This window comes from Petromyzon marinus, chromosome 13 (genome assembly GCF_048934315.1).
Source record: "Petromyzon marinus isolate PM22_M1 ecotype Great Lakes invasive population chromosome 13, UKy_Petmar_22M1.pri1.0, whole genome shotgun sequence".
NCBI classification, from domain to species: Eukaryota; Metazoa; Chordata; class Hyperoartia; order Petromyzontiformes; family Petromyzontidae; genus Petromyzon; species Petromyzon marinus.
This window is the reverse complement of record NC_133679.1, coordinates 16,422,651-16,566,829: the sequence shown is the minus strand read 5'-3', so window position 1 is coordinate 16,566,829 and position 144,179 is coordinate 16,422,651. Positions and strand designations below refer to the sequence as shown.

Here is a 144,179-nt window from a genome sequence, read left to right as displayed (position 1 = left end):
CATCGCAGCATGTAGCTGTTCCGACCGAGCTGAGAAGACACAAGAACACCTCTCTCCAGGACTCGCATTGCAGCAATCAGCTGTCCCAACCGGGTTGAGAGGACACACCAACCCCTCTCTCCAAGCCTCGCATTGCAGCATTTAGCTGTACCAACCGAGCTGAGAGAGCAACTCACCACCAGCTCCCTGAGCCTCTGGCTCACTGTCTCAGACGCGCCTCGGAGTGTCTCGCTCTCCGGGCCGCCAGGTCAAGCCATCAGCCACACCATGACGGGACCACACTCGTGTGTCAACACGCAACAATGACAGGGGCATTCTGGTCAGGATCTTTGGCCCAGATTAGCCACAGCCAGCAGCACAATCCAAATCACTGGCACCATATGTCATCATCACAATTTAACGATCCGTACCAAGGATCACAACAATGTACGTCACAACCCGTATCAGTGCAGAGAGACAGTCTATGCAGTACATACAGTCCACACATCGCGATCTCGAGAAAAATCCCATAAATCAACACTTCGTTAACAAATGTGGCACAAGCTATATATTAACAATCACGAACAAAGCTCCATACAAAGCATACATTGTTAACACTCACAAGCAAAGTTTCGCAGTCACACATTGACGACATTCACGAGCGAAGCTCCATACTGTATACCCAAAAACAATCGCGACTCCGCAAAGGCAATCAAATAAAGTGTCAACAAATAATTAACCCGGCAATTCACTGGATCTTAACGGAGCCCGAGACCCCCCACATAGCAGAATTAATCATTAACCGGCTCCTTAAGATAACAATCCCGACGCCGTACTTAACGCTGTTACAAAGCAGACACACGCACGGGCGCCGCGTCAATCTGACACGCACCCAACCCAACTAACACGCTTCGCAACCCAGCGAGTAAAAAAAACACGTAATCGCAACCCGGCGCACGCAAGATGGGTGAAGTGTGTTTTTAGGGCCGGGTGCATTGTGTCACGACTCGCCTGAGAGGCTGTGAGGAACGGAGGCTGCACTGTGGAACTTGAAGACTCTTGGATGGTGAGCACAGGATGCCACCAAGACGGCCCAAGATCTCCCTCCACAGGCGTTGAGAATGGCGGGAGCGGCGTTTTGGCGGGAACCGCGTCCCGACCGCCCGCCAAGATGGCGGCCGCGCGTGCACTATGCGCGCGCGAATTTCCCGCCCAGGCACCCGCAGCAGCAGCAGCGGCGGCGGCGGCGTCCTCTCTCCTCCAGCTCCGTCGCCCTCTCTCTCGATGGCGGCGAAGCAGCGACGTGATGTGCGTGCTGCTGCCCCGCCTGCAGCGCCATCTCCCTCCTTCACCGAGGCTGCAGAACCCCGGGGCTGCCCCGAAGATGATCGTCTCGCCTCCTCGTCGTGTGAAAGCGAGCAGGTAAGTTGTAGTAATCGTGCACATATTATACTGACTAGGATAATTAGGTGCACACACGACTCCTTGGGAGGCAACGCTGATTTATTAGAACGGTAAGTAATATAACACTGCACATAAGGTGGTGACCACCAACCTACTCTAGCTAACACATACTTCTCAAATACTCTAGCGTGACCCAGCGAGGTGGGCTACTGCCAGGTCCGCTGACTGGAGGCTTGACTCTTCTTGGCGTCTTCACGATGCATCTTCGTTCTTGATACGGGCAGCCTCGAACCTCGTGAGGAGGCTGGTTATATAGGCCTCGGCGTGCCCGGGCCCCGCCCCGGCCACACCTCCCTTCGAGAACCCTCTCGAAGCCCCCCTGCTGTCCACGTGCCCTCCAAGGTGCCCCCTAGGCCCCCGGCCCACAATGGGGTCCAGTCACGTGTCCAGCCGGGGTCACAGAGTGCCACGGCCTCACACCACCATCGTGGCCTCCCGAGGCCAGCACTGGTCCTGACGTCATTCCCGCCTCCAGCCGGGATGACGTCATGCGTGTGTGTAGACCCGCGTGGTCATGACGCTCCCCCGCATAGTGACGTCACGCTTGTGCGTGTGTACACAGTAGTGATGCTACCATCATTACATATTCGTAATAACCATTGTCTAAAACTATAAACTCGACAGGCCAAGCAGGATCATGCGTCTCTTGTAAAACATAAAAAATGTAAAGGCTGAGTAGCAAGGACTGTGCATTTTCCTGTTACTGTTAACATTTAACATTTGTGGTTTTGCAGAGAGAAAATGAAGTTTAAAGAGAGGGAAGAAGCCTGGTACAAGATATAAATTCTCGCCAAATCGAATCCTCAGGTATAATTTGTTGGAAGAGTTAAAGTGTTTATTTATTTATACATTGAGTTTCATTTGGCTTTTTACTAGGCCTGATTACCGAAGGAAACCTCATGGAGTCTCATGACTTGTTTTCAGGAGGGTCTAACCAACTTTTCCCCGCTAGGAAGTGAAGATTGCTACGTATAATCCCAGTGAGAAATCTTTTGGTAAATGTAATCATTTGACCCCTTTGAATGCCGGCACACATTCTTGCGAATAATGTCAAGGATTCTTTTTACATCCACTCTGAAGTCGATGGCACTTATTTTTATGGTTGATGCACACCGCAGTAATAACGAGGGCGGCCGACGGATTCGAACTGTGAACCTCTGTAACGAGTGGCGAATGTGCTTCCCGCTGGGTCATGTGTTACGATTTCCTGGTTTTATGATTCTGTCTCTGCGAAGCATTGTTGCTACCTTGTTCAACTATCCACAGACACGATGTATCCACTGCTGAATTAAGGCCTTTCCAAGCCATGGCTATATCTCATTGTCTTGCAAAGCAGCAAACCATGGTATAACTGTAGACACCATCAAAGAAGCGGGACCAGATATTGGAGCAAAATTATAAAACCTATGTATATGTTAGATTTTAAATTGAAAATTAATTAATATCATTTACCATTGTGCTTGGCCTTTGTAGACTGAAAGAAGTACTTGACGCAATGAAAATTGATACTCATTTAAGTTCTCGAATCAAGGCCTACATTAAATATAACATGTTTGGAAATAAAAACAATGTACAAAATATTAACAACCTACACTGATATTTTGATGAAGGAAGTAACAAAATTCATAGTGGAAGGTGAGTCAAACAAGGCTATTCACAAATCCACTCACACATTTTCTGAAAATTAGATTTGATAAATTGTAGAAAAAATAGCCATCTCAGATTCCCTAATGACATCGTCATTATAACAACCAAAAGTAAAGTAATACAGGAAATTATTGAAGAAATACCAAAGAAGGCTGCAAAGTGGGGCGAAAGATAAATGAACAAAACAAAAGCCATGAAAAAAGTTCACTGAACAAGAGGAAATAATCATTGAATCAAAGTCGCTGTTTAAACTGGATCAATCTTTTATTTAAACTGGAGAAATATTAGAGGGAGACATCTGGGAAATCTAAGTGTGTATCAAGGGCAATTATTGAAGGTGAAAAGGGATCAAAATAATGAACTAGAGATGAGTGTCTACAAAACAATTATATTCTGTGCATATTGCCTGGCATAACACTTGGATCACAAAGAACATGGAAAAGAATGTGCAAAATCCGTGCACTTTTCTGCGAGATTGGTTTGTGTATGATGACAGTGAAACTGATTTTTTATTCTCAAAGCTGGAATTTAGCCAAATTAAGTGTTACATTAAATGTTATTTGGGTGCGTTCAATGGGTGACTGAGCTGAGACCATCAACTCATTCCACTCCAAAACCCAATTTAAATCTGGGTGGTTGCTTGGATTCAAATCCAGGATTTCGGCAGTTCTGGTTCCATGCTCTCACTTCTCAGCCACCTCGCTCCCCTGAATTTAAATGTGTTATTGTTGGGTGTTTTTTCTGCAATGGTGTTTCTACGGCGTGAGCGAGCGAGTTAATAATTAATTATGCACTTTGGGCAAGCACGAGGGCAGGTGCGGTGGGGGGGGTCCTGCCGAACACAGATGTCAACCTTAGCCCGTTGTGATCCGGCGCAGGACCTGAACGGTGCGGTTGTGTCCATGGAGACTGGTACCCCATCCTCGGAAGACATCATGCTGCTCAAGAAGAGACCGAGGCGGTGCAGGTGCAGGTGTGCAGCGTTCTGGCAAAAAGCCCCCTTATGGGCGCACTGTCCGGCACCGTCGGTCCTAAAGGGCCATGCATGACCAGCCCGCTTCCGCACGCTTTGTAATCGCGTTTTGTGCTTCCGCAAGCAGTGCAGTGGTTAATGTGTCATTTTTGTACATCTGTGCCTTTGACTCGGGCAGGGAAATGAAAGCCAGCCCCCTCCCCCCTACCTCCCATGTTTATAAACGATTAATTTAACAAATGCTTGTATGTGTGTGTAGTGCCTTGGATTCACTCGGACGACAATCGACTTTCTTCCACCGTCACTTTTATTTCCATCGTTCCGCACACACACACTATATATCATTACACACACACTATATATCATTACACACACACACTATATATCATTACACACACACACCCACTATATATCATTACACACACACACTATATATCATTACACACACACAATATATATCATTACACACTATATATATCATTACACACACACTATATATCATTACACACACACTATATATATCATTACACACACACTATATATCATTAGACACACACTATATATATCATTACACACACACACTATATATCATTACACACACACTATATATCATTACACACACACTATATATCATTACACACACACTATATATATCATTACACACACACACTATATATCATTACACACACACACTATATATCATTACACACACTATATATCATTACACACACACACTTTATATCATTACACACACACACTATATATCATTACACACACACACTATATATCATTACACACACACACTATATATCATCACACACACTATATATCATTACACACATACACTATATATCATTACACACACTTTATATCATTACACACACACTATATATCATTACACACACACTATATATCATTACACACACACACTATAATTTCACACACACTATATATCATTACACACACACACTATATATCATTGCACACACACACACACTATAATTTCACACACACACACTATATATAATTACACACACACACTATAATTTCACACACACACACTATAATTTCATACACACACACTATATATCATTACACACACACTATAATTTCACACACACACACTATATATAATTTCACACACACACACTGTACAATTTCACACACACACACTATATATATCATTACACACACACTATATATATCATTACACACACACACTTTATATCATTACACACACACACTATATATCATTACACACACACTATATATCATTACACACACACACTATATATCATTACACACACACACTTTATATCATTACACACACACTATATATCATTACACACACACACTTTATATCATTACACACACACACTTTATATCATTAGACACACACACACTATATATCATTACACACACACACTATATATCATTGCACACACACACACTATAATTTCACATACACACACTATATATAATTTCACACACACACACTATATATAATTACACACACACTATAATTTCACACACACACACTATATATCATTACACACACACACTATAATTTCACACACACACTATATATAATTTCACACACACACACTATACAATTTCACACACACACTATATATAATTTCACACACACACTATATATAATTTCACACACACACTATATATATCATTACACACACTATATATATCATTACACACACACTATAAATATCATTACACACACACACTATAATTTCACACACACACACTATATATAATTTCACACACACACACTATATATAATTACACACACACACTATATATAATTTCACACACACACTATATATATCATTACACACACTATATATATCATTACACACACACTATAAATATCATTACACACACACACTATAATTTCACACACACACACTATATATAATTTCACACACACACACTATATATAATTACACACACACACTATAATTTCACACACACACACTATATATCATTACACACACACTATAATTTCACACACACACACTATCATTACACACACACACTATATAATTTCACACACACACTATACAATTTCACACACACACACTATATATCATTACACACACACTATATATATCATTACACACACACACTATATATAATTTCACACACACACACACTATATATAATTTCACACACACACACTATAATTTCTCCTCTCCGCGCTCCGCCAACTCGAACACTCGAATTCCCCTCAGCACCGTCCGCTCATACTCCTTGTCTCCCCACACAGTCTCTTCTTCACTCCCCGCACACACAGTGGTTCTCTCTCTATCTCCCTCACACACATTGACTCGTCTATCTCTTCACACGCAGTGACTTATCTATCTCCGTGCGACGAGCCCAGCACAGCGAGACTCAACCCTCTCCGGAGACGACTCACAGTATCGCCTTTCTACAGTGTTCAGCGCAGCAGAGTGGAAGGAATCGTAAGTAGAGGAGAGGTAAGTTTGGGCTATTGAATAGAGGGTAGAAAACGGAGCTATATGCAGGATAAGCTGAATCTGGACTCCTCGAGGAATAGGTTTGGAGGGCCTGCTGACTCGCACAGACACTAGTAGTTAGCGGGATACTCGCGCGGCATAAAACCACCAATAGGATAAAGCTGTACTCTTTGGTTCTATTGGGTAAAGTCACGTAGGTAAAAAAATAAAATAACAAAAATCACGATGTTTCGGCCACAACACAAGTGGCCTTCATCAGGTGAAGGGGACCGTACTGTCACGAGGACAGCGTTGGAGCGAAGACAGTCCAGCCCAGGTCGCGTCCTTTTAAGCTGTGTGGGAGGAAACCAAACGCTTTGACAAAGGAATTAGCATAAAATGACCGTAAAGCACAAGAGGACCGGCACGGAGGGGGGGAGGGGGTGTGAAGTGGAACGTAGAGGACCGGCACGGGGGGGGGGGGGGGGAGTTTACAAATGTAGGTGTGAAGTGAAATAAGCTTCTGTGAAAGTTTGGTATATCACTATTTGGATAAATACCATTGAAAATTAGTTTAATGTTTGGTATGATTTAGAACATCTTTCCAATGTTTCGATTTAAAGCTTTCGTGACTGCAATGATTCATCTTCTTTGGTTCTTTCGGTAAAGTCACGTAGAATGAGAATAAAATAATAAATTGATGAAATAAAATAACACAATAATATTCTCACAAAGAGAGAGAATATTATTATATTATTGTGTTATTTTATTTTATCAATTTATTATTTTATTCTCATTCTACGTGACTTTACCGAAAGAACCAAAGAAGATCTTTCCAATGGTTGCTTAATTTGAAACCATCTTCTCGGTTGAAATTGTGTCTGTGTTTGTAAATCTGAATTGCCTCGTGGATAAATCTCTGATGAAAACCCGTGGGTTTACAAAGGACCTTGGTATCGGAGAAAACTATATCGTGATCACCAACAGCATTGTAACAGTGGTCAGCTACGGCAGAATCATTCGTTCTGCCGTGTTTCAAATCTGATTTGTGCTCGCGAATTCGGTCAGAGACATGTCGTGTCGTCTCCCCGATATAGCAATCATCACAAGTGCAGCTCAATTTGTAAACCCCGGGGTACTGTAAGTCAGGAATGACATCGTTCACGGATGGGATCAGATCACGAAATTTGCGTACTGTATTGAACCGGACCAGGAACTTGTGTTTGTTTAGAATTTTGGAGATCTTTTTAGTAACGCCTGCTATATTCATTCGCTCGCTTGTCTGCTTCCACACATTTGCTTGGCCTGAGAAAAAGCAATTCCGCTGTGATATACGTATAAACAGTATGTATTTTTTTTGCACATGCTATCGCGATGTTGTGTTGTAATATACCGCTCACTTTACAAGGTCGCACATTTCTGGTGGCAGTCATTCGGGCTTGTGTGTTCCATGTTATAAACTAACCAAGGATAAGAGTGGCCACTCATGTGTGAAATTGTCGTCAGCGCTGCCGTACTTAAACCAGATGCTGCAGATGCCGTTCACGAAAATAAATAAAAAATACTGGTTTGAGACTTCATTCGATTGCAGGCCCCAAATCTGCAGTCCATCGTTGTACTGTACATATATTGTACCCTGGTGTGCTTTTAATTGAGCACATCAACGTACATGACATTATAAGACGCTTTCCGATTTTGTACAGATCGTCATTACGTTTACAGAAAAAACTTACGTAAAAAACCTCGCGTATTATTGTATGCCTACTATGGCCGTCTGCTCATGTGGCATTTATAAGGTCTACCTTGCAGTAATGTAATTAAATATCTACCATGTATATTAATGCCACCTGTGACAATCACCCGGAATGTACCCGATCTCGGAAGCCAAGCAGACTTGAGCTGGATAGTGATAAATAGGTGGTCATACCAGCTTGTTAAAGGCTTTGGGGCTACATGCAGCATATCCACTGTTCTACTGCACTTTTATGATCGCCACGTTTGGTCCCTGCCTTCAAACCACACTGATCGGAATGGTGAAGTATGGTCAAATAATCATACCGGTGTGCAGAAGCCCTCGTAATAATCGATTATTGAATGCAACCGGTGAGGGTGCCGATGATTGCCTAGAGCAGTGTTCTTCATTGCAAGTCCCGCGGGCCACTGGTGGCCCCTGATGGCCTTTAGTGTGGCCCCTAACGGGCAGCCCCCGACAATACAAATTTGAAAAATGTTCATCGTGCTGTCAAATCACAATAATTTTAAATACGTGGCGACCATCACACTGATGTGTTATTGGCGAAAGTAGCCCCCCCCCCCACCTCTGGAAATTAGAGAAAAACACTGGCCTAGAGCATGAAGATTGGGTCTGGGACGTGACCTCCTTCCTCCACCAGCTCGTGTTCCACGGCCGACTCGATCTGCACGCACACCCACTCGGTCCACGGATCATCCACGGGCGCTCCCTGCGGGAAGGTCATTCCACTTTGTAATTGCAGTAATAATATTTGAATTACCAATGGTCGAGATCAATTAAGGAGTTACAGCCAAAGAAGAGGAACATCTCAAAAGAGAACTTCAATCGCGCAGATGGAGCGATTACATCGGCTCGTGCGCACGTGGCTCTATGCGTTGTTACATTGAACATCGCTCGCGGACCTGTAATGGCTTGGGGAGGCCTTCATCAAGTCGTAAATTGATCATGGCTGCTGATGCTCCTGCGTGGATAGCATTCATCCAAAAAGGTAGATAGGTTGATGGACTCAAGTGTGTTTTTTTATTAGTATGGTCGAGAGACGCAAGATGGAATTTTGTCAGTAAGGTTCGCCTCCAATGGGCCGTGGCTCTTGACCATATTTGTGTCACATGGACCATGAGAAAAGCCACCCAAGCGGGAGGTAAACACGCTACTCACAAAGCTCCGTGTACATGATTCAAATCCTTTTTCTGCACACTGCCCTCTGCTGGTAGCTCACCTGAAGTGACACAACTTGGACTTTAAAAACGTAAAATTACACCACATTTAATGGCCACGTGACAAATAATGCTAATTACGCAGGAAAGTCACATTCAGTCTCGAGATTACTTGTCGGGAGGGTTCTGGTGCGTTGGGACGTTTTGCAAATCGCATGAAGTTTGGCTTCACGTGAAAGGAATACTGGGAGAAAACAACGCGTAACACGAGGATAACGTGTGGGGTTTTTTCTGTATCTGCACAGGCATCTCCTTGCATCCTCGGGAGTCGAGCCGATTTAGGACTGGAAAAATCGGCGTGATCCACCAACCCCTTTCCCTAAAAAAAAATCAAAGCGTATGATCGCGTGTGTGTGTGTGCCATGATGATAATCGGCGGCGATTCCGCGTCCGCTCCACGTTGCAGAGGATTTACGTTTCGATTCCTGCGGACGTTCCGATAATTATACACCTCTGGAGTATCAACTACAATAGATTAGAATGCATTTTTAAACACGCAGTCTGCTTCGCATCCAAGATCCCCGTGGCGTCATTCGCAAGCATGAAGCCATTGTGCCTGCCGACGTTTTTCTCCAAATTTGTGACGTAAAAAAAGTACCCGCGATTGGAATCATGGCAATCATCACCCCCACAGACTGCAAAAACGTGGTAGGACTGGCCTGAAAAAAATTGATTATTGGGTAAACAAGCGTTATGGAAAAACATAATTTCGAGGATGAGTATGATGAACTGTTAGGGATGACCTATTGATGGCGAGGTTCAATCGTCAATGCAGCTGATGAAGAATACGAGTCCAATCCCATCAGATCAGGGAGCTAAGCAGGGTTCAATCTGGATAGGGCTTGTATGGGCGACCACTACTACGCACAAACAGGTGCTATAGGCTGCTGCGGGGCTACGTAAACAATCGTTCTGTACTTCAATGCATCCACGTATATGCTGCCCACCTTTTACTGGTAGGAACGAAGTTGTAAACTGAGTGTACCAGCCTGCAATAGATTAATGCGTCCGTCCGTCCGTTCCCTTTCATAAGAAGTGAAATCTCGTGCTGTTGGGTGTCACAATACTTCAACGAAGTCAAATCTCGTGCTGTTGGGTGTCAAATCAGCAAAAGACAGCGCAGAGACTTGATATGTCTTATTGCACCCAACATTTGGAAGTCACATTATCTCATTTGCGAACTTCGCTTTTGGGGCTGTGGCAAATTCACTGACGCCTTTCTCAGTCCCGAATTCCACAGTGCAAGCCCTTCCCACATTCATCCTGCCAGCAGCTTGCGGAACACCCGTCATCCGTGCTTACAGGGCGAAATATTCCTACAATCGTCCGTGAGAGCTTGAAGAGACCCGAGCTGTCATCTATTAAATGTGACGGGTTCATTATTTTGTATTGTGTGCACAAATGCAGATATTATTATCAAACAAAATAATATCAAACGCAAATGTTAAGGGGTATTAATTTCAAGGGCAAATTTGAGCCTCTTCATGCCATTGTATCTTAAAATTTATTTCAATTAAAATGTATTTCAATTAAAAAAAATTACGTCTATAGCAAACGCAATTCAATTGATGTCAAAAGTAAGCGCAATTCAATTCAGTGCATTTTAGTGAATAAAATAGGATAAAATGGACGACACCTTTGTTCATTTCATTCCAAAAGGCATACGAAGTACATACCAGAAATAGCTCACGATTTGGCTATTCTATTCTTATTGACTCAAATTTTGTTTATTTTCCTGGTGACAAATAAATCTACATGGAACCGAGCCAAATATTCTTCGAGTAAATAGACAGCTTTGGTACATTTTCAGCTAATAACATTGAATAAAATGGACGCCCCCTTGAACATTTAGTGAATAAAATTGGATAAAATGGACGACCACTTTGTGCATTTTATTGCAAAAGGCAGAGGAAATATCCCGTGTTGTATATTTTACAACTGGATTTTTTCTGTATACTTAGTTCCTTTCACAACAATGTGCTCACACTTGTGGATTCGGCACTTTGAGTTTTTCTCGGTACAAGACATGAACACCATGAGCAACAACGACTTCGAAGACACCGACGGATTTTTGGATGCCACCGTTGAAAAGCTGCTTGCTGAAACAGAGGTCGCATTTGTTGCTGGAACCCTTTACAAAATCGGAGACAAAATCGCAGATGCCATCGACCCAAAGCCAATCCCAGCAGGCGCCGCAACTGCGCCAACGCCATCCAACATGCAACCACCACCTCAATTGTAGTTTAGTGATCCAAGATAGTATTTCATAGTGGAATAATGAACTATCGAAGACTCTCGAAGCCTTGTCTCTCAGTTTTGTCATGACATATTCAACACAAATTTACAGGTATAAGGCCATAAGCCGGTCATGTTTCGATTTCGAGCAGAAATGCTAATAATCCGGAGTCTAAAGCCCCATACTACCGTATACCGGGAAACAAATCCTCATTTTTTTTAAATGCAATTGTTGTCATTTTTCGGCCCAGCCCTTAACAATTTTATGATACATTGCTCCAAAATGAGCAGATTTCAGTCAATAAGGATTTCACCATTCCATTCCTCTACAGAGGTTAATTTGTCCGAAGAACCCTCAACGATTTTGAGGGCAAAAAAGTGGGAAGACGCTCTCAATTTGCACAATTTTACGTAACAATGTCATAAAATTGCGCAAAATTCCAATGTTCCTACCAGCCCACCCTGCAAGGACCTGTTACCCCGCACTGACCAGTGCGGTGAAGTATGGTCAAACAACCCCCACGCCCCGCGCGGCGCTGAGAGGCGCTCATACAGTCGTGTGTGGCGTGTCTATCAAAATATTCGATTCATTTTCTCACCGCTCCCGGCGATTTCTTGCTCCGCCTCCTCGCAAAGCCTCGGGGTCTCTGCGGAGGAGAGCTCCAATAAACTGCTGCTCTCCCACCGGTTCCTCGCAGCCTGCCTGCCCGACCGACTCGGCGGCGCGAGCTCTTGGGTCACGGGCCCGCGGGCACGGCCTTTGAAATCCCCACGAGAGGCCCCTCTCCCGTGCCCGAGATCCGCCTTCGTCTCCTCCATCCCCGTTGGTCGTGTTGCGCTGCTGCGCGACGCGATGGTGGAGCCGTGCCCAGAGGTGCACTCGGCCTCGGGTGCTTTGGGGAAGGATCGAGCTGGCGCGTCGGCGGGTGGCGAGTTGCGCGTTTCGACGGAAGAGACGCTGAAGTCGTCGTTGAAAAAAATATCAGGGTCATTGTTGACGTTGTCGCACTCGCCGGAATGAAGGCTATTGTCGCTGAGCTCGTCATCACCAACACCACCATCATCGTCGTCACGAACTTCACCACTGCGATTTCTTTCAAACTCTGCAACATTCATGATTTTGTCGGCAAAATCAATGTCCTCACCACCACCGTCAGCATCATGACCACGAACATTGACACCATCTTCTTCATCACCACCGCCCACTTCTGCCATCATCATCATCACCGCCACCATCGCATATTCCTTGGAACTTGACCGGCCGCACGGCACGTCTCCCGAATCCGTCTTCTTCCAAAGGGGCCCCCTTGGCTCGTTCCCCCCGGCGGAGGAGACTGCAGCGAGCCGCCAAGAGCCAAACTGACACCTCCCTCCACCACGGGAGCCCCTTTCAAGGCGCCCCACTCTGTTGCGTGCCCGTGCACTCGAGTCGCAAAGCTGTGGTCCGCCGTCAAATCCCCTTGCTCCAGGCTCTCAACCACGGGCGACAGAGGCTTTGGAGAGTCCACCCAGAATCGAACCGCCCTGGGAAACGCGCCGTAGCGAGAGTTCTACAAACACCGGGCCATGGCGTTGTTGTTGTTGTTGCTGCTTGCGGAAAGTAATTTAAAAGTTCGTTAATTAAATCACAAAAAAGACTGGCCTCTTTCGCACGGACTTAAGTCAATGCTTGTGAATCCAAAATGTAATACGCATGAACGGTCGTGATTAAGCTATACTCCTGAAGTATGGGGCATATAATAGTCTGTGCTAATAACAAGTTTTGTTTTTTATCTTGTTTTTGAATCCCGAAACATTTTTGATCGGAGATTGAATTGGGTTAGCTATGTTGTATATGCCCCCCTTTCCATCTTAATATTAACACGTAATTTTTCAATACATATAGATACATATTTCTATTGTTTCTTTTAATTTTAATAATGAATAAAAACACCAAACCAGGCCTCAGCATGGCATGTGGAGGTCATATTTACCTTGACCCACTAACACGATTTTGACGTTCAGAGCCCTCCCAGGGTCAGAGGGAGCAGATAGAGAGCAGAGCGCAGCGGATTGCAATGGGGCTGACGTAAACACAAAGCCAGGGTCACTGGGAGGTTGCGTTAGCGGTAGGCTAAAGTTATTGATCTTCACACCCACTTCAATTGAACCCTGCCACAAGCTACGTCAATGTAACCATCACCCGTCTATTAATTTAATATGAAATGTATTCACATATTTTAATAATTTCTATACGACTTGACCCGAAGCCTATAACAATCAGGTTTTCCTAAGTCAACATAAATGCTCTAGCCTCCACCCATACGCAAATAATAAGCAGGGTTAAAGTAAGAGTAGAGAGGAAAAGAAATGCAAGCGCACAGCAAAACTGCAACATAAGCAAAGGGCGATGTTAAACCCAGGGTCGGAGAGAAAGGGAAATCCCGGCCGTCTTTGTATCCCTGCAGCGCGGGGTAGGAGTGTGTATACGCTTGGGGAAACATGAGTCAAACACCGCAACGAGAAGCTGACTCAGACCTTGGATTAATACAGAATCATAACTATGGAACTCAGATGAAATGAAATGTTAACTTAAAACTTTTTAACCATTTCTTTGTGCGTCGGTGAAAGTCGGAGGGAATATCGCCCCTCCCTCCAGGTTGTGCACCCAGACAGAGAGGTGGCTTCGAGACAATTTATAACATTTGATTGTTTTACTTGTGGGTTTTATGGTAGGAGTATGACAACGGAATATACCGTGGGTGATGCACAAGGACACACACTGACACACGTACAGACACACACACGGACACAGATACATACGGACAAATCCTGACACAGCAAAAATCGAAAGAAACCCCGCCTTGTGGGCAGGATCCGAGTGAAGGGATTTTTGGGCATAAAAAGAGAATCCTGAGCATTGAAACCTCAGTTCGACCCGGGGGGGGGGGGTCGGCTCACCAGAGTTCGACCAGTGGGTCGACTCTCGGGAGACAGTTCGACTCGGAGGAGCAACTCGGAAGAGTTCGACCAGGGGGGTCGGAACTCGGGAAGTTCGACTCGGAGGAGGTCGGAACGCGGGGAGTTCGACCAGTGGGTCGGCTCAGGAGCAGTTCCAATCGGGAACGAGAGCAACAGGTCGCCAGCCGGCGAGCTGCAGAGCAGGGGGCGGCGAGCAGAAGCCAAAGTGGCCCCGTCGCTACCCACTGACGTTGGCAAGACTCGCAGGGTAGTGAGGCGTCACCTAGTGTGATTTCCAAGAGCTGAAAGACAGAGTATTGCTGATTCTACATTGAGTCCAGCTGCAGAGTGACCGACGCACCAAGCAAGAGCTTCTGCAAACCAGAGCAAGAGCACGTGCGACTTGAGTCATCCAGCAGTGGAGAAAAACCTGTTTTCAGCAAACCAGCAACGAGCACGTTCGAGTTCTCCACCCAGAGAGAGGGAGCGTGCCGATGCAGCTCATCCAACAGCGGAGAGAAACTGCTTCAGCGAACCAGCACGAGCGTGATCGCGCAGCTCATCCAGCAGTGGACAGAGGTGTCCACTGAGCGGAACTGAGAGCGATCAAGCAACTCTCCCCCGTGGATAGAGGCTGGCTGCTGTGTGGAGGAGGGCGGCGATTCGTATGATGCACTCCTACACACCTCACCGCTCTAAAGGGAGCGAGGCTACTTCTCCTACAAGCGATGCCAACTTCAGCGTATGGCAACGCAAAGAATTAATTCCAAACACTGACTATTCAAAACAATTCATATCACTCAAACATACACAGGTCCTTAACCAGAAGCGAACACTCAAGTCCGTGAACCATCTGGCTGTGGAAGCATCGTTCGTGTGATAACAGTCCGTCATTTATAAGTATATTCATAATTTCCCTCTTCAATATTTTGTTTTGGACTGTACTTCTAATCGCATAAGTTACCAACCGATCCATCAATACGAATTAGCCTTGGCACCTTCGCCACGGAGCTACGCTCCCGGGGAGGAATCGTGCTAAACCGATTTTCTGATCATACAATCTTATTCACGAATTAATTAATTAATCTCCCGTGAGATAACACGTTCCGCCGCATACCCTCACACTAAGCCATTTCGGTAATCTTATATTCTGTCCGGTGGATCTGTTGTTACATTTATGCCTTTGGAAATAATAACTGTTTGATTGTCTTTTTATATGAATACCGTTGCATGTTAATCAATCGCCTGTGATAATGTGCTGACCATTTCAAGCATAATGATCGTTCATATTATAATGTATAAGCTTTTGTGTAGCATAGCATTTGCATGTTCTGACTCTCTCACTAACAGCAATCGCTTTATGCGGGGTCCATGTGTTATCAAAGTGAAATCGTACAGTCGTTGATGATACTGTCTTGATACCGTGTGGATACCGTGTTGAAGTTCCGAGATTGAGAGTCACATACATATTATAGTTAAGGTTTAATTAGAAAATAAATTGATTAATACAGAAGTGGTCGTGTGATTCTTTCCTGAAGTTTTTGCATAAGATCTGTATCCTGCGACGAGATATGAACTCGGGAACCTAAACTATAAACACACCAATCCACACTCATTAAACTAAAGCGAACGATGTGAACATGGGACCTAAAATATGAACACTCGGGGAGTGTTAAAGCGAGAATCATTGTATTATGCTGATCAATAATACGAAGTTAGACAACGAGGCCGAATTGACACTAGGGTAACTGCACACGATTGATTGCGTTATCCTGATTGATAACCCCACCTCGTCAACGAGGCGGGGACCTGATTATCATGAAGGCTATCATTAACACAACCACTCGTATAAATTAATACGATCACCTCTCTAATTAGCATAGTTATACGCATAATTACACGAATTAACATAATTTTGGATTAATTATGCAAATTTCGAATTTCATTTAATTTTAATTATTTGTCATCAATTTTCACACACCCACATATACAACAGCTACATTTCAGCAGGGTCAACCTGAAGCGCTGCATTAATTTAAACCCCGTGCTGAATACTTGAAAAAATTACATTGTGCGACTGAAGCCGACGTGAAGCAGGCTAAGCCCTCATATATGTAGATTTGATTAACATTCGTGATTGTACCGTCTCAGATTCCCAAACCCCACCCATTGATCTTCTCCAGTCAAAATTGTACTTTATTGGTAACAGAGCACTTTAATTCACATTGATATCACTGCACATGAATCAAGTGTTGTGACTCGTATCTGCAACAATTGGACAAAAATCGAGACAGGTGAGCTCATTAAACCTCAATGAGTAATTAAATACGTTATTGAATATTAGAAAATACACTAATTAGAGCAAAGTTGACAAGCACTGATGCCCAACACACACCTGTTATCCCAGAGCTTGAGCAGGTGTGTTGCCAATCAGACAGCGTTAGTTGCTTAGCATGTCACAAGTGCAGAACAATTTGAATTGGGAGTAAATTAATAAAAGTGGAATTTTGGGAAACCTGTAATGTACCGCAAGGTGTCCTCCATGCCAGGATGGAATTCTTGCTAGAGTGGATTCTGGTGTTTAATGCTAAGTGAAACCTAACGCATACAGTGGGCTGTGTGTGATGTTACGCTTCTAATGCAGGCAAGCAATAGCTCTGTTAATTAGCACCAAGGAAAGCTATTTGAGCAACAAATGCAGTTAAATTTTGATTTAAAGCTTTCGTGACTATGCAGGGATTCATATTCTTGGTTCTTTCGGTAAAGTCACGTAGAAGGGAAACAATAAAATAATAAAAATATATAGCAATAAAATTCTCACGACGTTTCGACTGCAACACAAGTAATCAACATTAGGTGTGAAAAGCACAACAAGAAAATGCAGTTAAATTTTGATTTAAAGCTTTCGTGGCTGCAGGGATTCATATTCTTGGTTCTTTCGGTAAAGTCACGTAGAAGGGAAACAATAAATTAATAAAATAATAAATATATATAAAACAATAAAATTCTCACGACGTTTCGACTGCAACACAAGCAATCATCATCAAATTTTCTTGTTGTGGTTTTCACACCTGATGATGATTGCTTGTGTTGCAGTGGAAACGTCGTGAGAATTTTATTGTTTTATGTTTTTATTATTTTATTGTTTCCCTTCTACGTGACTTTACCGAAAGAACTAAGATTAAAAATGCAGTTGTGTGGCGTCGGTGTAGTCGGGAGTCTGTGACGTCATGTGACACTTGTCATAAGGTGTCTTATTGAAACGTCACTGCAGTCCGGCGCGTGACGTCAAGTGACACTCCTCATAAGGTGTCGTATTGTAACGTCACTGCAGTCCGGCGTGTGACGTCACATCCTACAGGCTCTTCGGATTTCTTGGGAAGCAGAGGTGTCTTCACTTGCCCTCTGGCGTTCTCGTGATAAAAATTTTTGGAAAGTTTCGGTGCTCTGGCACATTGGTGGCATGGCCACCATGAAGAAAGGTGTAAAGAAATTATTCAGAAAGTTTTTCAAAAAGCTATGCTGCTGTTGCCGAAGCAGTTCTGATGATGAGGACACCTATGCTGGGACCTCGCTGGGCAGTCCTGCTACGGTTCGCAAGGGCAGCCCTCTTTCGAGTCTGGTGAGCAGCCGTTCCAGTGAGAGCGTTTTTCAGAGCTGCAACACCAGTTTAACGTCAACGAGTCAGGAGGCATCAATCGTTGGACACAAGGAAAATGATCTGACTAAGGTAAGGGCAGTAAGATCTGCTGCAGAGAGGGAGATGACTCACAGCGGGTGACTGGGCACATCTAACAGAGTCTGTGCTAATAACTAGAAACATTCAATAATTCGTTTTTATTTGGAGAACGAAACATTGCAGTTAAGAGGTTCATTTGGTTTACCTATATATGGACAGGGTACGCCTGAAGCACTACAACAGAGTGTGACGCTAAAGCCGACATAAAGCAGGCTCACGTTGTTGAAAGCCTCAACAACAGTTTGAGACTGAAAGTGAGGAGACATCATCATCATCTGATGGACAGAAGTCAGATTCGTTGAATCAGATTTAAAAAGATGCAGTCCTCTTTCGAGTCTTTTGAAAGCTGCAACACCAGTTTAAAGTCGTGATGCATGTTGAACATCTTTCGCACCGTACCTAGGCAAACGTGCTGATCGGAGATGCGGGGAAGGACGGTGAGGAGACATCATCATCTGATGAAAGCAATGCAGATCATCTGACTAAGGTAAGGGAGGCTGTAGGAGCAACAAAGAGGGAGGATAAATCACAGCGGGTGACTGGGTACATCTAACAGAGTCTGCTAATAACTAGAAACATTCAATAACAATTTCTTTGTTATTTGGAGAACGAAAAATATCAATTCAGAGGTTCATTTGGTTTACCTATATATATGGACAGGGTACGCCTGAAGCACTACATTAATTTAAAAGTCGTACTAACTACCTAAAAACTACGCTGAGCCAAGTGATAATCTTCCCACAGAGTATGACGCTAAAGCCGACATAAAGCAGGCTCACGGTCTTAGTTCTTTCGGTAAAGTCACGTTGAAGGGAAACAACAAAATAATAAAATATATAAAGCAATAAAAATTATCACGTTTCGACCATAACACAAACGGTCGTCTTCAGGTGTGTTGGTTTGCACGAATTTATTTAAAAACGGTGAATTTTATCCATTTATTTATTTCTTTAAAACCCCGTTGGCGCCACGCGCAACGATTTGGCAGTTTATCGTTACTGCAGTCACGATAGCTTTAAATCAAAATTTCAGGCTCACGTTGTTGAAAGCTTCAACAACAGTTTGAGTCAGAAAGTGAGGAAAAAAACGGCAGCCCCCTTTCGAGTCTTTTGAAAGCTGCAACACCAGTTTAAAGTCGTGATGCATGTTGAACTTCTTTTGCACCGTACCTAGGCAAACGTGTTGCTCGGAGGTGCGGGGAAGGACGGTGAGGAGACATCATCATCTGAAGAAAGCAATGCAGATCATCTGACTAAGGTAAGGGAGGCTGTAGGAGCAGCAAAGAGGGAGGATAAATCACAGTAGGTGATTAGGCAAAATTCAATTATCACGTATGCTTTCGTGACCAAAATCATCCATAATACCGTTTTGTCCTTTCTTTTTTTTCTTTTGGGTTAGATTACCGGCGAAACGTCGTACTCGGATTGTAAATGTTGTGGCTTGGCTCTCCAACACACCGGTGTGCTGTACTCGTAACGAATTGGCACGATCTGTTTAAGTGGTAAACCTTACAAATTGGCTGTGTCGGATTGTGGCCGGTTTAACGAAACATTTATATATTTACACGATCTAACAAGAAGAAAACCTGTAGTATAGATCAGTATTGATAAAATTAAGGTAAAAAATTAAAGTTTACGTTGCAAAACTTGCAAAGAAGACCAGTCCACACGTAAAGGTGCAGCCTTGAAATTGTTTGATCATACGATTGCTCGCGGTTGGGTTTGCACGAGAGGAAACTCACCTTCTACACCCACCAAACATCTTGGAAAATGTGGGAGCACCCACACCTGACCCCACAACACACATGGCTTGTCCATCGACTACCTGTGGTGTCCCTATTTATACTGCTGGGTGAATAAAGGTGGGAAGGATGTATTTCTACTGACATGCCAGGAAATTGTGGCACCAAATTCCGTACGATAACACCAGATTGCTAACCGTTGCATGAATAGCACATTAAGCCATTTGAGTATTTAAAATATGCATGATTTCCAATTTCACGCACTGCAAGAATGGGGAGGGCGTATGAAGGGATGTATACCCGTATGGGAATGTGTGTCCATATGGGTCTGTATTTGCGCTCAAGTGATATCACATGCATCTTTTTAACGTAACGTCTTCAGAATATCACTAAGGAGAATTTAGACAGAGTATGTTTTTGTCCAACTTCTTTGGAAACAAAGATAGATCCTGGTATCTAAAAGCAGAGTCTCCATTATTAGATTGGCTTGCCATGTTGTTCGAAATAAGAATCCGCACTTAGCAGTTTGAGCAATACTGCAGTGTAGTGGCGATGCGTGTCTGTGACTTAAGGCTGCTTTTACTGCTGCCGTAGCAGGAGGCCAAGAGTATTCAACAGGCAGAAGCGGACACCATCTCCAGCATCGTCGTCAAGGATGAGGCATCCACATCACCCCCGGCGGTGTCAGCAGCAGATGACAAGGGGCTGGAGATCCAACACAGCACCGTTCCATCCGCCGTGTCTTTCGTGACCGAGTCCAGCACGACTGGGCTGCACAAACCTAATGCGGGAGGTAAGTGTTTGCTGGCGTGACCCTGTCCCTCCGATTAGTATGGATGGCGACGCACGGTGTGAAAGAAGTTCAACGTGCACACATACGTACACTTTGATATCTCGTCACGCTGCTGTGGTTGTCTAGCCATTGCTGTCGATGTAAAACTTACAGGCTGAAGATGCTCTTCAGGCAATTCTGATTACTAGTGCTGAACACTTCAAAAACATTTAATACATTTGCATCTCGCCAGCTGGTGAAGAGGATTGTGTCTACCTAACAGCACCACAAAAAATGCCAGCACGGGTACAGGCTAAGACACCCAATTTGTAAACCATTCCCTTCAGTAGTGCTGTGAGTTATAATAAAAGTGCTGTGAACGTTAATGATGTGTTTCCATCATGTCATGTGTGCAGATGAGGACAGCATTCCATCTTTAGAATTCACAACACCTGCGACAGACAACTTAGTTCTCAAGTGGCAGGAGGATCTACATGAGGGTGCTGGGCTCAACAACCTCGGGAATACGTGTTTCGTGAATGCCAGCCTGCAGGGCCTCACGTACACGGCGCCGCTGGCAAACTTTTTGCTTTACAGCGATCACTCATGGACCTGTGAGTTCTCCCAAGATATTTTGCATTTGAGACGAGCTACAATCGAGTGTTGTGTAGATTACCTGGCTGTGCGCGGCTGGGCAATTTGTGCGATTGGTTTGTATTTTCACTGTGTGTCACCCCTGCCCCTCTTCACAGGCAAACAGACTGAGTTTTGCATGATGTGTCTGTTGGAGAAACACGTCTTCAACACCTTCATGAATCGGGGCATGGCCATCGATCCCATCGACATAGTTCTCAATTTCAAAAGTAAGTTCCAGCACAATTCCCAAGTGTCTTTGACGTTGAAACATCGGTCATCTCAAGATCTCCTGAAAGGGCAGTTTGAATCAGTTTTTGTATACAATATCGAACAGAAAATTACTCGTTTTGGTCAGCACTGATTTTACAACTCCAATGCATCGGATGTTCTTCCGGTCCTGCATTACTCTCTTGATGCTCGTTCTAAACACTGCCAGCCATACCCAGTTCTGTGATTAACCCACAAATCTTCCAATTTAGTTGATGAGGGACTTCATAAGCTATATACTGTGCCAGCAACTGTGTGACCACATCATCTGTGACCTCTGTCCATTTCCACACAGACATCGGCGAGGACCTGTGTTTTGGCAGGCAGGAAGATGCGCATGTCTTTCTGAGTTACGTGATAGATACGCTGCACCAATCCTGCCTCTTCAACCAAAGCCAGTAAGTACTGCATGCCCCAGCAAACTCCATAAATAGTTGCACAATACCAGCACATGGATGCCTGGATTGTTCAGAAAAAAATATGTTCTCAGGATAACCAGGCTACAGTCTACATTATTGACTGCCAATACGCTCACCAAGCTTAAAAACCAGGCTACAGTCTACATTATAGACTGCCAGTACGCTCACTCCGATTAAGAACCAGTCTACATTAGTGGTTTTTTGTTTTTTTAATTGTATATTTTATTATTCATATTTGTATTCACTTTATTTTAATTATTATTTAACAAATACACTAAATGCATGTTTCTAAATATGGAGGGAAAAATCGGTGGGCTCGTATAAAAAAAAATACACGCAACCACAGGGAGAGAATGCAAACTGCAAATTTACAGGCGTCAGCATTGGGATCAAACCCATGACCTGTATAGCTGGCGAGGTAGTTAAGACATTGCCACTTCAGCGAGTTAATACTAGTAGGGAAAAACATGTAACTCTCCCGAGTGTTCATCTCGTAAAGACATTGCCTCTGGAGTAGCTGTCTGTGTGTTTCATTGCGTGTTTTTCCAGGCTGAATATTGACATGGAGACCCCAACATTGATCCACCAGATCTTCAGGGGGTACCTGAAATCGAGAGGTAGGTACCTGTGCTCCTTCTGGAAACATTCACCCTTTAAGTAGTGATTTCACCCAATTTCACAATCCATACTGGGCTATGCAAGCTCTCGCATGCAACCTTATATTCTCTGTAGATGTAAAAAAAAAACACGTACACAAGGACATAAGCACACATGCACAAAATATGCATTCCCTTTCCCGTTTCTCTTTCATTGTTTACAAGTTATATCATTCACTCTACTCCCATTCCTGTGGAGTTCTCTAGGTTAAAAGGGGTTGCATCAACTATACGAACATCTTTTGATTTAAAGCTTTCGTGACTGCAGGGATTCATATTCTTGGTTCTTTCGGTGAAGTCACCACGTAGAAGGGAAACTATAAAATAATAAAAATATAATACAATATACGAACATCATTAACTGGATTGTGCTAATGCTTATTTCTTTGACCACGCTGCGACGAGGCTACCCAACATGCAATCTGCCAGCAACATTTTAAACTTTAACATTGAATACAAATTAGTTTATGTCATCATTCATGTGACAATTTTAGCAGACCATCCCGATCATCATTGACTACACAAGTGAGAAAAGATGCCGAATACGGAAATAGATTTCACATGCTTATTACGCAAGAGTTTATCAAAGGTTTCTGTACGCCAAATGTAATTTCTCATCAGGCCACGTGGTGTACAGTGCAGTATCCAACTCGTAGCCCACCCTATGTTTCTGGCTTCTCCTTAAAATGTCACCAATTGCATATTTTTCCTTGTAAGGCAGTGCTATTGACGAATGTGTTGAGTACCTGTGATTTATGTTAGGGCACCACTGCCAACACAGTATCAACAATAAATGTATTTAGTAGCCATTGCTGCTTTCACCAAATATGTTTTTAAATAACAATTATAGTCGCATCTGGGTTGGTGGTATTTGAACATTTTCATGATATTAGGCAGTTAACGTGTGAATACTTTTGATGATTATGCAATGTGCAGCAGTAATATTGTATGTTTTCATATTATGTGTTTTCACAGTTGAGTGCACGCAGTGCTTCAGCATCTCAGACACGTTGGACTCTTGCCTTGACATCTCTCTTAATATCAACGTAAGAATTGGGAAGGCTGCAGCCTGATGTCGATTTTTTTGTCATTCATTATATTTATGTACCACAACCAGTTGACTGCAGAGAGCCACTTAGCTCATTATTTTCTGAATTTCTATTCAAAGTAATAATTTTCCATGATTGTGCTTTCTTGGCTTTTGACAGAAATCCCTGGATCTGGTGAAGGCTTTGTATGAATTCACAAAGACCGAGAATCTTTCAGAATACAGATGTGGAATGTGAGTATGCAATCTTCCATCGTGCACCTTTAAACGTTCGTGTATATCCCCATTTATACAGTGTGTGATCAAACACGCACCTCGTCCGTAAACTAACGTTGCTATTGTCTGGCGAACAGGTGCTCACGCGTGGGGAAATCAACAAAGAGAGTGAGCCTGCACGTGGTGCCCAATGTGCTTATCGTCACCATTAAGCGATACGATGAGTTTGGGCACAAAATCGACAGGGTGAATTTTACTTCCTGCACAGAATGCAAACTGATATTCAGATATATTTTGTATTCAACGTTTTTTGTCATTTGGACGTATTGGCGGTACACCGGTGCAGCATGACACACCGGTCCTCATAAAACAGTAGAACATCAAAATGTGAACCGACACTCATCTTCCGACTGCTTTGAGATCACGATAAATTATTTTGACGCAGCCCCACAAAATTTCCTGAAATGGGTTGGGAATCGCTGGAAAATATATCATCGTGAAAAATGTGATTTTAGTTTTTTATATATACGGTGCACCAGTGTACCGCCAATACGTTAATTTGCTCCCTTCTTCTGCCCCTGCTTAGCCAGCTCCCTATTTTCCTCTCTTTTAATGCTTGGCCCATCACTGTCTCCTCCCTCATCCCTTGTAGGAGTTCCTCTTCCCTGAAAAACTCGACATACGGCCGTTCATGTCTAGTCAGGTTGTGCAAGAGTCGCAACTTTATTCACTCTACTCGGTGATTGTGCACCACGGGACCACCACCAATAGCGGCCACTACTACTCGTACAACAAGGTGATGTTCTGCATGATAAACAAAAAAACAAATATCCCCCATATAGCCTTACCCGACTGTTGGGGCAAGTGCTGTTCATGAGCACCTGTCAAAGCCAGAATGACACACGCGGGGGTGGGTGGCCAGCACTACACCCGGCCGCCTTTGTCCCCTGAGTGGTAATTTTTACATATTGCACCATGTGTTCATTTGAGGCTGAGTGGACCGAGGGAACGAGGCCCACGACCAGTTGAGATAATCGTCACTGGTGTTACGTCGTAAGCGGGAATTGACCTCTGGTTGCCGGGTTCGTAGTGCAATGTGCTAACCGCTACGCTACTGTTTCCCTCTATGATAATACATACACACACACACACGAAGCATATGAGTACACGTGTTAACTTCCATATAATATTCCACTTTCATGATCTGTCACTATGGCTGGCTTTTAAATGAGTCAGGTGCAATTGGGTAATGATCGTAATTAAGTGTACATGTATTTTTTCCTTCAGGTCAGCAATGGCAGCTGGTTCAGAATGGACGATGCTGACGTGGAGCCAGTCGCCAAGTCAGAAGTGCTTCAAGACCAGGCCTACATCCTCTTCTATATGCGGTAAGTTGTACTCATGATGTATTTTCACAAACCATAAAACCTCAAACTGGAGAATTTACCCTAAGTCAAACAGTGTTGTCTGACAGTGTTGTACGCACTCTTACTCGGCCCACAATTATATTTTGAAGGTGGTTACCACGTGAGTTATCAGCCATTTTCGGTGCAATTCATTTCTCTAGGTAGTTTCAATGACAGGCAGTTTTCTGTGGTGTCCTGTTGGCCAGTGGAATAATTGTGATGGTGATGATGTGTGCTATGTGTAGGTCACCAGAGTAGAATGCCATCCCAGTGGACATCGAGGACTCTCAGTCTTCAAACTGGGTGGCATCAAGAACACACAGAGAGCTCCGAAGTGCTCGGACTACACAAAGGACACTCAAGGAAGAAAGAAGACGAGCCGGAGACACACTGCATACACACACACGCGCACCTTAGCAGACACATTGGAGACTTAGAGATTTAGACTGATATCAGATGCTCCCTCCTTACAGGCAATCCCCGGGTTACGGAAGCATTAGGTTCCCGAGGAAGATCCGCAACCTGAATTTTCCGTATGTCGGAAACTCAACAATTTCCCCCAAATCTAGATAAAATCCCATAGCCGGAAATAGTTGTGCCTCCCGTACCGTTTTCTTTAATTACTGTAGTTTCATCCCTATAATCCGGGGACTGCCTGTAGCTAGTTTTCAATCCTAACCCACCTAGTGAGCGATAATGGTCTAGGTTTCTCAAAAGGAAGGACATTAATAAACATCTGATATGATGGGATAACTTTCACAAACATTTGTTTAGATTTTCTTTGGTTCTTTCGGTAAAGTCACGTAGAATGAGAATAAAAGAATAAATTGATAAAATAAAATAACACAATAATATTCTCACGACGTTTCGGCCACAACACAAGCGGCCTTCATCAGGTGAAGGGAGCGAGACTGTCTGGTAGAACAGCGCTGGAGTGAGAGAGCCACGTTCAGATCACGGTTTTTAAGCTGTGTGAGAGGAACAAAGAGCCTTGACGAAGGAATTAGCATAAAATTTAGCATTGAAAAGGCTGAATGATTAGCTTGTGACTGGTCACAGAAATAGCTATGTTAAAAGTTAAAGCATACACATCCGCAGAGGCACCCATTGTTAAAAGGAATTAGCATAGAATTTAGCATTGAAATAGCTAAATTAAGGCATTCGCTTGTAACTGCTACAGAAATAGTTACGTTGAAGTCAGAGCATACACATTCACCGAGGCACTTAGTACAAATCAAAACAGGAGAATTTAGCATTGAAACAACTAGGCGAATTTAGCATTGAAATAACTGGGTGATTTGCTGGTGACTGGTCACAGAAATGACTACACATCTGAGCTATTCACAGTACTATATAGTGAACCAATAAAAATTAAAATATAAATTACCTTCATGTTATCAATAAACTCTATATTCTCCAATCAGCTAAGCTACCAACCATAAGTCGTTATATATCACAATGCTATATGGCGAACAAATGGGTGGATTCTTACCCTCAAATTTCCGTACCACGGATAGCTACGGGCCCCGTTCAGACGGACGAGTTCGTCCATGGTCGGAACAGAGGAGGGGGAGAGAGACAGCTGCGAAGCCCTAGTATACTCCATGTTGTAAACCATACCATTAACCGTGGTGTGAGAGGTATTAAGAGGCAATGCTGGCGAAAGAGCTGCGGTCTGAAGGTCATCGTAAAATTACAATTAATTAAGAACAGAAATGATTTAACACATCTTTCCAGTGGTTACTAAGCCTGAATCCATCTTCTCGGTTGAAATTGTCTCTGTGCTTGTATATGTGAATGGCCTCATGAACGAATCTCTCATGGTAGCCAGTTGGTTTGCAAAGAACCTCCGTCTTGGAGAAGTCAATGTCATGTGAGCCCACTGAATTGTAACAGTGATCTGCCACGGCCGAGGAGTTCGTCTTACCGTGTTTCAAGTCTGCTTTATGTTCGCGGATGCGGTCCGAGATATGTCTTTTGGTTTCTCCAATGTAGCTACTACCACAGAGGCACTTTAGTTTGTAAACGCCCGGGTACTGTATGTCTGGAAGAGCATCTTTTACAGATGGAACTAAATCACGGATTTTGTGTACTGTGTTGAATCGGACCTGGATCTTGTGTTTATTCAGGATTTTGGAGATCTTTTTAGTGACCCCTGCAATGTAGGGTAAGGTGATGGTTTTGAGTGGCTCCACAAGAGGATCCTTCTTCATGACTGGAGTGATGGCTTTGCGGATTGTGTAGTCGGAGTAGCCATTAGCCCTGAGAGCCTGGTGTACGTGCTTGAGTTCACTGGTAATGTGTTCCTGGTCGGAAATGCATTGGGCTCTATGGTATAGAGTCTTGATGAGGCAGTTCTTCTGGGATGGATGGTGGTGGGAATCCGGTTTCAAGTAAGCATCTGTATGGGTAGCTTTCCTGTAGACAGAGTGGCTCATTGAACCATCATGTCTCCTTTTAATTAAGACATCCAGAAAGGGTAGTTTGCCATCTTTTTCGACCTCCATGGTAAATCTGATGGCTGGGTGTATGGAATTGATGTGGTCCGGGAATTGGTCTAGAGCAGGCTGGCCATGTGGCCAGATGACAAAGGTGTCATCAACGTACCTCTTCCATAAGGTCGGGCGTAGAGTGGCAGTCTGGATGGCGTCAGTTTCAAATTTTTCCATGAATACGTTGGCTACAACCGGAGATAGGGGGGAGCCCATTGGGGTGCCCTCAGTTTGTTTGTAGAAAGTTCCATTCCAGGTGAAGTATGTGTTGGTTAAGCAATGTCTCACCAGGGGGGGTACATCAGTATGCAGTCCTTGATGAACCAGGTCTTCAATGATAGCGATGGTGTCAGGTACCGGGACTTTGGTGAACAAGGACACCACATCAAAACTGACAAGCAGGTCGTTTGGGGACAGGGAAATGTCTTTGATTGTCGATACCAGGTGAGTAGAATTTAGTACCGCAGAGGTGGTTTTTCCAGTGAAAGGTCGCAGTATATCAGCCAGAAAACGTGCCAGTTTGTAGGTGGGGGAGCTGATAGTAGAGACGATGGGACGAAGGGGTGTATCTTCTTTGTGTATCTTTGGAAGGCCATATAATCTTGGTGGTCTGGCAGCAGAGGGTTTCAACAAGAACTGTTTGTTCTCATCAATTAATGCTGTTGAATCAGAGATAATTTTGTTCGTTTTGGTGACCAGGCTGTTGGTGGGATCTCTTTTTATTTTTGTATAGCTGCCATCGTTGAGTAGTTCTTGAATTTTGTTGTTATATTCTGTTTTGTCCATGATGACAGTGGCATTGCCTTTGTCGGCTGAGAGAACGACAATATCATCCCTCTTTTTTAATTGAGATAATTCAAAACGTTCGTCTTTGCTGATGTTGCTAGGTGGCAACTTAGCGTTTTTGAGGGTTGCAGCGATTTCAGATCTTGCTACGTCTGCAGAGATGTGACTCAAGCCCTTGAGTGCAACGTCGACATGGGCAATGATATCATTAACCGGTAAGTGTCTCGGTGTGACAGCAAAGTTTAGACCTTTAGCTAAAACGGATTTCAGACCATCAGAAATGGAACTGTTACTGCGATTAATTACGACTTTGTTGACGTCTATCTTTTCGGTGTGTGGATCCGATTTTTTGCTGGAGAGGTGATTGAATTTGGAAATAAAATTGTCCCTACATTTGTTCGACATAGTGGCAGCCGAAGAGGTAGTCATATTGTCTACATGTTCCCAATCCGATGTAGACATTGTTGCTGTCAATTTTAAGTGTGATTTGTAGAGTGTCTTGTCTAACTGATCGAGTTCGGTGCGTGTAAGTCTGATTTTTTCCGAGATAAGAGCGAAGCTAGTTCTAGCTAGAATTCGTTTTGCATTGAGAGAAGTTGCAACAGCAGAGGTTAGTGTAAATGCGGTTGGTATTACTTTAGAGTCGCGGCATCTCTTCAGAAAGGTGAGAGACTCGATTAGTTGAGCCTTCTTATCCCGAAGTCTGTTGAATGATCTTAAGGATGTGTGGAATCCCTCCCCGTAGAGGCGGTTAAATTTCGATTTAAAGCTTTCGTGACTGCAATGATTCATCTTCTTTGGTTCTTTCGGTAAAGTCACGTAGAATGAGAATAAAATAATAAATTGATAAAATAAAATAACACAATAATATTCTCACGACGTTTCGGCCACAACACAAGCGGCCTTCATCAGGTGAAGGGAGCGAGACTGTCTGGTAGGACAGCGCTGGAGTGAGAGAGCCACGTTCAGATCACGGCTTTTAAGCTGTGTGAGAGGAACAAAGAGCCTTGACGAAGGAATTAGCATAAAATTTAGCATTGAAAAGGCTGAATGATTAGCTTGTGACTGGTCACAGAAATAGCTATGTTAAAAGTTAAAGCATACACATCCGCAGAGGCACCCATTGTTAAAAGGAATTAGCATAGAATTTAGCATTGAAATAGCTAAATTAAGGCATTCGCTTGTAACTGCTACAGAAATAGTTACGTTGAAGTCAGAGCATACACATTCACCGAGGCACTTAGTACAAATCAAAACAGGAGAATTTAGCATTGAAATAACTAGGTGAATTTAGCATTGAAATAACTGGGTGATTTGCTGGTGACTGGTCACAGAAATGATTACACATCTGAGCTATTCACAGTTGGCTCACACGCCAATTGATTTCTCTAAGACGAAGGTACTTTGTAAGCCCACTGGCTATCAAAAAAATTCGTTCATGAAGCCATCCACATATATAGACACAGTCACAATTTCAACCGAAAGGATGGGTACAAACTCAGCAATCATTGGAAGAACGTCATCAACCAGTTTAAGTCATAACTGGTGTTGTTCTCATCCTGCCACCTTCCGATGTTAGTTTTTATTATCCCCGTAGGTTCGGCTCTCCGATCTTACATTAACAGGTGAAACAAATTTCACACCAACATAGCCCCTTCCGCGTGCTGACCTCGACGTGGCGGCAGCTCTGCGATCTTACATTAACATGCCAATCTCTCACATTAACATAGCCACCTCCGCGCCCTCGTCATGGAGGCCGCTCTCCGATCTTACATTAATGTGCTAATTTCTCACATTAACATCACTAACCACGTCGTTTATGACCCTTGGGCTACACCCATTTTCAACCTTTAAAACAGTCTGCCTCAGCAGCTTTCCCCCTCTTTCTTCTTCTTGATGACGATCACTTGTGTTGTGATTAAAACGTCAGAGTTTTTTGTTTATTTTATTTTTATTAATTTGAACCTATCTACGTGACTTTACCGAAAGACCCAAATAATATGAATTCCTGCAGTCACGAAAGCTTTAAGTCAAGATTTATAGTAATGACTCTTCCTCAGATCTAATTAGATTAAATCATTACCAGATGTATTTGCACCATTCCTACAATGCAAGGCTCTCACGAAGGTGATATGTTTTACAGATGGGTAGAGTGTGCCATGGTTTCACATTAAGGGCAATGCTGCTCTGTGGTTTTAACCAATTGGATAATTGGAAAGTATTATTTAAAGTCTGGTAAATTTGGACTGTGGCACTGACGCAAATGGCCGGCTCTTTTTTGAATAACAACCACCATTAGTTTAACAAGCCTAACTGATAAAACCCAAATGGAAGCCGGTATAATTATATTGCTTAAAACAAATGCTGCTGGGGAATGTTGGTGGGAAAAGCCATTAGGCTGATGTATTTAAACATCGTATTCTGATTTATGTGGAGACACAAAAAGCGAGTTATGCTTCTACAGTATTTGCTTGTGCAAAGCATGGACAATCATTGCCACAGAGACAGAATCAGCTCGGTGGCTAGGAGATGTTAACTACCTCACCTGGTATGGAGGAGGCCGAGGGTTTGATCCCGACCCTGATGCCTTTATAAGGAGTACCTTGGATATCGAGGTGGTTACATTTTTGGAAAGTGCAGCAAAAGCCAAAAGCGTGATATTCAATACTTAAGCTTGACCTAAATAATGAGCTTACATACACGGCAACCAAAAATAGACACATCACAATAGAAATGTGCTGTACAGATTACCAAATTTACTACTATAATGAGCCAAGAATGTCTGTGTCCCGCGCGTGACGTCACTCCACGTCGAGCAGGCCCCCTCATTAATACTCATGAATAGACTAATCTCTCACAATACAAAGGCCACTGCCACAGCCATTGACATGCTAATCTCACAATACAAAGGCCACTGCCCCAGCCTCTGTGGTTGGACCATCTCTAGCTCCACCCACCTACCTTGATGCACTCATCTCAGGCCTATATAAGACCTTGTCTCAGCAACTTTCGGGTGACGTCACTCCACATGGGGGGGCGAGGTGCCTCCTACCCCCTCCTCAGCGTCAACTTAGAAACTCACTACAAAGGCAGAACCCTCACGTCACGCGATCTCCCTAACGCTATTGAGACATCGAAGTAGAAAGGACGTCATGATGAACAAGGGATTATAACCTTTAAATGAAATAGGTCTGTCACCGCGGCCTTACAAATTGCACACAAATGGATGCAATGAATATCACTTCGCGGTCTGATTTACTGCAATAGATTTACTGCAATACACCCATCCTTGGACGGGCAAAAGGCTAGTAAACAAATAATCCCCTCGCCCGCTCCCCACCACAATATCACACAATGATATAGTACTTCCTTGTACAGTATACCCGCTAAAGACCAAAACTAATCCCCATGATAGGTAAATTGATATACATAGAGCTTGCCGGCGATAGGTCTAAACCACGAACTATGAACTCGTGATATTCAAGGGTCTCCCGTATTTGGAGTGTGCATGTTCTCCCCATGGTCACGTATCCTTTTCTCCAGGTCCTCCGGTTTTTTTCTCCACATCTAAAAACATGCGTTAAGATAATTACTGCTATAAATATTCACAAAAGCCACTACGTTGAGCAACCATATGTGGCCAGGCTTCTTCTGGAAAAGAGCTATATATCTCAGTGGGCCTTACCTGGTCAAATAAAAATAGGTCGCTTACAGGAGCTGAATGGATTGCCACATCACAGGGACGCAAGGAATCGCAGCATGGAGAGGGCTTCATCCAGCAGTGGATTGATCCTGGTTTATGTTTTGCAAATAGTAAACTTCAGCGTGCACTTCCAAATGAAGGTGTTTAAAGTGTCTGTTTATCTTATTTGGTTCTTTCGGTAAAGTCACGTAGAATGAGAATAAAATAATAAAATAAAAATAAGACAATAAAATTCTCACGACGTTTCGGCCACAACACAAGCGGCCTTCTTCAGGTGAAAGAACAGAACTGTCGGGACGACAGTGCTTCAATGAGTGCTGCTGAGATTCGTGGCGTCTTTTAAGCTCGGTGATAGGTGTGAATGACCTAGAAAGCAGGAGAATTTAGCATTGAAATAGCTAGGGATTAGCTTGTGACAAAAAATAGCTGTGTTAAAGTCAAAGTTTACATATCAACAGAGGCATTTAGTATATGGACGCTAAAGGGCCTCCAACTACCCAACTATCATACAGTAAACCAATGTGAGAAAAAACTAAGTCTATATTACCTCAGTATAATAATTGTACTTGATATGTGCTTCAATAAGCTGAGCTATTAATCACAAAGCAACTGGGTATACACTACACTATATAAACAGGTCCCTGCAGGGTGGGCTGGTAGGAACATTGGAATTTTGTCTATTGCAGGCTGGTACACTCAGTTTACAACTTCGTTCCTTCCAGTATTAATACCATATAGTAAAACCAATGAAAACCCAAATATAAACTACCTCAATGTTATCAATAAACTCTATATACTCTCCAATCAGCTGAGCCACCAACAATAAGTCGTTATATATCACAATGCCATATTGCGAAAAATGGCGGTTTTTCTTCCCATCAACGACCAGCACCACGGACAACGAACGAGCTTCGTTCAGATGGACGACTCAATCCATGCTCGGGAACGGAAGAGGGAGAGAGACAGCCATAATGCGTTGTTATACTCCATGTTATAAACCATACCATTAACCGTGGTGTGAGAGGTATTAAGAGGCAATATCAGCGAAAAAGCTGCGGTCTGACGGTAACCGTAAAATACAATAAATTAAGAACCATTGGAAAGATGTTTTAAACCATTTCGGAACTTCATTAAATTTATTGGCTGGTTGGGGAGGCCATATTAAGTTTGCGAGGTCTGAAACTCCAGGCCAAACATATATAAACTTCCGTTATCTCCGAAAAAGTAAGATGGATTGATGACCACGCTGTGGAGGTCTGCATAAATTTATAAGATGTCCATTGTTTCACAAGAGATAGCATGAATCGGATAAGAAATACACTATTAATTCTTATACACTGGTCCATTCATACAATTAGTATATTAGTGGGCTACATTAGAGAAGATAAAGGGAGGAGAGGAGAAGAGGAGGGCCGGGGTGCCCGGAGCCCAGAGAGTGCCCAGAGGAGCCAGAGAGCCAGGGGCAACCCTGATGTTTATGTTGGCTGGATAGCATGTGCTCCCAATGCATGTGAGGTTGCTCTCAACAGAAGTGGTTCCTTGCACGAGATTGGCTGAAACGCTGAGTAACCACTCAGAGGTATAGTGGTTAAGCAGTGGAGACGGTATAGTGGAAAAACAGTGGAGATTTCTGAAGCAAAGTTTAAGATTTGCAGTTGTCAAATTATATTGAGCCGATCCATATGGCAAGTGAAAGAAAGAAGACTTGAAGTGTGTTGCTAAAACAATCTTGGAGGAAAGAGAGGATACATGTGTGCCTCTTGGAGAAGGAAAGGCATTGCTCAAAACTGTGCTGCAAGGTCACGTGCCATGAATCACATGAGTTTAAAAAAACGTGACTGTAAACCACAAGCTTGTGAATAATATTCATGGTGAAGACACCTCTATACGTTGGATGCTGCACTTTGTCTTTTCATGAATGTCATATTGTGCACTGGGTTATGCCTTATTAACATAAATTCTGAATTTAGCTATTCATGTATTTCTATTACAGTATCACATATTCTTTGGACCAAGTGTCAATTGCCTATTTGATGACTGGTACTCTGATTATTTTTTGCAAATAAGGGACTTGTTTTATTTAAAATGTGTCTGTGTGTGTAGTTGAACAGTGTAACAAATCCATGCGTTACATGTGTAGTGTTGCAGCGCCGACCTGGGCAAGGCCTATGATACAATCAGTAGGCCAGGGCTCTGGATTGTTATTCGTGTTTTCAGAGTTCCTTACCCTCTGCTCACAATGATTAAGGACCTTCACGATGGTGGGCAGGCCCGGGTAAAGTTGCGTGCCCGGGAGTCAGAGCAATTTCCTGTTTACAGTGGGGTGTGACAGGGATCTACAGTGAGGGAAAAAAGTATTTGACCCCCTGCTGATTTGTACGTTTGCCCACTGACAAATAAATCATCAGTCTATAATTTTAATGGTACGTTTATTTGAACAGTGAGAGACAGAATAACAACAACAAAATCCAGAAAAACGCATGTCAAAAATGTTATAAATTGATTTGCATTTTAATGAGGGAAGTAAGTATTCGACCCCCTCTCAATAAGAAAGATTTCTGGCTCCCAGATGTATTTTATACAGGTAATGAGCTGAGATTTTGAGCACACTCTTAAAGGGAGTGCTCTTAATCTCAGCTTGTTACCTGTATAAAAAAACACCTGTCCACAGAAGCAATCAATCAATCAGATTCCAAACTCTCCACCATGGCCAAGACCAAAGAGCTCTCCAAGGATGTCAGGGACAAGATTGTAGACCTACACAAGGCTGGAATGGGCTACAAGACCATTGCCAAGCAGCTTGGTGCGAAGGTGACGACAGTTGGTGTGATTATTCGCAAATGGAAGAAACACAAAAGAACTGTCAATCTCCCTCGGCCTGGGGCTCCATGCAAGATCTCACCTCGTGGAGTTGCAATGATCATGAGAACGGTGAGGAATCAGCCCAGAACTACACGGGAGGATCTTGTCAATGATCTCAAGGCAGCTGGGACCATAGTCACCAAGAAAACAATTGGTAACACACTACGCCGTGAAGGACTGAAATCCTGCAGCGCCCACAAGGTCCCCCTGCTCAAGAAAGCTCATATACATGCCCGTCTGAAGTTTGCCAATGAACATCTGAATGATTCAGAGGACAACTGGGTGAAAGTGTTGTGGTCAGATGAGACCAAAATGGAGCTCTTTGGCATCAACTCAACTTACCGTGTTTGGAGGAGGAGGAATGCTGCCTATGACCCCAAGAACACCATCCCCACCGTCAAACATGGAGGTGGAAACATTATGCTTTGGGGGTGTTTTTCTGCCAAGGGGACAGGACAACTTCACCGCATCAAAGGGACGATGGACGGGACCATGTACCCTCCTTCCCTCAGCCAGGGCATTGAAAATGGGTCGTGGATGGGTATTCCAGCATGACAATGACCCAAAACACACGGCCAAGGCAACAAAGGAGTGGCTCAAGAAGAAGCACATTAAGGTCCCGGAGTGGCCTAGCCAGTCTCCAGACCTTAATCCCATAGAAAATCTGTGGAGGGAGCTGAAGGTTCGAGTTGCCAAACGTCAGCCTCGAAACCTTAATGACTTGGAGAAGATCTGCAAAGAGGAGTGGGACAAAATCCCCCCTGAGATGTGTGTAAACCTGGTGGTCCAACTACAAGAAACGTCTGACCTCTGTGATTTCCAACAAGGCTTTTGCCACCAAGTACTAAGTCATGTTTTGCAGAGGGGTCAAATACTTATTTCCCTGATTAAAATGCAAATCAATTCATAACATTTTTTACATGCGTTTTTCTGGATTTTGTTGTTGTTATTCTCTCTCACTGTTCAAATAAACCTACCATTAAAATTATAAACTGATCATTTCTTCGTCAGTGGGCAAACGTACAAAATCAGCAGGGGATCAAATACTTTTTTCCATCACTTTATGTGAGGAGTCTGTGGGTGGCAACATCACGTACGGCTGGAAGTAGGACATTCCAGACTAAGAGGGTTCATGATGGCAATGTCAACGACACTGAACCAGCCAGCACAACTCACTGCCAATAACACATATCACATAATTCACTCTTAACTAATTCTTCAATCAATGAATTGAATCACTACAATTAAAACCAAAGAATCTCCCAGAACAAACACTTCGCACTCTCCTCCGTCAGCCACCTGCATCGACAATAGAAACGCATCAGTCTAGCAGTGGATAAAACCTGGCGTGGGAGGTATGGGGGGGGCGGCTTACACTTGCGGTGGACAGCAGGGGGGTGGCTGGATGCAGTAGCCATCGCAGATCAAGCGGTAGAACTTGTCATCGACTGCCATGCGCCAGGGTAATGGGCCTCTCCTACACCCACACACATCACACTGAGCGGCACACACGTCACACCGAGGAGCACGCACGTCAAACCAAGGAGCACGCACATCACACATCCAGCGGCACGCACGTCACACACACAGGTTGCACAGGTCTCCTTTATCAAGACAAACGTGGAGCAGATTACAACTACAACTCTACGCCTGTCACAATGCCCCCCTCTCCCCCCCCCCCCCAGTTTATGGGGGCCCGCGGGCCTCACTCCCCCCTTCGCGTCAGCCCCCCCTAATAAATGGTCCGGTTGCATTGTGAATGCACCACACGAATGACGTGCAGTCCCGTGGCGCACTGTAACGGGCTCGTGATTTACCCACTAAAATTTAATGTAAAAAAATAAAAACGATCCCAAGACATTATTTAAAATAAAGTATGGCCATCGTGTGTCAGCATCACAGGCGAAAATTGGCATGTAAAAAAAACTTCACTGGGAATTACTCATTTGGGATTGCTCGCAGCAAACAGCACTTGACCTGCTTGCAGGTTAGGTGCTGAATAACCGTGTGTCACACAGAGAACAGTTGCCACTGAGGGTGCCCTTTTCAAATGCTTGAGATGAGATGTGATTATCGCGTGTAAATGTGCACACTAAAATAAAAAAATCATAATTCTAAGCGAACTATTATCGTTTCAGGTGGCAGGGTGTTGCAGCGGTGATCTTTGACCCTCGCAACAAGAAGGGCCTTGGTTAATCATCCGACTGGCACTTTGCGGATGTATGGGTTATCCAGTTTGCTCACGTAGCTAGAAAACACACTATCACAATGTAACTGGGTATTGGCCAAGCATCCCAATGCTAAAGTTACCTGCAAATTACTTCACTGGGATGACACTCGGCAGCAGAGCCGGATGATGGCATTGCTGGGGCCCTATGCCATTGTCAAGTTTAAGAGGCCCCTTCTATGAATGCCTGTATATTTTTGTCAGCAGAATGAAAATAACTGCTTTGGAGAGTCTTTATTTCTCACCGATCTTTATTTTTTAAGCAATTATGTTAAAACTCGAAACCTCGTGTCCATTTCTTGTTTCGTATTTAGAGACCCCCCCCCCTCTCTTAATGCGAGGCCCTAAGCTGTAAGTGTAGCCGGTGTGAGCTCGCCTGTGATGAATAACACGAATAATTGTGCACTCTTATTTTCTATGGGTGGCCAGGAGAATGTATTATTATTTAAGTGAATGCAATGGTGATCAGGGGATTGGAACCAGAGCCCCACGTACACAGTAGAGTACAAGGGAACGCCCACAGTACAGATTTGAGCTGACCTCCGGATTGAGAAATTGAACTGTGTTGTGACGTGGAGGGTGTTTCTGAACGCTATTGTGACCGACCCGTCCCGACGGGAGGAGAGAGGACAGGGTGGACCGGCTGCATGAGCTTACTCTCCGGCACTGCACAGCACAACATCGCCTCCCTACTGCAAAAAACTCGGCAGGACCCTCCTGAAAATAAAAGTCTTCGGAATCAGTGAGGCCTGTCCTTGGGAGGACAGGCATAGTCTTGGTCGTCACAAGCGAACATTTGTTTCTCCATATTAATTTGTATCCCCGGGTTACCATCGGGGCTGGGCGTTGCAAGCTTAGCTTCTGATATCTGATGAGACTGGTAGCCGTTTTTTAAAAGGTAATTTCGGCATCTGGAGCCCAAACATGCAACAACTTTATGCAACTTCTTGGTTCTTTCGGTAAAGTCACGTAGAATGGAAATAAAATAATAAAAATAAAACATAAAAAAAATTCTCACGACGTTTCGGCCACAACACAAGTAGCCTTCTTCAGGTGAAGGAACAGAACTGTCGGGACGACAGCGCTTCAATAACTGCTGCTAAGATTTGCAGCGTCTTTTAGGCTAGGTGTGAGAGGTAAAGCGCCTTGACAAAGGAGTTTACATATCAAACAGGAGAATTTAGCATTGAAATAGCTGTGTTAAAGTGTTGGATCAGCAGGGTGTTAAATTCAGAAATTAGCATGTAACTGGGAGATTAGCATGATGTTAATGTGAGGGATTAGCATGTGACTGGTCACGGAAATAGCTATGTTAAAGTCAAAGTTTACATCTCAACAGAGGCATTTTGTATATGGACGCTAAAGGACTGCAACTACCCAACTATCATACAATAAACCGATGTGGAAAAAAAACTAAGTATAAACTACATCAATGTCATCAATAAACTCTATATGCTCTCCAATCAGCAGAGCACTTCATTGAACGCTGCTAAGATTCGCAGCGCCTTTTAGGCTAGGTGTGAGAGGTAAAGCGCCTTGACAAAGGAGTTTACATATCAAACAGGATAATTTAGCATTGAAATAGCTGTGTTAAAGTGTTGGATCAGCAGGGTGTTAAAGTCAGAAATTAGCATGTAACTGGGAGATTAGCATGATGTTAATGTGAGGGATTAGCATGCGACTGGTCACGGAAATAGCTATGTTAAAGTCAAAGTTTCCATCTCAACAGAGGCATTTAGTATATGGACGCTAAAGGACTGCAACTACCCAACTATTATACAATTAACCGATGTGAAAAAAACGAAGTATAAACTACATCAATATAATAAATGTACTCAATATGTTCTTCAATACGTTGAGCTATAAACATACAGTAACTGGGTATACACTACACTATATAATGAATACCATATAGTAAACGAATTAATGAAACTAAAATATAAACTACATCAATGTTATAGTCTTAGTTTTTTCGGTAAAGTCACGTTGAAGAGAAACAACAAAATAATAAAATATATATAAAACAAAACAAAAAAAATTCTCACGACGTTTCGACCATAACTCAAACGGTCATCTTCAGGTGTGTTGGTTTGCATAAATTATTTTTTAAACGGCACATTTATTTATTTATAAAAACGTTAGCGCCACGCGCAGCGATTTGGCAGTTTACCCAGGACTAGTTCATCTATATTCTGAAAAGAGGAGGGGGGAGACGAAATTTTTTATAATATATGCTGTCTGAAAGCCACTGTAAGCGTGAACAATCAATTAAGAACTGAAATGGTTTATCAAATCTTTCCAATGATTGCTAAGATAGAATCCATCTTCTCGGTTGAAATTGTCTCTGTGCTTGTATATGTGGATAAATAAATAAATGAGCCGTTTAAAAAATAATTTATGCAAACCAACACACCTGAAGATGACCGTTTGAGTTATGGTCGAAACGTCGTGAGATTTTTTTTATTGTTTTATATATATTTTATTATTTTGTTGTTTCTCTTCAACGTGACTTTACCGAAAAAACTAAGAATATGAATTACTGCAGTCACGAAAGCTTTAAATCAAAATTTACATCAATGTTATCAATAAACTCTATATACTCTCCAATCAGCTGAGCTACTAACAATAAGTCATTATACATTACAATGCCATATGGCAAAAAAATGGGTGGCGGTTTTATCCTTCTTTCCAACGTTAGCACCACGGAGAGCGACGAGCCTCGTTCAGACGGACGAGTCCATCCATGCTCGGAACGGAGGAGGGGGGAGAAACAGCCACAATGTGCTGCTCTGTCCTGTGTTGCGTTACAACCATGCCATAAACTAGACTACTATACATTGTAACGTTATACCTTCCAATCTAAACTACATTGTATAATATCGTATACACAGCCCAATGTAAGCTCGAACATTATGCAGTATATTTCGATTTAAAGCTTTCGTGACTGCAATGATTCATCTTCTTTGGTTCTTTCGGTAAAGTCACGTAGAATGAGAATAAAATAATAAATTGATAAAATAAAATAACACAATAATATTCTCACGACGTTTCGGCCACAACACAAGCGGCCTTCATCAGGTGAAGGGGGCGAGACTGTCTGGTAGGACAGCGCTGGAGTGAGAGAGCCACGTTCAGATCACGGCTTTTAAGCTGTGTGAGAGGAACAAAGAGCCTTGACAAAGGGATTAGCATAAAATTTAGCATTGAAATGGCTGAATGATTAGCTTGTGACTGGTCACAGAAATAGCTATGTTAAAAGTTAAAGCATACACATCCGCAGAGGCACCCATTGTTAAAAGGAATTAGCATAGAATTTAGCATTGAAATAGCTAAGTTAAGGCATACACATCCGCAGAGGCACCCCTTGACAATGGGATTAGCATAGAATTTAGCATTGAAATGGCTGAGTGACTCGCTTGTAACTGCTACAGAAATAGTTACGTTGAAGTCAGAGCATACACATTCACCGAGGCACTTAGTACAAATCAAACAGGAGAATTTAGCATTGAAATAACTAGGCGAATTTAGCATTGAAATAACTGGGTGATTTGCTAGTGACTGGTCACAGAAATGACTACACATCTGAGCTATTCACAGTACTATATAGTGAACCAATAAAAACTAAAATATAAATTACCTTCATGTTATCAATAAACTCTATATTCTCCAATCAGCTAAGCTACCAACCATAAGTCGTTATATATCACAATGCTATATGGCGAAAAAATGGGTGGATTCTTACCCTCAAATTTCCGTACCACGGATAGCTACGGGCCCCGTTCAGACGGACGAGTTCGTCCATGGTCGGAACAGAGGAGGGGGAGAGAGACAGCTGCGAAGCCCTAGTATACTCCATGTTGTAAACCATACCATTAACCGTGGTGTGAGAGGTATTAAGAGGCAATGCTGGCGAAAGAGCTGCGGTCTGAAGGTCATCGTAAAATTACAATTAATTAAGAACAGAAATGATTTAACACATCTTTCCAGTGGTTACTAAGCCTGAATCCATCTTCTCGGTTGAAATTGTCTCTGTGCTTGTATATGTGAATGGCCTCATGAACGAATCTCTCATGGTAGCCAGTTGGTTTGCAAAGAACCTCCGTCTTGAAGAAGTCAATGTCATGTGAGCCCACTGAATTGTAACAGTGATCTGCCACGGCAGAGGAGTTCGTCTTACCGTGTTTCAAGTCTGCTTTATGTTCGCGGATGCGGTCCGAGATATGTCTTTTGGTTTCTCCAATGTAGCTACTACCACAGAGGCACTTTAGTTTGTAAACGCCCGGGTACTGTATGTCTGGAAGAGCATCTTTTACAGATGGAACTAAATCACGGATTTTGTGTACTGTGTTGAATCGGACCTGGATCTTGTGTTTATTCAGGATTTTGGAGATCTTTTTAGTGACCCCTGCAATGTAGGGTAAGGTGATGGTTTTGAGTGGCTCCACAAGAGGATCCTTCTTCATGACTGGAGTGATGGCTTTGCGGATTGTGTAGTCGGAGTAGCCATTAGCCCTGAGAGCCTGGTGTACGTGCTTGAGTTCACTGGTAATGTGTTCCTGGTCGGAAATGCATTGGGCTCTATGGTATAGAGTCTTGATGAGGCAGTTCTTCTGGGATGGATGGTGGTGGGAATCCGGTTTCAAGTAAGCATCTGTATGGGTAGCTTTCCTGTAGACAGAGTGGCTCATTGAACCATCATGTCTCCTTTTAATTAAGACATCCAGAAAGGGTAGTTTGCCATCTTTTTCGACCTCCATGGTAAATCTGATGGCTGGGTGTATGGAATTGATGTGGTCGCGGAATTGGTCTAGAGCAGGCTGGCCATGTGGCCAGATGACAAAGGTGTCATCAACGTACCTCTTCCATAAGGTCGGGCGTAGAGTGGCAGTCTGGATGGCGTCAGTTTCAAATTTTTCCATGAATACGTTGGCTACAACCGGAGATAGGGGGGAGCCCATTGGGGTGCCCTCAGTTTGTTTGTAGAAAGTTCCATTCCAGGTGAAGTATGTGTTGGTTAAGCAATGTCTCACCAGGGGGGGTACATCAGTATGCAGTCCTTGATGAACCAGGTCTTCAATGATAGCGATGGTGTCAGGTACCGGGACTTTGGTGAACAAGGACACCACATCAAAACTGACAAGCAGGTCGTTTGGGGACAGGGAAATGTCTTTGATTGTCGATACCAGGTGAGTAGAATTTAGTACCGCAGAGGTGGTTTTTCCAGTGAAAGGTCGCAGTATATCAGCCAGAAAACGTGCCAGTTTGTAGGTGGGGGAGCTGATAGTAGAGACGATGGGACGAAGGGGTGTATCTTCTTTGTGTATCTTTGGAAGGCCATATAATCTTGGTGGTCTGGCAGCAGAGGGTTTCAACGAGAACTGTTTGATCTCATCAATTAATGCTGTTGAATCAGAGATAATTTTGTTCGTTTTGGTGACCAGGCTGTTGGTGGGATCTCTTTTTATTTTTGTATAGCTGCCATCGTTGAGTAGTTCTTGAATTTTGTTGTTATATTCTGTTTTGTCCATGATGACAGTGGCATTGCCTTTGTTGGCTGAGAGAACGACAATATCATCCCTCTTTTTTAATTGAGATAATTCAAAACGTTCGTCTTTGCTGATGTTGCTAGGTGGCAACTTAGCGTTTTTGAAGGTTGCAGCGATTTCAGATCTTGCTACGTCTGCAGAGATGTGACTCAAGCCCTTGAGTGCAACGTCGACATGGGCAATGATATCATTAACCGGTAAGTGTCTCGGTGTGACAGCAAAGTTTAGACCTTTAGCTAAAACGGATTTCAGACCATCAGAAATGGAACTGTTACTGCGATTAATTACGACTTTGTTGACGTCTATCTTTTCGGTGTGTGGATCCGATTTTTTGCTGGAGAGGTGATTGAATTTGGAAATCAAATTGTCCCTACATTCGTTCGACATAGTGGCAGCCGAAGAGGTAGTCATATTGTCTACATGTTCCCAATCCGATGTAGACATTGTTGCTGTCAATTTTAAGTGTGATTTGTAGAGTGTCTTGTCTAACTGATCGAGTTCAGTGCGTGTAAGTCTGATTTTTTCCGAGATAAGAGCGAAGCTAGTTCTAGCTAGAATTCGTTTTGCATTGAGAGAAGTTGCAACAGCAGAGGTTAGTGTAAATGCGGTTGGTATTACCTTAGAGTCGCGGCATCTCTTCAGAAAGGTGAGAGACTCGATTAGTTGAGCCTTCTTATCCCGAAGTCTGTTGAATGATCTTAAGGATGTGTGGAATCCCTCCCCGTAGAGGCGGTTAAATTTCGATTTAAAGCTTTCGTGACTGCAATGATTCATCTTCTTTGGTTCTTTCGGTAAAGTCACGTAGAATGAGAATAAAATAATAAATTGATAAAATAAAATAACACAATAATATTCTCACGACCTGCTTGTCAGTTTTGATGTGGTGTCCTTGTTCACCAAAGTCCCGGTACCTGACACCATCGCTATCATTGAAGACCTGGTTCATCAAGGACTGCATACTGATGTACCCCCCCTGGTGAGACATTGCTTAACCAACACATACTTCACCTGGAATGGAACTTTCTACAAACAAACTGAGGGCACCCCAATGGGCTCCCCCCTATCTCCGGTTGTAGCCAACGTATTCATGGAAAAATTTGAAACTGACGCCATCCAGACTGCCACTCTACGCCCGACCTTATGGAAGAGGTACGTTGATGACACCTTTGTCATCTGGCCACATGGCCAGCCTGCTCTAGACCAATTCCGCGACCACATCAATTCCATACACCCAGCCATCAGATTTACCATGGAGGTCGAAAAAGATGGCAAACTACCCTTTCTGGATGTCTTAATTAAAAGGAGACATGATGGTTCAATGAGCCACTCTGTCTACAGGAAAGCTACCCATACAGATGCTTACTTGAAACCGGATTCCCACCACCATCCATCCCAGAAGAACTGCCTCATCAAGACTCTATACCATAGAGCCCAATGCATTTCCGACCAGGAACACATTACCAGTGAACTCAAGCACGTACACCAGGCTCTCAGGGCTAATGGCTACTCCGACTACACAATCCGCAAAGCCATCACTCCAGTCATGAAGAAGGATCCTCTTGTGGAGCCACTCAAAACCATCACCTGACCCTACATTGCAGGGGTCACTAAAAAGATCTCCAAAATCCTGAATAAACACAAGATCCAGGTCCGATTCAACACAGTACACAAAATCCGTGATTTAGTTCCATCTGTAAAAGATGCTCTTCCAGACATACAGTACCCGGCGTTTACAAACTAAAGTGCCTCTGTGGTAGTAGCTACATTGGAGAAACCAAAAGACATATCTCGGACCGCATCCGCGAACATAAAGCAGACTTGAAACACGGTAAGACGAACTCCTCTGCCGTGGCAGATCACTGTTACAATTCAGTGGGCTTACATGACATTGACTTCTCCAAGACGGAGGTTCTTTGCAAACCAACTGGCTACCATGAGAGATTCGTTCATGAGGCCATTCACATATACAAGCACAGAGACAATTTCAACCGAGAAGATGGATTCAGGCTTAGTAACCACTGGAAAGTTGTGTTAAATCATTTCTGTTCTTAATTAATTGTAATTTTACGATGACCTTCAGACTGCAGCTCTTTCGCCAACATTGCCTCTTAATACCTCTCACACCACGGTTAATGGTATGGTTTACAACATGGAGTATACTAGGGCTTCGCAGCTGTCTCTCTCCCCCTCCTCTGTTCCGACCATGGACGAACTCGTCCGTCTGAACGGGGCCCGTAGCTATCCGTGGTACGGAAATTTGAGGGTAAGAATCCACCCATTTTTTCGCCATATAGCATTGTGATATATAACGACTTATGGTTGGTAGCTTAGCTGATTGGAGAATATAGAGTTTATTGATAACATGAAGGTAATTTATATTTTAGTTTTTATTGGTTCACTATATAGTACTGTGAATAGCTCAGATGTGTAGTCATTTCTGTGACCAGTCACTAGCAAATCACCCAGTTATTTCAATGCTAAATTCGCCTAGTTATTTCAATGCTAAATTCTCCTGTTTGATTTGTACTAAGTGCCTCGGTGAATGTGTATGCTCTGACTTCAACGTAACTATTTCTGTAGCAGTTACAAGCGAGTCACTCAGCCATTTCAATGCTAAATTCTATGCTAATCCCATTGTCAAGGGGTGCCTCTGCGGATGTGTATGCCTTAACTTAGCTATTTCAATGCTAAATTCTATGCTAATTCCTTTTAACAATGGGTGCCTCTGCGGATGTGTATGCTTTAACTTTTAACATAGCTATTTCTGTGACCAGTCACAAGCTAATCATTCAGCCATTTCAATGCTAAATTTTATGCTAATCCCTTTGTCAAGGCTCTTTGTTCCTCTCACACAGCTTAAAAGCCGTGATCTGAACGTGGCTCTCTCACTCCAGCGCTGTCCTACCAGACAGTCTCGCCCCCTTCACCTGATGAAGGCCGCTTGTGTTGTGGCCAAAACGTCGTGAGAATATTATTGTGTTATTTTATTTTATTAATTTATTATTTTATTCTCATTCTACGTGACTTTACCGAAAGAACCAAAGAAGATTATGCAGTATATTTATATGTCTTCAACTAAACTTTTTCCTACATTACACGACTATACACCGTAATATACACTACCATAGACAAACCCACCCTTGAATTACACAATGCGTTACTTTACACTACCCTATACTTTAGACTGTAAAATGTTAGACTTGTAATATTACACTATGTATTATTCTACAAACCCTACTGTATACCACACTGCTGTATATTCACAATACAATTACGATACTATATATTGCCTTATGAATTATGTTAAACATTACAATGTTATACAATTATTATATAACATGCTATAAACCATACCATTGACCGTCGTGTGAAGAGGCAGTGCCAGCGAATGGACTGCAGTCTGAATGTCACCATAAAATACAATCAATTAAGAACTGAAATTGCGTATAACGTCTTTCCAATGAAATTTTGATTTAAAGCTTTCGTGACTGCAGTAATTCATATTCTTAGTTCTTTCGGTAAAGTCACGTTGAAGGGAAACAACAAAATAATAAAATATATATAAAACAATAAAAATTCTCACGACGTTTCGACCATAACACAAACCAATTCCTCGACCACATCAATTCCATACACCCAGCCATCAGATTCACTATGGAGGTCGAAAAAGACGGCAAGCTACCCTTTTTGGATGTCCTAATTAAAAGGAGACCTGATGGTTCAATGAGCCACTCTGTCGACAGGAAAGCTACGCATACGAATGCTTACTTAAAACCGGATTCCCACCACCATCCATGCCAGAAGAACTCCCTCATCAAGACTCTATACCATAGAGCCCAATGCATTTCCGACCAGGAACACATTGCCAGTGAACTTAAGCACGTACACCAAGCTCTCAAGGCTAATGGTTACCCCGACTACACAATCCGCAAAGCCATCACTCCAGCCATGAAGAAGGATCCTCTTGAGGAGCCATTCAAAACCATCACCTTACCATACATTGCGGGGGTCACAAAAAAGATCTCCAAAATCCTGAATAAACACAAGATCCAGGTCCGATTCAACACAGTACAGAAAATCCGTGATGTGGTTCCGTCTGTAAAAGATGTGGTTCCAGACATACAGTACCCAGGCGTCTACAAACTAAGTTGCCTCTGTGGTAGCAGTTACATTGGAGAAACCAAACGACATATCTGGGACCGCATCCGTGAACATAAAGCAGACTTGAAACACGGTAGGACGAGCACCTCAGCAGTGGCAGATCACTGTTATAATTCAGTGGGCTCACATGACATTGACTTCTCCAAGACGGACGTTCTCTGCAAGCCATCCGGCTACCATGAGAGATTCGTTCATGAGGCCATCCACATATACAAACACAGAAACAGTTTCAACCGAGAAGATGGATTCTGGCTTAGTAACCATTGGAAAGACGTTATAAACCATTTTGGTACTTAATTGATTGTATTTTATGGTGACTTTCAGATCGCAGTCCATTCGCTGCCACTGCCTCTTAATACCTTTCACACGACGGTCAATGGTATGGTTTATAGCAGGGGTGTCCAAACTTTTTTTCCCGAGGGCCACATACAGTAAAATACACGAAGGATTGGGCCACTCACTAGACGTGAGGTATACTGCCTCACTTCTCATGCACTAATATTGTCAAAATCAATCAAATGCAGGTAAATTACGTTTGATTATTGAACATGTTTGAAGAAAAAAAGCCTCCATCATAGCTCTTCATTAGTAGATTTTAATTTTATTTTTTACAAAAAGGTTGGCAGGTAATTCTCTCAGTGACAGCCTCAGATTGGTTCTTAGGGTGCTGATCCCCCTTCATTGTCCATATGAAGGGAGAGACAAGAAGACAAATAGGGGATGTGGATATTTCAAGCTTATTACACAAATAAATTATTGGGCTTGTTAACACATCAACTAACGTTTGTTAAAAAAATTGTCATCAACTTTAATTGACTGAATTTATGAAGTAATTGGACTTATTAACAAATGAAAACGGTGTGTATATTTTTAACTCACCTGTAATGGGAATAATGTTACGCTCAGTGGGAGCAGTGATGCTGCGCATTGGTCTGAAGGATAGCTGGCAGGTCAGGAGTAAGTTTGGTGGTTGAGATGCGAAGGACGTCACGGAGATGGCTGTCGGTCGTTCTGGTTCTCAGCCTGCTTTTGTTCAGCGTTAACAGAGAGAATGTCTGCTCACATATGTATGTTGAGCCGAACAGACTCATCATTCGTTTTGCATGGCGTCTCGTCAGAGGAAACTTGGCCTTTTCCAAACTCCGGTAGAAGTCAGGTAGGGAGAGAAGCTGATGCTGATTCTTCAGAGAATCATCACACTGAATTTCGATCAGTTCTAATTGCAGACTCTCCTCCACTTCTTTTGCATCCATTGAAAACGGAGCCGCAAACAGTGTGATTTCCTTCTCAATGACAGAAAAATCTTGGAAGCGCTGACTGAATTCTGTCATGAGAGATGTGATCACAGACACATATTCTCCCATTTTTGCAGAGAGCTTGGCATTTGGAAATGCGCATTGATTTCGGTCAGCGTGGGGAAGTGCGCTACATTGAAGTTGCGCAGTTGTGACTCGAAGAGACGGAGCTTCGCACGGAATGCTTTCATGTTCACATACAGCTGTGGTACCAGCTGCTCTTTGCCTTGTAGTCTCTTGTTCGGGGTGTTGAGATGATCAGTGAGATCAACTAAAAAATCCAGGCCTGCCAACCATAAAGGGTCACTGATCTCATGGAGAGGTCTGCCCTTTTCTTTCAAAAACTTGTCGATATTTGATCTCAGGGAATAAAACCACTGCAGCACGGAGCCGCGACTGAGCCAGCGCACTTGAGAATGGTAAAGTAGGTCCCCGTATTCAGCATCGACATCAGAGAGGAACGCTTGCAATTCTCTGGTAAAGCCCTCGTGCCCGAATTATGTTGACAGTTTTCACAACTGTGTTCATCACATCGTCAAGCTGGATTATCTTGGCACAGAGGGCTTCTTGGTAGATGATACAGTGCATTTTAACAGTCTCACCTCCGCTCTCCTGCACCTTGGCACTCACCATAGAAGCCATTCCTTTGCGCTCGCCTGTCATTGCTGGAGCCCCATCCGTTGTAATTCCACACAGCTTGTCCCATTTAAGAACAGCCTGGTTAATTGAATCTGACACAGCTTCAAAACATATCCTTCCCAGTTGTTGCCCCCTTTAGACTCCGAAGATCAAGCAGTTCCTCCGTAATGCAAAAATTCTCATCAACTCCCCGCAAAAATATTAACAGCCGTGCAGTGTCCGTGGCATCTGTGCTCTCATCACATGCAATCGAGTAAAAATCGAAAGCACAAGCTTTATCTGACACTTGCTGTTTTAAGTTAGCCGACAAGTCTTCAATTCGCCGCACAACCTTATTTCTGGACATACTAACATCGTTAAAATCCTGCATTTTCTCCAGGCACATTCCCACGACTTTAGTGAGGCACTGTTTGATGAAGTCACCGTCTGAGAAAGGTTTCCCGTGTAGGGCAATGAGTTGAGCTACTTCATTGCTACCTATTGTTGCATTTTCTTGAGCTTTGTTAGCACGGAAAAAAAAACCCTGCTGCTGCGTTAGCAGGCTAGCTTGCCATTTGCTTTACCTTCTCTCTCCGCTCGGCGCCCGTGTAGGACGTGAAGGTCTGATGTTTCGTTTCATAATGCCGTCGTACATTGTACTCTTTCATCACGGCAACACTCTCATTACAAATCAAACAAACACACTTCCCCTTGGTTTCTATGAAAAAAAAATCATTTTTCCACCGAGTCTGAAATTTTCTGCACTCGCTTGCAATCTTGCGTCTCTTCGGTTCCGGCATTTCTGGTGATCCTGAGCAAATGTTTTCTTCGATTGCTTGCTTTGTGGAGACGCTGCCTTGTTCAAGACAATAGCGCCATCTAGTGCTTAAATTAAGAAATGCAATACAGTGGGCCATAGTCCATTATATTTTTTAACTTTGATACGGGCCAATTAAAAATGGATGGCGGGCCGCAGTTGGCCCGCGGGCCGTAGTTTGGACACCCCTGGTTTATAGCATGTTATATAATAATAAATAGTATAACATTGTAATGTTTAACATAATTCATAAGGCAATATATAGTATTGTAATTTTATAGTGAATATACAGCTGTGTGGTATACAGTAGGGTTGGTAGAATAATACATAGTGTAATATTACAAGTCTAATATTTTACAGTCTAAAGTATAGGGTAGTCTAAAGTAACGCATTGTATAATTCAAGGGTGGGTTTGTCTATGGTAGTGTATATTACGGTGTATAGTTGTGTAATGTAGGAAAAAGTTTAGTTGGAGACATATCAATATACTGCATAATGTTCGAGCTTACATTGGGCTGTGTATACGATATTATACAATGTAGTTTAGATTGGAAGGTATAACATTACAATGTATAGTAGTCTAGTTTATGGCATGGTTGTAACGCAACACAGGACAGAGCAGCGCATCGTGGCAGTTTCTCCCCCCTCCTCCGTCCCGAGCATGGATGGACTCGTCCGTCTGAACGAGGCTCGTCGCTCTCCGTGGTGCTAACGTTGGAAAGAAGGAAAAAACCGCCACCCATTTTTTTCGCCATATGGCATTGTAATGTATAACGACTTATTGTTAGTAGCTCAGCTGATGGAGAGTATATAGAGTTTATTGATGACATTGATGTAGTTTGTATTTTAGTTTTTTTATTAGTTTACTATATGGTATTCATTAGATAGTGTAGTGTATACCCAGTTACTTTATGTTTATAGCTCAATTTATTGAAGAATATATTGAGTACATTTATTATATTGATGAAGTTTCTACTTAGTTTTTTTTCACATCGGTTTATTGTATGATAGTTGGGTAGTTGCAGTCCTTTAGCGTCCATATACTAAATGCCTCTGTTGAGATGGAAACTTTGACTTTAACATAGCTATTTCCGTGACCAGTCACATGCTAATCCCTCACATTAACATCATGCTAATCTCCCAGTTACATGCTAATTTCTGACTTTAACACCCTGCTGATCCAACACTTTAACGCAGCTATTTCAATGCTAAATTATCCTGTTTGATATGTAAACTCCTTTGTCAAGGCGCTTTACCTCTCCCACCTAGTTTAAACGACACTGCGAATCTTAGCAGCAGTCATTGAAGTGCTGTCGTCCCGACAGTTCTGTTCCTTCACCTGAAGAAGGCTACTTGTGTTGTGGCCGAAACGTCGTGAAAATTTTATTTTTTATTACGTTTTTATTTTTATTTTATTTCCATTCTACGTTACTTTACCGAAAGAACCAAGAAGATGAATCCCTGCAGTCACGAAAGCTTTAAATCTGAACTTTACGCAATTAATAATCATAGTGTAAGATAAGACTACAATCGTTGTCTGCTGTGAGGATCTTCTGTACTCAGGGCCCCGAATGTTTGTGGCAAGTGAAAGTTTGTCTCAGCAAAATATAAGATTTCTCACAGTAGCATACCGTATGACCACACGTCGCTCTGCACCTTGTAGAGCCCATGGAACATGCTTTCTGAAGACATCCACTTTACAGGCAGAGGCACCTAATGGACATGACCGCATGGCCACAAGCACAACAACAATACGTTCAGTAAATTCAGTTCAGGCCGATGCATCGCGATTCGTCATACGTTTTTTGCGTCAGGCCACATTCATCTGGCCAAATTAGCGTCATCTAGCCCTCCACTACCCTGAAGGGTTAAATGTGTAGTGACATCACGGGATGTCACTGTGTAGTGCCGGCCCTAGAGAGGCACGGCGTGCGGTGTATTGACATCGCGGATACCACTCTGGTGTGGGTGTAGTACCGGCCCTAGAGGGGCTCGGTCAGCGCTGATTGATCCCGCTGGATGGCATCACGCTTGGCGTGCAGTGCCAACCCAACAGGATAGGGTGTGGGAGTGCCGGCCGTAGGAAACGGGTTACTAAATGCTATGGCACTCTGGTTGACCCGAGAGGACACGTGACCGGTTAAGTCTACAAAGGGGCCCCAAGTGGGGTCTAGGAGTGGTCACGTGGTCGGGGTCCAGATCCTGCTGCTCGATGATTCTTGAAGGTGGTCGTGGCCAAGGGCGGAGCCAGCCACGCCACAGAGAATATAAGCTGGGTCCCCCAGAGGGACCGGCGTTGTTGTTCATCCTGAAGAACCTTTGTCTACGTCTACGTTCTACCGAGTCTCCAACACATGGACTGGGACCCGAGCTGTGGTCCCGTTCTGTCGTAGCTAGTCATGTTGTAATTAGTGTAGTTAGCCTGGTGGTCACCACCACAGGTTCTTATTCTGGGCCAGTTACCCCGTGTACCACATGGGGTGGGGAGGAGGAAGGGGATTTGTGAAATTGCCCCATATTTTGAACTGTCGGCAGAGCAGGGAGATTGAATCCAATTGCCGACCTCTGGATTGCAAGTCCAGGGTGGGAGAGCCATTGCACCACCGTGTGTGGCAGCACCCCCGCTCTTTTTTTCTTAGGGGCTGTGCAAAATAAAATAAAAACATTGAGTACAATGAAAGTGATGGGCCTTCCATTCCGATGATGGTGATGACATTGGCGATACTGATAATGATGCTGATGATGCTAAGTAAGGTGAAGGACTCACTTTGCCCTTCACCACGTAGTTGGGGTCAGTCTGGACGTTCCGTGCCAGCCCAAAGTCGCAAATCTTGGCGATGTGTCCATGCGTTACCAGCAAATTCCTCGCAGCCAGGTCGCGGTAGATGCACTAAAAAAAAGAAAAAAATTCCCTGTGTGGCCTTCAACAAACTTGGGGCAACTTCTGTGAAGGTCGGCCACGGTACACGACGGGGTGGGTGCCCAGCACCACGCCCGGCCGCCTTTGTCTCCCCAGTGTAGATGTTTATACACCGCACCAGGTACTCATTTGAGACTGAGTCCATCTGGGGAGGCCCATGACCGGTTCAGATAATTGTCACTGGTGTTGGCCGTGAGCGGGAATCGAACTCTGGCCATTGGGTTCGTAGTGCAGTGAACTAACCACTGAGCGACCACTCGCCACCCAGACAGACATATTAAGGGCAACAAAGACGTGCACCACAGACACAGTCACATACAAAGACACAGTTAAACACGCACAGTCACAGAGATACAGTTAAACATACTCTTTGGTTCTTTCGGTAAAGTAACATAGGTATAAAATAAAACAAATCACGACGTTTCGGGCGCAACACAAGTGTCCCTCATCAGGTGGGAAAGCATGATCTGCTGCTGAGGCAGACTGTTTTAAAAGGTTTGAAATAGGTGTAGCCTAAGGGTCATAAAGAAGTGGGCGGGGCTAGTGATGTTAATGTGAGAAATTAGCATGTAAATGTAAGATCGGAGAGCGGCCTCCTCGACGAGGGCTTCAAATCAAGACAGTTAAACACGCGCAGTCACACATGGTCAAATTGAAACACAGAGGTGAATTTCCGGAGGTTCTTAAAGATGGTCATGGCCCTGTAGGGATAGAGACAGACAGGCACGGAGATACATACAGAGAGACACAGAGACAGGTTAAAATCATCACGTATTTTCATCATTATGTTCCACCACTCTTTTAACCGAGGAGAGAGGCTCACTGCTGATTCACTCCTCTCGCGACTCACGTTCTTGTGAGCGAGGAAGGCCATACCGCTCGCGACCTGCTCCGAGAAGCTCGGGAGGTTGTCCACCCCGGATGGAGTAGAGTCGCTCACGATCGCTTCTCTCTCCGACGACGACGCGTCCCAGCCTGCGGCGCACAAGGAAGCCCGGACGATTCAGAAATGCCCTAACTATAGAGTATCTATAGTAGATCATCGATTATTCGGCGGCTACGGGGGGGAAGGGGACGCCAAATTTTTTAACAACGCCGGATATTCACTACATAATAATTTTTAAAAAGCTATTTTTTTGCACATTCTTGCATAGCATTGTTTTTAAATGTTGTGAATGTTTTGTTGTCTTTTAAATTAGTTTACTATATGAAATTGGTGTGAATAAACATACAAATACACAGAAATAAATATCCTACTGTAAAATGTAACCTATTTACTGTACCGCACTTACCAATCCAATCTCGAAGACTCTGAATGGAGTGATGTATATACGTGCAGTATTGTCATTTTTTAAAGTTGTATTTAGTGTATAATGTACCGTCCGTAATATTTAACACTGAAATGAAGTCGGTGGCCGCTCTGGTTAATAACGCGGTCTACTTCGCAGTAGACACAGTTAGAGCGAACACGTACATGATTAGAAAAAGAGAGTCGGCCAAGTGTTGTGTGGTGTAATTACCCAAATTTGAGAAATTTACTCGCAAATTATTCCATCGGGGAAGCTGCCTAATAACATCACAAACCCACTTGGCAGGGTAAAGCCCGCTTGCAAGGCTGTGGCTGCACAGGGGCAGCTGCCCCCAGTCCATGGAAACTGGTACTGATGTAGTTTACGAATCGCCATGGGCGGCATGGTGGCACATTGGTAAGTAACCCTTGCGCCTTGCAGCAAGAAAGCTGGGTTTGATTCCCGACTCGGGCGCGTTTCGGCGTGGAGTTGTCATCTTCTCTCCCCCTGTTCGTCAGAGTGTGTAAGTGCAATGAAGTGTTTGAGTGAGTGTGTGAGCGAGTGAGTTAGCGTGAATGTGTGAGTGTGTGAAGATTGTATGTTCTCCCCCTCTTCTGGGTCTCCTCCGTGTTCTCGAGTTTCCTCCCATAGTAAAAAAAATACCCAATACAACGAGTCTGGCATTGGGCAAAACATCCCAATACTGAAAAATCACCTGCAAATTACTCAATTGGGACTACACAGTGACAGCAAAAACTTCGCAGGACCCTCATGAAGAAGTCTTGAGTTTTTGCACAGTAAACAAATGTAATAATAAATCTTGACTTAAAGCTTTTGTAACTGCAGGAAGACATTCTTTGGGTCTTTCGGTAACGTCACGTAAATAGGTTCAAATGAAATAACCAAAAATAACAAAAAACTACGACGTTTCGATCACAACACAAGCTTTTGTCATCAGGAAGAAAAAAAGAGAGGGGGACAGCTGCTGAGGCAGACAGTCTGCCTTATCTCAACCGGTGTTGTCCCTATCCTAGGTAAACTCTGTCTTAAATGAGTACCTGGTGCAGTGTGTAGACATGAGCACTGGGGAGACAGAGGTGGCTGCATGCGCGTAGTGCTGGCCACCCACCTCCTCGTGGGCCACGCCGCCTAACAGCAGCACAGTCTGTTAAGGCTTATTTGGGTGATCTTCATCTTTGTTGTATGCTTGTGCCATCTTGTGTGTCCGCTGTCACAGATTCCAGGCTACAACCCTCCGGAGTCCACCCCATGGGGCTCCCCTTCTCCCCGGCCCAAAAAACCCAGACAGTACTCGTGCATCATGCATGCGGTGTCAGCAAGAGGTAAGAGGTGCATGAGTGGGCACACACTCTGGGTTTTACATCTGCAGAGTTAGTTAAGTGTACAGTGTGCTCGCAAGCAGAGGTGAACAATAAAAAAAAAATCAGTGGCGGTTATGAGAAACGCTACCCTGAAGTAACGGGCGGTTTGCACTCTGAACTTGCAATCCAGAAGTTACTGGTTCGTTTTCCCATCGCAGCGTTTGAAACAGTGGCGCAATTTTCTTAAATTTACAATTTTTACCTTGCCAACCAGTACAAACAGCCAGGTGAGGTGTATAAGCGTCACTATATATGAATAGTTTAGGACATCTTATGCTCACAAACTCACCCGTTCACGCACTCAACCACCAACTCAATCTCACTCAAATCACCAACTCACTCTCACTCAAACCACCAACTCACTCAACCATCAACTCACTCAACCCACCATCTCACTCAAACCACCAACTCACTCAACCATCAACTCACTCAACCCACCATCTCACTCAAACCACCAACTCACTCAAACCACCACCATCTCACTCAAACCACCAACTCACTCAAACCACTATCTCAAACCACCATCTCAAACCACCAACTCACTCAAACCACCATCTCACTCAAACCACCATCTCACTCAAACCACCATCTCACTGAAACCACCAACTCACTCAAACCACCAACTCACTCAAACCACCACCATCTCACTCAAACCACCACCATCTCACTCAAACCACCACCATCTCACACAAACCACCAACTCACTCAAACCACCATCTCACTCAAACCACCATCTCACTCAAACCACCATCTCACTCTAAAAGGTTGAAGGTTAAGGTGCAGGCAGCCCTGAAAATATATTGGCTCGTGCCACTGCAAGCTCCCTTCTGGAGGATATGTTGTTGAGCCAGACGTTTGGAAGAGGTGGGAGTAACCCACATTTTACCCCACCACACACGACCTGCCGATGGACTACCCATTGACAGTGCTGAGTGGACAACGGCAGGGCCAGTGAGGGGGGATTTAAGAAACGGTTCAATCACCTGCCGCGCTTGGAGGATGAACCGGCGGCATTTGGGTTGCCAAGCCCAGTGTGATAACCGTCACATTATGGCAGCATCATAATCTGAATATTTTTCCTGGATCAATCCGATGAGCTATAAAGCTCTTTTTCACAGGTGTCCAGCACCACTTCATCATATGGATGAGGGGTTCCTGAATCAGGTGAGAGACAGATTTGTCCTCCTCTACCAGGTGAGGTCAGGCAATTTTACTTCTCACTTCACCTTCCTCACCTCAACTGGTAAGGTAGGAAAATCATTGCTCCTGAACTAGGTGAGAGCCCAATCAGGTGTGACCCGTGGTGCATAAGGGGACCACACCAATGATAAAAAAAATACTAAACTATTTTTTATTTTCTTGGTTCTTTCGGTAAAGTCTCATAGAAGATAAATAATAAAAATATAAAACAATACAATTCTCACGACGTTTCGACTGCAACACAAGCAATCATCATTCCTTCTACGTGACTTTACCGAAAGAACCAAGAATATGAATGCCTGCAGTCACGAAAGCTTTAAATCAAAATGTATTTTTTATTTATTTACCAAGGTCACATCTATAACAGCAGCCACTATAGCTGACCAGTGTTACTCATTTCTACTGTTACCTATTATTATGATTAGTGTGTGGACCCACCACAAAATTTCATACTTAACTTGCAGTTCATCAATCTTTGTAATAGCGTAATCAACCAGACTATGCGTTAATTGTGTTTTGACCGACCGTCTGTGTTGCTTTATATGGTTTCCAAATTTTGCTAAATACTGTTTGTTTGGTATGCTTCTCTCTCTGTGTCCCCTGTTGTATCTGTGTTAGTTTCCCCCTACTTGTGTGTCTGTATATACATATGGGGTTATGTGTTTCCTCTCTCTCGTAAATTTAGCTCTTCTGTACCTGATGATGGCTGCTTGTGTTGCAACCGAAACGTCGTACGCTATTATGTTATTTTATTATTTCTTATTTATACGTGACTTTACCGAAAAAAAACCAAAGAGTAAGTCCTGCAGTCACGAAAGCTTTGAATCAAGTCTGTAGTGCCTCTTGTTAAACAGTGCTTCAGTTAAACAGGAAAATTAATAAATCCAGCAGGCATGACTTGAAAAGTAACACATTTACATTTTGGGTGGCACTCTAAATCGTCCGGTAAATCGTGTCGCCAATTATAATTTCTGCGTTTATCTGCGCGTGTCTGTGTACCCCCAGTGGAGGAATACGTGCGCAGCTTGCTGGACAACCCTGAGTTGATTGACCGTCTGGCACTGGCCTCGGAGCAGGTGAGACTCCGTATGCGTGCATCAGCTCTGCCCCCCCCCTCATATTTATGGTGCGGGCCTGTACCCTTGTCCGACCCCTCACTTCCGCGTTGCATCCAGCTGCCTCACTGAAGAAAGGGACACTTGCCTTGCGCTGAGTACGACGTTTCGCTGGTTGTAATCGCCAGGGAAACGATATACTCGATTTGTAAGTGTTGTGGGTTTACTCTCCAATACACTGGCGTGCTGCAGTAGTAACTAATTGACACGTTTTGTTTTACGTAACAAACCTTACTAATTGTCTGTGCCGGGTTAACTATGCACATTTACGCGCTCTTACCCAAAAAACCTTTATTATGGATAATATTGGTCGCAAAAGAACACGTGTTAAACAGCTCCCGTTTAGAACGTCTCATCCTCACCATCAATGGTCAATCAATCAAATAAATCCTAGATTTATAACGTGGCATATTTACCAAAAAGCAGAGACGGAAGGGTGAAACTCTAGAGGTAGCTCTATGATATCCACTTTTGTGGAACGTTCTCTAACACGGATGGCCGTACTGCTCTGAGATAAATCAGACTGGATCCTTCGTCTCGTTACGTGATGGCGGTTGCAAAATTGTTGTTGACGCGTGCATGTGCCGTGCGTGTGCTGTGTACGTGTGCAGGATGTGGTGGAGTCCCGGGTAATCTTCCCCGAACATCTTCCGCTGTCCCAGCTGCAGCAAGGTGTGCGCTCTGGCCGGTTTGTCCAGGGAACCTTCCTTGCGAGTCGTGAGAATTACCTGGAGGGGACTCTGAGGGTGCGAGGGGACGGTGACAGTGATAAAGAGGTACACGTTTCACAAGCCTGCGTCTGGAAGGAACAATGCTGTCCGATCGTATCTGTGTGAGTTTTAAAAACAAATTTATAATTAAGCAGTGGCATAGCGTTCTTGGCATGAGCAGTAGCTCTTAACCTTTACTGCAAGGCTGCAGTAAAGGTTAAGAGCTACTGGGCTAAAATATTTGTATTTTGAACGTCTTTTGCACCCTACGTAGGTGTCATAGCCTGGCTCCTGCCCCCCCGGCCTGTGAGTCTTGGTGCAGTTGCACTGCCTGCACACTCGATAGCTACGCCACCACAGCTACAGTATATACGTTAATTGTGACTACTTTAATAATAGGGTTTTTCCCTTTTTTTTCTGGCAACAAAACTGAAACCTTTTACAAGGAATCATGTGTGCATTAACCACAATACTTGTGGTCAAAATGCAAACAAAAAACACACTATGATAATATATGCATTGTCCTTGAGACTGATTGGTTCACACCAGGGACGGCTCTCTTTTGAGCCTCGACCCAATTGGTGCGAGACCAGAGGACGCCAAAAGGCGTACGCATATATTGCAAATATTATCAGTGTGTTTTTGTTTGCATTTTGACCACAAGTATTGTGGTTAATGCACACCTGATTCCTTGTAAGAGGTTTCAGTTTTGTTGCCAGAAAAAAGGGGAAAAACCCTATTATATTTTGGTACTGGCAAAGGAGGTCTAATGATGGTTGTGACTACTTTGTTAACAAAATGAATGGTCTATTTCCACCTCCAAAATGTAACGTTAAATAACAATTAGGTACATTGGCCCTTTGTTGGAAAAAAAAAAACCCAGTCTAGAAATTGCCCTACTTGAACATATGTTACTGAAAAACATTGGTTTCAGAAGATTCATGGGCTCATAGTCCTACATTTTAAATTGTTTATTCGTGGTATTAAAACTCTTGTACAGTAAAACCTTGGATTGCGAGCATAATTCGTTCCGGAAACGTGTTTGTAATCCAAAGCACTCGTATATCAAAGCACTCGTATATCAGTTGTGATCACGTGACGCTCGGCAGTACAAAGCTGCTCGTATCGCAAGACCCTCGCTCGTTTATCAAATTAATATTTATTAAAAATTTTGCTTGTCTTGTAAAACACTCGCAGACCAAGTTACTCGCAATCCAAGGTTTTACTGTATATGCTGCTCTCTAACAGCACTTGGCCCAGCGGTCTGTTAAGACTATACGGGGGATCTTTTTTGTCTGCGTGCAGGTGTTGATCCAGGGGCTGCAGCATTTAAACCGCGCGATGCACGACGACATCGTGTGCGTGGAGATGTTCCCCGAGGAGCGCTGGGTTGCCCCCTCCTCGCTGGTCCTGCACGATGAGGGCGTCGCAGGGGACGTTGCAGAAGAGAATGAAGAGGATGTGGTGAGTGGAGCGTCAACACTGCCGAACCAAAATCAAACCCAGACACCTGCAGTGTGCGTGTCTCTCTCCCCGTGGTCGCATGGATTTTTCTCCAGGTCCTCCGGCTTTTCCCTCCACAGTTACAATCTGACATGCATTTAGAGTATGTGGCTGCTATCAATTTCAAATGTGATAAGATACTTCACTGAACGATCATTTGTGGCCAGGTCACTTAAAAAGAGCTATAGAGCTCTCAGGGTCCTTACCTGGTAAAGTTATTTAGTTTATAGTTTTTAAATAGTTTTAATATAAATTTTGATTTAAAGCTTTCGTGACTGCAGTAATTTATATTCTTAGTTTTTTTTCGGTAAAGTCACGTTGAAGGGAAACAACAAAATAATAAAATATATAAAACAATAAAAAAATTCTCACGACATTTCGACCATAACTCAAACGGTCGTCTTCAGGTGTGTTGGTTTGCATAAATTTATTTTTAAACGGCGCATTTATTTATTTATAAAAACGTTAGCGCCACGCGCAACGATTTGGCAGTTTATTTAGGACTAGCCCATCTATATTCTGAAAAGAGGAGGGGGGAGACGAAATTTTTTATAATGTATGCTGTCTGAAAGCCACTGTAAGCGTGAACAATCAATTAAGACCTGAAATGGTTTATCAAATCTTTCCAATGATTGCTAAGATAGAATCCATCTTCTCGGTTGAAATTGTCTCTGTGCTTGTATATGTGGATAGCCTCATGAACGAATCTCTCATGGAAGCCAGATGGCTTACAAAGAACCTCTGTCTTGGAAAAGTCAATGGCATGTGAGCCTACTGGATTAGAACAATGATCTGCCACGGCCGAGGTGTTGGTCCTACCGTGTTTAAGGTCTGCTTTGTGTTCACGAATGCGGTCCGAGACATGGCGTTTGGTTTCTCCAATGTAACTACTACCACAGAGGCAACTTAGTTTGTAGACACCAGGGTATTGTATGTCCGGAATCACATCTTTTACAGACGGAACCAGATCACGAATTTTATGTAATGTGTTGAAACGGATCTGGATCTTGTGTTTATGTTTATTCAGGATTTTGGAGATCTTTTTTGTGACCCCCGCAATGTAGGGTAAAGTGATGGTTTTGAAAGGCTCCTCAAGAGGGTTCTTCTTCATGGTTTGAGTGATAGTTTTGCGGATTGTATAGTCGGAGTAACCATTAGCCCTAAGAGCTTGGTGTACGTGCTTGAGTTCACTGCTTATGTGTTCCTGGTCGGATATGCATTGGGCTCTATGATACAGAGTCTTGATGAGAGAATTCTTCTGTGATGGATGGTGGTGGGAATCCGGTTTCAGATAAGCATCCGTATGGGTAGCTTTCCTGTAGACAGAGTGGCTCATTGAACCATCAGGTCTCTTTTTAATTAGGACATCCAAAAAAGGTATCTTGCCATCTATTTCGACTTCCATGGTAAATCTGATGGCTGGGTGTATGGAATTGATGTGGTCGAAGAATTGCTCTAGAGCAAGCCGGCCATGTGGCCAGATGACAAAAGTGTCATCCACGTACCTCTTCCATAAGGTTGGGCGCAGAGTGGCAGTCTGGATGGCGTCAGTCTCAAATTTCTCCATGAAAATGTTAGCTATAACTGGAGAAAGGGGGGAGCCCATTGGGGTGCCCTCAGTTTGTTTGTAGAAAGTTCCATTCCAAGTGAAGTATGTATTGGTTAAACAGTGTCTCACCAGGGGGGGTACCTCAGTGTTTAGTCCTTGATGAACCAAGTCTTCAATGATTGCAATGGTGTCAGGTACAGGAACCTTGGTGAATAAGGAAACTACATCAAAACTGATAAGCAGGTCGTCTGGGGACAGGGAAATACCCTTGATTGTCGATACCAGGTGAGTCGAATTTTGTACCACAGAGGTGGTCTTTTCAGTGAAAGGACGCAGGATTTCAGACAAAAAACGAGCTAGTTTGTAGGTGGGGGAGCCGATAGTAGAGACTATGGGACGAAGGGGTGTATCTACTTTATGTATTTTTGGTAAGCCGTATAATCTTGGTGGCCTGGCAGCAGAAGGTTTCAACGAAAACTGTTTAGATTGATCAATTAATGCGGTTGAATCAGAAATTATTTTGTTGGTTTGTGTGACGAGGCTGTTGGTGGGATCTCTTTTTATTTTTGTATAACTACCATCGTCGAGTAATTCTTTAATTTTGTTGTTGTATTCTATTTTATCCATGATGACAGTAGCATTGCCTTTGTCAGCTGAGAGGACTACAATATCATTCCTCTTTTTTAATTTATATAATTCAAAACGCTCATCTTTGCTGAGGTTGCTAGCTGGCATCTTAGCGTTTTTGAGGGTTGCAGCGATTTCAGATCTTGCTACGTCTGCAGCGATGTGACCCAGGCCCCTGAGAGCAACGTCTACTTGGGCAATTATATCATTAACTGGTATGTGTTTAGGTGTGACTGCAAAGTTTAGACCTTTAGCTAAAACGGATTTCAGACTATCGGAAATAGAACTGTTACTGCGATTAATTACGACTTTGTTAACGTCTAACTATAAATGCACCTTCTTTGGTTCTTTCGGTAAAGTCACGTAGAATGAGAATAAAATAATAAATTGATAAAATAAAATAACAATAATATTCTCACGACGTTTCGGCCACAACACAAGCGGCCTTCATCAGGTGAAGGGAGCGAGACTGTCTGGTAGGACAGCGCTGGAGTGAGAGAGCCACGTTCAGATCACGGCTTTTAAGCTGTGTGAGAGGAACAAAGAGCCTTGACGAAGGAATTAGCATAAAATTTAGCATTGAAAAGGCTGAATGATTAGCTTGTGACTGGTCACAGAAATAGCTATGTTAAAAGTTAAAGCATACACATCCGCAGAGGCACCCATTGTTAAAAGGAATTAGCATAGAATTTAGCATTGAAATAGCTAAATTAAGGCATTCGCTTGTAATTGCTACAGAAATAGTTACGTTGAAGTCAGAGCATACACATTCACCGAGGCACTTAGTACAAATCAAAACAGGAGAATTTAGCATTGAAATAACTAGGCGAATTTAGCATGGAAATAACTGGGTGATTTGCTAGTGACTGGTCACAGAAATGACTACAAATCTGAGCTATTCACAGTACTATATAGTGAACCAATAAAAACTAAAATATAAATGACCTTCATGTTATCAATAAACTCTATATTCTCCAATCAGCTAAGCTACCAACCATAAGTCGTTATATAACACAATGCTATATGGCGAAAAAATGGGTGGATTCTTACCCTCAAATTTCCGTACCACGGATAGCTACGGGCCCCGTTCAGACGGACGAGTTCGTCCATGGTCGGAACAGAGGAGGGGGAGAGAGACAGCTGCGAAGCCCTAGTATACTCCATGTTGTAAACCATACCATTAACCGTGGTGTGAGAGGTATTAAGAGGCAATGCTGGCGAAAGAGCTGCGGTCTGAAGGTCATCGTAAAATTACAATTAATTAAGAACAGAAATGATTTAACACATCTTTCCAGTGGTTACTGAGCCTGAATCCATCTTCTCGGTTGAAATTGTCTCTGTGCTTGTATATGTGAATGGCCTCATGAACGAATCTCTCATGGTAGCCAGTTGGTTTGCAAAGAACCTCCGTCTTGGAGAAGTCAATGTCATGTGAGCCCACTGAATTGTAACAGTGATCTGCCACGGCAGAGGAGTTCGTCTTACCGTGTTTCAAGTCTGCTTTATGTTCGCGGATGCGATCCGAGATATGTCTTTTGGTTTCTCCAATGTAGCTACTACCACAGAGGCACTTTAGTTTGTAAACGCCCGGGTACTGTATGTCTGGAAGAGCATCTTTTACAGATGGAACTAAATCACGGATTTTGTGTACTGTGTTGAATCGGACCTGGATCTTGTGTTTATTCAGGATTTTGGAGATATTTTTAGTGACCCCTGCAATGTAGGGTAAGGTGATGGTTTTGAGTGGCTCCACAAGAGGATCCTTCTTCATGACTGGAGTGATGGCTTTGCGGATTGTGTAGTCGGAGTAGCCATTAGCCCTGAGAGCCTGGTGTACGTGTTTGAGTTCACTGGTAATGTGTTCCTGGTCGGAAATGCATTGGGCTCTATGGTATAGAGTCTTGATGAGGCAGTTCTTCTGGGATGGATGGTGGTGGGAATCCGGTTTCAAGTAAGCATCTGTATGGGTAGCTTTCCTGTAGACAGAGTGGCTCATTGAACCATCATGTCTCCTTTTAATTAAGACATCCAGAAAGGGTAGTTTGCCATCTTTTTCGACCTCCATGGTAAATCTGATGGCTGGGTGTATGGAATTGATGTGGTCGCGGAATTGGTCTAGAGCAGGCTGGCCATGTGGCCAGATGACAAAGGTGTCATCAACGTACCTCTTCCATAAGGTCGGGCGTAGAGTGGCAGTCTGGATGGCGTCAGTTTCACACCGAAAAGATAGACGTCAACAAAGTCGTAATTAATCGCAGTAACAGTTCCATTTCTGATGGTCTGAAATCCGTTTTAGCTAAAGGTCTAAACTTTGCTGTCACACCGAGACACTTACCGGTTAATGATATCATTGCCCATGTCGACGTTGCACTCAAGGGCTTGAGTCACATCTCTGCAGACGTAGCAAGATCTGAAATCGCTGCAACCCTCAAAAACGCTAAGTTGCCACCTAGCAACATCAGCAAAGACGAACGTTTTGAATTATCTCAATTAAAAAAGAGGGATGATATTGTCGTTCTCTCAGCCGACAAAGGCAATGCCACTGTCATCATGGACAAAACAGAATATAACAACAAAATTCAAGAACTACTCAACGATGGCAGCTATACAAAAATAAAAAGAGATCCCACCAACAGCCTGGTCACCAAAACGAACAAAATTATCTCTGATTCAACAGCATTAATTGATGAGAACAAACAGTTCTTGTTGAAACCCTCTGCTGCCAGACCACCAAGATTATATGGCCTTCCAAAGATACACAAAGAAGATACACCCCTTCGTCCCATCGTCTCTACTATCAGCTCCCCCACCTACAAACTGGCACGTTTTCTGGCTGATATACTGCGACCTTTCACTGGAAAAACCACCTCTGCGGTACTAAATTCTACTCACCTGGTATCGACAATCAAAGACATTTCCCTGTCCCCAAACGACCTGCTTGTCAGTTTTGATGTGGTGTCCTTGTTCACCAAAGTCCCGGTACCTGACACCATCGCTATCATTGAAGACCTGGTTCATCAAGGACTGCATACTGATGTACCCCCTCTGGTGAGACATTGCTTAACCAACACATACTTCACCTGGAATGGAACTTTCTACAAACAAACTGAGGGCACCCCAATGGGCTCCCCCCTATCTCCGGTTGTAGCCAACGTATTCATGGAAAAATTTGAAACTGACGCCATCCAGACTGCCACTCTACGCCCGACCTTATGGAAGAGGTACGTTGATGACACCTTTGTCATCTGGCCACATGGCCAGCCTGCTCTAGACCAATTCCGCGACCACATCAATTCCATACACCCAGCCATCAGATTTACCATGGAGGTCGAAAAAGATGGCAAACTACCCTTTCTGGATGTCTTAATTAAAAGGAGACATGATGGTTCAATGAGCCACTCTGTCTACAGGAAAGCTACCCATACAGATGCTTACTTGAAACCGGATTCCCACCACCATCCATCCCAGAAGAACTGCCTCATCAAGACTCTATACCATAGAGCCCAATGCATTTCCGACCAGGAACACATTACCAGTGAACTCAAACACGTACACCAGGCTCTCAGGGCTAATGGCTACTCCGACTACACAATCCGCAAAGCCATCACTCCAGTCATGAAGAAGGATCCTCTTGTGGAGCCACTCAAAACCATCACCTTACCCTACATTGCAGGGGTCACTAAAAAGATCTCCAAAATCCTGAATAAACACAAGATCCAGGTCCGATTCAACACAGTACACAAAATCCGTGATTTAGTTCCATCTGTAAAAGATGCTCTTCCAGACATACAGTACCCGGGCGTTTACAAACTAAAGTGCCTCTGTGGTAGTAGCTACATTGGAGAAACCAAAAGACATATCTCGGATCGCATCCGCGAACATAAAGCAGACTTGAAACACGGTAAGACGAACTCCTCTGCCGTGGCAGATCACTGTTACAATTCAGTGGGCTCACATGACATTGACTTCTCCAAGACGGAGGTTCTTTGCAAACCAACTGGCTACCATGAGAGATTCGTTCATGAGGCCATTCACATATACAAGCACAGAGACAATTTCAACCGAGAAGATGGATTCAGGCTCAGTAACCACTGGAAAGATGTGTTAAATCATTTCTGTTCTTAATTAATTGTAATTTTACGATGACCTTCAGACCGCAGCTCTTTCGCCAGCATTGCCTCTTAATACCTCTCACACCACGGTTAATGGTATGGTTTACAACATGGAGTATACTAGGGCTTCGCAGCTGTCTCTCTCCCCCTCCTCTGTTCCGACCATGGACGAACTCGTCCGTCTGAACGGGGCCCGTAGCTATCCGTGGTACGGAAATTTGAGGGTAAGAATCCACCCATTTTTTCGCCATATAGCATTGTGTTATATAACGACTTATGGTTGGTAGCTTAGCTGATTGGAGAATATAGAGTTTATTGATAACATGAAGGTCATTTATATTTTAGTTTTTATTGGTTCACTATATAGTACTGTGAATAGCTCAGATTTGTAGTCATTTCTGTGACCAGTCACTAGCAAATCACCCAGTTATTTCCATGCTAAATTCGCCTAGTTATTTCAATGCTAAATTCTCCTGTTTTGATTTGTACTAAGTGCCTCGGTGAATGTGTATGCTCTGACTTCAACGTAACTATTTCTGTAGCAATTACAAGCGAATGCCTTAATTTAGCTATTTCAATGCTAAATTCTATGCTAATTCCTTTTAACAATGGGTGCCTCTGCGGATGTGTATGCTTTAACTTTTAACATAGCTATTTCTGTGACCAGTCACAAGCTAATCATTCAGCCTTTTCAATGCTAAATTTTATGCTAATTCCTTCGTCAAGGCTCTTTGTTCCTCTCACACAGCTTAAAAGCCGTGATCTGAACGTGGCTCTCTCACTCCAGCGCTGTCCTACCAGACAGTCTCGCTCCCTTCACCTGATGAAGGCCGCTTGTGTTGTGGCCGAAACGTCGTGAGAATATTATTGTTATTTTATTTTATCAATTTATTATTTTATTCTCATTCTACGTGACTTTACTGAAAGAACCAAAGAAGATGAATCATTGCAGTCACGAAAGCTTTAAATCGAAATTTATAAATGCACCGTTTAAAAATAAATTTATGCAAACCAACACACCTGAAGACGACCGTTTGAGTTATGTTCGAAACGTCGTGATAATTTTTTATTGTTTTATATATATTTTATTCTTTTGTTGTTTCCCTTCAACGTGACTTTACCGAAAAAAAAAAACTAAGATTATAGTTTTAATATAGTTTAAACAAAGAATAACAACAAAAACTCAACCACTTCAAGAGAGACCTTAAACATAATGAACACCGTGTGACCAGACAACAATCCACATTAGAGATGCTGTTAGCTTGATTTTGCGTTTATTAAATGACTTTACATTACATTACTTCAAAATCAAGTCAGGAGTGCTAATCATTTCATACTATTTTTGTATGTACGTAGGGGTTATTTGACCATACTTCGATGCGGGTTGGTGAACGGGGGGGGGCATAGATCAGGAGCATAGAAGGACAGGACAACAGTTCATTTTGCTGTACTGCGCTCTGCTGCCTGCCATTTTGGCGCAGAGCCTATACCACCTGTTATGCATATCCAGGCTCAACACGGTGGCGCTTCCACGGTCTGAGCTCCTTTTTAATGTTTATTTTAATTAACTTAATTAGAACTCAAGAGATCAGGACACGTATCATTTGCGAGAGTGACCTGGGTCACAGGGTGGCCTCTATATTGAAAACTAATTTCTTTAGAACTGCTTTTTGTATTTAGATTGTTGTCCTTTCCGCGCACCTCTTTTTAGCATGGTTGGCTGTGTACGGTGCGAAATAAGTTCTACATGCATACATACCACAGTGACAAAATGCAAAACATAATAAAGTACAGCAATGAAGTTAATTGAAATTGGCACGAAAACAACTGTGGTTTATGAAAAGTCGACAATATTGCACAAACATAAACAAGTGTTAGATATTAAATCGCATGTAGTGCAAGTTGGCTTGGGCAGATTATTTATAGGCTGATCATTGCACAGTTATACTTATTAAAACGTTACGTAAACATTAAACACATATAGGGTGACTGATGTGCTAAGCAGGTAAGAGAAAATGTCAATCAGTGAAATCATAAAGAATCGAGAGATTAAGCATCAAATTGTGAATTAGATGGGAGGGTAACCTTTGTTGTAGATAATATTGGTCGCAAAAGCTTACGCGTTTTTTTTTAAACGTGTGGTATCTGATGGGCGTGTTCCGGTTGATTCTATCAATCGCCAGAACTGTTTTAACTTAGAAATATTTATGGAGGACTCCTCACTGTGATCTTTTGTCATTTTAACAAAGCGTCAGTCTCATTATTGACATTGATGAGACACAGCATGAAACCACATCCGCAGGTTAAGCGCTTTTGTTTTGGATTGCTCCTTCCCCTTCAAGCCAAATTGTATTGTGTTATGCAGTGAGTTGGTTAAAAAAATAGTTATTTCATTATTTCAGTGTGTGAGAGAGACGCTACTGTGGTGAGTGCTCATTTGAGTTTGCGTTGTCATCTCCCGGTGCTATCCCAGCTGCTGCTGCTGCTGCTGTCGTCGCTCTTGCTTAGATTACGCAACACGATGTTTGTCCTTTGTTTTGGTCTCCAGCTGAAAGCCGAAAGTGGGAAGATGCGTCGGCCCACTGGCAAAGTGGTCGGCATCATCAAGCGGAACTCGAGGCCGCTGTGCGGCATGCTCATGCCCAGCCCAATCAAGGAGGTGGGCTGATCTGCATGTGTGTGTGTACGTGTGGGGAGCGGTAATGTAGCGGTTAGCGCGCTGCGCTACGAATCCTGGGACCCGAGTTGGATTATATTTATCGCTCATAACCAATAAACAGCGCCAAATGTCTGAACCTGTCTTGGGCCCTTCCCTAGGTCGACTCGGCCATAAATGAGTCTCTGATGTGGCATGTAAACATCAGCGCTGTGGAGACAAAGGCGGTCGGGCATGGTGCTGGCCGTACCCACCCCGTCGTTTGCCGTACCAGCTTGAATAGGTGTGTGCTGACGGCACTTGCCCAAACAGTTTGTTGAATGCCTTACTGGGGGCTCTTTGTGCGTGTTGCAGGCCACCCGCCACCTGTTCATGCCCGCGGACCGGCGCATGCCACGAGTGCGGGTGGAGACAAGACAAGCAGCGTCCCTGCAGGCCCACCGCATCGTGGTGGCCATCGGTGGCTGGCTGCGACACTCCCGCTACCCGAACGTACGACTGCACCGTGACGCCCCGGACGCCGTGACACCTCACCCGTCTGTCCCGTGGTCGGCATCGTCGGGCTCATCCTTCTGTCACTTGACGCGCGGCCACGCGGCTCTGTATGCAATACAGCCATCGAACCCAAAACACGAACAGTGACACGGTGAATTGGAAGTCAGGGTGGATGAAGTGGCACCACTGTGATATTTTTTTGTTTGAAAGCATGGCAAACTCACCTGTGATTCAACCTAGGTTATTAAGGTGTTGTAAGTTGATAGTCTCAGCCCAGTCACCAATAACTGCACCAAAAACGATATTAAATTTGGTCATGCACTTCGATTGTTTGATTTCCATCTCTGAGAAAACTACTGCGTTTGACTGCCATGTGATGAACATTACTTTGATTGGCAGAGTGGTTGGAAAAGCACTGCCCCCCTACAATTTGGACTGCATTTCACTTCAATGGATCTTAGAAGTAGCTCTGTTATGTCTGCTCCTGTGGGTCGTCCTTGACCACGAAGGGTTTGTATAGATTGCTTGTCTTGTGCGATACCATTAACACAATGAGAAACAAAATTGGTGAAAAGTTAAATATATTCTTAAGATGTATTCTTTGGGTTGTATCTTTGTTTAAACAGATGTCGGTTAATATTCTACATAATGTACGTTAGGTACAAGGTTGGCATTGTGGTTGTGCTTTTCATACCTATTTGCCACTGCACAACCGAGCGACACCATGGCTGGCACGGTTTAGTAGGCTGCAGGTTGTTTATCCACTGCAAAAGCGGATCCATGCCATGGACGGTCAATGCTTTGAACAAGGCTAGGCACGTGCAGATGACGCTGTGGTGCCACGTCCCCGCGGTGTACTGACTGCCATCACACAATTAACGTGTCGCTAGCCCCGCCCCTGGCCCTGCTCGGCCCCCGGATATATTTGGATGCCTTCTGGGGCCAGCATACTACAGTTTGGTTCTGGTTCGACACGGCAAAAAGCCAGTGGGTGACCACAGACACTTCGAGAGATCTGCACTGTCTGGGTTCCAATGTACCAGTGGAAAAGGGATACCGGTGACGATTGGCCACGTATGTGCATATGCATGTTGAACTTCTTCCGTACCATACGTAGACAACCGTGCTAATCGTCGGTGTGCTTGTGCAGGGCCATTTTGTGCGCTCTCTGGGCGAATGTGGGGATAACGAGACGGAGACGGAGGTGCTGCTGCTGGAGCACGACGTGCCACACTAGCCCTTCAGCCAGGCCGTACTTGCATGCCTGCCCCCTCCCACGTTCAGCATCACAGCAGAGGTACGCATGAGACGTGTGACGATATGTCAATTCATCGATTGAGTTCAATTCTTACGCCTGCGGTGTGTTGGTGTGTTCGGTCGTGCATGTGAGAATCCTTTACTTCAATGTTCTTTATTACAAGGCCCACGGGCCACTGGTGGCCCCTGGGTGGCCTTTGGTGTGGCCCATGACGTGTGGCCCCCGACGTATAGGCCCCCGACAATAGACAAATGCGAAAACACCCCCCATCATCATCATCGTGCTGTCAAACCGCAATAGTGCCTCTGCGGATGTGTATGCTTTAACCTTTAACATAGCTATTTCTGTGACCAGTCACAAGCTAATCATTCAGCCATTTCAATGCTAAATTTTATGCTAATTCCTTTGTCAAGGCTCTTTGTTCCTCTCACACAGCTTAAAAGCCGTGATCTGAACGTGGCTCTCTCACTCCAGCGCTGTCCTACCAGACAGTCTCGCCCCCTTCACCTGATGAAGGCCGCTTGTGTTGTGGCCGAAACGTCGTGAGAATATTATTGTGTTATTTTATTTTATCAATTTATTATTTTATTCTCATTCTACGTGACTTTACCGAAAGAACCAAAGAAGATGAATCATTGCAGTCACGAAAGCTTTAAATCGAAATTTAGTTTCAAGATGTTTGGCCTGCGTAGAATACCTTCTAGAGGACCTCTCTGGAGCTCTCCCTCCAGTCGAGGTCCTTCCGTTGCACTGTCATGAACGAGAAGCCACGGGGCTCTACACCTTTACCGCAGACCGTATATAGAAAAGCCGTCGACCTGAAAGAAAGTCGATGGCTCGGACACATCATCGTAAGAAGAGAGAAAATTCACATCGGAGGAATGAAGGCGATGGACTTATGGAAGCACCAGGGCGGAGACCCGAGAGGCAGGCCTCGAGAGATGCGGATCAAAGTGGTGAGCCAGGATATGGAGGACTTTGCAGTAGCCGTGGAGATGGTCCAGTACATAAATGAATGGAGCAAGGGGACTACAGACTTTTTTCCTATAACGCTGTACTTGCGTTCCTGAAGAACACCGAATTGTGGAAAAATCGCATAATAAATAATATAGGGTAAAGCACAGTCCGCGATAACACGTGAGATGCGTACGCAGGCTTAACAAAGACTTTGGGTACGTGAGTAGCATCTAGAAGCATCCAGAAACATCCCGCCTTGTGTGATGCTACACCGAGGCAACCGTACAACCGCTTATTCTGCCTCGCACAACGCAGTTCTGTTCACTCGATCGCCTTTTATCCAATTCGCATCCATGTTATGAAAAAATGTGTTGCCTAATGCATTCATCGCATTATATCTAATTCACGATATGAAACACGCAGAGTTATAGGAGAACGGACTGTACTTTCAGAATATTCAGTCGCCTATTGAGAAGATAGAACGCCATTAGAATGAAGTTGGTTTACCCATGTATGGCTCACCCTGTGTTTTGTTTGTTGTAAGGCAGCGTTTTGTTGAACCTGGTGCTGTGTGTGTCCCGTACAAGGACCAGGCTGGCAGGGAGGACCTTCGTGCGTTGTCCATCTGCAGTGTGGATCCTCCAGGCTGCACAGACATCGACGATGCCCTACACTGCAAACCGCTCGACAATGGGAACACCGAGGTATTCATTTGGTGGTGGTAATCGTGGTCACGGTCGCGGGAATTCGTGCCTATTCCTTTCATGGTTTTGTCAATGCTAGCGGAGGTTACAAGGGGAGTTTAAGTGGCACAATGATAAGTGCACTGCACATTCATCCTGTCAAGCTGGTTTAGTTCCAGTCATGGCTAACACCGGTACAGAGTGATATCTAAAAAAAACTGCCCAAGTTCTCCCCTTCACCACCTGCATTGACCATCGTAACAAAGCAAGGTCAAATGACAATCGCAACCCATTACGGCATGGAGAAGCCCTCATCCTGCAGTGGATTGACAAAGGGGTGGACAATATTCCTGTTATTAAGTTTCCAAACATTGTTGCCTTAGTGCCCGTATTCTTGGTCTCTGCTCGGCTCAGGACTGACTTCAACATGGCTTGGTTCTGGCTTGATCTGCTCCGTTGCCTCCAAAGAAGTATGAGTGGCTCAGCTGTGCCTTGGCTCAGGCTCAGCTCACGGAAATTCTGAGCGTGGCTGGGAGCATGCAGAGATATACGTGGAGGCACAAGGGACACGGAGGCTCAGGGCTGGAACCATGCTTAGAGGCAGCTTGGGTTTTAAGCGTTGCTTTGATGTGGCTTATTGAGAATTAGAATCAGAATATTTATACTGGAGGAATCCAATGAGCTATAAAGCTATTTTTCACATGTCCAGTAGAGGCGGGTAAGAACGTTACAACAGCAAACAGTACAAAAACATAATAGTAGTGCAAAGTACAAGAAAGATCAACAAATAACCCAAACACAAACAAATACAACTAAACCATCCCCATCTTACCAGGAAAAGCCCACTGAGGTATTGATTTATTTTTGATTAGTGATCTGGCCACAACTGAATAGCTCAACAAAGTGGCCCATCATTTGGACATTTATAGCAGCCAAAATAATAGAAATAATCTCAATGCATGTTGCGCGAGAGCCAAGCCTGAGCCAAGCCATGGCTAAGACCCCACTGGCCTAAGTGTCCACGTCACTGGCCGAATGCCTGGTTCACAATGAATGCACCAGGTAGTAATGGGTGTGCATTTCATTTCACATTATTGTGCTTTGGTTGGAGTGGCTATGGTGGAGGTTATGCATGCATGTGGAGTGAGCGACTTCCGCCAGACGTCTAGTAGAAGGCGTCTTATTTATTAAAAGCACACAGGGCGATACACTTCGTAACGTGGCTACACCTAGGCTGTACAAACACACAGCCCATTTGCGTCCTGCGTAGCTACGCTGGCTGGTTGACGAGCGTAGCGGCGGAGACAGAGCTGCTCTTGCAGAAGAACCAGCCACGTGGTCGGAGACGAAGAGATGACGACCGTAGCGACGCAACCAGGACCCAGACCCCACGCTAACAGCCCCGAAGTTCTGATTCGGTGCTCTTTATATCTGCCTGGAGTGGCCAAGCTCCACCTCTGGCCACGCCCCCTTTCTAGAACCTTCTAGGCCCTTCGGGATGGTTCCCGGAGCTTCTCGACTGACTCCGCCGTTGACCTTTACCCCAGATACGCCCCTTCATTATAAGGCATTATGTAATGCAGCTATAACCTTAATTACCCTTACAGGCCGGCAGGTATCACCCTGTCATTACACATCCATGCATGTGAGGGTGGTGACGGTGTGTTAATGTGTGTTCTAGGTTGGGGTACACATCGCCGATGTGAGCTATTTTATCCGGCCGGGGAATGCCTTGGATGAGGAGGCATCTCTGCGTGGTACCACAGTTTACCTGTGTGAGAAGGTGAGATGTGGATTTCTTCTTGCCACAATATCAAGTGTTTTACGACCCGCCGATTTCATCCTTTCATTCTTAACTTTACGACATGATGTAAAATATTACGATGTAACGATCATCGCGGTACCAGTTTCCCCACAACTTTGTAATTGTATTTGACATTTTCACCACATTTTTTGCGTGCTTTTCAGTACTTCCCGTATGAATAACGATAACTTAAAAATGAATTAGAATTTAAAAAATGTGCAACAACAATGCTAAATATCTCTCATGATGTTTTAAACGAGGTGATTTTTGTGGATTTCTTATAATATGATGTACCGTGACATCATGAGCGGCAGGCTATCGGCGCAGTGGTAACACTCGTGCCTTGCAGCAAGGAGACGCTGGGTTTGATTACTCAACTCTTGTGCCTTTTTGCTTGCAGCTTTGTTTGTTCTCCCCCCTGTTAATGAATGGGTTTCCTCTGGATTCATCAGATTTCCTCTAAATAAAACCCATACAATCTTAACTGGCATTCGCGAAAACATCCCCTTGCTGAACAGTTACCTGCAGGTGACTTAATCATGTGTGGGTTTGCTTGCAAAACACTCGTTGAGTTGGTGCATATGTATTTGCCAGATTGTGTTTATTGACAGAGAAGTTGTTGCGTTTATGTGTTTGTGCGCCTGCAGAGGATTGATATGGTGCCAGAGTTATTGAGCTCAAACCTGTGTTCCTTGAGATCCAACGTCGACCGGTGAGATGCACCAACAACTGTGAACTCGCGAGTGTGCACATTGCAACCCATACTCAGCAGCTAACGTGCGTTGTTGCCAGGTGCACATGTAATCCCATGATGCGTGGCACTGTTTAAGTGTCATTGTACAGATCCACACAAGCATGTGTACATACATAAGCAGCCAAACCAGGATGGCACAATGGTAACACATGTCTCACAGCAAGAATGGCCTAAGATTGATGCCCGACTTGGTTGCCTTTCCATGTAGATTTTGTATGTTCTCCCCCTATTTAGCATGGGTTGACTCCAGGTTATCAGGTTTCCTCTCATCGCTAACATAAACGTGTTATTACTACTATGATCCTTAACCATGGAAAGCCTCACTGAATCTCATAACTTCGGGAGGGTACTGCAAAGCTTTTGCAGTCGAACAATGGTTGCTACATATATATTCCAGTTGAGTAATTTGTAACAACCCAAACCGGTATTTGGCCAAACATCCCGCTGCTGAAAGAATGACTCGACTACCAAAAACTTGGCAAGACCCTCCTGAAAAAGAGTCTCGAGACTTTGCGAGGCTTTCCTGAGTGAACACCCTGCACCACTCCAATGTCGACGACTCTGCCACTCGACGGTGAATGGCGACGGTGCATGTGCTGTGCGCGTGCAGGCTGGCGTTCTCGTGCATATGGGAGATGACTCCAAAGGCTGAGATTGTGAGCACACGTTTTACCAAGAGCATCATCAATTCCAAGGTGATTCCCCCCCCCCCCCCCACAGACGTTCAGTTTTTGTAAAACTCTCGTTTGCTTTCACGTGTATTGTATCGGTGCCTTGCTATGTTAGTGCAGTTGAGGTTTACGGATGGCTGAGAGGTCAGAGCATTGAGCTTGCACCTCTGAGTTCACAAGTGTAGCGAGATGAAACGGGTTCACAAGTGGTAGTATGTATGTTGAACTTCTTTCGCACCGTACGTAGCCAACTGTGCTAATCGGAGGTGCGAGGTAGGACATGAAAGTAGTGAGTTGATGGTCTCTGTCCAGTCAACAATCACTGCACAAAACACAGGTTTGTTTTTTTAGGTTAGATCGTGTAAATATGTAAATGTGTCATTAAACCCACCCCCACCCGACACAGCCAACTAATAAGGGTTGTCACGTAAACAGAACATGCCAATTCGTCACGAGTACAGCACACCGGTGTGTTGTACCAGTGACGAATTGGCCACGTTCTGTTTATGTGACAACCCTTACTAGTCGGCTGTGTCGGGTGGTGGCGGGTTTAACGACACATTTATGTATTTACACAATCTAACCCAAACAACCTGTATTATGGATGATATTGGTCACGAAAGCCTACGTGTTAAACTCACTGCACGAAAGACCACCAAATTACATTGCACTAAATTTGGTTAAATTCCAGCTTTGAGAATTAAAAAAATATATCAATTTAACTTTCTTTGAGTGAGCGTAACCCTCAGTGGTCATCGGGAGCCACGTAGACATCTGTTGAGTTCTGGCTTGGGCTTGGATCAGGCGTGGGCATTGTGTAATTGCGCGGACCCCATGGTTCACCCGTGGTGTGTTCATCGTATCCCCGCAGGCGTCTCTGACGTACGCAGAGGCTCAGCTAATGATGGACGACGCTGGGCGGAAGGATCCGGTCACCAGCAGCTTGCGTGGCCTCAACTCCCTGGCCAAGATCCTCAAGCAGAGGCGCATTCAAAACGGGTAACTCATTGTCAAGATCCTCATCCCCTCCACCGCCACTCGAGCGATGAGCCGTATTAATGTGTGCACCGCATTTAGTCGATCGGCAGGTCGCCTGTGGCGCGGTAAAGTGTGGTTACTCCCGTGTCTTCTAAGACATCCGGCCAGCGTGGAAGAGTAGGCTAAAATACATTGAGAGGGACTGTAAAAGGGTGTATCCCTAGAGGGGCTGCCTCTTATGGGAGCCCCCTTCTTCCAGCAGTGGCTTGAGCAAGCAATTGCAAGGCTGCACCTGTTGCTTTTTTGACCCCATGATGCATGAGGCTTGGGTGAATATCATGCACAAACAAGTGTTACAGGATTCATACTCTGGTTTTTTTCGGTAAAGTCACGTAGGTAAAACTATAAAATAAAATAACAACTAAATTAAATCACGACGTTTCGGGCGCAACACAAGCGTCCTTCTTCAGGTGGGACAACCACAGCCAGAAACAATTGCTGAAGTGGGCAAAAAAGGGCTGTTGTAACAAGAGGCTATATAGGTAAGAGAGTGGGGGGGAGCAAGGGGGGAGAGATAGAGATGGGGGGTGTGGGGTAGGGGAAGTGGGGTGCTGCTAGAGGGATTAAAGGGGCGAGCACGGCAAAATGCCGGGGGGGGGGTAAGTAAGTGGGGCTGGGAGTGGGAGGCTGAAGAAGCTGGAGATGCGGAAATGAAGGCAACAATAAAGAAGTTAAGGTTTTACCTGGTTAATAACATCCTTCTAGATTGGAGTGTTACAGGCTGCTGCGGGGCTACATTGTGGGCAATAGAGGACAATGCAGTGACATAAATTGTTTTACTCTTCTTAATGCTCCCATGTCTGTGCTCCCCCACCTTTGCCAACGCGTACTGACCACCACGGTTAAGTACGGTAAAACCACCCCACGACCCGTATGACATGGGGCGGCCCTCATCCAGCAGTGGATTGACTTAACGAGCTGTGCATGTTCAACTCAAATATCTGAGTTTGTGAAGTGTCTTATATTAAGATTCTGTGTTGTTTTGGCTGGACATGATAATCGCTCATGTCCCTTCTCCACCCGTAGGGCATTGACTCTGGCATCCCCTGAGGTCCGATTCCACATGGACAGCGAAACCCACGACCCGATCGACCTGCAGACCAAGGAACTCAAGTGAGTCTCGTCAACAAGACACCTCCCATGACTGCGATCCGACTGTTGTGCAGATCTCTCTATCAGAATCAAAATATATATTTCTACTGGAAGAATCCGATGAGCTATAAAGCTCTTTTTTCACAGATGTCCAGTTGGGGCAGGTCACAACGTTACAACAACAAACAATACAAGCACACGTTAGGATTGCAAAGTATTGGAAAGGTAAACAAATAACTTAAACAAATATACAAATACAACTAAACAATTTTTATCTTACCAAGTAAAACCCTGACCACAAATGATAGCTGAACAAAGTGGCTTATCACGTGGGAAATTTATTATCAGCAAAATAATCTAAGATAAAGAATCTTGACCCTTGTGGTTGATGTGTTGTGGTGGCGGAAACTGGTGCGTGTACACAGGGAGACCAACTCGATGGTGGAGGAGTTCATGTTGCTCGCCAACATCTCCGTGGCGGAGCGCATCGTAGGCGAATTCCCCGAGTGTGCGCTGCTCTGACGCCACCCGGCGCCTCCGCCTTCCAACTACGACATCTTGGTGAAGGCGGCGAAATCAAAGGTAGAGTTAGAACCCCTTTTAACGACCACCCTTGTTAACTAATCGCTTAACAACGGGCCTCCATAGAGCTCAATGTGTAGGCTTAACCGACCATTTCCCTGTTAACGACGGGCTCTTGTAGGTACAGTAAATATGAATTAATGCCACGTAGAAGGAAAACAAAAAAATAAATATAAAACAATAAAATTATCACGACGTTTCGACTGCAACACAAGCAATCATCATCAGGTGTGAAAACCACAACAAGAAAATTTGAAAAAAGTGGCAGTTATTTTTAACGTTAGCACCACGGAGAGAGATTTGACAGTTTGTTCAGATGGACGAGTCCATCTATGTTCGGAAAAGAGGAGGGGGGAGACAAAAAATAATGGATGCGTTCTGACAGCCACCTTAAGCGTGATCAATCAATTAAGACCCGAAATGGCTTATCAAATCTCTCTCCGTGGTGCTAACGTTAAAATAACCGCCACTTTTTTCAAATTTTCTTGTTGTGGTTTTCACACCTGATGATGATTGCTTGTGTTGCAGTCGAAACGTCGTGAGAATTTTATTGTTGTATATTTTTATTATTTTATTGTTTCCCTTCTACGTGAATTTACCGAAAGAACCAAGAATATGAATCCCTGCAGTCACGAAAGTTTTAAATCAAAATGAATTCATGCATTTATTAACAGTGTTTATTTTAATATGATGTGTTTATAATGTTAGTATCTTTATGTATTAATATCCATTGTTTAAATATTATAAAGTACGTTTTTTGGGTGAACAAGGGAAACTTTCGATGCTATCGGAACGAATTAAGCTTTTAACACGTATTTCCTATACTCGCTTAATGACCAAATCCTTTAATGCTCGTGTTCGTGGAACCAATTACCATCTTTAAGAGGGGTTCTACTGTCTCTAGATTGCTGTTAACCTTTCTTCAATATCATCCTCCTCGCAAAGAATTCAGAGGTCGTCGGGTGGCTCAAATTTTTGTTTGAGGTCTTTTGGTTTAACCGGGTGAGAACTCAAGAGAACATAATAGTCTCATTTGCAAGGGTCACCTGGGTCACCCTATGACCCAGAGATTACAGCTGGGACCCTGGCTTCAAAATCCAGCAGCCACATTGAACATACTGTGTTATCAAGTGTAGGAAGTTGAAGGACTCGGCTCGTTTCCCAGCTACTCCACAGAAATAAGCAACAAAAAACCATCACGATAAATGTAGTACTGTATTTAATTTTAGATAAATTCCAGCACTGAAATGTTGAAATATCAGGTCGACTTATTGTGATGAACATTATGCTCAAAATGGGTGGGAATGTGCTACCCCCTACTGTGAAGCAGAGGTGTCTTGAAACGATGTCAGTATTGGCCTGAGCGAGCAATTGCAGGGCTGCACCTTTTACCTTTATCTTGAGATGTAGCCGTATAGTTTCCACTCGCCCTTAGAGGCAGAACAACTCAAAAGGTGTGACGAACCACAGACAACGCTGGAAGGCAGCCAGGCACTGTGTCAGATGTAGATTAATCCACTTGCTGTACTGCCTTCTCCTGGCAAGCCAGGTTATGGAAACCTGAATGCCCACAGGAAGTGCGCTGAATAACGTTTTCTTTCCAATACACCACAACCCTTGCTGCTTCCCCAGCACTGAACTACAAGCCACGTGCGGGATAGTCACCTCACAAACGCCGGTGTGCCCGATTTTTTTGCGCAGAACATCGAGATCCAGGTGGACTCGGCTAAGGCGTTGGCCGAGTCCCTGGACCGGGCGGCGGTGCCGGGAGCGCCACCATACCTCAACACTCTGCTGCGCATCCTGGCCACGCGCTGCATGATGCAGGCCATCTACTTCTGCTCCGGCATGGAGCCCGACACCCACCACTACGGGCTCGCCACCGCCATCTACACCCACTTCACGTCGCCCATTCGACGGTGACGTGCTCTGGCGTCAGGCACACGCGTGAAATCGACCTTCGCGATTATTGAGGGGACTATGTTGTTGTCTTGGTGTGGTCTGGGACTGTGCTGCCTTTCCCAAGTTTAGGAATTTATTTATTAATTGATGTACTTATGCAATGTTAACTTGTGATTACGGCACACCTCCAATTAGCACGGTTGGCTACGTACGGTGCGAATTAAGTTTAACATACAACTTGTATATCTTTTTTCTATTATTTACTTTTACTGATTTGTTTACCTTTCCTCTTCTTAGCACTCCTATCATATACCTACTGGACATCTGTCAAAACGAGCTTTTATCGCGAATCGGATTTCTCCAGGATAAAGATTCAGATTTTGAGTTATTTTTCCAAAAGGTCCTATAAACGGGAAGTTTGGCCAATTCCTTAAATGGTTGTTTGGCTTGTGTTGGGGGAAAACTAGAGGATCCGGAGAACACCAACGCCTACAAGGAGGGTGACAGTGTTCCACGTGCAGAATCAAGAATCCATTGCCGTGTTGCAGCGGCGGCCAAAAGTGAAATGCAATTCTGCCATGGATCGCTAACGATTTTGTTGTGGATCTTAAATAAGAAGACAGATATGAGCAGGCAGCAATTTGCGCTACATCTGTTGACAAATAAAAAATCCTCAACAAAGAATTAAATTCATACATTAACAAAGATAATTTCCACCAGCAGATGGTGCTAGAACGTGGTATGGCCAGAGTACAGTATTCTATCACAGCGTTAAATCCATCTGAGTCATTGTTTGCGTAGCTTTCTGGTGGATCGTCAAACCCGCTGAGATCCACCAGAATGAATCGCGGTGCTTGGTGGATTAATACCGCTGCTCCGTTGGCATCTCGTGGCCATACCGCAGCCTGTATCTACTGTAAATTTAATCTTCATATTAAATAGAGGCTACAACAAATGTGAATAATGTTGTTGTTGTTGTCTCCCTGTACCGTTACAGATACTCGGATGTGATTGTGCACCGGCTGCTGGCCGTGTGCGTGGGCGCCGACCCCACGTACCCGGCGCTCACCGACAAGCAGAAGCAGCAGCAGCTCTGCAACAACCTCAACTACCGCCACAAGATGGCGCAGTACGCCCAACGCTCGTCTGTAGCTTTCCACATGCAGGTGGGAGGCGGAAGTGTGGGCCACGTGGAGCTTGCACGGCGTGTGCTTAGGCACCTGATAATGCGTCCATTCGTCTCTTGAAAACCATTTTTAAGGTCACGAATGCAGACATCGTATTGTGCGTGTAGTAAGAATCAATTGTTTTCTATTCGCACGCTTACGTGTGGTGGTGCCGTGGCTGTACTGGTTGGCTACACTTGACATTGCTTTTCAGCATTCTTCTGTGTTTGCTGAAAAACCTGGTTACTTGGCACATTTGCCCATGATGTGACAACTTTATTTGATTGGCTCTGTCAGGTGATGGAGGATTATAGTCAATACAATTGACATTGTACCTTCACGATTGAACTCAAAATAATCCCCATGACATGATGCCAATAGCACAACTGGAATTAATTAGCGGGGGGATGCAGAAAAATACCTTAAATTTTGTTAAATAATTGTGGGCCTGGTAAGTGATGCGCGTGTGTCTGCTCTTGGCAACGTAGCGGTGATTAACGGCTGCTGTTGTTGTGGTCTTAGTTGTTCTTCAAGAGCAAGGGAGTGGTGAGCGAAGAGGGCTTCGTGCTGTTTGTGCGCAAGAACGCCGTGGTGGTGCTCATTCCCAAGTACGGCTTGGAGGGGACGGTTTTCTTTGACTCCAAAGATCTCAAGCTCAACGTTACCTTCGACGAGGAGGTAGGGCATGTGTTCACTTAACCGGGAGGCATTGGCATTTCCCGAACGGCTGAATTCTGCATTTAAACCCAGGATGGCTTAATGCACTGGGACCCAAGCCCCCTGACCATCTCTCTACGATTAGGTTTCTATCAGACACACAGACACTTGGTTTAAGGTGGAAGAACGCAGTGAGATACGAAGCTCCGTTTTTTTGCCATTTGGCAGTGTGGACTATTACAGAGGAAGTTACACCGGTGGATACATTAGAGCCGGATGGCTCACAGGGCTATACCAAAATAAACTGAAACTGAATTTAATGATGTAAATGCATTTCAATTATAAAACGGTCACAATTAAATATGCTTTGGAAATAACTGCCATGACGGAGCCCGTATTGTCACGGAGAGGACATCAGATTAAAAATACAGTAAAATCCCTCAGATCCGGAAGAATTATAGAGAAAATCTAATGCTTTCTGTAAACAATGAGAAACTCAAAGGGCAGAAAAGTACTTGTAGAATAAAAACAAATGAGGGAAATAGTAGTTGATGCAAAAAGTGATCTCTAGATGGCAAAAAGCACATGTGTGACCAGTGGATCCGGTCCTTTCCAGCATGCCTTGCATGCCGTATTACATTGTCACTTTGCGTGGATAATGCACACAGCCTAATTTGGACCAGAAGCTCAAAAGGGCTTCTCATGCCTGGTTTTCAGCTCGCGCTGAGGTGGCCCAAGCGGTATTGCATTCGCTGTGTGTTGTGGAGGTTTGCGTTTCAAACTCGGTGGCCACTCCGGTTAATACTGTGGTGTGTATTAAGCGTAAAATATTTACAGGCTATCCGCTTTAACAGTGTACGTTAAAAGATCCTGTAACGTTATTCGTGTGCCAGCATCATGGTTCAAGGTTGGCAAATTACATGCAAATTACTTATTTGGGGAGCACATATCAATCGTTCGCCTCCTTTTACAAAGACGTAGCAGTGACCTTGAATGCAAACGTTTTGAGAATCAGTGAGGCTTTTCTGAGTGACCCATGTAATAGTATGAATAATAACGTTGGGTTTATGTTAATCCGTGCTTGTGTGCAGGGCACTTGGCAGAGAGCAGTCAGCGGTAGTGTAGTGGTTAGCGCTCTGCGCTACGATCCCGGCGACTTGGGTTCAATTCCTTCGCACGGTCAACACCAGTGATGATTATCTAAACCGGTCCTGGGCCTCCCCTAGGTTGACTCGGAACTCAATTGAATGCCTGGTGCGGTGTGTAAACATCGCCACTGGGAAGACAAAGGCGGCCGGGCATGGCGCTGGCGACCCACCCCCTTGTGTGCCGTGCCGGCCTTCATCTGTCCTCCTCGCCAACAGCACTTGCCCCAACAGTCTGTTAAGGCTACATTGGAGATATGTCTTTGTGTTTTGTGTAGGGCCCCACGCTGTGCGTGGAGGGCATCGCACTGAACATGTTCGACCGCGTGTGCGTGCGCGTGTCGCTGGATTCGTCCAACCTGCAGCACCAGCGGATCCGCATGCACCTCGTCCGCCCGGAGGTACTCACCGTGCGGCGCGACGCGCAACCTCGGAATACCACCGATTTGTATTGTGACCATGCTGCTGTTGCTGCTTGCTGCGCCAGCAGTAGTGCACAAAAAACAAACGCTCTCCGCATCGGAACGTCAGCGGGCCGAAAATTAATGACACAAGCCACAGCATAGCGCTTGTTGCCATGCAACCCAAACTGTGGGACCGTATAGTAAACCCATAGAGACACAGAGATACATAGGAGATACAGAGAGACCCATTATGATTCCTAGAGATTCATAGAGACTCATACAGATACATAGCAGTGCATTAAAAACAAGCTACTGTACGATTGTGGCCATGCAACCCAAACTATGGACCACATTTTACACCACTGTAGTCTGCGCTCCTTCAATGGAGGGGGTGGCAAGATGACACAAACTCTCTCCTGAGGCTCTCCCGTGGCTATCAGACCCATACATTGGCATTTAGCCCCTGAACGTAATACCCTTATAACACAGGAATAAAATATAAACTCCGGTCTTGGATGGAAAAAATATATGTTTAGCTAGCATTTTGAGCTGCAGTCTGTTGTCCTATACCTCCTGTAACTGGCAAATTGGATATAACGCGATGATGAATGTATGAAGGAACGCATTTTTTGTATAACGCGGATCCGAACTGGATTTAACTCGGTTGAATGAATGGAACTACGTCGCGCGAGTAGGAATAAGCGGTCGTAACGGCTGCCTCGGCGTAGCATCACACAAGGCGGGATGCTGCTGGATGCTTCTAGATGCTACCCACGTTCCTTAGTCTTTGTTCAGCCTGTGTTACGCATCTCACGCGTTATTGCGGACTGCGCTTTACCCCATATAATATATATTATTTATTATAACACGATTTTTCCAAAACGTGGTGTTCTTGAGGTACGCAACTACCGTATTATAGAACAGACTGTATATCCAAAGACTATGGGATACTATCCCTACCTATATCAGTTGTGACTGTCTGTGTGTTTAAATCCAGCTTGAAAACGTCGTTATTAATTGGCTTTTCCTGGATTCTGATTGGTTATTACTGTGAGGGGAATCATTATAATTAGCTTTTATTGCATTTTGCATGCTGTGTAAAGTGTCAGTATCACTCTCATTGTTATTATCGGCTTTTACTTTATTTGTATTGGCTTGTATCTATACTTGAGTAGTTTTTTAATGTCCAGTGCTTTTTTGAGATGTTTCGATATGCAAGGTGCTGTATAAAATAGATTTTTATTATGGCCCTAGTTCATTGCACAAGAAGGGCCATTATCTGAAACGTGACCTATTTAAATGATCGTTTGGGGCTGTTGTTGATGAATGCGAGTTCTCAAGATACCAAGCTAAGTCAGGGTGTGGGAGCCTTGGTAGATATCAGATTTCTTAACAAAACTCCATGAGTCTGTTCTGCATGGGTTTCCTCCGGGTTCTCTGGTTTCCTCCCATATCTAAAAATAAGCATGCGTTGAAACTGGTATTAAGGTAGTTTACGTATCGCCATGGGCGGCAGGGTGGCACATTGGTAAACCCTTGCGTCTTGCAGCAAGAAAACTGGGTTTGATTCCCAACTAGAGTGTTACTGTGTGGAGTTGTTAAGTTTTTCAGTGTTAATAAGTGTAATAATAACGTATCACTTGTGTTGGAAATACCCGCATGTGTGTGTGTGAGAGCATTGGTGTAGTGGTTAGCACGCTGCGCTATGAACCCGGCAACCCAATTCCCACTCACCGCCAACACCAGTGAGGATTATCTGAACTGCTGTTTTGCCTACCCAAGGTCAACTCTTTCTTAAATGAGTACCTGGTGCAGTGTGTAAACATCAGCACTGGGGAGAGGTGTTGGCCACTTACCCCCTCGTGGGCCATGCCGTCTAACAGCAGCACAGTCTGTTAAAGGCTTATTTGGGTGACTATCTTCGTTGTACGTTTGTGCCATTTGTGTGTCCGCTGTCACAGATTCCAGGCTACAACCCTGCGGAGTCTACCCCATGGGGCTCGCCTTCTCCCCGGCCTAAGAAACCCAGACAGCACTAGTGTATCGTGGATGCGGTGTCAACAAGATGTCGGAGCAGGTGCATGAGTGGGCACACACTCTGGGTTTTACATCTGCAGAGTTAATTAAGTGTACATTGTGCTCGCAAGCAGAGGTGAACAATTGAAAAAAGCAGTGGCGGTTATGAGAATTGCTACCCTGAAGTAACAGACGGTTTGCACTCTGAACTTGCAATCCAGAGGTCACCGGTTCTTTGTTCTCCTGTCGCAGCGGTTCAAACGGTAGCGCAATTTTTTATTTATTTAGAATTTTTATCTTGCCAACCAGTACAATCAGCCAATTAAGGTGTATACGCATCAAGATGTATGAAAGGTTTAGGATATATTATTAGCTCTTTCGGTAAAGTCGCGTTGAAGGGAAACAATAAAATAATATATATTTTATTATTATTACGTTGAAGGGAAACAATAACATAATAAAATATATATTTTATTATTATTTTATTGTTTCCCTTCAATGTGACTTTACCGAAAGAACTAAGAATATGAATTACTGCAGTCACGAAAGCTTTAAATCAAAGGTTTAGGATATCTTATGCCCAACTTCTTTGCCAGCCAAGACACTGACCCCCTTGTGATGAAGGTGATTTCACAAAAATATTGGTTACTGAATCGGTGGTGTTTATTGACTAACGCAGCAGCGTCCAACCCACAAAGCACTGTGATCCATTCTGGTATATCTCAACATGTTCCGTGATCTACCAGCAATATATGACCAGCAGTTACCCGGATGGATTTAACCGACTAATAGAACACTGTAGACATGCCAAGTGCTAGTGCAATCTATTGGTTTAAAATATATATTATTAATCCATTAATTCTTAGTCGGGGATTTTGTTTTGCCATCTGCTATAACAAGAAATGCTTTATATTAGAGGTGTTTATTCCTATTTGTCCCGAGATCCACAATCAAAATCTTTTGCGATCATCCACCCATGGATCGCGATTCACATATCGGCTACCACTGATCTAACAGTTGAAAACCAGTTTAACACGTAGGCTTTCGCGACCAATATCCATAACACGGGTTTTTTGGGTTAGATCGCGTAATAAATATTTAAATGTGTCGGTAAACCCGCCACCACCCGACACAGCCAATTCGAAAGGTTTGTCACATTAACAGAACGTGCCAATTCGGTACTAGTAACATCACACTGGTGTCTTGGAGAGCAAAGCCACAACATTTACAATCTGAGTACAATGTTTCACCAGTATTTACAACCAGCTTCATCAGGCGACAGCCAGATTCGTGGAGAATCCTCGTCCCTTAATGCGCATGCATAATGTGTGTTGATTAACATATAAATAACCCAATCGGCAATGGATACCCATAGTCAATGCATTCATTGATTCCCCTCCCAATTCGCGAAAGAAGTGCTCACAAGTGATGGCTGTCGCCTGATGAAGCTAGTTAGTGCTGGCGAAATGTTGTACTTAGATTGTAAATGGTGTGGCTTTGCTCTCCAACACACTGGTGGACTGTACTAGTAACGAATTGACATGTTCTGTTTACGTGACAAACCTTACTAATTGGCTGTCGGGTGGTGGTGGGTTTAACAACACATTTATATATTTAAACAATCTAACCCATAAAATGTGTATTATAGTTGAAAACCTACAATTGTGCCAGGTTTGGCCTGTCGGAGTGGGCCATTAGGGTGGCCACTCGGAGGGCAAAGCTCTGGGGAATCCGAGCAAGAGCTTCGAAGTATGATTGTGCACGGTGATACCCGCAGGGGTCTCGTGATGGATGGCAAATTGAAGATTTTTTATCGCGAGAGGATTCCCTGCAAGGGATGTTAGGTTACTTATTCTTGTGAGGATGCCATTTACTGTATGAAGGGGCAGCGGTCAGCTGCATAGAACATAGTATAAAATTCCCCGAGCTGTTGCTGTTTAAATCGTCGGTTTAACGGAGAATTTCACCTCAGGTTTTTTTACACAGCTGCCCCACCCCTCATCGGACTCTGTGCAATCACACAAGGAATGTTTTTTGGAAAAAATGTCGGTGTCAGAAAATTTTAAGGTTTAATCGTTTACAAATGCGCATTTCGTTACAGCTTCTCTTGTCCTTTAGACGTGCAAAGATAATTTCTGACAAAATATTGACACGTTTTCAAATTGTTTCGTAAATGGTCATAACTTTGCTCACGTATATACAGTACTTGGGCAATAATTCTGAGCTCCTAGAGTACTGGTAAAGATTTAAGCGAGTTGATGTCTTTGCGACTTTGTGTAAATGTGTTTAACATTTTTTAGCTGAATCGTATATTTACAAGCATGTACACATGAGTTATATGCGTTTATATACAAAATTAAACCGATTTATTTTCCATGCATCTTGTTATTTTGGTTACTTTAAGTTACGTTTTCCACTGCTGGATGAACATCTCGCCACGTGATGTTGGATGCCAGCTTTAGTTTGACCATACTTCACCATGCTGGTCACTGTTGGATGATAATAATGTCCACTTGCAATGCACCACCGCGCAGTATTCACTCACCTTCGAATCGAGTCCTGCACCGCCGTTTCACATGCAAATTTGATTCACAATCCCTGGGCCAACTTGCTCCTGATTAGCATGCGATTTGCCACATTTCGATCTCGGAGGTGATTAAATGCGCCGGCTTCCAGGCTTGTTGAGCCGCTCGGAGCCCAATTAACGAAAATTGTTGCCAAAGCAAAAGCGTGAGCTCGAATGTTTGTCCGTGTTCTTTTCAAACCACCAGTCGAACGCCGGCCTCTGCCCACTCCGACCGTGCGGAGGCCCTGGCCGTCGGGGAGGCCCTCATGGTGCCTCACGGCAAACGTGGGGCCCGGGTGGGCGCGTCGACGGTTGATCGCGTACAGGCGGTGCAACTCCCACAAATGAAACATCACACCTTGCTGATCTCGTGTCCAGGAGCATAAACGGTCATCACGCAAACTCCGGTCATCCTCGCAGCAGCAGCTCTTGGCCATCGAACAAAGACGATCACCGCTTCCTTCCGATATTAGAAGCCACGAGCTATGAACGACTCGGAGGTTCGAGCAACCACAGCCGAGTGGGAAGGCAGCAGCAGCCCAGGCGGTGTGCCAGCTCCAAAATCCCCCAAGCACTGAAGTTCTCGATTTAGTACATTGAAAAACACGACAGTAAGTGAAACAACGTAAATCGAAACCAATTTTGCCATTCACTTGAGGGGCCGTCCTTAAATGACATCACGCAATTTTTGACCTCGTCACTCGGCGTCACAAAAAGTCAGACCCCCCCCCCTCAAATATGGCGTCACAAAGCTCTGCCCCCCCCCAAAACCATATTTCCATTTTGAAAATAAAACATGCTTCAACTATTGCCATTGTAGTGCGTGGCGCTGCACTGATGTAGGAGTGTTATAACAATTAGTGTTATAACAATTCTATACTTAAAGTTGCGCATTTTGATGTGACGTCACATTTCTCAAACCCCCCGCCTCCCCCACGTCACACATCGTCACAAATGTCTGACCCCTGACCCCCCCCCCCCCCCGAGGTGCATGACCGCGTTACCGTGTTCATTCTGTGGTGAAGGGATGAGGAAAAGGAAGAGGGAAAAGCATCCAGCGTCGCCGCACGCAGGCAACGTGTATATCACAGTGGTAAAAATATAAAAATACACATGTAGTGGGTTCCACGGAGACTGGAGACGTCTTTAGAGGCAACACGGTTTATTTGTAACTATGAACAGAACTCCCCTTAACTCCCACTATCTAGGGAGGTACAGCCTCCGGGCTAGCGTGCCCTCGCACTGATCAAACCTGGCTCTCAGCCCTCTGGCTATCTGTGCCCTAGGGGAGGCTAACTGACCCGACCCAGCCAAGGTACGGGTCCTGACCACTGGTCCGAGCTCGGCGCGGCCCTTACAAGGACGTTGGGCTCGAGGTCCCAGGGTCCTAGCTAGGGAGGCTACTCTGACCCGACCCAGCCAAGGTGCGGGTCCTGACCACTGGTCCGCGCTCGGCCCCGACCCTTATAAGGATGTCGGGTCCCAGGGTCCTAGCTAGGATGGTCTTCTGTTCTTCGTCTTCGGAGCACTGCCCCGAGCTGTCCCAGAGGTGCCCCTTTAATACACCTCTCGGGGGCTCTCCGCCCCCGGTGCCGCCCCTCACCTGGGGCCTGGCTCTCTCTGTCCTTCCCCAGCTCAGGGTGGCACCCCCTATGGGCTTGTGCCCGCAACTGCAGGTAAGTATACCGACGGTATAGGATGTGCATTTATTACGCTACATCTATGCGAGAGAGGTTGTGGACAAGAGTCTGCTCTGCGGGAAGCAAGCATTGCCATACGAATGAGATGAGCTCGCGTTCGATGCGGGCAGTCTTGAGGACGACCGTCGACAGGCACGCGTGGAGGCACGCCGTGGTCACAGCGCAGCGCCGACTAGTGTAGGTGGTGATGGCCCAGTTGTAGAGAGGAATGCCGGAGCTTCGAGCAGATGTAGCCGAATGTAGGATAGAGCATCTTGAGGAGCGTTGCCCTCGACCCCCTCCGGGAGGCCGTATGGTTTACTTGGCACTCCCGTCCCTTAGAGTCCAGTCTGATGTAAGCCTCCTCAGGTTCCAGCAGCCTGGCTTCGTAGGTCTTCATTGCACCGCTCTGCTCGTCTAGCATAGTCTGAAGGGTCATATGTGGCTGCCTCCTGAATCTTCACCCTCCTGCAAACCTTACTCGACATCTCGTTGAGGACCCGAAGAAGGGCAGTATTCTCTTTGGTTTTTTTTTTTACAAAAGGGCTTATAAGAGCTCTCGTTCCTCCCACCGGGATCTCTGGTGTCAACTTGAACGGGGTGGGGGGGGGGGGAGACAAAGCTATGGCTTTTTTCCCAGGGGATCTGTCTTCCATGGAGCACAAAGATACAGGCGGAAGGTCCCCTTGGCCTAGCCATGAGGTCAGGCTCGAGTTGCTTACTGAGGACCCTACACCTAAGGAGGCTGTGGATCGCCCTAGGAAGCTCCAAAGTAAAAAAACAGCTTTCCAAGGCCCCCTATAAAGTGCCTGAGGCCAGGTAGAAAAATAAGAAAACTATCAAACAGGAAAGCGAGTGGTTATGTTGGGTCGAAAAAGGTAATGTTCTAATGTAGGGGTTGGAGCGGTCATTGCTGCTTACTCGACCATGACGTCACTGCAACTCGTTTGATTAACACTTTTAAAAGAAAAAATCACAACGCGCACTGAACATTATTCCGAATCGGTTTTACCACCACTACCACCATGACACAGTGGCAAGGCTAGCACATCGCAGTGCAGCTGCTAGGCTGAATCATATGAATAAATATAATCAAATCTAGAAATATCCTGTATGTACCCAGGAGAGCCACATTGAGTCTCGAGACTCATTATTAGCTCCGTGCTGCATTAAGATGTTTGGACAATTTCAAGCATCAGGGTTCGGCACGTAGGAGGAAACCGGAGAAACGCGCAGATGTTGTGAAGCTGGCTTGGTGGTAGAAGTCAGTCCAGAACATTTGGCCCCACACCTATCACTGTAACGAATCAGTGTTCTACGGGAGCATTCTAAGCGAGGACTGATTGTATTAAAATCTACTTTGGTCTATGAATCGTAATGTATCAATAATGTTAACGTGTAACATGCCCCATGGTTTTTCTTAATCTGGAAGGAGGGAACAACGGATGATCTGTGTGCTGATGATGTTGGTGATGATCTCGTAATGGCTGTTCACTTCAAGGAGTGGGAGAGTCTGATGGTGAACCTGGATCGTGCCAATAAGAGGTAGGGCCTTACCATTCGCCCTACCAAACAAATCAAAGCAGTACCTGCCTTGATATTTTGTATGTCTTCAAGGACTCCACCCCCTCAACTCCGCATGATATGTAGTTGTGGAAAGAGTGGAGGTATTCCCATATCTGGGCAGTTGTTTATGACCAGCTCCGATTTCAGAGCGGAGGTCTTACTCTGAATTAGTTCAGTGGCATATCCTTTTTTTCAGCTGCTTAGTGCTGTATAAAAGTAACATGGCCTATCACTTCATACAAAGCTCTGGTTCTTTTCTGCCACACTTGTCCTCTCCCTCCCAGCTATAACCTCCCGAAAGCAACATTTGACCTTTGTTTTGGCGTGACAAACACCAGTGAAAGCAAAACACCGAAAGTGTAATGACTACACGTAATGCAAGAATCTCAGTTGTATTTCTCAACGGGTATTGAATATGAAGTCCCAGGAGTGGTGAAGGTGCATCAACCTGCAGACCCACAGGTGGCAGCGGTGGATTGGCCTGCAGACGTTGGGGTGGTGGTGGATTGGCCTGCAGACCTTGGGGTGGTGGTGGATTGGCCTGCAGACGCTGGGGTGGCGGCGGTAGATCGGCCTGCAGATGTAGGGGTAGCGGCGGTGGATCTTCCAGCAGTAGCCGACCAGTGAAGTTCTCGAATAAATTTACGCAATTTGCCGAACCTGGTGGCTTTGGCACAGGCGGTGGTGGATCTCCCAGCAAAAGCTGGGGAGGCAGTGGTGCATCTGCCAGCATGAGCTGGGTTGGGATGACAACGTTGGATCTCCCGGCAGCAGCCGGGGCGGTGGTGGCGGTGTTGGAGATGCCAGCAGCAGCCGGGGTGGCAGCGCTGAATCTGCCAACATCAAGCGCCATGGCGGTGGGGGTGAATAATATGCCAGAAGCAGTCGGGGTGGGGGTGTCGATGCATCTCCCAACAGCATCCCTGGTGGTGGCGGCGGAACTGCATGTGGCTGCCAGGATGGCGTTGGAGGCAGTGGTGGTGTTGGTGGAGACCGTGGCCGTGGCTTTCTCCAGCTCCTTGAGCTATCAACGCATCATTTCCAACTGCAGATGGCGCTCCACATTCTCCCGTTTGTATACTTGAGTGCAGGGAAACATTCGACAGTTTGATCAACATTAGCCCCTACACGAGCCTTCTAATCATCGCAACTCTTCAAACTATATCGCTTATATAATGTACATCATTTCAGTCACAACAAAAATTACATAAACACATCGGGGCTGTGAAAATTACGGCTTCGTATTACCAATATCTTGCCTGTCCAGAGAAGCCCATGAACTAACGTTGTACATACAAACTCATAGACTCAGAGGCCCATAGACTGAGTCACAAATAGCAGTGGATAGGGCCCGGAACGGTGTGGTGTTAGTGAAAATATGAACCCAACTGCGTCCTTTTCAATGGAACCAGGGACCCAAGTGTCATCATAGGCTTTCCCTCGCAATCGAGGATTGCCTTCCAGAGAAAATTTGGATTTTCTGTGGGTCCAAAGATGGCTGAAGAGACCAATCTGGGATCGACAGATTCTGCCGCAACTCTGGCACATGTGTCCAGAAATAGTGGTGGGTGGAACTGCATTAGTCGGGCTGCAGGCTGTTGTTTCCGCCATTCCCACTTTTTCTGTTTCTGATATTAAGTTTTAAAATGTTTGGCTTCTTGAAATAGACTGTCTCCATCTGAGGTGATCCTGGGAAAGATACTCCCTTGAGTTAGTGTCGATGGAGCACTTCTTCATGTTGGACTTGAGGACATCCTTGAAGCACTTTCTCTGACGACCTACATTCTCCCACTTTTGGTTAATCAAGTTTGACAGTTTTTCATTGAGGCATTGGTGGAAGAGGTCTTGCTTAATGGAGTCCTATAAAGCTTCAATGTTAATCTTCTGTAGACATCTCTTCTGATGAAGCCGTCACTTGCGAGCCAGTTTTATGAGCATGGTTGAGCAGATGAGTCAATGATCAGTCCAGCCACCAGCAGCTACTAGAACAGCCTGGATGATGCAGACATCTTTGGGATCCTGTTCATGGACAATGACGTAATCGATCAAGTGGCGGTGCTTAGATCACGGATGATGCTATGATGTTTTGTATTTGTTTTTTCTGGCGTAACAGGGTGTTGATGATGATGACTCCATTTTCCGTGCATTTAGTCAAGGGAAGGATGCCGTTGGAATTGACTTTACCCACTCCTTCTTTCCCGATGGTTCCATTACAGAGGTTTATGTTTCTTCCAACTCTGGCATGCATATCACCGAGCAGAATAAGTCTGTCTCCCACAGGAACAGTAGAAAGGACCTGATCAAGGTTGACGTAACATTCATAATCGGAGTGAAGAATCAGGGCATATACGCTGATGACAGTAGAATATTGGCTCCCCACCAGTTTGAGACATAGAGTCATGAGGCGCTCACTCATCAAGTAAATTCTTGATGGAGAAACCAACTCTGTGCAGCCGCCGCTGTTCTTCCTGTCTGCCTTTCCAGAAGAGGGTACAGCCAGCTCCTTGTTCCTTGAGCTGCCCCTTCTCTTCTCGTCGAGTATCATTGAGGGCAGCTACGTCAGTGTTGTGTCGTCTGAGTTTCCGGGCCACGATTAAGGTGCAGCATTCTGGGCGTTCACTTTTAGTCTTGTCCATAAGGGTCCTGACATTCCAGTTCCCAAAGGTAATTATCTGACTTTTAGTTTTGTTTCCACCACAGTAATGGGGATCCTTCTGAACGTGGTTATCCAGTCCGGAAGAAGTGAGACAGACTATGTTTAGGGCCACTTTCCTAGCTCCTTCCCCACGTGGGGTGAGCAGAGTGGATCATTTGAAAGGACTTCTTAGTCGCAGGTACAGCTGCAGAAACACACTCTTGTTTCTGCTGAGTGTTAGACGACCTTCTTGTAGCTGCCACTAGAAGCTTCCAGACTTCACAATCAAGCTCCCGTCGTCACTAGCTGGTCACCAAAAACACTGTATTGAATGGGCCAGAAGATGTTGTTCCTTTAATGAAACACGCCTGTGCATGATTTATTTTATTGTGGAGAAGCTAATAATTGTTTTTTTACCCTGTTATCTGGCAACAAAACTGACACCTGTTTTTTACAAGGAGTCATGTTTGCATTGACCACAATACCCGCGGTCGGAATGCAAACAAAAAACATAACTCTGATAATGTATGCACTGTCCTTGAAATTGATTGGTCCACACCCGAGACAGCGTTCCTTAGAGCCTAGTCTCACATGGTGTTGGACCAGATGACGCCAAAAAGCTGTTGTACAGTAGCTTCCACACAGTTCTTGAGAGAATGGGACCATGAATCCAATGGCAAGGAGACCAGTACGATTGGAGATATCGTTCTGCTGCAGTCTTGGTCCGCCTTCACAGCTGTTGAGATGTTAACATCTTCTTCCTCCTGCTCTGCTGTTGAGGACTTGTTAACCCATGGCTGGTGGCAGACATGCTTATTATAATGGCGGCCTATACTCGCCATGTGGAAGCATCGTTAAAGGGTATATGTCGCTTTTCAAGAGGAAAACCATTGGCATTTTCAGTCCTAACCACACCCTGGTGGTGCTGTCACTGCTTGGTCCACAACATGCTTATCCGCCAGGGTTGCCGCTGCTTATTTTGCAGCTAAAGTTCACAGAAGGTCGTTCCACTATCCACCACCTGCGGATACGCTGGGTCCCTGATATACAATACCCTGGCGTCTACAAACTAAGCCGTGTCTGTGGCAGTAGTTACATTGGGGAAACTAACCGACATGTCTCGGACTGTGTTCATGAGCATAAGGAAGATTTGAAACACGGTAGGACCAACACGGTAGCCTTGGCTGATCATTGTTTTAATGCGGTTGGCTCACACGCCAATTGATTTATCTAAGACGAAGGTACTTTGTAAGCCCACTGGCTATCAAAAAAATTCGTTCATGAAGCCATCCACATATACAGACACAGTCACATTTTCGACCGAGACGGTGGGTACAAACTCAGCAATCATTGGAAGAACGTCATCAACCAGTTTAAGTCATAACTGGTGTTGTTCTCATCCTGCCACCTTCCGATGTTAGTTTTTATTTTCCCCGTAGGTTCGGCTCTCCGATCTTACATTAACAGGTGAAACAAATTTCACACCAACATAGCCCCTTCCGCGTGCTGACCTCGACGTGGCGGCAGCTCTGCGATCTTACATTAACATGCCAATCTCTCACATTAACCTAACCACCTCCGCGCCCTCGTCATGAAGGCCGCTCTCCGATCTTACATTAATGTGCTAATTTCTCACATTAACATCACTAGCCACGTCGTTTATGACCCTTGGGCTACACCCATTTTCAACCTTTAAAACAGTCTGCCTCAGCAGCTTTCCCCCTCTTTCTTCTTCCTGATGACGATCACTTGTGTTGTGATTAAAACGTCAGAGCTTTTTTGTTTATTTTATTTTTATTAATTTGAACCTATCTACGTGACTTTACCGAAAGACCCAAATAATATGAATTCCTGCAGTCACGAAAGCTTTAAGTCAAGATTTATAGTAATAACTCTTCCTCAGATCTAATTAGATGAAATCATTACCAGATGTATTTGCACCATTCCTACAATGCAAGGCTCTCACGAAGGTGATATGTTTTACAGACGGGTAGAGTGTGCCATGGTTTCACATTAAGGGCAATGCTGCTCTGTGGTTTTAACCAATTGGATAATTGGAAAGTATTATTTAAAGTCTGGTAAATTTGGACTGTGGCACTGACGCAAATGGCCGGCTCTTTTTTGAATAACAACCACCATTAGTTTAACAAGCCTAACTGATGAAACCCAAATGGGAGCCGGTATAATTATATTGCTTAAAACAAATGCTGCTGGGGAATGTTGGTGGGAAAAGCCATTAGGCTGATGTATTTAAACATCGTATTCTGATTTATGTGGAGACACAAAAAGCGAGTTATGCTTCTACAGTATTTGCTTGTGCAAAGCATGGACAATCATTGCCACAGAGACTGAATCAGCTCGGTGGCTAGGAGATGTTAACTACCTCACCTGGTATGGAGGAGGCCGAGGGTTTGATCCCGACCCTGATGCCTTTATAAGGAGTACCTTGGATATCGAGGTGGTTACATTTTTGGAAAGTGTAGCAAAAGCCAAAAGCGTGATATTCAATACTTAAGCTTGACCTAAATAATGAGCTTACATACACGCAACCAAAAATAGACACATCACAATGGAAATGTGCTGTACTGAATGCCAAATTTACTACTATAATGAGCCAATAATGTCTGTGTCCCGCACGTGACGTCACTCCACGTCGAGCAGGCCCCCTCATTAATACTCATGAATAGACTAATCTCTCACAATACAAAGGCCACTGCCACAGCCATTGACATGCTAATCTTACAATACAAAGGCCACTGCCCCAGCCTCTGTGGTTGGACCATCTCTAGCTCCACCCACCTACCTTGATGCACTCATCTCAGGCCTATATAAGACCTTGTCTCAGCAACTTTCGGGTGACGTCACTCCACATGGGGGGGGGGGGGGGCGAGGTGCCTCCTCCCCCCTCCTCAGCGTCAACTTAGAAACTCACTACAAAGGCAGAACCCTCACGTCACGCGATCTCCCTAACGCTATTGAGACATCAAAGTAAAAAGGACGTCATGATGAACAAGGGATTATAACCTTTAAATGAAATAGGTCTGTCACCGCGGCCTTACAAATTGCACACAAATGGATGCAATGAATATCATTTCGCGGTCTGATTTACTGCAATAGATTTACTGCAATACACCCATCCTTGGACGGGCAAAAGGCTAGTAAACAAATAATCCCCTCGCCTGCTCCCCACCACAATATCACACAATGATATAGTACTTCCTTGTACAGTATACCCGCTAAAGACCAAAACTAATCCCCATGATAGGTAAATTGATATACATAGAGCTTGCCGGCGATAGGTCTAAACCACGAACTATGAACTCGTGATATTCAAGGGTCTCCCGTATTTGGAGTGTGCATGTTCTCCCCATGGTCACGTATCCTTTTCTCCAGGTCCTCCGGTTTTTTTCTCCACATCTAAAAACATGCGTTAAGATAATTACTGCTATAAATATTCACATAAGCCACTACGTTGAGCAATCATATGTGGCCAGGCTGCTTCTGGAAAAGAGCTATATATCTCGGTGGGCCTTACCTGGTCAAATAAAAATAGGTCGCTTACAGGAGCTGAATGGATTGCCACATCACAGGGACGCAAGGAATCGCAGCATGGAGAGGGCTTCATCCAGCAGTGGATTGATCCTGGTTTATGTTTTGCAAATAGTAAACGTAAGCGTGCACTTCCAAATGAAGGTGTTTAAAGTATCTGTTTATCTTCTTTGGTTCTTTCGGTAAAGTCACGTAGAATGAGAATAAAATAATAAAATAAAAATAAGACAATAAAATTCTCATGACGTTTCGGCCGCAACACAAGCGGCCTTCTTCAGGTGAAAGAACATAACTGTCGGGACGACAGTGCTTCAATGAGTGCTGCTGAGATTCGTGGCGTCTTTTAAGCTCGGTGATAGGTGTGAATGACCTAGAAAGCAGGAGAATTTAGCATTGAAATAGCTAGGGATTAGCTTGTGACAAAAAATAGCTGTGTTAAAGTCAAAGTTTACATATCAACAGAGGCATTTAGTATATGGACGCTAAAGGGCCTCCAACTACCCAACTATCATACAGTAAACCAATGTGGGAAAAAACTAAGTCTATATTACATCAGTATAATAATTGTACTTGATATATTCTTCAATAAGCTGAGCTATTAATCACAAAGCAACTGGGTATACACTACACTATATAAACAGGTCCCTGCAGGGTGGGCTGGTAGGAACATTGGAATTTTGTCTATTGCAGGTTGGTACACTCAGTTTACAACTTCGTTCCTTCCAGTATTAATACCATATAGTAAAACCAATGAAAACCAAAATATAAACTACCTCAATGTTTTGATTTAAAGCTTTCGTGACTGCAGTAATTCATATTCTTAGTTTTTTCGGTAAAGTCACGTTGAAGGGAAACAACAAAATAATAATACATATATAAAACAAAAAATTCTCACGACGTTTCGACCATAACTCAAACGGTCGTCTTCAGGTGTGTTGGTTTGCATAAATTTATTTTTAAACGGCGCATTTATTTATTTATAAAAACGTTAGCGCCACGCGCAACGATTTGGCAGTTTATTTAGGACTAGTCCATCTATATTCTGAAAAGAGGAGGGGGGAGACGAAATTTTTTATAATGTATGCTGTCTGAAAGCCACTGTAAGCGTGAACAATCAATTAAGACCTGAAATGGTTTATCAAATCTTTCCAATGATTGCTAAGATAGAATCCATCTTCTCGGTTGAAATTGTCTCTGTGCTTGTATATGTGGATAGCCTCATGAACGAATCTCTCATGGAAGCCAGATGGCTTACAAAGAACCTCTGTCTTGGAAAAGTCAATGGCATGTGAGCCTACTGAATTAGAACAATGATCTGCCACAGCTGAGGTGTTGGTCCTACCGTGTTTAAGGTCTGCTTTGTGTTCACGAATGCGGTCCGAGACATGGCGTTTGGTTTCTCCAATGTAACTACTACCACAGAGGCAACTTAGTTTGTAGACACCAGGGTATTGTATGTCCGGAATCACATCTTTTACAGACGGAACCAGATCACGGATTTTATGTAATGTGTTGAAACGGACCTGGATCTTGTGTTTATTCAAGATTTTGGAGATTTTTTTGTGATCCCCGCAATGTAGGGTAAAGTGATGGTTTTGAAAGGCTCCTCAAGAGGGTTCTTCTTCATGGTTTGAGTGATAGCTTTGCGGATTGTATAGTCGGAGTAACCATTAGCCCTAAGAGCTTGGTGTACGTGCTTGAGTTCACTGCTTATGTGTTCCTGGTCGGATATGCATTTATAAATAAATAAATGTGCCGTTTAAAAATAAATTTATGCAAACCAACACACCTGAAGACGACCGTTTGAGTTATGGTCGAAACGTCGTGAGAATTTTTTAGTGTTATATATATTATTATTTTGTTGTTTCCCTTCAACGTGACTTTACCGAAAAAACTAAGAATACCTCAATGTTATCAATAAACTCTATATACTCTCCAATCAGCTGAGCCACCAACAATAAGTCGTTATATATCACAATGCCATATTGCAAAAAATGGCGGTTTTTCTTCCCATCAACGACCAGCACCACGGACAACGAACGAGCTTCGTTCAGACGGACGACTCAATCCATGCTCGGGAACGGAAGAGGGAGAGAGACAGCCATAATGCGTTGTTATACTCCATGTTATAAACCATACCATTAACCGTGGTGTGAGAGGTATTAAGAGGCAATATCAGCGAAAGAGCTGCGGTCTGACGGTAACCGTAACATACAATTAATTAAGAACCATTGTAAAGATGTTTTAAACCATTTCGGAACTTCATTAGATTTATTGGCTGGTTGGGGAGGCTATATTAAGTTTTCGAGGTCTGAAACTCCAGGCCAAACATAAACTTCCGTTATCTCCGAAAAAGTAAGATGGATTGATGACCAAGCTGTGGAGGTCTGCCTAAATTCATGAGATGTCCATTGTTTCACAAGAGATAGCATGACTCGGATAAGAAATACACTATTAATTCTTATACACTGGTCCATGCATACAATTAGTATATTAGTGGACTACGTTAGAGAAGGAGAAGATCAAGGGAGTAGAGGAGAAGAGGAGGGCCGGGGTGCCCGGAGCCCAGAGAGTGCCCAGAGGGGCCAGAGAGCCAGGGGCAACCCTCATGTTTATGTTGGCTGGATAGCATGTGCTCCCGTGCATGTGAGGTTGCTCTCAACAGAAGTCGTTCCTTGCACGAGAATGGCTGAAACGCTGAGTAACCACTCAGAGGTATAGTGGTTAAGCAGTGGAGACGATATAGTGGAAAAACAGTGGAGATTTCTGAAATATAGAAGACTTAAAGTGTGTTGCTAAAAAAATCTTGGAGGAAAGAGGATACATGTGTGCCTCTTGGAGAAGGAAAGGCATTGCTCAAAACTGTGCTGCAAGGTCACGTGCCATGAATCACATGAGTTTAGAAAAAACGTGACTGTAAACCAACAAGCTTGTGAATAATTATCATAGTGAAGACACCTCTATACGTTGGATACTGAAGGAAAACCATCGTGCTACGCATCGTCAAAGCACAACAACACCTGACATTTGAGAAGTACAATTTCATCGTTCTACACATCGTCAATACCCTACAACACCTGGAAAGTCACCAGCTGCATCAAGCATCTGACTGTTGTATTGTTCGAAAGACACTGTGTGTAACGACTTTACATCCACCGGCACAGCGGATTTCTAAACGCCTGCCATGTCACCTTCTCAACACTAGCGTCAGAGACCGTCTGATACAGACTGAAAGCTGATTTCCTTTGTTGCACTGTTTGTCTTTTCATGAATGTCATATTGTGCACTGGGTTATGCCTTATTAACCTAAATTCTGAATTTAGCTATTCATGTATTTCTATTACAGTATCACATATTCTTTGGACCAAGTGTCAATTGCCTATTTGATGACTGGTACTCTGATTATTTTTTACAAATAAGGAACTTGTTTTATTTAAAATGTGTATGTGTGTGTGGTTGAACAGTGTAACAAATCCATGCGTTACATGTGTAGTGTTGCAGCGCCGACCTGGGCAAGGCCTATGATACAATCAGTAGGCCAGGGCTCTGGATTGTTATTCGTGTTTTCAGAGTCCCTTACCATCTGCTCACAATGAGTAAGGACCTTCACGATGGTGGGCAGGCCCGGATAAAGTTGCGTGCCCGGGAGTCAGATCAATTGCCTGTTTACAGTGGGGTGTGACAGGGATCTACAGTGAGGGAAAAAAGTATTTGATCCCCTGCTGATTTGTACGTTTGCCCACTGACAAATACATCATCAGTCTATAATTTTAATATTAGGTTTATTTGAACAGTGAGAGACAGAATAACAACAACAAAATCCAGTAAAACGCATGTCAAAGATGTTCTAAATTGATTTACATTTTAATGAGGGAAGTGAGTATTCGACCCCCTCTCAATCAGAAATATTTTTGGCTATCAGATGTATTTTATACAGGTAATGAGCTGAGATTAGGAGCACACTCTTAAAGGGAGTGCTCCTAATCTCAGCTTGTTACCTGTATAAAAAAACACCTGTCCACAGAAGCAATCAATCAGATTCCAAACTCTCCACCATGGCCAAGACCAAAGAGCTCTCCAAGGATGTCAGGGACAAGATTGTAGACCTACACAAGGCTGGAATGGGCTACAAGACCATTGCCAAGCAGCTTGGTGCGAAGGTGACAACAGTTGGTGTGATTATTCGCAAATGGAAGAAACACAAAAGAACTGTAAATCTCCCTCGGCCTGGGGCTCCATGCAAGATCTCACCTCGTGGAGTTGCAATGATCATGAGAACGGTGAGGAATCAGCCCAGAACTACACGGGAGGACCTTGTCAATGATCTCAAGGCAGCTGGGACCATAGTCACCAAGAAAACAATTGGCAACACACTACGCCGTGAAGGACTGAAATCCTGCAGCGCCCGCAAGGCTCAAGAAAACTCATATACATGCCCGTCTGAAGTTTGCCAATGAACATCTCAATGATTCAGAGGACAACTGGGTGAAAGTGTTGTGGTCAGATGAGACCAAAATGGAGCTCTTTGGCATCAACTCAACTCACCGTGTTTGGAGGAGGAGGAATGCTGCCTATGACCCTAAGAACACCATCGCCACCGTCAAACATGGAGGTGGAAACATTATGCTTTGGGGGTGTTTTTATGCCAAGGGGACAGGACAACTTCACCGCATCAAAGGGACGATGGACGGGGCCATGTATAGTCAAATCTTGGGTGATAACCTCCTTCCCTCAGCCAGGGCATTGAAAATGGGTCATGGATGGGTATTCCAGCATGACAATGACCCAAAACACACGGCCAAGGCAACAAAGTAGTGGCTCAAGAAGAAGCACATTAAGGTCCTGGAGTGCCCTAGCCAGTCTCCAGACCTTAATCCCATAGAAAATCTGTGGAGGGAGCTGAAGTTTCGAGTTGCCAAACGTCAGCCTCGAAACCTTAATGACTTGGAGATGATCTGCAAAGAGCAGTGGGACAAAATCCCTCCTGAGATGTGTACAAACCTGGTGGTCCAACTACAAGAAACGTCGAACCTCTGTGATTGCCAACAAGGCTTTTGCCACCAAGTACTAAGTCATGTTTTGCACACGGGTCAAATGCTTATTTCCCTGATTAAAATGCAAATCAATTTATAACATTTTTTACATGCGTTTTTCTGGATTTTGTTGTTATTCTGTCTCTCACTGTTCAAATAAACCTACCATTAAAATTATAGACTGATCATTTCTTCGTCAGTGGGCAAACGTACTAAATCAGCAGGGGATCAAATACTTTTTCCCCTCAATGTATGTGAGGAGTCTGTGGGTCGCAACATCACGTACGGCTGGAAGTAGGACATTCCAGACTAAGAGGGTTAATGATGGCAATGTCAACGATACTGAACCAGCCAGCACAACTCACTGCCAATAACACATATCACATAATTCACCCTTAAGCAATTGTTCAATCAATTAATTGAATCACTACAATTAAAACCAAAGAATCTCCCAGAACAAACACTTCGCACTCTCCTCCGTCAGCCACCTGCATCGACAATAGAAACGCATCAGTCCAGCAGTGGATAAAACCTGGCGTCGGAGGTATGGGGGGGGCGGCGGCTTACACTTGCGGTGGACAGCAGGGGGGTGGCTGAATGCAGTAGCCATCGCAGATCAAGCGGTAGAACTTGTCATCGACTGCCATGTGCCAGGGTAATGGGCCTCTCCTACACCCACACACATCACACTGAGCGGCACACACGTCACACCGAGGAGCACGCACGTCACACACCGAGGAGCACGCACATCACACACCGAGCAGGTTGCACAGGTCTCCTTTATCAAGACAACGTGGAGCAGATTACAACTACAACTCTTCTACGCCTGTCACAATGCCCCCCTCTCCCCCCCCCCCAGTTTATGGGGGGCCGCGGGCCTCACTCCACCCCTTCGCGTCAGCCCCCCCTAATAAATGGTCCGGTTGCATTGTGAATGCACCACTCGAATGACGTGCAGTCCCGTGGCGCACTGTAACGGGCTCATGATTTACTCACTAAAATTCAATGTAAAAAAATAAAAACGATCCCAAGACATTATTTAAAATAAAGTATGGCCATCGTGTGTCAGCATCACAGGCGAAAATTGGCATGTAAAAAAAAACTTCACTCCGAATCACTCAATTGGGATTGCTCGCAGCAAAGAGCACTTGACCTGCTTGCAGGTTAGGTGCTGAATAACCGTGTCTCACACAGAGAACAGTTGCCACTGAGGGTGCCCTTTTAAAATGCTTGAGATGAGATGTGATTATCGCGTGTAAATGTGCACACTAAAATAAAAAAAATCATAATTATAAGCGAACTATTATCGTTTCAGGTGGCAGGGTGTTGCAGCGGTGATCTTTGACCCTCGCAACAAGAAGGGCCTTGGTTAATCATCCGACTGGCACTTTGCGGATGTATGGGTTATCCACTTTGCTCACGTAGCTAGAAAACACACAATCACAATGTAACTGGGTATTGGCCAAGCATCCCAATGCTAAAGTTACCTGCAAATTACTTCACTGGGATGACACTCGGCAGCAGAGCCGGATGATGACATTGCTGGGGCCCTATGCCATTGTCAAGCTTAAGATGCCCCTTCTATGAATGCCTGTATATTTTTGTCAGCAGAATGAAAATAACTGCTTTGGAGAGTCTTTTTTTCTCACCGATCTTAATTTTTTTAAACAATTATGTTAAAACTCGAAACCTCGTGTCCATTTCTTGTTTCGTATTTAGAGCCCCCCCCCCCCCTCTCTTAATGCGAGGCCCTAAGCTGTAAGTGTAGCCGGTGTGAGCTCGCCTGTGATGAATAACACGTATAATTGCGCACTCTTATTTTCTATGGGTGGCCAGGAGAATGTATTATTATTTAAGTGAATGCAATGGTGATCAGGGGATTGGACCCAGAGCCCCACGTACACAGCAGAATACAAGGGAACGCCCACAGTACAGATTTGAGCTGACCTCCGGATTAAGAAATTGAACTGTGTTGTGACGTGGAGGGTGTTTCTGAACGCTATTGTGACCGACCCGTCCCGACGGGAGGAGAGAGGACAGGGTGGACCGGCTGCATGAGCTTACTCTCCGGCACTGCACAGCACAACATCGCCTCCCTACTGCAAAAAACTCGGCAGGACCCTCCTGAAAATAAAAGTCTTCGGAATCAGTGAGGCCTGTCCTTGGGAGGACAGGCGTAGTCTTGGTCGTCACAAGCGAACATTTGTTTCTCCATATTAATTTGTATCTCCGGGTTACCATCAGGGCTGGGCGCTGCAAGCTTAGCTTCTGAGATCTGATGAGACTGGTAGCCGTTTTTTAAAAGGTAATTTCGGCACGTGGAGCCCAAGCATGCAACAACTTTATGCAACTTCTTGGTTCTTTCGGTAAAGTCACGTAGAATGGAAATAAAATAATAAAAAATAAAACAGAAAAAAATTCTCACGACGTTTCGGCCACAACACAAGTAGCCTTCTTCAGGTGCAGGAACAGAACTGTCGGGACGACAGCGCTTCAATAACTGCTGCTAAGTTTCGCAGCGTCTTTTAGGCTAGGTGTGAGAGGTAAAGCGCCTTGACAAAGGAGTTTACATATCAAACAGGAGAATTTAGCATTGAAATAGCTGTGTTAAAGTGTTGGATCAGCAGGGTGTTAAATTCAGAAATTAGCATGTAACTGGGAGATTAGCATGATGTTAATGTGAGGGTTTAGCATGTGACTGGTCACAGAAATAGCTATGTTAAAGTCAAAGTTTACATCTCAACAGAGGCATTTTGTATATGGACGCTAAAGGACTGCAACTACCCAACTATCATACAATAAACCGATGTGGAAAAAAAACTAAGTATAAACTACATCAATGTCATCAATAAACTCTATATACTCTCCAATCAGCAGAGCGCTTCATTGAACGCTGCTAAGATTCGCAGCGCCTTTTAGGCTAGGTGTGAGAGGTAAAGCGCCTTGACAAAGGAGTTTACATATCAAACAGGATAATTTAGCATTGAAATAGCTGTGTTAAAGTGTTGGATCAGCAGGGTGTTAAAGTCAGAAATTAGCATGTAACTGGGAGATTAGCATGATGTTAATGTGAGAGATTAGCATGCGACTGGTCACGGAAATAGCTATATTAAAGTCAAAGTTTACATATCAAGCGAGGCATTTAGTATATGGACGCTAAAGGAATGCAACTACCCAACTATCATACAATAAACCGATGTGAAAAAAAAACGAAGTATAAACTACATCAATATAATAAATGTACTCAATATATTTTTCAAAAAGTTGAGCTATAAACATAAAGTAACTAGGTATACACTACACTATATAATGAATACCATATAGTAAACGAATTAATACAACTAAAATATAACTACATCAATGTTATCAATAAACTCTATATACTCTCCCATCAGCTGAGCTACTAACAATAAGTCATTATACATTACAATGCCCTATGGCGAAAAAATGGGTGGCGGTTTTTTACTTCTTTCAAACGTTAGCACCATGGAGAGCGACGAGCCTCGTTCAGACGGACGAGTCCATCCATGCTCGGAACGGAGGAGGGGGGAGAAACAGCCACGATGCGCTGCTCTGTCCTGTGTTGCGTTACAACCATGCCATAAACTAGACTACTATACATTGTAATGTTATACCTTCCAATCTAAACTACATTGTATAATATAGTATACACAGCCCAATGTAAGCTCGAACATTATGCATGATATTGATATGTCTCCAACTAAAATTTTCCAACATTACACGACTATTCACCATAATATACACTACCATAGACAAACCCACCCTTGAATTATACAATGCGTTACTTTTCACTACCCTATACTTTAGACTGTAAAATGTTAGACTTGTAATATTACACTATGTATTATTCTACCAACCCTACTGTATACCACACTGCTGTATATTCACTATACAATTACGATACTATATATTGCCTTATGAATTATGTTAAACATTACAATGTTATACTATTTATTATTATATAACATGCTATAAACCATACCATTGACCGTCGTGTGAAAGCTATTAAGAGGCAGTGCCAGCGAATGGACTGCGGTCTGAAAGGCACCATAAAATACAATCAATTAAGAACCGAAATGGTTTATAACATCTTTCCAATGGTTACTAAGCCAGAATCCATCTTCTCGGTTGAAATTGTCTCTGTGTTTGTATATGTGGATGGCCTCATGAACGAATCTCTCATGGTAGCCGGATGGCTTGCAGAGAACGTCCGTCTTGGAGAAGTCAATGTCATGTGAGCCCACTGAATTATAACAGTGATCTGCCATGGCTGAGGTGTTCGTCCTACCATGTTTCAAGTCTGCTTTATGTTCACGGATGCGGTCCGAGATATGTCGTTTGTTTTCTCCAATGTAACTGCTACCACAGAGGCAACTTAGTTTGTAGACGCCCGGGTACTGTATGTCTGGAACCACATCTTTTACAGACGGAACCAGATCACGGATTTTATGTACTGTGTTGAATCGGACCTGGATCTAGTGTTTATTCAGGATTTTGGAGATCTTTTTTTGACCCCCGCAATGTAGGGTAAGGTGATGGTTTTGAATGGCTCCTCAAGAGGATTCTTCTTCATTGCTGGAGTGATGGCTTTGCGGATTGTGTAGTCGGAGTAACCATTAGCCTTGAGAGCTTGGTGTACGTGCTTGAGTTCACTGGCAATGTGTTCCTGGTCGGAAATGCATTGGGCACTATGGTATAGAGTCTTGATGAGGGAGTTCTTCTGGGATGAATGGTGGTGGGAATCCGGTTTAAAGTAAGCATCCGTATGGGTAGCGTCCCTGTAGACAGAGTGGCTCATTGAACCATCAGGTCTCCTTTTAATAATGACATACACAAAGGGTAGCTTGCCATCTTTTTCGACTTCCATGGTAAATCTGATGGCTGGGTGTATGGAATTGATGTGGTCGAGGAATTGGTCTAGAGCAGGCCGGCCATGTGGCCAGATGATAAAAGTGTCATCCACGTACCTCTTCCATAACGTCGGGCGTAGAGTGGCAGTCTGGATGGCATCAGTTTCAAATTTCTCCATGAAAACGTTGGCCCCCGTGGTGCCTCACCACAAACGTGGGGCCCGGTCAGCCGCGTCGACTGTCGTGATCGCGTACAGGTGGTGAAACTGCCACACATGAACCATGATACCTTGCTGATCTCGTGTCAAGGAGAATAAACCAGCAGCCCGTCGCTAGCAATGGGAATGATCGGTAAGGGAACACATTGGGCTCTACAGAGGCACTCCACTATTATACACTACTATACAGTAAACATTGGGCTCTATGGAGGCCTGTCGTTAAGGGATTACTCGTTAACATGGGGTGGTCGTTAAGAGGGGTTCTATTGTATATAACAAGTTTAAATATTTAATAAGTTAATAGAGAGTACTCAACTGAGATGGCGGAGGAGTTTGCTAAACTCACAATACAAAGACCACTGTCCCAGCCTCTGTGGTTGGACCATCTCTAGCTCCACCAACCTACCTTGATGCACCTATCTCAGGCCTATATAAGACCTTGTCTCAGCAACTTTCTCTCTCACCTGACCTGAAGACGATTGCTTGTGTTGCGATCGAAACGTCGTGATATTTTTATTATTTTTTATCTACGTGGCTTTACCAAAGGACCCATAGAATATAATCATAAACAGGTTACGTCCTCTACATGGACCCCCCCCCCTCATTATTAATCATGAACAGGTGACGTCCTCCAAATGGACACCCCCCTCCATTGATAATAATTAGCGGGTGACATCACTCCACATGGGGGGGGGGGGGGGGCGAGGTGCCTCCTCTCCCCTCCTAAGCGTCAACTTATAAACTCACTACAAAGGCAGAACCCTCACGTAACGCGATCTCCATAACGCTATTGAGACATCTAAGTAAAAACAACGTCATGATGAACAAGGGATTATAACCTTTAAATGAAATAGGTCTGTCACCGCGGGCTTACAAATTGCACACAAATGGATGCAATGAATATCACTTCGCGGTCTGCTTTGCGCTTGCAAGTTTCAGATTTACTGCAATACACCCATGCTTGGACGGGCAAAAGGCTAGTAAACAAATAATCCCCTCGCCTGCTCCCCACCACGATATCACACGATGATATAGTACTTCCTTGTACAGTATACCCAATAAAGACCAAATCTAATCCCCATGATAGGTAAATTGATATACATAGAGCTTGCCGGCGATAGGTCTAAACCACGAACTATGAACTCGTGATATTCAAGGGTCTCCCGTATTTGGAGTTTGCATGTTCTCCCCATGGTCACGTTGGGATAATGACTGCTATGAATTTTCACATAAGCCACCTCGTTGAGCAATCATATGTGGCCAGGCTGCTTCTGGAAAAGAGCTATGTATCTCAGTGGGCCTTACCTGGTCAAATAAAAATAGGTTGCTTACAGGAGTTGAATGGATTGCCACATCACAGGGATGTGAGGAATCGCAGCATGGAGAGGGCTTTATCCAGCAGTGGATTGAGTGTTCTTGTTGAAACGTGTGTATTTAATATTTCTCTGATGTTCTTTTAGTCTCGTGCTGATCATTTGTCCTGTTTGCCCAACATAACATTTGCCACAAGTGCAGTTAATCCTGTACAAACCTTCTGTTGATAGCTTAGGTAATACATATTTTATACCAGAAGTCGAGTTCAAGAAACATAAGTACGTTTTTATTTCAACTGAAATGTATATATACATATATAAATATACATGTCCATACAACCACGTCTCAATGTCTATGTCTGGGAGAACACGCTAGTTTCTCCCTCTGTGGAGTCTCCACACTTTTCTTTCTTCTTGTTTCCCAGCTCCTCGTCTTGGTGCTCCTTCCCTCTGTCTCCTCCTCGTTCATTCTCCTCTTCATCTTTCTCCAGCTGCCGTGTGCAGCACATGAAGCTCCAAATTGCCCAACGCCAGAAACTGTTCTTTCTCTCTCCCTTAGAAGATGGGATGTGCTTAATCTCTTTCTTCTCTTCCTGAACACTCTCTGCCCTCCAAGGTTGCTCACATCTTCCTTCCTCATTCACCACTTCCTGCTTTGTATCGTCTTCAATCGTGTCGACCTCCTTCAGCTCTACCTCATTTGCCTCTAACTCAATAGCTCCTACTTCTTTTGCGTCTACCTCTATTGCCTCTAAATCATTCGCCTCTACCAAAATCGCCTCACTCTCCTCCACCTCAATATCCCCTACCTTCACTTCTACCTCAATCACCTCTACGTCATTCGCCTCTAACTCATTCGGCTCTACCTCCATAACCACCTCCTGCTTGGCCTCTCCATCAATCTCCGCTACCTCTTTTGCCACTTCCTGGATGGCATCTACTTCATATGCCTCAACCTCATTTGCCCCTTCCTGCTTTATTTCCTCCACCACGTTCTCAACTTTTGTTGCCATTTCCTGTTTGGCCTTTAGCTCATTCTTGTCTACCTCATTGATCAAGACCTGCATGGCCTTTTCTTCGATCGTGTCGACCTGAATTGCCTCGACCTGTTTCACCAATTCCTGCTTTGTATGTCTCGCAATCCCTTCTACGACATTGGCCACAACCTCTTTCACCACTTCCTGCTTGGCCACTGCATCTACCTCAATCACCGCTACCTCTACCTCACTCGCCACTTCCTTCTTGGGCTCTACATCATTCCCCTCTCCCTCAATCTCGTTTTCCTTCATCTCTTCTACTTCGCGAAATTTCATCTCAGTCCTTCGTAGCTTCCTATTCCTACGTTTCCTCTGAACACCATCCTCTCCTTCTTTCTTTGTCTCCACAACATCATCAACTTTCTTAGCCACTTCCTGTTTGGCTATTCCCTCATTCTCATCTACCTCACTTGCCTCTACCTCTTTCCCTAAGTCCTCCTTGGCATCTCTCTCAATCCCTTCTACGACATTGGCCACTACCTCTTTCACAAATTCCTGTGTGGCCACTGCATCTACCTCAATCACCGCTACCTCTACCTCATTTGCCTCTACCTCACTCGCCACTTCCTTCTTGGGTTCTCCATCATTCCCCTCTCTCTCAATCTCGTTTTCCTTCATCTCTTCTACTTCCCGAACTTTCATCTCAATCCTTCGTAGCTTCCTATTCCTACGTTTCCTCTGAACACAATCCTCTCCCTCTTTCTTTGTCTCCACAATATTCCCAACTTTCTCCGCCACTTCCTGTTTGGCCATTCCCTCATTCCGATCGACCTCATTTGGCTCTACCTCTACTGCTAATACCTGTTTTGCATCTCTCTCAATCCCCTCTATGACATTGGCTGCTATATCTTTCACCACTTCCTGCTTGGCCACTGCTTCTACCTCAATCACCGCTACCTCTGCCTCATTCGCTAATTCCTGCTTGTCATCTCCTTCTAATACCTCTACCTTATTCAACTCTACCTCATTCATCACATCCTCCAAAGCCACTGCCTCAATCATCTCTACCTCAATCGTCCCAACCTCCACCACTTCCTGCATGGGCTCTCCCTCACTCCCCTCTCTCTCAGCCACCTCTTCTTTCACTGTCTCCAGAACTTTCTTCTTGTTCTTGTGTTTATTCCTATTCCTACGTTTCCTCTGAACACCATCCTCTCCCTCTTTCTTTGTCTCCACAACATTATCAACTTTCTTAGCCACTTCCTGTTTGGCTATTCCCTTATTCCCATTTACCTCACTTGACTCTACCTCTTTCCCTAAGTTCTCCTTGGCATCTCTCTCAATCACTTCTACGACATTGGCCACGACCTCTTTCACAAATTCCTGTGTAGCCACTGCATCTACCTCAATCACCGCTACCTCTACCTCACTCGCCACTTCCTTCTTGGGCTCTCCATCATTCCCCTCTCCCTCAATCTCGTTTTCCTTCATCTCTTCTACTTCCCGCACTTTCATCTCAGTCCTTCGTAGCTTCCTATTCCTACGTTTCCTCTGAACACCATCCTCTCCCTCTTTCTTTGTCTCCACAACATTATCAACTTTCTTAGCCACTTCCTGTTTGGCTATTCCCTCATTCCCATCTACCTCACTTGCCTCTACCTCTTTCCCTAAGTCCTCCTTGGCATCTCTCTCAATTCCTTCTATGACATTGGCCACTACCTCTTTCACAAATTCCTCTGTGGCTACTGCATCTACCTCAATCACCGCTACCTCTACCTCATTTGCCTCTACCTCACTCGCCACTTCCTTCTTGAGCTCTACATCATTCCGCTCTCTCTCAATCTCGTTTACCTTCATCTCTCCTACTTCCCGAACTTTCATCTCAATCCTTCGTAGCTTCCTATTCCTATGTTTCCTCTGAACACAATCCTCTCCCTCTTTCTTTGTTTCCAAAACATTCTCAACTTTCTCCGCCACTTCCTGTTTGGCCATTCCCTCATTCCCATCGACCTCATTTGGCTCTACCTCTTCTGCTAATACCTGTTTTGCATCTCTCTCAATCCCCTCTATGACATTGGCCGCTATATCTTTCACCACTTCCTGCTTGGCCACTGCTTCTACCTCAATCACCGCTACCTCTGCCTCATTCGCTAATTCCCGCTTGCCATCTCCTTCTAACACCTCTACCTTATTCAACTCTACCTCATTCATCACATCCTCCAAAGCCACTGCCTCAATCATCTCTACCTCAATCGTCCCAACCTCCACCACTTCCTGCATGGGCTCTCCCTCACTCCCCTCTCTCTCAGCCACCTCTTCTTTCAATGTCTCCAGAACTTTCTTCTTGTTCTTGTGTTTCTTCCTATTCCTACGTTTCCTCTGAACACCATCCTCTCCCTCTATCTTTGTCTCCACAACATTATCAACTTTCTTAGCCACTTCCTGTTTGGCTATTCCCTCATTCCCATTTACCTCACTTGCCTCTACCTCTTTCCCTAAGTTCTCCTTGGCATCTCTCTCAATCCTTTCTACGACATTGGCCACTACCTCTTTCACAAATTCCTGTGTGGCCACTGCATCTACCTCAATCACCGCTACCTCTACCTCACTCGCCACTTCCTTCTTGGGCTCTCCATCATTCCCCTCTCCCTCAATCTCGTTTTCCTTCATCTCTTCTACTTCCCGCACTTTCATATCAGTCCTTCGTAGCTTCCTATTCCTACGTTTCCTCTGAAGACCATCCTCTCCCTCTTTCTTTGTCTCCACAACATTATCAACTTTCTTAGCCACTTCCTGTTTGGCCATTCCCTCATTCCGATCGACCTTATTTGGCTCTACCTCTTCTGCTAATACCTGTTTTGCATCTCTCTCAATCCCCTCTATGACATTGGCTGATATATCTTTCACCACTTCCTGCTTGGCCACTGCTTCTACCTCAATCACCGCTACCTCTGCCTCATTCGCTAATTCCCGCTTGCCATCTCCTTCTAACACCTCTACCTTATTCAACTCTACCTCATTCATCACATCCTCCAAAGCCACTGCCTCAATCATCTCTACCTCAATCGTCCCAACCTCCACCACTTCCTGCATGGGCTCTCCCTCACTCCCCTCTCTCTCAGCCACCTCTTCTTTCACTGTCTCCAGAACTTTCTTCTTGTTCTTGTGTTTATTCCTATTCCTACGTTTCCTCTGAACACCATCCTCTCCCTCTTTCTTTGTCTCCACAACATTATCAACTTTCTTAGCCACTTCCTGTTTGGCTATTCCCTTATTCCCATTTACCTCACTTGACTCTACCTCTTTCCCTAAGTTCTCCTTGGCATCTCTCTCAATCACTTCTACGACATTGGCCACTACCTCTTTCACAAATTCCTGTGTAGCCACTGCATCTACCTCAATCACCGCTACCTCTACCTCACTCGCCACTTCCTTCTTGGGCTCTCCATCATTCCCCTCTCCCTCAATCTCGTTTTCCTTCATCTCTTCTACTTCCCGCACTTTCGTCTCAGTCCTTCGTAGCTTCCTATTCCTACGTTTCCTCTGAACACCATCCTCTCCCTCTTTCTTTGTCTCCACAACATTATCAACTTTCTTAGCCACTTCCTGTTTGGCTATTCCCTCATTCCCATTTACCTCACTTTCCTCTACCTCTTTCCCTAAGTTCTCCTTGGCATCTCTCTCAATCCTTTCTACGACATTGGCCACTACCTCTTTCACAAATTCCTGTGTGGCCACTGCATCTACCTCAATCACCACTACCTCTACCTCACTCGCCACTTCCTTCTTGGGCTCTCCATCATTCCCCTCTCCCTCAATCTCGTTTTCCTTCATCTCTTCTACTTCCCGCACTTTCATATCAGTCCTTCGTAGCTTCCTATTCCTACGTTTCCTCTGAAGACCATCCTCTCCCTCTTTCTTTGTCTCCACAACATTATCAACTTTCTTAGCCACTTCCTGTTTGGCCATTCCCTCATTCCGATCGACCGCATTTGGCTCTACCTCTTCTGCTAATACCTGTTTTGCATCTCTCTCAATCCCCTCTATGACATTGGCCGCTATATATTTCACCACTTCCTGCTTGGCCACTGCTTCTACCTCAATCACCGCTACCTCTGCCTCCTTCGCTAATTCCCGCTTGCCATCTCCTTCTAACACCTCTACCTTATTCAACTCTACCTCATTCATCACATCCTCCAAAGCCACTGCCTCAATCATCTCTACCTCAATCGTCCCAACCTCCACCGCTTCCTGCATGGGCTCTCCCTCACTCCCCTCTCTCTCAGCCACCTCTTCTTTCACTGTCTCCTCCAGAACTTTCTTCTTGTTCTTATGTTTCTTCCTACTCCCACGTTTTTTCTTCATACCATTTCTCTCCCCCATTTTCTCCATCTCTTCGATCTCGTTCTCAACCTTGTTGCTATTCTGCATTGTCTGCTTCACATCCTCATTATTGGTGCTGACTTCTGCCTGCTGCTGCTCTTCTGCCTTTTGCTGCTGCTGCTGCTGGTGGTGGATGATGAAGCTCTTCAGCTCGGTGCTGTTCTGGAATTGCAGCAGCTCCCGCTGATATTTGGCCTGCTGCTGTGCACAATGATCCAGCAGGATCATCTCAAGCTCCAGAATCTGGCGCTTAGCTTCTAGTCTTGTGTCAACGAGGAACCTCTTTCGCTGCCGCTTCGAGCGACGGTCTGGGGAGTCACATGGGGAGGAGAGAGCAGCACCACAATTGATTCGTTAATGGGTATTTGAGTATTTCCTGTATGATAATAGGTTTTTCCCATTTTTACTGGCAACAAAACAGGTGTTAAGATGTTAAAACACCAAACTGAAACCTTTTACAAGGAATCATGTCTGCATTAACCATGATGCTTGTGGTCAGAATGCAAACAAAAAACATACTCTGATAATATATGCATTGTCCTTGAAACTGATTGGTCCACACCAGGGACAGCTTTCTTTTGAGCCTCGTCTCAAACGGTGTTAGACCAGAGGACGCCAAAAGGCGTATTTCCTGTATGTTATTTTGGTAAAGAAACTTGGCACCATTGACAGGAATTTAACTTAACTTGAGACCGATGTAACAATGATAACACTGTAGGGAGGTCTGGAGGTTGACTCATGTGCCGGAGACACCTCCTCCTCCAAATAACTTCATTAGGATTATGGGCTGGTTGGGGAGGCCATATTAAGTTTGCGAGGTCTGGAAACTCCAGGCCAAACATAGAAAAACTTCCGTTATCTCAGAAAAAGTAAGATGGATTTATGGGCAAGCTGTGGAGGTCTGGCTAAATTTAAAAGATGTCCATTGTTTCACAAGAGAGAACATGAATTGGATAAGAAATACACTATTAATTCTTATACACTGGTCCATTCATACAATTAGTATATTAGTGGGCTACGTTAGAAAAGATAAAGGGAGGAGAAGAGGAGGGTGCCCAAAGGGGCCAGAGAGCCAGGGGCAACCCTAATGTTTATGTTGGCTGGATAGCATGTGCTCCCGTGCATGTGAGGTTGCTCTCAACAGAAGTCATTCCTTGCACGAGAATGGCTGAAACGCTGAGTAACCACTCAGAGGTATAGTGGTTAAGCAGTGGAGACGGTATAGTGGTAAAACAGTGGAGATTTTAAAAGCAAAGTTTAAGATTTGCATTTGTCACTTTATATTGAGCCGATACATATGGCAAGTGAAGTTTAGAAAAAACGTGACTGTAAACCAACAAGCCTGTGAATAATTATCATGGTGAAGACACCTCTATACGTTGGATACTGAAGGAAATCCATCGTGCTACACATCGTCAAAGCCCGACAACACCTGACATTCGAGAAATAAGTACAATTGCATCGTTCTACACATCGTCAATACCCCACCACATCTGGAAAGTCACCAGCTGCATCAAGCACCTGACTGTTGTATTGTTCGAAAGACACTGTGTGTAACGACTTTACATCTGCCGGCACTGCGGGTTTCTAAACGCCTGCCATGTCACCTTCTCAACACTAGCGTCTGAGACCGTCTGATACAGACTGAAAGCTTATTTCCTTTGTTGCACTGTTTGTCTTTTCATGAATGTCATATTGTGCACTGGGTTATGCCTTATTAACCTAAATTCTGAATTTAGCTATTCATGTATTTCTATTACAGTATCACATATTCTTTGGACCAAGTGTCAATTGCCTATTTGATGACTGGTACTCTGATTCTTTTTTTTACAAATCAGGGACTTGTTTTAATTAAAATGTGTCTGTGTGTGTGGTTGAACGGTGTAACAAATCCATGCGCTACATGTGTAGTGTTGCAGCGCCGACCTGGTCAAGGCCTATGATATAATCAGTAGGCCAGGGCTCTGGATTGTTACTCGTATTTCCGGAGTCCCTAACCCTCTGCTCACAATCATTAAGGACCTTCACGATGGTGGGCAGGCCCGGATAAAGTTGCGTGCCCAGGAGTCAGAGCAATTTCCTGTTTACAGTGGGGTGCGACAGGGATCTACTCTGGCTGACACATTATTTAGCATCATCTTCGACCACATAGTTCGAGAAGTTTTTTTTTTTATGGCTGTACCGGTGGATTTTTTAATATTTGCTACAGATACAATGGGAGGCTGATTGATGCCTGGGTGAGGTCAAGGGATGGCTCCCTACTGGTCAACCATGTTATGTACACTGATCATTTGGAAGTTGATGCTCACACTGAAAAATAGTTGGAGGTTCTGCTGCTAAGCCTGGAGCGTGTGACAAAGAGGTGGTGCCTTACCATCAGCCCCACTAAAACTAAGCACCCGCCTGAGTATTTTGTGTAATTTAATACTCCGCCCCCTCAACTACTCTTGAGTGATGGGGTAATTGTAGAGAGAAGTTTACGTACCTGGATAGTGTGCTTATGCAAAAATTCTGGTTTGGCAGCAGAGGTCTCACTCCGAATCGGTCAAGTGGCATATTTTCATCAGCTTCGTAACACTTTGGGGTATCTACCTGGTCTGTCACTCGACACAAAACGCTGGGTCTTCTTGGCCAATGATAGAATAAATGAAAAATCTGAACCAGCTTTACACTTTCAGACTGGCCTGCCTACGATCCACCCTGGGTTTAACTAGGCTGGAATGTGTGAACAGCTCACAGTGAGCTCCACTGGTGGGCAGGGCTGCATTGCCTGGGTCATGTAGCCTGCTTGCTCAGCCACCGCATCCCCAAGCAGCCTCTGTTTTTCCAGATAGAGGGGGCTAAATGGGCGTGGCACGGCCTGGAGAAGAGATGGACTGATGCAGTACAGGAGGATACGGAACTAAGTGGACTTGCCAAAGACTGGTACCACTGGTGTCAAGATCTGCCTCTATGGAGGAAGCTCGTGAAGGATGCTTATGGGAAGTTGGTGGCAGTTGCCCTCAAGCAAAAAAGGAGGGTGAGAGGAGCGACGCTCACAACAACAGACGGTGCACTGGATGACTAAAACGCAGCAAGTTGGCACAGTAGGATGCAAAGGTGGTGCGTCTGCCAGTCATCTCAGTCAGTCAACCCATCGCACTGGGGTCTGTCCCCTGATCTCCTGTCGGCAAGCCTTCGACACTTCAAGTGGCCTCGGAGTGCACCAGGCCTGGCACAAGCGCCATGGTGACGTCTCCGTCACTTAGTGGCGAATGAGGGCTGTTGTTGTTATCTGAGTCGGTTAGGGGCCTCCCCTAGGTCCACTCAGCTTCAAATAAGTATCTGATACGGTGTGTAAACATCGCCACTTGGGAGACAAAGACGGACAAGTGTGGTGCTGGCAACCCACCCCTCGTGTGCGGTGCCGGCCGTCATAGGTGCTCACTAACAGCACTTGCTCCTACAGTGTTTCAAGGCTATACACAAGATTTCTGTCTTTGTTTGTGTCTATGTGCAGTGTCTGTATGAGTGGTTGGGAGCAGTTGTGTCTGTGGGGATCGACCTGAGTTCGATTCCCATTCACAACCATCAGTGACTAATAAATAAAACCGGTCGTGTGCGTCCCCTACATCTACTCAAACTTAAAATAGTACCTCGTGCAACGTATAAACATCAACACTGGGGAGGCAAAGGCATCCGGATGCGGTGCTGACCACCCACCCCATCATAGGTGCTAACTCGCTAACAGCACTTGACTCAATAGTCTGTTAAGGCTATACGGGGATCTGTCTTTGTATACAGGTGCATGTGTCTGTGTGTATGTCTGTGTGTGGAATTACAGTACTCACTTCCCGTCGGCTTGCTCATCTCTCCACCCTGCAACAAAATCACAGCAGCGCACGTGAGACTCTAATCATATCACAGCTTACAACCACCACCACCATCATCATTACCGTCCTCATCATTAAACATTTCGAACAGACACACATTCACATATAGATGTTCTCTCAGATTAATGTTATCCTGATACAGCGCGCGTGTGGATGTACTCACGGAAGACATCGCCTTGAAGGCAGAACGAGAAGTCACGGATGGTCACGTTTTGTCAATAGATTTCGTTGACTGTGTTAATGAAGTGTTCAACCTCACGGATGTTTGTCAATGAGGTTTACCAAGTAATTTAACCGCGTTATCGATGTTCACTGACGACGTTGTCGAAGTGTGCTCCCGAATGCGATCTTTAAGCACACAGAGCGCGCGTCCACCTCCGTCTGTAACGATCGACCGTTGCTAGGGAAGTGACGTCACTTGCTAAGGTAGCAAACCCCGGAAACCACGTGGTCCACTGTATCCTCCAGGCCTGATTAGTTACACCACTGTCAAAATTTTACTTTAAACTTTCGTAACTTGCAGGAATTCATAATTTTTGGTTATTTCGGTAAAGTCACGTAGATAGAAAATAACATTTTAAGTGAAGGCAAAAAACCCACGACGTTTCGATGGCAACACAAGCGGTCTTCATCACGTCTTGCGATCGAAACGTCGTGGGTTTTTTCTTTTTCTTTTAATTTATTTTTATTTTATTGTTATTATTTTCTATCTACGTGACTTTACCTGAAAGAACCAAGACTATAGTAACGATTGTAACCTGGTCGCCACGGATGAAGAGGCCGAGCGGGCTCGGTTCAACTGTTGCCAGGTACCTCCACCACTCAGCTCGCAGCACACACACAGTGTCCACTATGTAAAAATCAGGCTAAACTAAACCTTTCTAGAAGTTACTAAAATAATGCTATAAAAACAATGCAACAGTGATCATAAGAAATGTGATTGAAAGTTAACAATAGCGACATATATAACATATTACTAAACCTAGCATCCTTCGCTAGCTGCTTGAGTCAATCCATAATAGCAGGAGTAACAATTATGTATGTTGATTAACTGCGAATAACCCAATCAATAACAGATATCCATTGTAATTTACATCAATACATTACCCCCCCTCCCCCTCGTCTTCGTATCGGATCTGCTTACAAGCGACGACGTCACATTTATCCCCCGTCTACGTCTATTAAAGACCGAAACAGGGGAAGGATTTCACCACAACTCTGGCTGTCACCTGACGAGGCGGGTTGTTGTTGTAGTTACAGGCGAAACGTCACGGTACTTGAATTGTAAATGTTGTGGGTTTACTCTCCAACACACCGATGTGCTGAATTAGTCACTAATTGGCATGTTTTGTTTACGTGACAAACTTGACTAAGATTTACGCGAACTAACCCAAACAAACAAAAACACCCTCTAATAAGTAAATATTTGTATTAATTCCACGAATGGACCTTGGCCTGGGACTGTGCGGATTGAGAAGTTATGGATGCAGCTTCTGTTTGTGCTGCCATCAGAATGACCAACAAATAAATAAATAATACACACGGATTGGTGACTACAGTACTAGACCCCCAGTGCTTTTATATTTAAAAGTGTATGTGCTTTGTGGTTGCTTTATTGCGCGTGTGTACGTACTGTGTAACACTTGTTTGAACGCAGGTGATGTGGTTGTCCATGTTGGGTGTCATTACAGCCAAAAACAAGCAGCAGTACGAAGACCAGGACGCCGTGGCCGACCATGAGGACGGAAATTGGCCTCGCCCGGTCACAACGTACGACAGCAGTACAGGTTTCCCTCCACACATGCACACACCTACGAGTTTCCCACTACAGAGACGAAGATCCCCCATATAGCCTTAACAGACTGTTGTGGCAAGTGCTGTTCGCAAGCACCAATGAAGGTCGGCATGGTATACCAGGGGGTAGGTGGCCAACACCACACCCGGCCGCCTTTGTCTCCCAAGTTGTGACGTATTACACACACCGCTCCAGGTATTCATTTGAGGTTGAATCGACCCAGGACCAGTTCAGATAAATTATCGTTATTGGTGTTGGCCATGAGCGGGACTCCAACTCGGATGTTTGCGGGGTTCGGAGCGTAGCGTACTATCCACTGCGTCACTGCTACCCTCACAACGCACACAGAAACAACACACACACACAGGGACCCACACGCACGGACACACAGGGGCCTGCTCAACATTGAAATGTGCAGCCCTTGTGTGGCGGCCTGCGTTGAATTTGGGCGTTCATCTCGTCACCCATACAAAAGGTCTCGACACAATCAATGGCAGTCCCCCTTGCCCTGCCTGGCACGCACATCGGGCCAGTCACCCCACGCACAGCGTACACAACGTGCGCGTCGCGTATGCCAAATCAAGAGTCGTCCCCGAGTGTCCGGCAAATTGGACCGACTATCCCGGGCCCCGCGCTTCGGGGGAGGCCCCACGTGTAGACATCAGTGTCACATGTAATGCTTCCGGTTTAGTTTGAAGGCATCGGGGGGGGCCCCACGCACCCCCTATGGACGGCCCTGGTCAAAGCACACGGCAGCGCGGAGCACACGCGTCACGCGCACGGGCCACGTGCGTCACGGGTACGTGACATCTACAAGGCAAGCACCTGCATCGCGTGGTCATCACTTGTAAGGCATGCCCTTTGTGCATGGGACGTGCGTAGTGTGTGCAACACGTGGCACATGTATGTCACACATGCGCATCGCAATGTGATGTCATGTGTACGTGGACATTTGAATTGCATGTAGCTGTCTGGTGGGCAGGACGGATCTACACGTGGGCAAGTAAGGGGGTGGCTGAGTAAGACTGATACGGAGACACGTCAAACCACACACTCACCACGCACTCACTTACCGGCACACTGACTGCACATTCACACACACTCACCGCACACTCACTTACCAACACTCTGACTGCACATTCACACACACCGCACTCACACCGCATTCACACACACTCACACCGCACTCATTCACTCACACACACTCACACAAATTTACACACACTCACCGCACACTCGCACACAATCACACTCACCGGTACACTCGTGTGCAAGCACACTAGTGAGCTTCCACGAAATGTGCTGCACATTAGTGAGGCCACACACCAGCAGGTTTACACATCAATGAGCTTACACACTAGTGTGCACACACACAGTCGTAAGCTTACAGATTAGATAGCGTACACACCAGCTCACCGGTGAGGTGAGCTACACACTGGTGAGTTAACACACCCACCTGTTTACGTGCGCAAAGCTCTTAACCCTAAACCTAACATATCCCAAATGTCATGGCTAAAGTTATTTTACACACGCACGTGCATACACACGCACGTGCATACATGCATGCGCATATGAAGGCACTCATGCACACATACGTGCACACAAACACATGTGCACGCACATGTTTAAACATATACAATTCCATGGCGTTGGACTTGAGACTCCCAGAAGTGGAATCAGGACTCCTGAGTGTGCGATATAGCTCAGTGGGCCTTACTTGGTAAAATTGAAATAATTAATTTAGTTTCAGGATGTAGGGTTCTGAAGATATTTCATCTTTCAGTCCTTTCTGACCGTTTGAGTGTGGGTGAGTGAGTGACAACTACTTATGCATTTTGTTATTACAAATACAAGCATTTCCAGCTATTGACATGAAATGTATTAACTCTGGAAGATGATGGTGATACAGGTGGTGGGTAGCGGTAGTGTAGCGTTTAGCACGCTGCGCTACGAACCCGGCGACCCGAGTTAATTTCTCGCTCATGCCCAACGCAGGTAACGACTCTCTGAACCGGTCATGGGCCTCCCCTAGGTCGACTCAGCCTCAAATGAGTACTTGGTGTGGTGTAAACATCACTACTGGGGAGACAAAGGCGGCTGGGCATGGTGTTGGCCACCCACCCCTCGTGTGCCATGCTGGCCTTCACAGGTACTCGCTAACAGCACTTGCACCAACAGTCTATTCGGGCTATACGTGGAGTCTTTGCTTTGTGGTGATGATACAGATGGTGATTGATTATACAGATGGTTAGGATGATGATAATGATACATTTGGTGATGATGGTGGTGATGATGGTAATATTAAGACACACTAATATAAAATGTAATCATTAAAGCACAATATATAACATTTGTAATTTCTGTTGAAATCATGTGCTTATAATGGTCACGTGTATTTGTACGTGGTTGTGCATGAATGCACGTGTTTTTTATTTTCTGTATTAGGTGCTTGACGACAGCACTTGGCCCAACAGTCTATATTGGTTGTACAGGAAATCTTTGTGTTTTGATTTACGAATGTTCCATTCACGAAATTTAGTGAAAACGAAATTGACAAATTAAGGATACTTTTCGACTTACGAAATAGAATTTCAGCGGAAACAATATATCACATGGCACGCGCCATGAGATCATCAAGCAAGAAGCTGTCATCCATCCACGACAGTGTCACGGTATCCCCATAGTGCAAAAGTAACGCCTCGTCACCTCTCCAGTCACTCCAACATGCAGATCTTTTGGTGAGTTCCTTGAAGATGTTAATTATTTTTGTTTTAAATTGATTATTATTCAACCTTTTGTAATATTTGTTCCTTATTATTTTTTGCATTGTGAAATATTGGTGTTTATTTTGGGTTTATAGTAGAAATGACTGTTTGAAACACATCGCAAGTTTTTCGTATTCAATTAAGGGGAAAAGCCATTCCGATTTACGATATTTTGTTTTACGTGCATTTTTCGAAGAAGGCATCCCTTTCGTAAGTAGAGGCATACATGTACAGGAATCCATTGCCAACCGCTAATTTACCAACCACGAGATTTTAGTAAACACGGATTGACTACTGGACACCTGTTTACTAACCACGAGCATCTCGCTTTGAGTATTCGCGAGTCGCGCCGAGTCGTGAAATCAAAACAACACGATGTACCTTATGGGGGGGGGGGGGGGTTCTTGTATTTGTTCTTGTATTTGTACGAGCTGTTGTTTGTTTATGTTACCGATCTTTACGGGCAGCATTAGTGCAGCGGGTTAGCGAGCTGCACTATGAAGCCATAAATCCTGGTTTAATTCCTGCTCGTGGCCAACACCAGTGGCAATTATCTGAACCATTCCTGGACCTACCCTCGGCCTCAAATGAGTACTTGGTGCATTGTGAAAACATCAGCACTGGCAGAGACAAACCCCATATGCTGTGCTGGCCTGCATAAGTGCTCATAACGGCACTTACCCCAACAGTCTGTTACATGGGGGGGATCTTAGTCTTTGCGTGTAAGTGAGAGTTTGTGGACTTTGCATGTTCTTCCCCTGTTGTGCACGCGTTTTCTCAAGGTTCTCAGCTTTCAAAAAAGAACAACCAATTCTAACAGTGAGATTTTACTTGCAAATAACTTAAACAGGGATTACACACCGTGGCAACATCGCCCCCTTCTGTGAAAGCTGGACAGGACCCTCCTGCAAAAGAGTGAGACTTCCCTGAATAAACAAATGTAGCACGGTAATCTTTGAAATAATAAAAAAAACTTCACCCCTAGAGTGGACAAGGTAGCGAGGGTGATTCTAGCCAGCGAGGCAGCTGTACTCGGACGGAACGGACGACGGCTCCCAGCCGACCTCTTCGCCTTTGTCGATCTTGTCATCGTTGGAGGCCGGTCTCAGCTCTGCGAGGATCGCCTCAAACGTGGGGCGCTCTAACGGCGCGTGGCTCCAGCAGCGGTGCATCACCTTGCGGCTGTGGGGCGAGGGGAGGGTGCGGTGAGGGTGCGAGGAAGGCGAATCGTGCACAAGCTCGGACTGCGCTTTCACCCCTTCCAGTGCGCGTTCGTTCTCACAATGGTTGAATGAGTGCCGATGATGTTAATGACGTCACGGAGGGGGATGAAGGGGGTCAGGTGGCGAGGGGGGTGAGTAGGTAGAGGGTCATGAAGGCATACAATATCTACAGTATGGATTCACACAGCGGCGTCTAAATGCCACTGCATCTCCATACGTAGTGCAGAAACACTGATCATGTTTATCTTGTAGAGAGAGAAGAAGTCTGTGGGTCTCCACAGTGAAAGAAAAAAGTATTTGATCCCCTGCTGATTTTGTACGTTTGCCCACTGACAAAGAAATGATCAGTCTATAATTTTAGTGGTAGGTTGATTTGAACAGTGAGAGAAAGAATAACAACAACAAAATCCAGAAAAACGCATGTCAAAAATGTTGTAAATTTATTTGCATTTTAATGAGGGAAATAAGTATTTGACCCCTCTGCAAAACATGACTTAGTACTTGGTGGCAAAACCCTTGTTGGCAATCACAGAGGTCAAACGTTTCTTGTAGTTGGCCACCAGGTTTGCACACATCTCAGGAGGGATTTTGTCCCACTCCTCTTTGCAGATCTTCTCCAAGTCATTAAGGTTTCGAGGCTGACGTTTGGCAACTCGAACCTTCAGCTCCCTCCACAGATTTTCTATGGGATTAAGGTCTGGAGACTGGCTAGGCCACTCCAGGACCTTAATGTGCTTCTTCTTGAGCCACTCCTTTGTTGCCTTGGCCGTGTGTTTTTGGTTATTGTCATGCTGGAATACCCATCCACGACCCATTTTCAATGCCCTGGCTGAGGGAAGGAGGTTCTCACCCAAGATTTGACGGTACATGGCCCCGTCCATCGTCCCTTTGATGCGGTGAAGTTGTCCTGTCCCCTTAGCAGAAAAACACCCCCAAAGCATAATGTTTCCACCTCCATGCTTGACGGTGGGGATGGTGTTCTTGGGGTCATAGGCATTATTCCTCCTCCTCCAAACACGGCGAGTTGAGTTGATGCCAAAGAGCTCCATTTTGGTCTCATCTGACCACAACACTTTCACCCAGTTGTCCTCTGAATCATTCAGATGTTCATTGGCAGGGAAAAAAGTATTTGATCCCCTGCTGATTTTGTACGTTTGCCCACTGACAAAGAAATGATCAGTCTATATTTTTAATGGTAGGTTTATTTGAACAGTGAGAGACAGAATAACAACAAAAAAATACCGAAAAATGCATGTCAAAAATGTTATAAATTGATTTGCATTTTATTGAGGGAAATAAGTATTTGACCCCCTCTCAATCAGAAAGATTTCTGGCTCCCAGGTGTCTTTTATACAGGTAACGAGCCGAGGTTAGGAGCACACTCTTAAAGGGAGTGCTCCTAATCTCAGCTTGTTACCTGTATAAAAGACACCTGTCCACAGAAGCAATCAATCAGATTCCAAACTCTCCACCATGGCCAAGACCAAAGAGCTCTCCAAGGATGTCAGGGACAAGATTGTAGACCTACACAAGGCTGGAATGGGCTACAAGACCATTGCCAAGCAGCTTGGTGAGAAGGTGACAACAGTTAGTGCGATTATTCGCAAATGGAAGAAACACAAAAGAACTGTCAATCTCCCTTGGCCTGGGGCTCCATGCAAGATCTCACCTCGTGGAGTTGCAATGATCATGAGAACGGTGAGGAATCAGCCCAGAACTACACGGGAGGATCTTGTCAATGATCTCAAGGCAGCTGGGACCATAGTCACCAAGAAAACAATTGAAATACACTACGCCGTGAAGGACTGAAATCCTGCAGCGCCCGCAAGGTTCCCCTGCTCAAGAAAGCACATATACATGCCGGTCTGAAGTTTGCCAATAAACATCTGAATGGTTCAGAGGACAACTGGGTGAAAGTGTTGTGGTCAGATGCAAATCAATTTATAACATTTTTGACATGCATTTTTCGGTATTTTTGTTGTTATTCTGTCTCTCACTGTTCAAATAAACCTACCATTAAAAATATAGACTGATCATTTCTTTGTCAGTGGGCAAACGTACAAAATCAGCAGGGGATCAAATACTTTTTTTCCCTGCCAATGAACATCTGAATGATTCAGAGGACAACTGGGTGAAAGTGTTGTGGTCAGATGAGACCAAAATGGAGCTCTTTGGCATCAACTCAACTCGCCGTGTTTGGAGGAGGAGGAATGCTGCCTATGACCCCAAGAACACCATCCCCACCGTCAAACATGGAGGTGGAAATATGCTTTTGGGGTGTTTTCCTGCTAAGGGGACAGGACAACTTCACCCCATCAAAGGGACGATGGACGGGGCCATGTACCATCAGATCTTGGGTGTGAACCTCCTTCCCTCAGCCAGGGCATTGAAAATGGATCGGGGATGGGTATTCCAGCATGACAATGACCCAAAACACACGGCCAAGGCAACAAAGGAGTGGCTCAAGAAGAAGCACATTAAGGACCTGGAGTAGCCTAGCCAGTCTCCAGACCTTAATCCTATAGAAAATCTGTGGAGGGAGCTGAAGGTTCGAGTTGCCAAACGTCAGCCTCGAAACCTTAATGACTTGGAGAAGATCTGCAAAGAGGAGTGGGACAAAATCCCTCCTGAGATGTGTGCAAACCTGGTGGCCAACTACAAGAAACGTCTGACCTCTGTGATTGCCAACAAGGGTTTTGCCACCAAGGGTTTTGCCACCAAGTGCAGAGGGGTCAAATACTTATTTCCCTCATTATAATGCAAATCAATTCATAACATTTTTGACATGCATTTTTCTGGATTTTTTTGTTGTTATTCTGTCTCTCACTGTTCAAATAAAACTACCATTAAAAATATAGACTGATCATTTTTTTGTCAGTGGGCAAACGAACAAAATCAGCAGGGGATCAAATACTTTTTTCCCTCACTGTATATGTGCTTTCTTGAGCAGGGGGACCTTGCGTGCGCTGCAGGATTTCAGTCCTTCACGGCGTAGTGTGTTACCAATTGTTTTCTTGGTGACTATGGTCCCAGCTGCCTTGAGATCATTGACAAGATCCTCCCGTGTAGTTCTGGGCTGATTCCTCACCGTTCTCATAATCATTGCAACTCCACGAGGTGAGATCTTGCATGGAGCCCCAGGCCGAGGGAGATTGACAGTTCTTTTGTGTTTCTTCCATGATGCGCACCAACTGTTGTCACCTTCTCTCCAAGCTGCTTGGCAATGGTCTTGTAGCCCATTCCAGCCTTGTGTAGGTCTACAATCTTGTCCCTGACATCCTTGGAGAGCTCTTTGGTCTTGGCCATGGTGAAGAGTTTGGAATCTGATTGATTGCTTCTATGGACAGGTGTCTTTTATACAGGTAGCAAGCTGAGATTAGGAGCACTCACTTTAAGAGTGTGCTCCTAATCTCAGCTCGTTACCTGTACAAAAGACACCTGGGAGCCAGAATTCTTTCTGATTTAGAGGGGGTCAAATACTTATTTCCCTCATTTAAATGCAAATCAATTTATAACATTTTTGACATGCGTTTTTCTGGATTTTTGTTGTTGTTATTCTGTCTCTCACTGTTCAAATAAACCTACCATTAAAATCATAGACTGATCATTTCTTTGTCAGTGGGCAAACGTACAAAATCAGCAGGGGATCGAATACTTTTTTCCCTCATTGTATGTGAGGAGTCTGTGGGTCGCAACAGCACGTACGGCTGGAAGTAGGACATTCCAGACTAAGAGGGTTCATAATGGCCATGTCAACGAGACTGAACCAGCCAGCACAACTCACTGCCAATAACACATCACGTAATTCACCCTTAAGCAATTGTTCAATCAATTAATTGAATCACTACAATTAAAATCAAAGAATATCCCATAACAAACACTTCGCACTCTCCTCGTCCGCTACCTACATCCACAATAGAAACGCATCAGTCCAGCAGTGGATAAAACCTGGTGTGGGAGGTATGGGGGGGGCGGCTTACACTTGCGGTGGACAGCAGGGGGGTGGCTGCACGCAGTAGCCATCGCAGATCAAGCGGTAGAACTTGTCATCGACTGCCATGCGCCAGGGTAATGGGCCTCTCCTACACCCACACACATCACACATCCAGCGGCACGCACGTCACACCGAGGAGCACGCACGTCTCACACCGAGCAGGTTGCACAGGGCTCCTTTATCAAGACAAACGTGGAGCAGATTACACCTACTACAATACGCCTGTCACAATGCCCCCCTCTCCCCCCCCCCCCAGTTTATGTGGGGGCGCGGGCCTCACTCCCCCCTTCGCGTCAGCCCCCCCTAATAAATGGTCCGGTTGCATTGTGAATGCACCACTCGAATGACGTGCAGTCCCGTGGCGCACTGTAACGGGCTCGTGATTTACTCACTAAAATTTAATGTAAAAAAAACGATCCCAAGACATTATTTAAAATAAAGTATGGCCATCGTGTGTCAGCATCACAGGCGAAAATTGGCATGTAAAAAAAAACTTCACTGCGACTCACTCAATTGGGATTGCTCGCAGCAAACAGCACTTGACCTGCTTACAGGTTAGGTGCTGAATAACCGTGTGTCACACATAGAACAGTTGCCACTGAGGGTGCCCTTTTAAAATGCTTGAGATGAGATGTGATTATCGCGTGTAAATGTACACATTAAAATAACGAAAAAATTATAAGCGAACTATTATCGTTTCAGGTGGCAGGGTGGTGCAGCGGTGATCTTTGACCCTCGCAACAAGAAGGGCCTTGGTTAATTTTCCGACTGGCACTTTGCGGAGTTTTCTACGTTCTCACCTTTGTTCTGTATGGGTTATCCAGTTTGCTCACATAGCTAGAAAACACACAATCACAATGTAACTGGGTATTGGCCAAGCATCCCAATGCTAAAGTTACCTGCAAATTACTTCATTGGGATGACACTCGGCAGCAGAGCCGGATGATGGCATTGCTGGGGCCCTATGCCATTGTCAAGCTTAAGAGGCCCCTTCTATGAATGCCTGTATATTTTTGTCAGCAGAATGAAAATAACTGCTTTGGAGAGTCTTTTTTTCTCACCGATCTTTATTTATTAAGCAATTATGTTAAAACTCTAAACCTCGTGTCCATTTCTTGTTTCGTATTTAGAGACCCCCCCTCTCTTAATGCGAGGCCCTAAGCTGTAAGTGTAGCCGGTGTGAGCTCGCCTGTGATGAATCACACGTATAATTGTGCACTCTTATTTTCTATGGGTGGCCAGGAGAATTTATTATTATTTAAGTGAATGCAATGGTGATCAGGGGATTGGATCCAGAGCCCCACGTAGACAGTAGAGTACAAGGGAACGCCCACAGTACAGATTTGAGCTGACCTCCGGATTGAGAAATTGAACTGTTTTGTGACGTGGAGGGTGTTTCTGAACGCTATTGTGACCGACCCGTCCCGATGGGAGGAGAGAGGACAGGGTGGACCGGCTGCATGAGCTTACTCTCCGGCACTGCACAGCACAACATCGCCTCCCTACTGCAATAATACTCGGCAGGACCCTCCTGAAAATAAAAGTCTTCGGAATCAGTGAGGCCTGTCCTTGGGAGGACAGGCGTAGTCTTGGTCGTCACAAGCGAACATTTGTTTCTCCACATTAATTTGTATCCCCGGGTTACCATCAGGGCTGGGCGGCTGCAAGCTTAGCTTCTGAGATCTGATGAGACTGGTAGCCGTTTTTTAAAAGGTAATTTCGGCATCTGGAGCCCAAGCATGCAACAACTCTATGCAACTTCTTGGTTCTTTCGGTAAAGTCACGTAGAATGGAAATAAAATAAAAATAAAACATAATAAAAAATTAAATTCTCAAGATGTTTCGGCCACAACACAAGTAGCCTTCTTCAGGTGAAGGAACAGAACTCTAGGACGACAGCGCTTCAATAACTGCTGCTAAGATTCGAAGCGTCTTTTAAGCTAGGTGGGAGAGGTAAAGCGCCTTGACAAAGGAGTTTACATATCAAACAGGATAATTTAGCATTGAAATAGCTGTGTTAAAGTGTTGGATCAGCAGGGTGTTAAAGTCAGAAATTAGCATGTAACTGGGAGATTAGCATGATGTTAATGTGAGGGATTAGCATGCGACTGGTCACGGAAATAGCTATGTTAAAGTCAAAGTTTACATATCAGCAGAGGCATTTAGTATATGGACGCTAAAGGACTGCAACTACCCAACTATTATACAATAAAACCGATGTGAACAAAAACTAAGTATAAACAACATCAATATAATAAATGTACTCAATATGTTCTTCAATAAGTTGAGCTATAAACATAAAGTAACTAGGTATACATTACACTATATAATGAATACCATATAGTAAGCGAATTAATAAAACTAAAATATAAACTACATCAATGTTATCAATAAACTCTATATACTCTCCAATCAGCTGAGCTACTAACAATAAGTCATTATACATTACAATGCCATGTGGCGAAAAAAAGGGTGGCGGTTTTTTCCTTCTTTCCAACGTTAGCACCACGGAGAGCGACGAGCCTCGTTCAGACGGACGAGTCCATCCATGCTCGGAACGGAGGAGGGGGGAGAAACTGCCACGATGCGCTGCTCTGTCCTGTGTTGCGTTACAACCATGCCATAAACTAGACTACTATACATTGTAACGTTATACCTTCCAATCTAAACTACATTGTATAATATCGTATACACAGCCCAATGTAAGCTCGAACATTATGCAGTATATTGATATGTCTCCAACTAAACTTTTTCCTACATTACACAACTACACACCGTAATATACACTACCATCACCAAACCCACCCTTGAATTATACAATGCGTTACTTTACACTACCCTATGCTTTAGACTGTAAAATGTTAGACTTGTAATATTACACTATGTATTATTCTACCAACCCTACTGTATACCACACTGCTGTATATTCACTATACAATTACGATACTATATATTGCCTTATGAATTATGTTAAACATTACAATGTTATACTATTTTGTATTATTATATAACATGCTATAAACCATACCATTGATCGTCGTGTGAAGAGGCAGTGCCAGCGAATGGACTGCGGTCTGAAAGTCACCATAAAATACAAGCCGGATGGCTTGCAGAGAACCTCCGTCTTGGAGAAGTCAATGTCATGTGAGCCCACTGAATTATAACAGTGATCTGCCACGGCTAAGGTGTTCGTCCTACAGTGTTTCAAGTCAGCTTTATGTTCACGGATGCGGTCTGAGATATGTCGTTTGTTTTCTCCAATGTAACTGCTACCACAGAGGCAACTTAGTTTGTAGACGCCTGGGTACTGTATGTCTGGAACCACATCTTTTACAGACGGAACCAGATCACGGATTTTATGTACTGTGTTGAATCGGACCTGGATCTTGTGTTTATTCAGGATTTTGGAGATCTTATTTGTGACCCCCGCAATGTAGGGTAAGGTGATGGTTTTGAATGGCTCCTCAAGAGGATCCTTCTTCATGGCTGGAGTGATGGCTTTGCGGATTGTGTAGTCGGAGTAACCATTAGCCTTGAGAGCTTGGTGTACATGCTTGAGTTCACTGGCAATCTGTTCCTGGTCGAAAATGCATTGGGCTCTATGGTATAGAGTCTTGATGAGGGAGTTCTTCTGGGATGAATGGTGGTGGGAATCCGGTTTAAAGTAAGCATCCGTATGGGTAGCTTTCCTGTAGACAGAGTGGCTCATTGAACCATCAGGTCTCCTTTTTATTAGGACATAAAAAAGAGTAGCTTGCCATCTTTTTCGACTTCCATGGTAAATCTGATGGCTGGGTATATGGAATTGATGTGGTCGAGGAATTGGTCTAGAGCAGGCCGGCCATGTGGCCAGATGACAAAAGTGTCATCCACGTACCTCTTCCATAACGTCGGGCGTCGAGTGGCAGTCTGGATGGCGTCAGTTTCAAATTTCTCCATGAAAACGTTGGCTACAACCGGAGATAGGGGGGAGCCCATTGGGGTGCCCTCAGTTTGTTCGTAGAAAGTTCCATTCCAGGTGAAGTATGTGTTGGTTAAGCAGTGTCTCACCAGGGGGGGTACATCAGTATGCAGTCCTTGATTAACCAAATCTTCAGTGATTGCGATGGTGTCAGGTATCGGAACTTTGGTGAATAAGGAAACCACATGAATACTGACAAGCAAGTCGTCTGGAGACAGGGAAATGCCCTTGACCACACGTCGCTCTGCACCTTGTAGAGCCCATGGAACATGCTTTCTGGAGACATGACCGCATGGCCACAAGCACAACAACAATACGTTCAGTAAATTCAGTTCAGGGCGATGCTTCGCAATTCGTCATACGTTTTTTTGCGGGAGGCCACATTCATTTGGCCAAATTAGCGTCATCTAGCCCTCCACTACCCTGAAGGGTTAAATGTGTAATGATATCATGGGATGTCACTGTGTAGTGCCAAGTGTAGTACCGGCCCTAGAAGGACTCGGTCAGCGCTGATTGATCAGCTGGATGGCATCACGCTTGGCGTGCAGTGCCAGCCCGACAGGATAGGGTGTGGGAATGCCGGCCGTAGGAAAGGGGTTACTAAAGGCCATGGCACTCTGGTTGACCCGAGAGGACACGTGACCGGCTAATCCTACAAAGGGGCCCTAAGTGGGGGCTAGGGGTGGTCACGTGGTCGGGGTCCAGATCCTGCTGCTCGAGGATTCTAGAAGGTGGTTGTGGCCAAGGGCGGAGCCGGCCACGCCACAGAGAATATAAGCCGGGTCCCCCAGAGGGACCGGCGTTGTTGTTCATCTTGAAGAAACCTTCGTCTACGTCTACGTTCTACCAAGTCTCCAACACGTTGACCTGGACCCGAGCTGTGGTCCCGGTCTGTCGTAGCTAGTCATGTTGTAATTAGTGTAGTTAGCCTGGTGGTCACCACCACAGGTTATTCTGGGCCAGAGTTACCCCGTGTACCACATGGTGGGGGGGGGGAAGGCGATTTGTGAAATTGCCCCATATTTTAAACTGTCGGCAGAGCAGAGAGATTGAATCCAATAACCGACCTCTGGATTGCAAGTCCAGGGTGGGAGAGCCATTGCACCACCGTGTGTGGCAGCACCCCCACTCTTTTTTTCTTAGGGGCTGTGCAAAATAAAATAAAAACATTGAGTACAATTAAAGTGATGGGCCTTCTATCCCGATGATGGTGATGACATTGGCGATACTGATAATGATGCTGATGATGCTAAGTAAGGTGAAGGACTCACATTGCCCTTCACCACGTAGTTGGGGTCAGTCTGGACGTCCCGTGCCAGCCCAAAGTCGCAAATCTTGGCGATGTGTCCATGCGTTACCAGCAATTTCCTCGCAGCCAGGTCGAGGTGGATGCACTAAAAAAAAGAAAAAAATTCCCTGTGTGGCCTTCACCAAACTTGGGGCAACTTCTGTGAAGGTCGGCCACGGTACACGACGGGGTGGGTGTCCAGCACCACGCTCGGCCGCCTTTGTCTCCCCAGTGTAGATGTTTACACACCGCACCAGGTACTCATTTGAGACAGAGTTCACCTGGGGAGGCCCAAGACCGGTTCAGATAATTGTCACTGGTGTTGGCCGTGAGCGGGAATCGAACTCTGGCCGTTGGGTTCGTAGCACAGTGAACTAACCACTGAGCGACCACTCGCCACCCAGACAGCCATATTAAGGGCAACAAAGACGTGCACCACAGACACAGTCACATACAAAGACAGTTAAACACGCACAGTCACAGAGACACAGTTAAACATACTCTTTGGTTCTTTCGGTTAAGTAACATAGGTATAAAATAAAACAAATCACGACGTTTTGGGCGCTAAACCCTGTTTGTTTGGTATGCTTCTCTCTCTGTGTCCCCTGTTGTGTTAGTTCCCCCCTACTTGTGTGTCTGTATATACATCTGGGGTTATGTGTTTCCTCTCTCTCGTAAATTTAGCTCTTCTGTACCTGATGATGGCTGCTTGTGTTGCAACCGAAACGTCGTACGCTATTATGTTATTTTATTATTTCTTATTTATACGTGACTTTACCGAAAAAACCAAAGAGTAATTCCTGCAGTCACGAAAGCTTTGAATCAAGTCTGTAGTGCCTCTTGTTAAACAGTGCTTCAGTTAAACAGGAAAATTAATAAATCCAGCAGGCATGACTTGAAAAGTAACAAATTTACATTTTGGGTAGCACTCTAAATCGTCTGGTAAATTGTTTCGCCAATTATAATTTCTGCGTTTATCTGCGCGTGGCTGTGTACCCCCAGTGGAGGAATACGTGCGCAGCTTGCTGGACAACCCTGAGTTGATTGACCGTCTGGCACTGGCCTCGGAGCAGGTGAGACTTCGTATGCGTGCATCAGCTCTGCCCCCCCCATCATATTTATGGTGCGGGCCTGTACCCTTGTCCGACCCCTCACTTCCGCGTTGCATCCAGCTGCCTCACTGAAGAAAGGGACACTTGCCTTGCGCTGAGTACGACGTTTCGCTGGTTGTAATCGCCAGGGAACGATATACTCGATTTGTAAGTGTTGTGGGTTTACTCTCCAATACACTGGCGTGCTGCAGTAGTAACTAATTGACACGTTTTGTTTTACGTAACAAACCTTATTAATTGGCTGTACCGGGTTAACTACACACATTTACGCGCTGTTACCCAAAAAAACATTATTATGGATAATATTGGTCGCAAAAGAATACGTGTTAAACAGCTCCCTTTTAGAACGTCTCATCCTCACCAGCAATGGTCAATCAATCAAATAAATCGGTTTAACACGTAGGCTTTCGCGACCAATATTATTCATAATAAAGGTTTTTGGGTTAGATCGCGTTATTTATAAATGTCTCGTAACCCTCCACCACCTGACACGGCCAATCAGCAAAAAAAGTGTCACGTTGACAAAAGACAAATAATTCACTACTTTAGCCCACCGGTGTGTTGAAGAGTGAATCCACAACATTTACAGTTTGAGTACTCAATTGGATTCACTCTTCAACACACCGGTGGGCTAAAGTAGTGAATTATTTGTCTTTTGTCAACGTGACACTTTTTTTGCTGATTGGCCGTGTCGGGTGGTGGAGGGTTACGACACATTTATAAATAACGCGATCTAACCCAAAAACCTTTATTATGAATCAAATAAATCCTAGATTTATAACGTGGCATATTTAGCAAAAGCAGAGACGGAAAGGTGAAACTCTAGAGGTAGCTCTATGATATCCGCTTTTGTGGAACGTTCTCTAACACGGATGGCCGTACTGCTCTGAGATAAATCAGACTGGATCCTTCGTCTCGTTACGTGATGGCGGTTGCAAAATTGTTGTTGACGCGTGCATGTGCCGTGCGTGTGCTGTGTACGTGTGCAGGATGTGGTGGAGTCCCGGGTAATCTTCCCCGAACATCTCCCGCTGTCCCAGCTGCAGCAAGGTGTGCGCTCCGGCCGGTTTGTCCAGGGAACCTTCCTTGTGAGTCGTGAGAATTACCTGGAGGGGACTCTGAGGGTGCGAGGGGACGGTGACAGTGATAAAGAGGTACACGTTTCACAAGCCTGCGTCTGGAAGGAACAATGCTGTTCGATCGTATCTGTGTGAGTTTTAAAAACAAATTTATAATGAAGCAGTGGCATAGCGTTCTTGGCATGAGCAGTAGCTCTTAACCTTTACTGCAAGGCTGCAGTAAAGGTTAAGAGCTGGGCTAAAATATTTGTATTTTGAACGTCTTTTGCACCCTACGTAGGTGTCGTAGCCTGGCTCCTGCCCCCCCGGCCTGTGGGTCCTGGTGCAGTTGCACTGCCTGCACACTCGATAGCTACGCCACCACAACCACAGTATATACGTTAATTGTGACTACTTTAACAATAAGGTTTTTCCCTTTTTTCTGGCAACAAAACTGAAACCTTTTACAAGGAATCATGTGTGCATTAACCAGAATACTTGTGGTCAAAATGCAAACAAAAAACACATTATGATAATATATGCATTGTCTTTGAGACTGATTGGTCCACACCAGGGACGGCTTTCTTTTGAGCCTCGACCCAATTTGTGCGAGACCAGAGGACGCCAAAAGGCGTATGCATATATTGCAAATATTATCAGTGTGTTTTTCTTTGCATTTTCACCACAAGTATTGTGGTTAATGCACACATGATTCCTTGTAAAAGGTTTCAGTTTTGTTGCCAGAAAAAAGGGGAAAAACCCTATTATATTTTGGTACTGGCAAAGGAGGTCTAATGATGGTTGTGACTACTTTGTTAACAAAATGAATGGTCTTTTTCCACCTCCAAAATGTAACGTTAAATAACAATTAGGTACATTGGCCCTTTGTTGGAAAAAAAAACCCAGTCCAGAAATTGCCCTGCTTGAACATATGTTACTGAAAAACATTGGTTTCAGAAGATTCATGGGCTCATAGTCCTACATTTTTAATTGTTTATTCGTGGTATTAAAACTCTTGTACAGTAAAACCTTGGATTGCGAGCATAATTCGTTCCGGAAACGTGTTTGTAATCCAAAGCACTCGTATATCAAAGCACTCGTATATCAGTTGTGATCACGTGATGCTCGGCAGTACAAAGCTGCTCGTATTGCAAGACCCTCGCTCGTTTATCAAATTAATATTCATTAAAAATGTTGCTCGTCTTGTAAAACACTCGCAGACCAAGTTGCTCGCAATCCAAGGTTTTACTGTATATGCTGCTCTCTAACTGCACTTGGCCCAGCGGTCTGTTAAGGCTATAGGGGGGATCTTTTTTGTCTCCGTGCAGGTGTTGATCCAGGGGCTGCAGCATTTAAACCGCGCGATGCACGACGACATCGTGTGCGTGGAGATGTTCCCCGAGGAGCGCTGGGTTGCCCCCTCCTCGCTGGTCCTGCACGATGAGGGCGTCGCAGGGGACGTTGCAGAAGAGAATGAGGAGGATGTGGTGAGTGGAGCGTCAACACTGCCGAACCAAAATCAAACCCAGACACCTGCAGTGTGCGTGTCTCTCTCCCCGTGGTCGCATGGATTTTTCTCCAGGTCCTCCGGCTTTTCCCTCCACAGTTACAATCTGACATGCACTTAGAGTATTTGGCTGCTATCAATTTCAAATGTGATAAGATACTTCATTGAACGATCATTTGTGGCCAGGTCACTTAAAAAGAGCTATATAGCTCTCAGGGTCCTTACCTGGTAAAGTTGTTTAGTTTGTAGTTTTTAAATAGTTTTAATATAGTTTAAACAAAGAATAACAACAAAGACTCAACCACTTCAAGAGAGACCTTAAACATAATGAACACCGTGTGACCAGACAACAATCCACATTAGAGATGCTGTTAGCTTGATTTTGCGTTTATTAAATGACTTTACATTACATTACTTCAAAATCAAGTCAGGAGTGCTAATCATTTCGTACTATTTTTGTATGTACGTAGGGGTTATTTGACCATACTTCGGTGCGGGTTGGTGAAGGGGGGGGGGGCATAGATCAGGAGCATAGAAGGACAGGACAACAGTTCATTTTGCTGTACTGCGCTCTGCTGCCTGCCATTTTGGCGCAGAGCCTATACCACCTGTTATGCATATCCAGGCTCAACACGGCATCGTTTCCACGGTCTGAGCTCCTTTTTAATGTTTATTTTAATTAACTTAATTAGAACTCAAGAGATCAGGACACGTATCATTTGCGAGAGTGACCTGGGTCACAGGGTGGCCTCTATATTGAAAACTAATTTCTTTAGAACTGCTTTTTGTATTTAGATTGTTGTCCTTTCCGCGCACCTCCGATTAGCATGGTTGGCTGTGTAGGGTGCGAAATAAGTTTTACATGCATACATACCACAGTGACAAAATGCAAAACATAATAAAGTACAGCAATGAAGTTAATTGAAATTGGCACGAAAACAACTGTGGTTTATGAAAAGTCGACAATATTGCACAAACATAAACAAGTGTTAGATATTAAATCGCATGTAGTGCAAGTTGGCTTGGGCAGATTATTTATAGGCTGATCATTGCACAGTTATACTTATTAAAACGTTACGTAAACATTAAACACATATAGGGTGACTGATGTGCTAAGCAGGTAAGAGAAAATGTCAATCAGTGAAATCATAAAGAATCGAGAGATTAAGCATCAAATTGTGAATTAGATGGGAGGGTAACCTTTGTTGTAGATAATATTGGTCGCAAAAGCTTACGCGTTTTTTTTTAAACGTGTGGTATCTGATGGGCGTGTTCCGGTTGATTCTATCAATCGCCAGAACTGTTTTAACTTATAAATATTTACGGAGGACTCCTCACTGTGATCTTTTGTCATTTTAACAAAGCGTCAGTCTCATTATTGACATTGATGAGACACAGCATGAAACCACATCCGCAGGTTAAGCGCTATTGTTTTGGATTGCTCCTTCCCCTTCAAGCCAAATTGTATTGTGTTATGCAGTGAGTTGGTAAAAAAATAGTTATTTCATTATTTCAGTGTGTGAGAGAGACGCTACTGTGGTGAGTGCTCATTTGAGTTTGCGTTGTCATCTCCCGGTGCTATCCCAGCTGCTGCTGCTGTCGTCGCTCTTGCTTAGATTACGCAACACGATGTTTGTCCTTTGTTTTGGTCTCCAGCTGAAAGCCGAAAGTGGGAAGATGCGTCGGCCCACTGGCAAAGTGGTCGGCATCATCAAGCGGAACTCGAGGCCGCTGTGTGGCATGCTCATGCCCAGCCCAATCAAGGAGGTGGGCTGATCTGCATGTGTGTGTGTACGTGTGGGGAGCGGTAATGTAGCGGTTAGCGCGCTGCGCTACGAATCCTGGGACCCGAGTTGGATTATATTTATCGCTCATAACCAATAAACAGCGCCAAATGTCTGAACCTGTCTTGGGCCCTTCCCTAGGTCGACTCGGCCATAAATTAGTCTCTGATGTGGCATGTAAACATCAGCGCTGTGGAGACAAAGGCGGTCGGGCATGGTGCTGGCCGTACCCACCCCGTCGTTTGCCGTACCAGCTTGAATAGGTGTGTGCTGACGGCACTTGCCCAAACAGTTTGTTGAATGCCTTACTGGGGGCTCTTTGGGCGTGTTGCAGGCCACCCGCCACCTGTTCACGCCCGCGGACCGCCGCATGCCACGAGTGCGGGTGGAGACAAGACAAGCAGCGTCCCTGCAGGCCCACCGCATCGTGGTGGCCATCGGTGGCTGGCTGCGACACTCCCGCTACCCGAACGTACGACTGCACCGTGACGCCCCGGACGCCGTGACACCTCACCCGTCTGTCCCGTGGTCGGCATCGTCGGGCTCATCCTTCTGTCACTTGACGCGCGGCCACGCGGCTCTGTATGCAATACAGCCGTCGAACCCAAAACACGAACGGTGACACGGTGAATTGGAAGTCAGGGTGGATGAAGTGGCACCACTGTGATATTTTTTTGTTTGAAAGCATGGCAAACTCACCTGTGATTCAACCTAGGTTATTAAGGTGTTGTAAGTTGATAGTCTCAGCCCAGTCACCAATAACTGCACCAAAAACGATATTAAATTTGGTCGTGCACTTCAATTGTTTGATTTCCATCTCTGAGAAAACTACTGCGTTTGACTGCCATGTGATGAACATTACTTTGATTGGCAGAGTGGTTGGAAAAGCACTGCCCCCCTACAATTTGGACTGCATTTCACTTCAATGGATCTTAGAAGTAGCTCTGTTATGTCTGCTCCTGTGGGTCGTCCTTGACCACGAAGGGTTTGTATAGATTGCTTGTCTTGTGCGATACCATTAACACAATGAGAAACAAAATTGGTGAAAAGTTAAATATATTGTTAAGATGTATTCTTTGGGTTGTATCTTTGTTTAAACAGATGTCGGTTAATATTCTACATAATGTACGTTAGGTACAAGGTTGGCATTGTGGTTGTGCTTTTCATACCTATTTGCCACTGCACAACCGAGCGACACCATGGCTGGCACGGTTTAGTAGGCTGCAGGTTGTTTATCCACTGCAAAAGCGGATCCATGCCATGGACGGTCAATGCTTTGAACAAGTCTAGGCACATGCAGATGACGCTGTGGTGCCACGTCCCCGCGGTGTACTGACTGCCGTCACACAATTAACGTGTCGCTATCCCCGCCCCTGGCCCTGCTCGGCCCCCGGATATATTTGGATGCCTTGTGGGGCCAGCATACTACGGTTTGGTTCTGGTTCGACACGGCAAAAAGCCAGTGGGTGACCACAGACACTTCGAGAGATCTGCACTGTCTGGGTTCCAATGTACCAGTGGAAAAGGGATACCGGTGACGATTGGCCACGTATGTGCATATGCATGTTGAACTTCTTCCGTACCATACGTAGACAACCGTGCTAATCGTCGGTGTGCTTGTGCAGGGCCATTTTGTGCGCTCTCTGGGCGAATGTGGGGATAAGGAGACGGAGATGGAGGTGCTGCTGCTGGAGCACGACGTGCCACACCAGCCCTTCAGCCAGGCCGTACTTGCATGCCTGCCCCCTCCCACGTTCAGCATCACAGCAGAGGTACGCATGAGACGTGTGACGATATGTCAATTCATCGATTGAGTTCAATTCTTACGCCTGCGGTGTGTTGGTGTGTTCGGTCGTGCATGTGAGAATCCTTTACTTCAATGTTCTTTATTACAAGGCCCACGGGCCACTGGTGGCCCCTGGGTGGCCTTTGGTGTGGCCCATGACGTGTGGCCCCCGACGTATAGGCCCCCGACTATAGACAAATGCGAAAACACCCCCCATCATCATCATCGTGCTGTCAAACCGCAATAGTTTCAAGATGTTTGGCCTGCGTAGAATACCTTCTAGAGGACCTCTCTGGAGCTCTCCCTCCAGTCGAGGTCCTTCCGTTGCACTGTCATGAACGAGAAGCCACGGGGCTCTACGCCTTTACCGCAGACCGTATATAGAAAAGCCGTTGACCTGAAAGAAAGTCGATGGCTCGGACACATCATTGTAAGAAGAGAGGAAATTCACATCGGAGGAATGAAGGCGATGGACTTATGGAAGCACCAGGGCGGAGACCCGAGAGGCAGGCCTCGAGAGATGCGGATCAAAGTGGTGAGCCAGGATATGGAGGACTTTGCAGTAGCCGTGGAGATGGTCCAGTACATAAATGAATGGAGCAAGGGGACTACAGACTTTTTTCCTATAACGCTGTACTTGCGTTCCTGACGAACACCGAATTGTGGAAAAATCGCATAATAAATAATATAGGGTAAAGCACAGTCCGCGATAACACGTGAGATGCGTACGCAGGCTTAACAAAGACTTCGGGTACGTTAGTAGCATCTAGAAGCATCCAGAAACATCCCGCCTTGTGTGATGCTACACCGAGGCAACCGTACAACCGCTTATTCTGCCTCGCACAACGCAGTTCTGTTCACTCGATCGCCTTTTATCCAATTCGCATCCATGTTATGAAAAAATGTGTTCCCTAATGCATTCATCGCATTATATCTAATTCACGATATGAAAACACGCAGAGTTATAGGAGAACGGACTGTACTTTCAGAATATTCAGTCGCCTATTGAGAAGATAGAACGCCATTAGAATGAAGTTGGTTTACCCATGTATGGCTCACCCTGTGTTTTGTTTGTTGTAAGGCAGCGTTTTGTTGAACCTGGTGCTGTGTGTGTCCCGTACAAGGACCAGGCTGGCAGGGAGGACCTTCGTGCGTTGTCCATCTGCAGTGTGGATCCTCCAGGCTGCACAGACATCGACGATGCCCTACACTGCAAACCGCTCGACAATGGGAACACCGAGGTATTCATTTGGTGGTGGTAATCGTGGTCACGGTCGCGGTAATTCGTGCCTATTCCTTTCATGGTTTTGTCAATGCTAGCGGAGGTTACAAGGGGAGTTTAAGTGGCACAATGATAAGTGCACTGCACATTCATCCTGTCAAGCTGGTTTAGTTCCAGTCATGGCTAACACCGGTACAGAGTGATATCTAAAAAAAACTGCCCAAGTTCTCCCCTTCACCACCTGCATTGACCATCGTAACAAAGCAAGGTCAAATGACAATCGCAACCCATTACGGCATGGAGAAGCCCTCATCCTGCAGTGGATTGACAAAGGGGTGGACAATATTCCTGTTATTAAGTTTCCAAACATTGTTGCCTTAGTGCCCGTATTCTTGGTATCTGCTCGGCTCAGGACTGACGTCAACATGGCTTGGTTCTGGCTTGATCTGCTCCGTTGCCTCCAAAGAAGTATGAGTGGCTCAGCTGTGCCTTGGCTCAGGCTCAGCTCACGGAAATTCTGAGCGTGGCTGGGAGCATGCAGAGATATACGTGGAGGCACAAGGGACACGGAGGCTCAGGGCTGGAACCATGCTTAGAGGCAGCTTGGGTTTTAAGCGTTGCTTTGATGTGGCTTATTGAGAATTAGAATCAGAATATTTATACTGGAGGAATCCAATGACCTATAAAGCTATTTTTCACATGTCCAGTAGAGGCGGGTAAGAACGTTACAACAGCAAACAGTACAAAAACATAATAGTAGTGCAAAGTACAAGAAAGATCAACAAATAACCCAAACACAAACAAATACAACTAAACCATCCCCATCTTACCAGGAAAAGCCCACTGAGGTATTGATTTATTTTTGATTAGTGACCTGGCCACAACTGAATAGCTCAACAAAGTGGCCCATCATTTGGACATTTATAGCAGCCAAAATAATAGAAATAATCTCAATGCATGTTGCGCGAGAGCCAAGCCTGAGCCAAGCCATGGCTAAGACCCCACTGGCCTAAGTGTCCACGTCACTGGCCGAATGCCTGGTTCACAATGAATGCACCAGGTAGTAATGGGTGTGCATTTCATTTCACATTATTGTGCTTTGGTTGGAGTGGCTATGGTGGAGGTTATGCATGCATGTGGAGTGAGCGACTTCCGCCAGACGTCTAGTAGAAGGCGTCTTATTTATTAAAAGCACACAGGGCGATACACTTCGTAACGCGGCTACACCTAGGCTGTACAAACACGCAGCCCATTTGCGTCCTGCGTAGCAACGCTGGCTGGTTGACGAGCGTAGCGGCGGAGACAGAGTTGCTCTTGCAGAAGAACCAGCCACGTGGTCGGAGACGAAGAGATGACGACCGTAGCGACGCAACCAGGACCCAGACCCCACGCTAACAGCCCCGAAGTTCTGATTCGGTGCTCTTTATATCTGCCTGGAGTGGCCAAGCTCCACCTCTGGCCACGCCCCCTTTCTAGAACCTTCTAGGCCCTTCGGGATGGTTCCCGGAGCTTCTCGACTGACTCCGCCATTGACCTTTACCCCAGATACGCCCCTTCATAATAAGGCATTATGTAATGCAGCTATAACCTTAATTACCCTTACAGGCCGGCAGGTATCACCCTGTCATTACACATCCATGCATGTGAGGGTGGTGACGGTGTGTTAATGTGTGTTCTAGGTTAGGGTACACATCGCCGATGTGAGCTATTTTATCCGGCCAGGGAATGCCTTGGATGAGGAGGCATCTCTGCGTGGTACCACAGTTTACCTGTGTGAGAAGGTGAGATGTGGATTTCTTCTTGCCACAATATCAAGTGTTTTACGACCCGTCGATTTCATCCTTTCATTCTTAACTTTACGACATGATGTAAAATATTACGATCTAACGATCATCGCGGTACCAGTTTCCCCACAACTTTGTAATTGTATTTGACATTTTCACCACATTTTTTTGCGTGCTTTTCAGTACTTCCCGTATGAATAACGATAACTTAAAAATGAATTAGAATTTAAAAAATGTGCAACAACAATGCTAAATATCTCTCATGATGTTTCGGTAAAGTCACGTAGAATGAGAATAAAATAATAAATTGATCAAATAAAATAACACAATAATATTCTCACGACGTTTCGGCCACAACACAAGCGGCCTTCATCAGGTGAAGGGAGCGAGACTGTCTGGTAGGACAGCGCTGGAGTGAGAGAGCCACGTTCAGATCACGGCTTTTAAGCTGTGTGAGAGGAA

At 44.6% G+C, this 144,179-nt stretch overlaps 1 protein-coding gene and 1 pseudogene across 2 annotated transcripts; both read left to right on the top strand.

Annotated features, from left to right (window-relative positions):
• The first annotated feature begins 18,035 nt into the window (after positions 1-18,035).
• Positions 18,036-21,014, top strand: LOC142924442 (uncharacterized). 2 transcript variants are annotated; one of them, XM_076066935.1, is made up of 4 exons: positions 18,036-18,412; positions 18,825-18,908; positions 19,595-19,678; positions 20,760-21,014. In XM_076066935.1, exons 1-4 carry the CDS (start codon positions 18,146-18,148, stop codon positions 20,973-20,975), a joined length of 651 nt encoding a protein of 216 aa, XP_075923050.1. In that variant the 5' UTR covers positions 18,036-18,145; the 3' UTR covers positions 20,976-21,014. The 2 variants fall into 2 exon arrangements, with proteins under 2 accessions (XP_075923050.1, XP_075923049.1); XM_076066934.1 differs by having other exon boundaries at positions 20,757-21,014.
• A 3,853-nt stretch (positions 21,015-24,867) lies between these two features.
• Positions 24,868-118,863, top strand: LOC142924447 (exosome complex exonuclease RRP44-like; annotated as a pseudogene).
• The last annotated feature ends 25,316 nt before the right edge of the window (positions 118,864-144,179 follow it).

What these genes read in the sequence shown, in the direction of transcription:
- LOC142924442 (XM_076066934.1), top strand. Translation starts at nt 18,146, where the DNA reads ATGGCCACCATGAAGAAAGGTGTAAAGAAATTATTCAGAAAGTTTTTC. An exon ending in ATGCAGATCATCTGACTAAG is followed by an intron (nt 18,909 to 19,594) that starts GTAAGGGAGGCT and finishes CACCGTACCTAG; the next exon opens with GCAAACGTGTTGCTCGGAGG. An exon ending in ATGCAGATCATCTGACTAAG is followed by an intron (nt 19,679 to 20,756) that starts GTAAGGGAGGCT and finishes CTGCTGCCGTAG; the next exon opens with CAGGAGGCCAAGAGTATTCA.